This window comes from Urocitellus parryii, chromosome 4 (assembly GCF_045843805.1).
Source record: "Urocitellus parryii isolate mUroPar1 chromosome 4, mUroPar1.hap1, whole genome shotgun sequence".
Classification (NCBI taxonomy): Eukaryota; Metazoa; Chordata; class Mammalia; order Rodentia; family Sciuridae; genus Urocitellus; species Urocitellus parryii.
In genome coordinates, this window is record NC_135534.1 from 140,263,957 (window position 1) to 140,408,135 (window position 144,179).

A 144,179-nucleotide genomic window follows, 5' to 3' on the forward strand; every position below is an offset into this window, starting at 1 on the left:
ACCCTCTGCCCATTCATGGGGGGCAGAGGATCCTTGTATGGATTCACACATCCACACAAAAAACTCCCTACATGTGGTTGGTGGCACATACCTGTAATCCCAGTGATTTGTGAGGCTGAGACAGGAGGATTCCAACTTTGAGGACAGACTTGGCAATTTAGTGAGACCCTGACTCAAAATAAAAAATAGAAAGGCCTGGGGATGTATCCTCCTCTGGGTTTCATTCCCTGTGCTGCAAAAATGAATAAATAATAAAAATGAAAACATAAATCAAAACTCCCTATAGCAAGTCTTTCTCCAAGAGCAAGACATACTGTTTTCTTTACAAAACAAATTCTATTCCTAGTGGTATTATTCTGCTGTAGAGACCCACTGTTGAGAGAGCTTTCGCCTCATAAATTAATGCAGATCTGGTCTTGGACATTGAGAACAATACTTCCAGGGCTGGGGTTGTAGCTCAGTGGTAGTGTGCTTGCCTTGCATATGGGAGGAACTGGGTTTGATCCTCATATCACATAAAAATAAATAAATAAAATAAAGGGATTGTGTCCATTTACAATTAAAATATTAAAAAAGAATAATATTTCCAGCAAACATTTAAACATCATCCAACACACTTTTGATGGTTGTTAATATTCATTAGTAAAAGTGAAAATGAAATGATTTTTGCTTGTTGAAATGAAAAGGACTTTATTTTTCCTTATAAAGAATAATGGATATAAAAATTCTCACTGTATTAAGATTAAAAGTTAATTAAAGGTTAGGGATATGACTCAGAGATAGAGTGCTTACCTACCAATCCAGAGGCCCTGGGTTCAATACCCAGTGCTGTTTAAAAAAAGAAATCAGTTAAAATCAATTATTGTCTTGCCTAGAAGCCATCACTAGCTGTATTTTCACATATAAGTCTATCTGTAGACTTTTCCACACCCATACACATTAATATTTACAAAGTGGGATTATACTAAACTTACCATTTTAGAGTTTGCTTTTCCATTTCACCTTTTGAGGGGTATCTTTCACCAAATGTGCATTTGCATCATTAGTCAGTGTTATGGAGAATCTATTGTATGAACAAAATAATTTTTTAAAGCAACTTCCCATTGAGTAACATTGAGATCATTTCCTTTCTCCCATTATTACAAACAGTGCTGGGTGCACATCCTTGTACAAATATCCACTGGCACTTGTCTGAATATTTCTGTATCTTGACCTTTGAGCAGTCTGGATCTTCCTATGAAAGAATTGAACTAGATGATCTCTCGAAGGTTTTATCTAAGAATGCAATTCTGGAATATATCTAAATTTGCAACTTGATTTTCTTGCTATGTATAAACATATCTTGCACATCAGATAAGAGAACATGTATGTTAACTTGAAAAATTGAAAAAAAATTAAAAAACAAAACTTCAACTTTTAGAGATCATTACCCTTTCCCTTGGAGTGTGATTTGATACTAAATTATTATAGCTACTGGTTATCTTTTTGCCTAGCTTAAACCTGATTGTGTCATATAAATTAATCTGATTTCACTCATGAGCAGAGCCTGTCTGAATCTTCTTCTGAAGAATAATGCTCCTTTCAAGTTTGAACAGTTGAAGTTTTCTCTTTTCCTCTAAAAATAATTCCAGCCATTCTTGGAGAAGATAAAGGTTGAATTGACAAAAACTTGATTATAGTTATTAACTTTTCTGCCTAAATTAAGGGACATTTCACAAAACAATGGCCTGTACACTTGAATGTTCATGTCATGAAAGACAGAAAAGCTGTTCCAGATGAAGAAGGACTGCAGGGACACTACAAATGTGATGTACGATAATGGGCCAGGCCCTGAACACTGGATTGTGGGAAAATTCTATAAAGGACATTGTTGAGCCAATTAACAAAGTCTGAATATGAACTTTGTGTTGAAATTTTTGAATTTTATAATTATGTTGTCATCTGGAAAAAAATCTTTGTTCTCAGAAGATACACACTGAAGCACTTGGGCATTAAGGACATTCATTTTCGAATGGTTCAGACAACATACATATCACTGTGAAGACAGAGAGAAAGATACACAAATGTGGCAGAGCCTTAATCATTGATGAATCTGGGTGAAGGCTACAACAAAGTTCTCATACTACTCATGTAAGTTTGAAATGATATCAAAATGAAAAGAAAAAATATGAGCTCTTTAGAAAACTTTTTTCCCCCCAGGTTGTGGGATATAATCAAAGACAATAGCTATGAAATTTTAGTCAGACGTGAGATTGATCTTTTTTTTTCAATTTATGTCTCATCTACACCAAATTTTCTATACACTGAAAGGGAATGAAAGAAAAGATAAGGATAAAAATTTTAAAAATACAAAGGAATTCAAATGAAAAAGATAGAATGAGTGATTATTTTCCAACTGATTTTTTTAAAAATATATTTTTAGTTATACGTGAACATAATACCTTTATTTATTATATGTGGTGTTGAAGCTCAAACCCAGTGCCTCACATGTGCTGGACAAGTGCACTACCAGTGAGCCACAACCTCAGCCCCTTTCTAACAGTTTTGTTATGAAAAATTTAATTTATGGAAATATTGAGAGGACTGTAAAATGAATACCCATATAGCTGTAACCTAGAGCCAACAATTTTCAATATATTGCCGTATATGCTTCATTTATTATTTTGTGCTAATGTGTTTTAAAGACATTATGACGTTTCACCCCTACCTAACAAGGTTTAATTTTCCCATTTGATTCCAAATGAGTCTTTTATTGATTTGTTCAAATCAAGATACAATCAAACACCATGTATTATACTTGATTATATTGTACCTCCCCACACACCCCCAGAGGTACAAGGGACTGCACTCAGGGACACAAAAAACAAAACAGAACAAAAAACCCCACATATAGGCCAGCTCTGTTTTTATTATTTTCTCTTGCAGGATGACTTAATCACTTTGAACTCTAGAATTATCATAAGTTACCACTGAGCCCTTTTTAATTTTTGAGACGAGTTCTGGCTGAATCTCTAAGGCTGGCATCTAACTTGTGATCCTCTTGCCTCAGCCTCCAGAGTTGCTAGGATTACAGGTGTGTATCACTACAAGTCTCTTGCAACCTAGAATAGAACCCATTTCTTGTTCTGGCCTTTAGTTTTTTGATTTTTGTGACCAGTGAATAATCTGGGTCTGGGGGTTGGGAGGATCAGTAAGGAGTTTGAATAAGGTTGAGTCTTAACATGTGCTAATTATACAAAAAAAAATTAATTATAAACCAGAGATGTTTTTCTTTCCTAGAAAGAGACTAAGTACCATTCTGAATAGTGTTGACCATCTTTTGGAGCTTCACTTTTCTCATCTGTGTAATGGGGATGGTTATCCTTATCCGGTCTGTTTCAGAGGTGTGCCAACAAGACAGAGTGTGAAAATATTCTTTCACTAATTTATATGCACATGAAAGTTGAGGCAGGAGAAACACAAGTTCAAGGCCAGCCTTAGCAATTTTTGTAGCAAGATCCTCAACAACTTAGCAAGACTATGTCTCAAAATGAAAAAAAAAAGTTTGGGGATATAGCTCTGGGTTCGATCCCTGATATAAATACAAAAAACAAAACAGAACAAAAAAAACCCACATATAGGCCAGTCCTGTTTTTATTATTTTCTCTTGCAGGATGACTTAATCACTTTGAGCTCTAGAATTAGCATTAGTAGCTAATAGAGGCAGGGGGAGCTTCTAGAGGCAGGGGGAGCAAGGGAAGAAAAATTCTGTTTGAACCTAGTCATCTTTTGGTTCCCCTTCTCCCCTCAAAATCAAACCCTGAACCTAAACGGATGGTAATAATTTTTAAAACCAAGTCTGCAAATATATAACGTGGATTGTCCCCACTCCCCTGTTCCAAACAGTCCAAGCCTTGTGTAAGCAGCCGCCAGACGTGGCCAGGCAGCATGTCGTGACCGGGTGTAACATGTTGGCACAAACAACCCTCTCTCCCACCTCCACCCTTTCCCCCTCCCTGCGTCAGCATCCCTGAAGTACACGCCATGAGCAACTGTGTGGCTGACAGTGTTATTTCCTGTGTAAATGAAAGTACAAAAGGATGGAGGCATGACAGGTCACCCTGTCACACTGGTGACACCTAGGGTCTCTTGTTCGGAAATATCTGTAGTTTGCTACTCTGCCTGAGTAGCCACATCTCTGAGTGATGGTCCATCTCCCGACTTGGAGGATTCCTCTCCTTTGGCCTCACCTGGTCGGGCAACTATGGCTTACTATTTTATTCTGGTTGTTTCTCTGTCTGTCATGGTTGAATCCCTTTAGCTGTTCACACCTCACTGAGATTATGCACCCAGGGGATCTCTATGCTGGAAGAGATGTCCAAGTCATCAACACCCCCACCCACCCCCACCACAGTCAAATGCCCTTCACACTATTGCTTATATGCAGTTGGAGCAGCCAAGGCCCCCTGGGTATAAATTTCTGGTACTTACTACCTGTGTAGTCTTCTGAAAATTAATTGTTCTGCTTTAGTTTCCTTACCTGTTAAAATAACAACATCGACAACAATAATATTAATATGTATCTCATAAAGGACTTTTGTGGACAAGTAGAATTAATACACAACTGTAAAACACATACAAGAGTGCCTGGCCCATAGTAAGCTAGTTACCAATGTTATCATCTGCAGCAGGTAGCTGTCTAGCCTCTTCATAAACACCTCCAGGGGTGGAGAAGTCCCTAGCTCTTAAAAAAAGCCATTTTAATCTTTGGCTAATTCCAACTGTCATATGTGGTTCCTTATATTGTGTGATTTGGGGAGAAGGGAAATATAGTATCAACATATACTGGATACAGCCTGGCATGGTGGCACACACCTGTAATTCCAGCAACTCAGGAGGCTGAGGCAGGAGGATTTTGAGTTCAAAGCCAGCTGTGGGAAGCCATTCTAACACGTGATTGGGTGACTCCCGTTAAGGGTCTGAGGCACTTTGGCTCAGTCGAAGTTTTTCCCTGCCCTTTCCTGATGAGAGAGCCCATCCGTGTGGGGGTGTGCCTGACCACTGACCCCGGAGACCCAATCACTAACCCTGACCTTGGAGTGCAGCCCCCCTCTCAACCTTCATTGGATGGAATTCTCCCCTGAATCTCTTGTTCCCTAATAAAAGGCTAGTCCCCGACGTGCTCTCTCTCTCTCTCCAGCTAGCCCTGAGTAATCCCTGCTGCCCTGCTGGGCGGTTGGAGGAGGGAACCAGAGAGGAGAGCCGTCTCGGACCTAGCAATAGAAATAAGGTAACTGAGTCTTGTGTTTTATTTCGATCTCTTCTAACTAACTTTATGCCTAGAACCTCATTAATGAAACCACTGCGCAGGCTGCGTGGTAGAGCCAGCCTCAGCAATGGCGAGGTACTAAGCAATTCAGTGAGACCCTGTCTCTAAATAAAATACAAAATAGGGCTGGGGATGTGGCTCAGTGGTTGAGTTTCCCTGAGTTCAATTCCTGGTACCAAAAAAAAAAAAACCCAAAACTGGATAACAATGGTAGTTTTTTTGTGTACAGTGTGTTGTAACCTTGTGGAATTTATTTGTCTTCATTTTATGATTTGCATGTGGCAAAAATGAAGCATGTGGAGGATTCGGAAAAAGTCAAACAATGAGTAAATGGATGAGTCAGGATTTGAACTTGGCCGTCTTAGGCCCTAAAATCTTCAAATATTGGAAGGCAGCTGTTATTTTCCCATTGAGACTTAGTTTCTCGCAGTGTTTGGCACATAGTTCTCATGATAGAATTAATCTTTGTTAATTTCTATGAAATAAGCTTTGTCAATGCCCTTTGAAACATGCCTTCTTTTTCTTTCTTTTTCCTGCTGAGGCAGAATTACTTCAACATTCTCCCTTCCTTCATTTTAGCTGTATAAAGTATCAATAGATTGGTCTTGCCTCTGGAAACTTGTGTCCCACAGAAATTATGACTCGTTAAGGACTGTTCCACCACTGAGCGACATTCCCAACCCTTTTTATTTAGTGAGACAGGGTCTCATTAAGTTGCTCAGGGCCTCACTAAGTTGCTAAGGCTGGCCTTGAACTTTGATCCTTCTGCTTCAGCCTCTGGAGTAGATGGGATTACAAGCATGTCTGGCTTGTCACTTCTAGGACTAAGCCAGAATGGAGTGCGCTTGAGGCAGCTATTTCATTTTAGACAGCTCTTATCATTTATTTTATTCATTCATTTGTTTATTTGACAAATTTTAATGAGAGCTGAGATCTGTCCTGTGCTGAGCTAGGTATAGGAAGTGAAAACATCAAGTTCTTCATAAGACTGGACCAAGTTCTGCATCCCTTCTAACTATTGATATCACCTTTCCCTCCAGAACAACAGAGAACAAGGTTAATTTCTGATCTTCACAAGAATCCTTCATATATTTGAAGATAGTTTTCCAGTTGCTGTGTGATGGTTTTCTTCTTTTTTTCCCTCCAGGTTTTCTTTATAAAGATAATTCTTTACTTAATTTTACAAATGACCTAAAGCTGATGAAGAAAATGGGTCTTATTTACATTCTCTGAGACTCAGTTTTCTTTATCTGTGAAGTGGGAGTAGTTATACCTAACAGGTGATTCAAAATTTCAGATTTTGAGTTACTTTTCTGAAATAGATTAATGATGTATATGTATTAGTGTGCATTCATGATATTAAACATCTAGGAGTGATGGTGCACACTTGTAATTCCAGCTATTTGAGAGGGTGAGGCAATAGGATCACAAGTTTGAAGTCAGCCTGGACAACTTATTGAGACTCCATCTCAAAATAAAAAGGGATGTAGCCCACTTGTCACCATACATGAGGCATTGGATTCAATCCTCAGAACAACAACAAAAAAAAGAATTAAATAACTTTAACTTTCTGCATACATGCAGTAGGGACTGTGTGTATGGGTCACATTGATTAATTCACTGACCTAACAGCTCTGTGGGGTGAGCACCTTTATTATTCTCATTACACAGATAAAATAAAATGGAGGTAGAGGTTAAGTAACTTGTCCAAAGCCACACTGCTAGTCATTAGCAAAGCTGAGAATGGGTCTGAGCCATGTGGCTCCAGCTCTCCGTTGGCAGCCATTTTTAAATTAAGAAGGGCTGAAGGAAGGATGAGAGTCTCAAGAAAGTAAAGAGTAACTTAAAGCCTAATCTTAGAGTCTGGTCTTTAACTAGTGTCATCATGACTATTTTAAATAATTGCTTACATTTTGAAATCCAGTCCCTCAGAATCACAGTCTGCTCATCTGCCTTGAAGAGGGCTTCCTTGCTCTCAGCACCCTGACCTCTCAGCCTCCTACTCACATGAGCTGGCTCACTTTATACTATACTACGCAGCTCTTGGCAACAGATATTAGTATTTTTTTTTCAACACATCATTTGTTAACTTCTTTCAAAGTTGCAGCTTTTAAACATATTTTTTCACTTAAGTGTACTTTTCTTAGGATAGTTTGGTTTCTAGCTATTTACTACTTTAAGTCATTGTCTGTGCAATAGGGAAAGCATAGCTAGCTTCAATTCAAATCATAAACAAAGGGATAATTTCCTTAATACATATGAAGTGTTTACATCAATAAGAAAAAGAAAAATAGCCACATTAAAAAAAGAGCAAAGGATATGAATGAACAGACCACCATAAAAACAAACTACAAACGTCTCTTGAATATGCAAACAGACACTCTCGATTATTATTGGAGAACTCTGTTGAAGTGATGCTATCACTTTTTCCTATGGCAAATATAAATCTATGAATCTATGTATGTCTGTACTTATTTCTATATTTCTATGTGTCTTCTGACATATACTGCTGGCTAGGGAATAGGAAAATAGATATTTTCATATATTACTTTTGGGAATTATGATATTGGCATTGGCTCTATGGAAGACTGTTTGAACAATTACCTGTGCAAATCATAAATTCCTGTGTCCTTTGTTTATGTCAGAATCTCTTAACCTTGGTGCTATTATCTTGGGTGGATAGTTCTTTGTCCAGTACATTGCAGGATATTTAGCATCATGCCTGGCCTTTATTCATTAAATGTCAGAAGTACCCATACCCTCCACACATGAGTGTGACAATCAAATTTCTTCCAGATATCCAGACATTGCCAAATATCCTCTAGAGAACAAAATTACCTCCATTTAAAAACCACTGGTTGAGGGTTTTTGTTTTTGTTTTCTCTTTCTAAGAAAAAAAATTTTTTTTCAATCCTGGAAATTGAACCAAGAAACTCACAAATGCTAAGCAGCACTCAGTGACATCCCCAACCCCTTTTATTTTATTCTGAGACAGGGTCTTGCTAAGTGCCCAGGCTGCCCTGGAACTTGCAATCCTCCTTCCTCACCATCCTGAGTTGCTGGAATTACTGGTGTGTGCCACTGTGCCTGACAGGTTGAAGATTTTTAAGTGCTGCATAACAACCACCTCAAATTTTGTGGCCTAGAATGACAACTACTTTATTTGCTCATGATTCTGAAATCTGACTTGGGTTCAGTGAGGCATGTCCTCTGCTATTCTTCAGTGGTCATTCTAATGGCTGCATTTATTTGGTGGGTAGATAGGTTAACCTCACTGGGATATTGAGATGGCTGGGCCTTCTCTCTCTGATATTTCTGGTCTTCATTTCTCATACATGTCCTCTCAGTAGAGTGAAAAGGTGAAGGCATAACTCTCTATCCAGGAAGTCTTTCCAGCAGAATATCTGGGTTTTATATGGCAGCTCAGGCCTCCAACAATGTAAGAATGAAAGTTGCCTGGCTTTCTTAAAACTGTTTCTGATTTTCAACTGAGCAATATTTCTGTATTTCTATATAAAGTGAGGAGGTTGTCCAGAAAATTAGTGGACCTTCATGTCTACTTTTGATTTATTGGGGAATCTGGGTGAGGTCAGTCCAAGAAGAAATTATGCAAAAAGTTTGCCCTTGGCCTCTCCAGAGTCCACAAGGCTTCAAGTCAGGATTCCCTGGTCTTCAGGCCTTAACTGGCTCTGATCCTTCCTTTTCAACCAACATAACCCATCTTGCTTCTCAAATTTCTGTTCTGAGGATTAACTTCCTTCTGATCTTAGCTGACTTTCACTTCTTTGGAGAGGCAGTCCTTGACCACCTTTTTAAAATTTTTTAAATTTTACCTTTTAAAAATTTTTAAATTAATTAATTAATTCTAATTAGGTATATGTGACAGTAGAATGCATTTTTATTCACTGTACACAATTGCAGCATAACTTTTCATTTCTCTGGCTGTTCACAATGTAGCATCACACCACATGCACAGCCATACATGTACCTAGGGTAATGATGTCCCACATTATCTTAAATACCCCTTATCCTATGCACCCTACTTCCTCATCCACCATCTGCATTATCATTTTTGGTTTTCTCTTTTTACAGTACTGTGGATTCAACTCAGTTTCCTGCATGCCAGGTAAGCCCTCTACTACTGAGCAACACCCCCGCCCAGGTTTCTTAGGGGAAGAACCCCTACTTAAGTGGCGAGGGCTTTGCTGTCTGATTCACTCTCAAGAATCTATCAGTGTTTGCATAAAGGCCAGAAATAAATAACTGTTGAGGAAATAACTGAGATTTCTGAGTTTTCTAAACAATGTTTAGCTCATCTACAAAAGACCCCATGCTAACCAGTGAAGGGATTGAAATACTTTAAATTCCTTTTAAAGCACCATGTACATTTTAACAGTAGTTTTCTGAAAATAATGCTTTAAACTTAATCATGTGGTAAATTCTTACATCCAAATGGAATATAAAATCAGATTTACCTACTTTTGTCAAGACTGGCATTTTTTAACTTCTTAGAAACAGGCAATACTTTATGGCATTTGTTAGCTTATTAATATTAATTCAAATAACCTTTTTTGCAGCTTTACTGAGGTATAATTTGCAAATAAAAATTGTACATGTGCAAGGTATGTCCTGTGATGATTTGATATGTATATATGTTGCATAATGATTACCATAATCAAATCAATCAACATATCCACACATAGTAATCAATAATCTTGACTATCTTTAAAAATACTTTCATGGTCATTTCTTTAGAGTAATGCAGAAGTGTAAAAAAAAAAAAGATTTGTGGAGTTCAGCTGGAGTGATGATAACTTTTGGGAAGTTGTTAAACTGTAGATTTTCAAATCAAGGTGAACTCAAGTTTCCCAAAGTGCTCTTTTGCAGGAATTTTTTTTTTCTTGTACTTTAAGTTTTTAATAATCTGGAAAATGCAGAGAGATTTTAAGCAATATACGTTAGAGGAATTTTGATGGCTTTGCATGTAGCAGATCAGATCTTGCTTTTCCTTACTAATTTTGGGCCTATAAGGAGTACACAGGATTCTTAACCTTTTAGGTAAAATCCGTTTTTTTTTTTTTTTTTAACTGATTGTCTGGGGCTGCGGTTGTGGCTCAGTGGTAACGTGCTTGCCTAGCAATCGTGAGGCACTGGGTTTGATTCTTAGCACCACATACAAATAAATAAAGGTCCATCCACAACTGATTGTCTGGAAGAAGGAATAGGAAGGAAGGGTTAAAACTTAGAAGACAATATATGATTTCAGGATATTCATATTATTTCAAATTAAAATTTATATACTGTATTACTCCATTTTCTGTTGCTGTAACATAACACCTGAGTACTTTATAAATAAAAGAGATTTATTTAACTCACATTTTGGGAAACTAAACCTCCAAGAGTGGGTATTCCTATCAGTTTGGTCTCCAGTAAGGGCCTCATGGAATATGTCATGTAGGGAGCTATGGTGAGATGGAAAGCCAGAAACTGGGGAGAGACTAGTCTTGCTTTTGCAACCTCCTCTCCCAGTAACTAACTGGGGTCCCTAGAGAGCAGATTAGTTCCTTCTGAGGGCAGCAACCCAATGACCTAATCACCTTCTCATATTGCCGCACTGGGGACCAAGTTTCCAGCATGTGAATGTTTGGGGGACACATTGAAACCATAGCACATACATAGCAAGTGTTCTCCATTCTTACACAAATTCATTATTAAAAATCTCTCAGTATATGTCCACATGCAAATATAGTGAAAAGATGTTACAATTCTTGTGTGTGTTTTCAGTGTACGTCATGTAATCCTCATAGAGCAATTATAAGATATTAGTAGCGATACTGCATTTATTTTAGACATGTTATCAGAAAATCTTAATCCAAAATAAGTTACAGAAACAATTGCATTCTATCTGAGTGACCTCAGACAACTCATTTCCATTTTCAATTGTGAAATGAGAACTGAGGAGGGCTGGGGTTGTGGCTCAATGGTAGAGTGCTCCCCTAGCATGCAAGAGGTACTGGGTTCGATCCTCAGCACCACATAAAAATAAAAGATATTGTGTCTACCTAAAACTAAAAAATAAATATTAAAAAATGAGAATTGGGGAGATGCTCTTTCTAGTTCTTAGGTCTGAGTGCTGGCAGCAAAGCAATATCACCTAGGTAAAGTGGTCTGTGTAGGCCTTTGAAATAGAAAAAAATACCAAGAGTATAAAACTTAAAAGGATTTTGTATGAATTTTAAAGATGTGGGATGGGAGATTCCCCCTCTCCCCCTTTTTTTGAGTAAGAAGTCATGTTTTTGAGTGAGAAAGAGAAAAGAAGTTTATTCCAATCAACCTGATAGAATTTAAAGACTTAAAACATAACACATAAATGTTTTTCATTTCTCTGAAAAGGTTGTCAGAGTTTTATCTATATCAGAGTTGCTTACATCATCATTTAACACAAGTGTCCAGAGAGTTCAACAGGAAACAAGCAGCCTTCATAATGAGCTGATGAAGTGTGAGAATAAGGTTGTTTGGATGGAAGGAAATGAAGAAAGAAAAGATGGTCTGTAGATGTGCAGCTGTACCTCAGCAGAGAAAGGTCACACTAACATTTGGTAATGTTATTGCATTGAGCAGATGGGGGGGAAATTCTTCTAAGACTCTTAATTAAAGTGAAGATGGCAAACACCATACCAACTGCTTCCTAGTGAGGCATTAGTCACCTGAGAATCATTTCCACACCCATGTACCGGGTGTAACAGGAACGAGTATGAGCAGAACATGATTTTAAAAATGATCCATTCTGACCCTCATAGAATGAAAGACTGTTTGAAGGAATTAATTTATGACAGCCTGGGGGGAAAGAGAAGAGGGAAGAGAGGGAGAGAGGAGTTTCTCTCTTCAAAGGGATTAGAGCTGGAAAATGCAGAGCCAGTGGAGACACAGGAGGTGCTGAGCCCATAAGTGCATACACTTTTCCATGCCATAGTGTTTGGTTCTCTCTCCTCTCCCAGAGGGCTTGGCCAACTCCTTTTTCATCTTAGCAAAAGGGCAAACACTGTGCTGGGCCCTGAGGATTTAAACATAAATAAGATTCCATTTTGAACCTCTGAATCTTGGGGTATCCAGTCTACCAATTATGGGAGCAGGCAGGATGGGACCCCGGGATAAGACTTGTTAAATAGACTCAGAGCAGCAGGGTTAGGGTTGTAGACAATGTGTGTACAGAGCCATTGGTGCTGAGGGCAGGCCATGGCTGACCCTAGTGTGTCTCACAGAGAGATGACATTTGCTATAGTCTTCAGGAAAAGGGCAAATTTGGTGAAGGTCAATGGTCACAGGAGTTGTGGGAAGGGGAAGACTGGAATTTTAGAAAGATAGAAGATCTGTGTGTGTGTGTGTGGGGGGGCTGTTCATGAAAGAACAAGGTATGTTTGGAGGGTGGCTGCTGTTTCTCAATATTAGAAAATTCTAGATTCTGTTACTTACTGTATTTATTTTATGTCTTTCACCTATGACCTGCATCCCAAGGACAATTAGTCTCCTATCCCCATCCAGAAGTCATTGAATATAAGCTGATTTAAACTCAAAATTAGCCCACTCATGAGGGTCACTAAAGAAGAGACCATCAAAAGCACCAATAGTACAGTTTGATGAGCACTAACCCCATTATAACATGGTCATGGTTAATTCTCATAATATCTCCATGGACTAGGTACTATTATTTTTCCTGTTAAATATCTTTTTAGTTGTAGATGAATACGATACCTTTATTTTATTCGTATGAGGTGTTGGGGATCGAACCCAGTGCCTCACGCATGCTAGGCAAGCGCTCTACCACTAAGCCACAACCCCGGTCTCTTATTTTTCCTTTTTAAAAGTGAGAATATGGAAGCACAGAGAGGCTGGGGATCTTGTCCAAAGTAAGACTAGTTAGCTGTGGAACCTGGTTCTAACCCAGGCAATGTGACTTAACGGTCACCACTCTCAGCCAATGAGCTATCCTCCCTCAAGACGAATGCACAGTCATGACCAGGAGAAAAATGAATACTTCGAGTATCCCACTCTCCGGCAGCTTTCTCTCACTCAGAGAAACAGCATAATGGTGAGGATGTCTCATACCAAGGAAGCTTGTGACACAGAAATGTACCACCTAGATCTGCCTGCAAAGAAGGACTGATGCCTATCTTGGGGTGAGGGACCTCTTCTGTCCAAGGTTAAGCCCCTTCCCAGGATGGACCACATATAGCGACTGATTGGGGTGGGGGTATCTAAAGGTCCAGTTATACAGGCCCAATATTCTGATGGACCATGTGAGGTCCAGAGCCGCCGCTGGGGTTGGGGAGGCGGTTGGGTGCACACTGCAGCTCAACTTCTCCTTCTGTCCCATCCTGCTTCCTGCCCCTCCCGCCACAGCTGCTGACCCCATGGGTATTCCTTAATGAACATCCTGCCACTCTGTCTCAAAGCCTGCTTCCCTGGGGACTTAATCTATGACATCAATTCCAGTGAAGAGAAGTCTGTGTCCTCTCTGATTCCTTTGTAACTTCCTTTCACATTGGTTTCCTTTGACTTTTCAACTTCTAGAAAAAATATCTAAGAACAAAAGTTGGTAAAATTCTCCAAGGTAGGTCATATAGTCACCATGCCCTTTTTGTTAATATACTTTAGTTTTTAGAGTAGTTTTAGATTCCCATGAAAATTGAGCAAAAGTTACAGAGAGTTGGCCTGTAAGCTATTCCAAGCCCTACACTCCCACCCTTGAGCTCATTTTTTTCCAATCTTAGCACCTAGCTCCCTTGGTTTGGGCTATTGATATATATTGTGGAAGTAAGACTTCTTTAAATCAAAACTTTTACCAGAATTATTTCTATTATTTTGTAATTTTTATTTTTAACATTTGATTATTTGGTAGACTTGATTTTAATAGGCTCTTGCCTTGTAGCCTGGGCACGATCCTTAAGCTTTCAGAGTCAGGGTCCCACCTCCAAAATTGAAATAATAACCTTTGGGAGGGTTTAATTACATATCCTGATCCTAACTCAAGGCAAAGTGCCTGGTGTTTTTTTTTTGGAGGGGGGTTGCCACAGATTGAACTCAGGGGCACTGACCACTGAGCCACATCCCCAGCCCTATTGTTGTATTTTATTTAGAGACAGTGTCTTACTCAATTGCTTAGTGCCTCACTTTTGCTGAGGCTGGCTTTGAACTCATGACCCTCCTGCCTCAGTCTCCTGAGTTGCTGGGATTACAGGCATGTGCCATCACTCCAGGTTGCTGTTGCTGCTGCTGCTGTTTCTTCTTCCTTTTCTTTCCTCCTCCTCCTGCTGCTGGGGATTGAATCCAGGGCCTCACTGATGCCAGGCAAGTGCTCTCCCACTGAGTTATACCCCACCCACTTTTTGATTTTTACTTTGAGACAGGGCCTTGCTAAGTTGCCCAGGCTGGCCTCCTGCTCAGGCTCCTGAGTAGCTGGGATATCAGATATGCACCACAAAGTCTAGTTGCTGGGTGCAGTTTTGCCAGGCATGGTGGCCCATGCCTGTAATCCCAGTGGCTCAGGAGGCTGAGGAAGGAGGATCATGAATTCAGTCAGCCTCGGCAACTCAGCCAGGCCCTAAGCAATTCAGTGAGACTCTGTCTCTAAATAAAACATAAAAACGGGCTGGGGCTGTGGGTCAGTTTTGTATTAAGCTGGCACAGTAAAGGATTCAGTGAATGTAAATTTCTTATGGCTTCAGTATCCCAATGCCAAAACTGGGTGGATCAAAAACCATAGAAATTTATTTTCACATTATTTGGCCAGACAACTAAACACAGTTGCTGCACATGTTTAAAGTCAAGGCTCTAGAGGGGACCCCTGTCTTGCCTGTTCCAGCTTCTGGTGGCTGCTTGCTTTCTTGCCTGGTGGCCACAGCATTACAATCTCTGCTTCCATAGTCACATTACTTTCTCTTCATCTCTGTGTTAGATTTCCAGCTTTCGCCTAGTAAGAGTTTTTGTGGCTGCAGTTAGAGCCCACCCTGATAACCCAGAATAATTTCCCTAACTCAGGACCCTTAATTCAATCACACGGGCCTAGACCCTATTTTTATTACCAGGTTAACATTTATAGGTTCCAGAGATTGGAATCTGGTATCTTGGGGGAGGGAGCATTTTTCAGACAACTACATAGGGTAATTGACAGTTTCTGCCCATTTTGTGTGTGTGTGTGTGTGTGTGTGTGTGTGTGTGTGTGGTGGTGGTGGGGTGCTGGGGATCAAACCCAGGGCCTTGTTACATCCTCAGCATCTGTGCTATCTTTTAAAGGCATAGTTCTAAGCAGTTCACTTTGGGATCAGTAAAGTAGTCCTTTGCCCCTTCCGGCTTGTCATTAAAAGCCATCTGCCCTATTTTAAGGATTTTTCTTTACTCTCTCTCCCTGAAGGGATAGTGGTTCCAAAGGGAGTCGGGTACCTGTTCTATAAAGTCCCAGCAGTAGATGGAGTCCTGTTTGGAGCATCTTTCCAAGGTTTTAATGGTGGACACATTCTAGCACAGTTCCCCAAATTGACATTTTCCTGATTCAATAGATTGGGCGATGTCTAGGAATACATTTTTCCCGCAAAGTGTCTCAGGATTCTTTTCATCAGCCAAGATTTGGAAATACTGATTCCTTCTACAAATCCCTTAACTGAAACCCTCCAAATAGGGTATTCCCCTTCCTGCTTGCTGGGTGTGTCACGGTTCCATGACTGAATTTTTATTGGAAGGGTGGGGTAAACAAACAAAAAAAGAGCATCCCTGAAAAGTGAACAATCCTCTCTGTACAGTATTCACTGAAAGTGTTCCCTAGAGGGAATTTTTACAATTCCTAATGAAATAGAAAATGACGACGGCCGGGATTTGGCAGTTCTGTGGCTGTCATTAGCTCGGGATCTCTGACAGATGATGGATCGAGCCCGGTCGCACCCTCGGCTTGAGCCGACGCTTTTCAGAGTGAAAGCAGCTTCCGCGAGGGGGGCGAGGTCCCTCCAGACCTAGTGCGGGTGTCCATAGAGAAGAACTTTCCCAGTGGGGTGGGCGGGGAGTGGCTTTCAGCGTCCCCGCCCCGGCCCCCATAAGAGGCAGCTACTGCAGAGTGGCGCGGGTAGGGGGCGTGGGGAGATGTAGGTATATTTATTCTGGCCTGAGAGTCGGACGCTGGGAGTGCTACAAGCCACCAGAGGAACTATCATTGTCCCAGCAGTCTGATTCTTCAGAGAGGACTAAGAACCTCGCACCCCTGATTGGCCAGGTGGGGGCAGCCGTGTTACGGTGACTTTATGCACAGAAAATTTTGTGGGAGTTTGAAAGTTCCTTTGGGAATGCTGGGACGCCGAGTAAGTCTCAGCAGGGATCGCTGAAAAAGTGGTGTCCACCTCAGCCATAGGGTATAAGGGTCATGTTCGACCACGGGGTGTGGGGGCGCAGCGTCTTCAGATTCAGCCGGAGGTGATTGGGGACTCAGTTGGGCGTGACGGGAGACACAGGTACAGGTTCCGCCAGAGGCGACAGCGGAGCAGTACGAAGCTCAGCTGGGGTCAGGTGGGGCGTGGGTTCAGGTTTGACCAGGCCAGGTGCGCGCTACCAGCACAGGTAGGAGCCTGAAAGGCACAGCACGGGACGCTTTAGGGGGCTCGGTCCGGTCCGCGGCGCGCCAGGGCGCTGTTCCGGCTCGCGGCAGCGAGTGGCGCTGAGCCGGGAGAGTCTACAGCTCTCGGCCCTTGGTGGCGGCGGGAGGAGTTCTGCAAGGCTGCCGCCTCCTCCCGCCACAGGCTCCTCCTCTCTCTCCGCCTCTCCCGTTCTGGCCCTCCAGTCCGCCCGCCCGCCCAATCCGCAGCCCTCCACCCACCAGAGCCGGGCCGCTTGTCTGGCCGGCGGAGGCTGAGCGCGACCCTAGTGAGCCGTGGCGCCCGCCGACCAGGGACAAGCGCGACTCCTGGGACGCGCTCTGCTTCGCGCCACCGTCTCTTCCCCTATTGTTTCGGGGACACTCGGGCCGGCGCCGTCCGGGTCGCGATTCTCTTCCTCTTCCTCCCGGAGGGGAGGGAAAGGAGAGAGCCGAGCGTTTGCTCCGGGAGGGCGCAAGCCGAGGCCCCTGCCGCCGGGGCTCCGGGCTGGAGGAGGTGGAGGCGGAGGCCGAGGCAGAGGGAAGTGCGCGTCACTCCCGGGAGGAGAGTGTTTCACCTTCAAGCAGAGGCTGCGGTTACAGTTGCGTAAAAGCAGCAGCAGCAGCGGCGGACACTGGGGCTGGAGGGGCTCCATGGCCATGGAGAGGAGATCCGGACCGGGCGACGCCGGGAGCTCCGCTCAGTCTCTGTGGATCATTGCGTAGGCACCTGAGTTAACCGACGCTAGGCGGGGGAGGGGAAGGTAAGGAGCGTTGGTTTCGCCGGCCCCCTGCCCCGCCTCCTTTGCTATCCTAGGAGTCCATTGCGAGGGCTCAGACCCGGGTCTTGCGCACCTTCCCGGTCCCTGGAGGCCTGGCCCGCTTTAGCGTTGGGCATTTCTGCCGAAATGAAAAATATTCTCCTGCTCCCCGCAGCACCCTCCTTCCCTCTCCCGGTCTCCTCCTTTCCCCAGTCTCTTTGGATTAGAAGTAACCAGACTCCTCTAGAGTCAGTTCTTTCAGTAAGAAAGGGTCCTTGGGAACCGTGTCTTGATTTCTTTCTTTCCCTGTGTTTTCTCATTACGTTTACGGGGACCGGAACAATGGATCTTTGAAAGTCTGTGTGAACAGCCTTAAACTTTCTGTAGAGGGCTGGGATTAAACCCCACAGGAAGCCGACTACAGTGAAAGGTTGATGGAATGTGCATTGTAGAGTTTTAGCTTTGGAGCGCGCGCGCTTGTGTGTTTGCGGGGGCGGGGGGGGGGATCTTTGTCTCCTTACTGTACCCCTGGGTTGGTGGGTCCTCCATCCCCCACTTCACTTTGTGTTACTTAGGGTAAGATGAGGCTTTTAAATAGCATGAAACTTTAAAGCTGGGGAATAGTTTTAGCACTGGACCCCACTCTGAGCTTTTCTCTGCAGAGTTGGGAGATCCTGGCAAAGGAGGAGCTCTTTCCTTGAGGACCCGAGGTGCTGCAGTCACTGCACTTTTCAGGAATAAATCCAAGGTCCTGACTTCCCTGGATGCTCTCTGCTGAGGGTTGATGTGTGTCACCAGACCTCTCCCTGGAGCGGAAACAACTCACTTAAATTCTCCGCATAAGGTTAGGAAAACAGACTTTGATATATGTCTCCTTTCATCAGCAGTTGAGGATAAAGACAGAGTGCCCAATAATTTAAGAACTTTAATTCTGCTCATGAGCCTCTCACTACCTTAACTTCATTCCCTTTGTGCCAGTGTGAGAACAAAATGCCATCCTGCCCATTTGCATGTGTTGAGGGTGTGCAGATGTGAGCTCCTTCCAGGGAAAAGTGAAAAAAATTGATAAAAAAGGGGAGAGGCTTCTTCTGAGCTGAGGGAAGCCTGAATTCCCAAGAAACGACTGCTAAAATCAAATACATATAAAATAGCTTTTTAGTTCCTTGGTTGGGTAGAACAGAGTTCTTGGTTTGACAGTTGAAGAAAGCTTGCTCTTTTTGTAGTTGGGCATCATGCTCTGGTTGGATGCCCCATTACCTATTCAAAGGGTTCTTCTGAGTTTGTGTTTATGATCAAAGCAGAAGAAGGTGCATAAGCATGTCCTCTACTTAGTAAACATTGGGTGGCACTTTTTGGTGCTTTATTCTATTGCTGAAATGACTCCCCTCAGCTTTCTGTGTGTTTGCATTAGAGGAGCTGGACAGTTTGGAACTTGGAATCTGTTTTCTGGCTTTCTATTCAGTCTACCTTGTGCTATATTTTTCTGATCTATGTGTACTTACATGATCAGAAAACTAAGGTTAGGATTGAACCCCGAGTCTTCCGCTGTTCAATATTATTAGCCTGTGGATAAGAGAGTAAGGTGAGGACTGGGTGTGTGTATGTATGTCTGTGCATGCATGTCTGTGCATGCACATGCGCATGTGTATATACAGGAAGTAGCATCTGTAAATTCTTACATGTTGCTTGTGTAAAGTTTCTGTGTTGTGGTTAATTGAGTAAAGTCTCCTTCCTTGATCTAACTTAACTGGTGAATTTCAGAAGTGTCAAAGTCACAGTCACAACAGGAAACCTGAACCGTGCAACCATTTACTAGTCACATTCTGGTAGAATTAATCAAGTCTGTCCTCAAACAGCTACCTAGAAAATGAGGAGACAAGTGGGGGTAAAGTAATCTTGTGGGTCATTTTTGAAGTTGAAAGGGTACTCCTTTCTAGCTATGTGCCTCTGCGTAAGTTTTTGAAATTTAGAAGGATGAATCATGTTTCAGAATGAGAAAACTTTATCATTGCTTTCAAATTTACAGCTTGAGACTCATATTTGAAATGCTGCATGTAAATATCTCCATTATAAAGTGTCTTAAAACATTTGGGTCTTACATCCTCTATCTACCCAGCCACTCTCCATTCATTTAACTAACATTCATTTACCTATTGTAATTAGGCCATGAATTACCATAGACTTCTCTGGAAGGAGTCTCAACACCTGCTTCATGGAGCAAAGTGGAGCAACAGAGGGACACTGGTGGAGTGGCAGCTGTTGTGGAGACCACATGGTACCAAGTTACCCCATGTGGTGGTCTCCAGCTACCAAGATGAATAAGACATAGCCTCCTGAGTTGCTGGGATTTCAGGCGGGCACCACCACACCCAGCTTATTATGCACATTTTTTAAGAAGCCAGAGAAGGAACTGATTGGGAATGGGGTTGTGTTGCAGTTTTTTGAAAAAATAAAATTTGTTAAATCAGAAAAAAATAAATGGGACTGAAAACTGGTATCAGGGTGCCATTTTAGAATGTAAATATTGAAGGGCTTGAAAGGTTTGTACAGTTGCTAACCAACTATTTGCTACTGGGAAAATCCTCTGATTTTTCTTCATCTGTAAAGTGAGTTTTCAAATGCTTTATGGAATGTTCTGAGGATTAAATTGGATTAAGTTTGCTATGTATATGATAAAATACTACATAAGCTAGTGCTATGTGTTATCCAAAGGGACTTTAAATATGTGTGTGTTTTAAAAGCTATCATTAGTTATAAATCATAGCTTGAACTTGTATTAATCAGAGATTTCTGATTTATTGGCTTCTTCCAGACAGTTTTGAACCCCCTCTGGGGAGCAAGTCTTTGTTTTAGGTTCTAGCTATTGTTAAATGGTATTCCTCACCTAGACAGGCTTCTTCTCATCCCAGACACAGGAAATTCTCTGGTTTCATTTGGATTGTGAGCATTAATTAGAAGGATGAGCTTTCTGGTACAGTGCAACTGTGGAGAAAGGTTTGTCCTATAACATACACATATCACCCTGCCTCCCAAGTTAAGCTGGCCTTTACTTCCCTCTATCCTACAAGATGAATATGGGAAAGAAAAGAGGAAAAGAAAAGAAAGCAAGAAAAGCTCTGTATTTTTGAGACCATGAAAATCACCTGACTAGTTTTCTCCATTTGAAAAGAGTTATAATTTCCAACTAGATTGTTAGAGGCTCTTCTCTCAATAGCAGCAGCTGCTGTCTAGGTGAAATTTGAATCTGTAAGCAATACTTGCTTTAGTTCTCTACTTGAAATAGAATTAAGCTCATCTGACATTTTAATAAATTGCCTTTGATAGAAATCCAAACTCAGATATTTAAAGCTATTGAATTAAATGTGACTTTTTTGAAGAAAGGAGATGATATGAATGTAAATTTTTTTTCTGGACAGAGCTACATATGCTGAATCCTAGTATAGAGTTCCGGGGGATCTTAAAAATAATATTAAAACAAGGAAGTTGAGACCCAGAGAGGCTTACTAATTAGGTAAGGTCACATAGTAATTTAATGACTAAGCAGGGACAAGACTTCTTTTGTCTCTTATTTCCAGACAACACCCCCTCACCATATATTCTCATTTATTCCAGTTTGGCTTTGTTTAACAATATAGTTATTTGAATGTTTTTATGGTCAAATAGTATGCATTTGAGCATGGAAAACCATTGCATCCAAGTTAAAGACAGACCCTGTATCTTTTCATTTCGTAGTTCTTACACATAATATGATGATCATTGTGGGGTAATGTTACTTGTAATAAATTTCTGTCAAATAGGGAACAAAGTGTAAGAATAATGTTAGCTTTACTTGCATTTTCTAAAAACAGGACCAAGTTTAAAATATTGTAGAAGTGAACATTTTTTTTTCAAAGCAGCAAGTTCCTGGAAACATTATTCAGATTTGTGTTGTGAATCACAGGATAAAAGCATACTAGAAATAGTTTGTATGTTCTTTTGTTTTTCCTTTATTTGCTTTGGGAAACCTTTAGTGTTGGTTGTTAGAAACTACATTCAGCAAATATTTTGTTGTATTTCTAAAATGTGCAAGGTCCTGCTGCTTTCTGTGAGCAAAACAAAGATAAATGAGACATGGGGTCTTTATTAAAATACCTCTTAAAAAAGTGAAGCCGACTTGGAAGCTGTAATTATTGTCTCCTAACAAATGAATCTGGTGATCCATGAAGCAAAACTGTTTTGAAATTGTTGTCATTAGACTAAAGTTATAAGCAGAGTTGTAGCAAGGCACATATTTTCATTATAGCATGAAGAGTGGTACATCTTTTACATTTATTGTATCAGGGCTTCATTTTAGTTTGGACAGTAAGTAAAAGTTTGGTAGTATTTGATGAATTTTATATAATGAAAAATTTGCTGAAGGGAGATTGTGGCATTTTTAGCTTCAATGTATTAATGTGCACACGCGCGCACACACACACACACACACACACACACACACACAGAGCTTTAATGATGCATAGAAGGGCCCTGAGGCCATTGTTGGTTGAAGAGTTATAATCCACATTGAGTCACTCAGAATAAAGAATTGTCCTCATTGATTGTGAGTTTGATGTAAGTATCTTAGAATATACAAACATCCACCACAAACTAGATGTCTTCATCAGGTCTGTTACCAAGTCTCTTTTAAGAGTGAAACTTACTGATTTGAAGATATTCCCCAAATTACTGTCTTGCCCTTTGGAGGAGGCAAACCTTCTGTTGTCATAATGGCCTGAGCTAATGGTGACTCATTTTCCTGAAAATGAATGGTTTCACACACAATGAAATTGGAAAATTAATTGTTAACATCTTAGTCATTGGCAAGTTTAATTTAGCACAAGGAAAAATGTCAGAGTCCTGTTTTGGAAGGAATGAGAAAAATGAGTTATTTTTTTAAAGATTGTAACAGAACAAAACAAAACAAACCCATATAACATTGTTTTTTGATACCATTAGTGCCACCACTATAAAATGAACTTTATGTTAGAATTTAAAAAATTATACCTCATGAATGAAAAAAGTGTGACTTTAATTGCTCAGTATGTACATACTGGTAGCCATTTCCGAATCAGCGGACCACATATAGCTTAAAAAGCCGAATGAGGGATGAATAGCCTTTCAGTACAGTTCATGATATCTTTTGATTCCTGACAATGCTCTGCTCTCCCAAGGCCTACCCTGACTTGGACACCGCTTGTACTTACTGCATGGGAACTGCTCCCAGTATAGGATCAGATAGTAGATAACTTCCCAGCTGTTTGGTTACCATGGGGTCTTAGCTTGACTTTAACCTTCTTGTCTCCTGTTTGTGCTTGTAACAATAGCCTGCCCTGCTTCCAGGTATCCCTGTTTAGGTACACAAAGGCCAACCATCACCATAATGCTGGGCAGTTGCTTGTTCATGGAGGTCCTGACTTTTGACTGTGGCATCCTTGAGTCTTGGAGAGCAGAAGGCAACTGTTGAGAAGAGGTCGTATGATCCATTTATTTGGCCTAGGTTTCACATGCCCTCAGAGGACGTAGAGATTGGGTTTATATTTTGGCTTGGAACTTGCTTTCCAAAGAATAGGAAAGACTTCTTGGGCCTGTTGCTTCCCCTGCCCTATTGGTGTGTTGGACAATGTATTGTTATTTTTTTGTGGCAGTTTAGTGATAGATTTTAGTGAATACTTACAAAGTAAAGAAGTTACCAGTAATGATCTGATGGTACACTTTGGCGTTAGTTAGTACATTTGCCAGGGCTTTTAGAAAATTTAAACTTTCTTCCATTCACAGACATTTAAGAAACAGAGGTGATCACCTCTTCAGACCTACCAGACCAGTTTCTTTGTCCCAGTGTGACCTGGAATTTCCTTCACTGATATTGTCTCCCCACCTCCTCTTAGCACTAGGCTTGGAGCTCTTTGATTGGAGGGTTCATGTATATATATATTTTTTACCACTGTGTCTACATTTTTTAGCAGAGTCCTCAAGAGATTCTCAAAACTAAACTTGTACCGGGTTTGAAAAGGTTTTGCTCCCAGTGGCTAAAATTGTATTAAAAATAGGTTATGTACTACAGTTAAAAGAAACGGTACACTTGAGTCCTGGTCCTGCCATTAACCAAAACGTTGCTTTTTCTTCTAGCCCTGGATCATTTCACTTTGGACATCTGATTATTCATCTCGACTCTTTTTGGTTTGAAAGGCATGTCAAAATATACTCATTGTGTATTTCCTATTGTCATTGCATTTCAGTGTCTGTATATCACTAGATCGTGAACTTTTGGTGTGCCTATACTTGTTTATGTAGCACATCTCGGCTTTATCTTTTCCCCCACTTTCCAGCATTCTACCAACATAACTTTCCTGGCTCTTTCTTCTTGAGAAGTATTTGAAAGCGTTGTCCCTGGCACTCTGTAGAGAATGCAGCCCACAGGCGGCTCTGGCCTTTGCTGTAACCTTAATTAAATCAGCCTCCCACAAGTCAGGCTTCAGCTTTGGCTTGTTCTTTTGAAGGTCAGCTGCAAGGCTGACACATGCCTGCACCACCATTGTGTGCCTCTGCCCAGCCATCCATCACTGTCTGCAGGTTGGAAGCCTCTCTTGGGTCTTACCAGCGGCTGGGAAGGAGGGCGTGGAGGATGGTCTAAGGAGCATGGGGGAGGAGGGGAGGACCCAGGAGAGCAGCTTTTCAGTAGAAAGAATTCAGGAGGGAAAAAAAAATCTGATGAATAATAATAGGAAAAAAGAAACAGATGAGCAGAGAAGGACTGATAGGTAAAATGACCCACTCCCTCTGTGTCTAATTTTCCAGAACATCTTCCAGGAATTTATCTTTTAGTTCTGTAGAAAGACAAAATTACAGCAAATTTAGTTATGGATCTGCTGGGCTTTCATTGAAAATTCAAGAAATGAGGCAGCTCCATGCAACAAAACAAGAGAGCTCCTAACTGGGCAGAGGCAGAACAGTGGGTTTTATACAGTGGGAAAAAGGAAACAGCATTAGAAAAAAGCTGATTGGTTAACATCAGATTATTGCAGGTTACTTTTTTTTTTTTTTTGTATAAGAGTTAAAGCAGAAGGGACTTCTGTATTCTACTGATTGGATTAACTGGAATCTCCGGTTTTCAGGGAAAAATTGGTTTGTTTGGGATCTTAAATGAAATCCCACAGATTTCTGAATGAAAGCGGACTTCATTTTTTTCAACAATCTCTTGCACGTAACTGTATGTATGGACTTAGCATTTATGATGAATTCCTTACAGGGGTTGTTTTAGAAAAAGTATTTTATTCTGTGTGCTCTGGAAATAGAATAGGCAATGCATAATATTCTTCTGCATTGTATAAAAAGACCCTCTCAAAAAACTTTTTGTTTATAGAAAATCTATATTATACATTAAGTTCATGATCTTCATGAGAAAATTGGTCACACTTAAATATTTATTTGAAAAATTAACAAATTAATGGACCTAAAAGGTCTACTTTGCTAAGATTATTTCTTGTCTCCTTCCTCCCTCCCTCCCTTCCTTCCTTCCTGGGGATTGAACCCAGGGCCTCACACCTGCTAGGTAAGTACTCTACCACAGAGTTATATCCCCAGCCCTTTTTTAAAGAAATTTTAAATTTTGAGACAAGGTCTCATTAACTTGCCCATGCTGGCCTCTAACTCATGATCCTCCTGCCTTGGTGTCTGTCACAAGCATTTATTATGGACTCAGTCTGAGGCACAGTTAGATTTAATCAAGCCTATTTTATTGATGCTAATCACACTTCAGACACACATCCTAATTCTAAGTCCTAACAGTCTACACCCAAGGGTCCCAGACGCTCACGCTCACGTGACCTGTCTTAAGTCCGGGCTGCTGGAACTTGATCTGGGGTGGAGGAGTCTGGTGCAGGGAGGACAACAGCAATGGAGGCCTTGGTCTATCTGTCCTGGGTCCTGTTAGTCCTATCACCCCTCAGAAGTCTGGGTTCTTAAGTTCATTTTAAAATTCATTTGCTTGCAGCTGATAACTGGGTGAGGTCTGGGTGTATGCCCCAGGTGTAGACTGTTACGTTACTAACTTAAGTCAAGGTTCTGCAGTTTATCTAAGTTTTGCAGTTTACATTATATAAAATAATAGCACATTGCTTATAGTCTTTTATCCAACATACACACTAATTAATATAATCAACAGTCAATAATCCTATAATATTTCTAGTACTAATATCAGCCTCCCAGGTAGCTGGGATTACAGGCATGTGCCACCACACATGCCCTGCTTATTTCTATTGAACAATTCTATATAACTAAGATAATGAACTTGTTGTTTATCAACAAACATGATCTAAATCTAAAACAAAACTAAATGAAATACCTACCTCTTCCACCAAAAAAAAAAAACCCCAAAACTGAAAATCACCTCGTCATTGTGCCTTTTTTAAAAAAGTTGTAAGTTGGGAATATAGAATCATTCATTAAAAGTTCAAGGCTATTAGGAGCTCCTTGAAGATTTTATTGGGTCAGATGTACTAATAGTAAAATCCATGATTTGTTTTTATGATAATTCATGCATATCTTGTTTCTGACATGTTTTACTTTTTGGGTATACCAGTCAGTATGTTGTAAAGATCTTTATGAAAGATAAAATTTTTTGGCCAAATTTTTTTTTTTTTTTTTTTTTGGTGGCAGGATTGAACTCAGGGGCACTCGACCACTGAGTCACATCCCCAGCCCTGTTTTGTATTTTATTTAGAGGCAGGGTCTCTCTGAGCTGCTTTGTGCCTTGCTTTTGCTGAGGCTGGCTTTGAACTTGGGATCTTCCTGTCTCAGCCTCCCCAGCCACTGGGATTACAGGCACATGCCACTGGGCCTACTTCTTTGATTTGCTGTATTGAAACTGTAGAAAAGCTAAGACACTGGAACTTGTGGAATTAACCCATGGATTGAATACTGTTTTAAAATCATGTCCTTCATGAAGATGAAGAAGAAGAAGAAGAGGAGGAGGGGGAGGGGGAGGGGGAGGGGGAAGGGGAGGGGAAGGAAGGAGAGGGAGGAGGAGGAGGGAGGAGGAGAAATTAGATCAGCCTAGCTTCTTGTCTGTTCTTTCATGCTTGAACTTACCATTAAAAATAAATTCTCATAAACTGAGTGTGGTGGTGCACTCTGTAATCCCAGTGACTCTGGAGGCTGAGGCAGGAGGATCACAAGTTCTGGCCTCCTCAGCATTTACTGAGACCCTCTTTCAAAGTGACAAAAAGGACTGGGGATATAGTTCAGTGGTAAAGCACTCCTGGGTTCAATCTCTAGTACCCTACCCCCACCCCAAGAAAAGTTCTCCTAGAAAATGTAGGTGGGATTAAAAGAAACTTAGATAAGTCAAAATAATTGGATTTTTATTAGGTGCTCAATATGGGACCAATCTACATGTCTTGACACTGTCTGTGGGACCCCTCTGCATTGGGCTAGACTAGTTGATGGTTTGGGGGACTGATGATATGGCCTGTGGGCAGGTGTCCTCAGCTATTCCAGTAAGTGATAATCACAGGGGAGTGAATTTGTTTTGCCTACTGTTATCTCAGCCATAGAAAGACCATTAGAAGCTAGCCCTTCTGAAGAACTCTTACTTTTTCTGAATTACTGCTGCAGTCTCCATATTGAAAAAAGACGTTCCTCTTGAACACAGCTTTTCTTGGCTGTCAGCATAACAATATAAAGTGGCTGGAATGTTTTCCTTTTTCCTATGTGCCTGTTGCATCTCATAGTGTGTGGTTAAACAATTGAAAAAAATTATAAAAGGCTAAACTTGTCCAGCTAGTTTACCACTCTTTATCTTTAGCATTCCTGTCAGCAGTTGTTAATTATACTTTTTAGTCACCAATTAGATTTCATATTGGCCATTGACTTTTTTGCTTTAAGTAATGTTCTTAATTTCTTCCACATCAGAGACACTCCTAGAGATTAGTTAAATTTCTCAGGGCCTCAAGAATGTTGAAGAAGGATTAAATGGAAAGTTTTAGTATCAGTCTCTGTGTGTGTGTGTGTGAGTGAGTGTGAGTGAGAGAGGGGGGGGAGGGAGAGAGGGAGGGAAGGAGAGAGGGAGGGAAGGAGAGAGGGAGGTGGTGGGGGAGAGAACAGAACAGAGGAATCTTGTACTTTAACAGATTGTTTGGGAGTATACTTACACAAAATCAAACATCTCTGAATGGGGGTACATTTTGTTTTTATTTTTTTTCAACCATCTGTCTGTTTTCTCCCAAATATGAATAAACACACACACACACACACACACACACACACACACACACACACACACCCTAGTACTTATGCTGAATTCCTTTGCAGGAATTTGTGATCTGAGTTCAACAACCACTTACTGAGTACCTCCTATGCATAATGTCCTATGTGTATACCAAGATAAGAAAGACCTCATCCTGGTCTTGAGGCGAACTGTCTACTGCAGGAGATGGGCAAGTACACAAATGGAACCTAAGGCCAAAAGCAAGGCGATCCTCTTAAGAGTTTTAAGCACAATACACAGAAGTGTGGACACAGGGAATGTTGAGGCCTTGTGAAAGAGACGGTGCAGAATTGAAAACTTTGAACGAGAGTATCTCAAGATTTTTTTTTTCTTCAAAATCATGCCCTTTTTCCAGTTTTTTAAAAAACAATCTTTAATGTTACTGAAATTTACAATAGTTTGCATTCTGTGAGTACTTAGTGTAATTTATTGTAAATAAATTAATTGGATGCTTTTACCACCTGTATATGTCCTTCCTACCTCAAGCTGTTATTTGAGGTAAGGCATCCTTTCTCTAAGAGAAGAGTTTTATTTAAAATAATAGTATTTTTAAGGTATCTTTTTGGGGGCAGCTGAGAATTAGACAAAGGTACTAGATACTTCTTTGAATGTTTTTTCCTAACTTATATGTGTATATCTTTTTAGTCTGTGGTGTTCTCAACGTCTTAGTAATTTCTTTAATTAACTACTTTACATATTTGCCTTAAATTTTTATTTTTGTGGTGCTGGGGATGGAATTCAGGGCCTTGCTAACACAAAGCAGGTGCTCTGTTATTGAGCTATAGCCCTCTCCATCCTGTCTTTGCAAATGCTTAATTGCCTGTTAATTTGTTTGATGTATAACAAACATTTTGAGCTACCACTTTTTGTTTTTCAGTAAGTAAATACTCACAAAATAATTATGTCAAGGAACATCTAAATGCCTGAAAATCATGCTTTTAAAAACTGGGGAATGCATTTCCATTTCAATATGAATAACTTGGGTTATGGCACATTTTGGATTGTCTGTCACAGTTGTAACACCCCTAAGTGCATTGTAAAATATGCTAGACCCCTTCTACATAGATTGTGCTTTCCACGACAAGTACAACCCTTTAAAAAGCAGCATGTAATGCAAGACAGACACACCATATTAAAGTGAAATTGGTCAGTGTAAAATTGATATGGTGCATAATGTTTGCATTAAAGCCTTGAAAGCTAGAGGATATTCTTCATTGGCTTTCCCCTGGTAGTTCCCTCCTTTGTTTTCAGGATGCCAAATTCAAATGCTACAAGTAGTGTTAACAACTTTTGCATGAGGTAGCCATTGGAGGTAGCTTGGGAACCTACATCATTTTAATGGTATTTCCTTGGCTAGTTTTATTCTGCTCTCCACAAGTGATTCAGAATCGAATATAGGAATTATATTTCTTGAGAATACTATAAAGCTTTTGTATGTCCCCCATAGTTTTCACCACAATCCTCTGACAGCAGGGACTCCCAGTTGCTTACTGAATGAGTGAAGTGCCATTTTTTCCCCATGAACAATTTAGATCTGAAACTAGCAGAGGTCTTTCACCTCCTTGGTTAGATTTATTCCTAGATGTTTTGTTGTTGAGGCTATTGCGAATGGTATTGTTTTTTCTGACTTCTTTATTAGCAGACTCTTTGTTATACAGGAGACATACTGAATTTTGTATGCTGATTTTAACCTACTACTTTGCCAAATTTGTTTATTAGCTCTAGCAGTCTTTTAGTGGGATTTTTTTTTTTTTTTTTTTTTTTTAGTCTTCTAGGTACAGGATCATATCATCTGCAAACTGATAATTTGATTTTTTTTCCTTTCTTATTTTTATCCCCTTTCCCTCCTTCTCTTGCTTAATTGCTCTTGATAGAATTTAAAATAATTGATCATAATACTATGCCCCAGTAAACCCATATATGTAGAATAAAGTTTTAAAGTATTTACATCTTACATTGAGGGGAGATATCTGCTTAAAAAATGATTTTTTTTTGCTTTTATTCTAAGATACAATTGTCAACAATATGTTAATTTCTAGGAAATGAATACTTGTACATTTACATATTTTTCAGTAAAATAGAGCCAATGGACTCAGAATAAATATCTGTTTATCATCTATCCCCATTTAGCTTGTGGTAGTCATGATCTGAATTTTCATCCTAGGTTGACATTTTGTGACCTTGAAGACACAAATTATTCTCAGTGGACCAGTGACTCCATTGAGTGCCTCACTGCCTTTTTTTTTTTGGGGGGGGTTACATCTGCTGACATATTATCTCACACAAAAGGGCCCTCCAGCCTGTTAAGTAGTAACAACTTTTCTCACCCCAAAACAATGAGGTATCAGATGATTGCAGCTTGAGAAACAAAGGATTCCCACTCCTTTTCAGAGAGGATTAGGGTCCTAATTCCCTCCTCTCCTGATGAGACTGGCACTCAGGAATATCTAGTTTAGTCTTTGCTTTGTTAATAGAGGATCATAAGAGGCTCTTTGTTATGCTCCTTCTTTTCTTCCAGCAGGATGTATCCATTATTTTGGTTTGTTGCCTGGTACTTGCAGCAGTTTCTTCAAATAGCACCTTGAATGGTGGTGTTTTTTTCTTCTGTCGGAAAGCATAAGCTTTATCTAAATAATTACTTTGTTCACAAATCAAACCCCACAAAACTAGTGTTTTCCACAGATGCACTGACTCTAGAACATTCTTTGCCCCATGTAAAATCAGCATCGATTGTGGATTAGATTTCCTTTCTTTCCCTATTAATTTTCAGGTCCTTTGCGTCCTGGGAATGCTTATTTGTGGCTTCTCTAATGATTGTTTTGTGTTTCGCAGGGTTTGGGGATGCTTTAGAGCATTTGGGAGGCACCCTTATTACTAGAATCTTGTTCACTGTTTGGAAGAAGATGAGGGGATTAATTGTAAGGGTATTGAATAAAGTCAGGTGATGCTTAGATGCTCTAGTTAAGGAAGGGACATAGTGGGAGAGGAAGAACATCAGGTTTCTGAAGCCCTTGAGCACACCTTATTTATCCAGTCATTGCAACAAAACAGTATATGGTTTAACTAGTTCTTCTGCCCTCCCTCCCTCCCTCCCTCTCCCTGCCTCCCTCCCTCCCTCCCTCCCTCTCCCTGCCTCCCTCCCTCCCTCCCTCCCTCTCCCTCCCTGCCTCCCTCCCTCCCTCCCTCCCTCTCCCTGCCTCCCTCCCTCCCTCCCTCCCTCTCCCTGCCTCCCTCCCTCCCTCCCTCCCTCTCCCTGCCTCCCTCCCTCCCTCCCTCTCCCTGCCTCCCTCCCTCCCTCCCTCTCCCTCCCTCCCTCTCCCTGCCTCCCTCCCTCCCTCCCTCCCTCCCTCTCCCTGCCTCCCTCCCTCCCTCTCCCTGCCTCCCTCCCTCCCTCTCCCTGCCTCCCTCCCTCCCTCTCCCTGCCTCCCTCCCTCCCTGCCTCCCTCCCTCCCTCCCTCCCTCCCTCTCCCTGCCTCCCTCCCTCCCTCTCCCTGCCTCCCTCCCTCCCTCTCCCTGCCTCCCTCCCTCCCTCTCCCTGCCTCCTTCCCTCCCTCCCTCTCCCTGCCTCCTTCCCTCCCTCCCTCTCCCTGCCTCCTTCCCTCCCTGCCTCCCTCCCTCCCTCCCTCTCCCTGCCTCCCTCCCTCCCTCCCTCTCCCTGCCTCCTTCCCTCCCTCCCTCTCCCTGCCTCCTTCCCTCCCTCCCTCTCCCTGCCTCCTTCCCTCCCTCCCTCTCCCTGCCTCCTTCCCTCCCTCCCTCCCTGCCTCCCTCCCTCTCCCTGCCTCCTTCCCTCCCTGCCTCCTTCCCTCCCTGCCTCCTTCCCTCCCTCCCTGCCTCCTTCCCTCCCTCCCTGCCTCCCTCCCTCTCCCTCCCTCTCCCTCCCTCCCCCCCTCTCCCCGCCTCCTTCCCTCCCTCCCCCCTCCCCACCTCGCCTCCTTCCCTCCCTCCCTCCCCCCCTCTCCCTGCCTCCTTCCCTCCCTCCCTCCCTCCCTCCCTCTCCCTCTCCCTCTCCCTCCCTGCCTGCCTCCTTTCTTTTACAGATTAACAGTTTCATTCCAGACCTGAAAGTGATCACTGTAAACATAAGAAAATAAAAAAGGACTTCCCTGTGTGTGTGTGTGTGTGTGTGTGTGAGAGAGAGAGAGAGAGAGAGAGAGAGAGAGAGAGAGAGAGAGAGAGAGAGAGAGAGAGCTTTTCCTAGATAAAAAGCAACTGTGTGCTATAGTCTAGTGAAGTTCTACATGAAAAATTCCTGACAAGATTAATATGCCCTTCCACGCCCAGCAAGGTTCTTATCACATTCTTGGAAAAATGCATTCTTTAAAGTGATTTCCTCTCAACTGTTTGGAAAGATGCAGTGTGTAACTTTAGAGCCTTAACTTCAGAGTCAGAGTACCCGGGTCTAAGTCTTGACTGTCTGCACTAGTTGTGTGATGTTTGGGAAAGCTTATTAACCTTTCTGGGTCTCCATTTTTTCTCATGGGCAAAATGGGAATGATGGTACCTACTTGTAGATTTGTTGTATGCAGTCTGTTATTAGTGAGTTAATAACACATAAGGTGTTTAGAACAGTGTTTGGCAGGAAGTACATGTTAGCTGTTTTTTTTTTTTTTTTTTAAATCACCTGAACCATAATATTTGAATGTCTGCTTTTTTAAGAAAAGAAATGCACAATTTAAAGAGATAAGATAGACTTTAGGCTTTCCCACCCAATGATTCAGAGTCTGTAATGAAGTGAGAACACAGGTAGAAATACTTAAATTGCTTAACCCAAAGATAGTGGGAAAATTCAACACCCAAACATGAACACCTATCTGTTGGAACTTTCAAGGGCCACCCATGGTGCTCATAGGATTTTTGAGTTTAAAGAATTTCAGTTTAAAGAACTTAGCATAATAATTCTCCAAGTGTGACCAGCTGCTTCAGTGTTACTAAGGTTCATTAATAAATAAATAAATAAACAAACAAATAAATAAATAAAAGTAAAATCATTTGGACCATAAGCACAGGGGCAGAGAGCCCAGGAATCTACATTTTTAACAAGCTTCCCTGGTGGTTCTTAGGCAGATGGAAATTGAGAACAGCTGGTGAGGCAGTTGGCTCTAGAGGCTTGCTAGATTCACTTGGGGAACATTTAAAAGATTCAGATGCTCCGATCCTGGCTTAGCCATCCAGATTTAATTGTTTTGGGGGTATGGCCTCAGTATTAGCATTAGCAGGTGATTATAATGGGCAGCTGGAGTAGAGAAGCAGTGGTATTAGAAGACAATTAGTGAAGGTGACTGTTGACATAATTTATTATATCAGGGATATAAGCTGACTTGAGATTTTCAAAAAGTCATTACAGTGGTTATCAGCGTCGTGATGGAATAGGGAATTATTTAATGGGCATAGAGTTTTTTGTTTGGGATGATGAAAAAGTCCTGGAAATGGATGGTGGTGATGGTTGCACAACTTTGTAAATATATTTAATGCCACAGAATTTAAAAATGGTTAAATGGCAAGTTTTATATTGTGTATATTTTGCCACAATAAAAAAAAACCTCTTAAAAGACATTATAATTTACATATTCTGAACTGTATTATTTTTTTCTTTTCACAGTGACAGGGTATCATGTATGCCACTGATTCCAGGGGACACTCCCCTGCTTTCCTGCAAACTCAGAATGGAAACAGCCATCGATCACCTGGTTATGTTCCAGGGAAGGTCGTTCCCCTGCGTCCCCCTCCTCCTCCAAAGAGCCAAGCTTCAGCCAAGTTTACCTCCATCCGACAAGAAGCACAGGCAGCCTTTGCATTCTCACCTGAAGAACAGCAAACACAGAGAGCAAGCCGGAAGCAGAAGCGACACAAGAATACTTTCATTTGCTTTGCTATAACTAGTTTCTCATTTTTTGTTGCACTTGCAGTCATTTTAGGAATATCCTCAAAATATGCTCCAGATGGTAAGTATATATGTGTGTGTGTGTGTGTGTGTGTGTGTGTGTGTGTGTGTGTGTATGCTGCATATCTAGAACACATTCCCAAAGAAGAAAGGAGGAAATATTGGAATAATTTTTAAAAACTTTTTTTTTCCATAAGTTGGCTCTAGCAAGCCAAGACACAGTTAGGCAATATGAACCTGTTATGAATAAGAACAGTTGTTCAAGGAATCCATTGGAAATTATAAATTTCAAAGATTTGCTCTTCTTTGCTATTTTTCCCCTTGGTCCTGGTGCTCAAGTTGTTCTTGGAATCTCTCTTTTGGAAATGCTTTTAAGAGTATTTACTGAATTCTTGTGGTAGCACAATTTCATCCTTTGTGGTAGAATGATTTTTGGACTACCGAAAGTATGTTTTTGTGTCATAAATATGATAAATTGGTGTTGATTTTTTAAAAAAGTGATTAAAAATAATCATAATATGTTTTGGAATGAGCTTAGTAGACAGTTCCAAAGGAGGAGCTTTAAATATTTTTTAGTTATATACAGTGTACATCCTTGAAGCAAAGCCTCTCCGAGTATGTGTAAATTCTGACACTTAAAAAAAAAAATCACCCATTACTTCATAGTTAAATATCATGTAGGGAGGTTTTTATTTCTTGAATGGTCTTTGCTTTTCAAGAAACAATGTCAGCAATTCAATGATAATATATTTACTTTGAATGGTTTTGAAGAATTTTGTTGTCATTCAGCTTTAATAAAACACTAACAAAGAATTGCCTCATAAAAGAAACCTATGTATCTTCCAAAACTCAGAGGGCTCAGGGCTGTGACTGAGATCATCAGACCATTTCAGCCTGGCTTGGTTGCTGTATTTGTCTACTTTTTTTTTTTTTTAAACAAACTCTATAATAGATTTCCCCCACCCCTTTAGTTAAATTAGATGCTTCCTTAACTGGATATAACAGCTGAGGGACATTTTGCCATTTATAAGACTTAAAAACATTATTTTATTGAGTTTTCACAGATTCTTTTGGGTCCCCAAGGGTGGGGGGGTTAGTGCCAGTGCTTCTGAGATGATAGGTGCAAAAGAAGAAAGATTTGTATCAACATCTTTGTTCCTCAAACCATTAGAATACATTATAAATTTGTAACATTGATTTCCATTCTATGCAGTATTGACTTTTTCTCTCCTTTTCGCAGCCGAATAAGCAAGTTCCCTTCTGCTGTTTCAAACTTCCCAAGTAGTCTGCAGTAAAGGGATGTTAGATAGTGGGAATCAGAGCTGAAGTCTATGGCTTTCCTTTGTATTTTCATGTCCATTGAAAATGTTGAATTGCTAATGTGGTTCCTTGAGTCAACATTCTTTAGTTTCATATTTTGGCAATATAAATACAGATTATCCATGGAAAGATCTGGCATGCTGAAAAATTTCAGGCTCAGCATTTTGCTGTTACCACTCTAAAAGTGGGTAGCTGAGAAGGTGAGATTGGCTGAGCTGTTTTTCACTGCTGTCTGCACACTACACATTTTGTCATTAAGTGAATTTTACTGGAAGGGAACAGATTGGAATTTTTGTGATGGTTCTAATGAAGAGTGCTCCCCTGGGGAATAATTATAAACAATTAAGAGGAATTATATAACTGTTTTAGTGGACTCCAGATTCCAAAGGATAGGATTTCCCTCTCGGTAGCTGAGAATAGTGCTTGTTACATGTGGCATAAATTAATTTTATTTCTTTTTTCTTTTTTTTTATTGGAGATTGAACCCAGGGACACTTTACCACTAACTTACATCCTCAGTCCCCACCGCCCAACTTTTTTTTATTTTGAAACTGGACCTTGCAAAGTTTCCAGGACCTCGTTAAGTTGCTGAGGCTGGACTTGAACTTGTAATCCTCCTGCCTCAGCCTCCTTAGTTGCCAGTATTTCAGGCATGTCCCATGGCTACATTTGCTTCTTATATAACTCCATGGAGAATTCCAGCTAGATGTTTTATGGGGGAGTGGGGTGTTGAAGAAAAGTTCAAGAAATTCTTAGTAGTTGTCAGAAAAAAATTTAAGAGATTCTTATTTCCTTAAGAGAATGAAAAGTTGAAGGATTTCTTCCCACCCTGCTTTTCTGTTCTGGGGATTAAATCCAGGGATGCTTTACCATTGAGCTGCATACCAGCCCTTTTTCTTTTTTATTTTGAGACAGTGTCTTGCTAAGTTGTCTCCTTTTCTATGTTGCTGGGATTATTGGTATGAGTTACCATGCTTGACAGATTGTTTTTATTTTTATATATTTTATTCTTTACAGTGCTAGAGATTGAACCCAGGACCTTGTGCATCTTAGGCAAGTGCTTCACCTCTGAGCTATACCTGTAGTCCCAAGGATTGATTCTAGTATAACAGTGATGATCATTGATTTATCTGAAGAATTAAATATCAGTCATAAAACAGCTGCTATGAGAAAAATTATTTCCTAAAGTAATTGCCACAGACTTAGCGAGTGGGACTAATTTGAAGCGTGGTTAGTGTCACCTCTAAGAGAAAGCAGTAAGACTAGGACAACATAGGCAATTGGAAACAGGAAGAGGGTCGCAGAAGGTTATGCAAGTTCAAAGGGAAGAATCAGAAATTTTCCCATATAGAATTTCTTTTGTGTTACACTCAGTTTGCCACTTTAACAAAGATATATATCTTCATGTGTTTCTTCCCCCTTCCCCAGCCTTAGTTCCTAGGGTTTAAATACCCAGCAGTATTTAACCCCTGAGCTATACCCCCAGCCATTTTTTTTTTTTTAATTTTGAGTCAGGGTCTCACTAAATTGCTTAAGACCTCTCCAAGTTGCTGAGGCTGACTTTGAACTCCCGATCCTCCTGCTTCAGCCTCCAGAGCCACTGGGATTACAGGCGTATGTTACCATGCCTGGCTCTTCATATGTTTCTCGAGCATATCTTTCTTATTACTACCTTTGCTTAGTTTAAATACAGTGATTTGTTAGTCTAGATTGATGAATCATGTGGACTTGGATGGCAGGGGATACATGCATATCTAGTATTTTTATCTCCCTTTCGTGCTCATCCTGTTTAAATATTATCCATCTTTTGGGGTCTAGATCTAGTGCCAACTGTTTCATGAAGTTGCTGCAATTACTCTGGCCCCATCCTCCCCTGAGGTCATTTGTACCTTAAAGTAACTACCACTTTGTTCAGCACATAATTATATCATACCTGATGGCTTTTTCTTCTAAGCTAGCAGGTAAACTTGAATGTGAGCTCATTTTATGCTTTAGAAGTTTTATAGTATGTATTACAAATGCACAAATCAATCTTCAACAGATACTTGGTCATTAGTTGATCAGAAGTGAAGGTGTGATTTTCCCCCTTCCTCTTTCTCATTGTGGCATAAAATAAGGATTTCATGCATAAATAGCTGCAGTTTCACTGTCACCTGTTCGAGAGGCAAGTTGTAATTCTAGTAAAGGAACACTACCAGTGAAGAACCTCATTTCTTAGAAGCAGAACTTTCTCATCACTCAGTTTGCAAAGTGATCTTGGGTTTGGCTCCCTAATCTGAAATTTCCTCATTTCTGCAAATGAGAGGTCATGTTTGTGGCTACTTGGGTCTTGCAGTTTCATGGGAAAGCACACATGACTGAAGATGCTAGTATTCCTCAGCCTCTGCCTTGGAAGGAGGTGCTACGATTGCCCACTTTGTGATTCACTGTGCATAGGAAGGAACTTGTGGATATCTAATCTATGTATTATTTAGCAATCTCCATTTCTCACTTACCAATATGTTGTGTTTTTTTTTTTCTTTTTGTGGTGGTGGTGGTCAAACCCAGGATTCACACATTCTAGGCAAGTGCTCTACCACTGAGCTACATCTCCAGCCCTATATTTTCTTTTCTAAAACAACTTAGTGTGAGTCCAAGGGTAATTTATAATTTCACTTCTTACTGTGAATTTATTTCCAGAGTAGATGGTTTGGGGGAACTTCCTTTTTGCCTTGTGAAGTTTGACCTGAACTAAATTAAATGCTGGCCACTTAGTTTTGTGGTAACCATTTTTTTTTTTTTTTAATGTTGGGACAGTACAGGAAAGGGGTGGAATTTCTACCCTGATGTTAGGAAATCAAAATATATCAACACCTTACTTGCAAAACTGTATGTAGTAGTGAGAATGCTTGGATTTGGTTACTGGTATTCTTGCCTTTTGCTGGGTTGGATGGGATATCAGCGTTGTGTTGTTTTATAGAGAATTGCCCAGATCAAAACCCGCATCTCAGGAACTGGGACCCAGGACAAGATCCTGCAAAACAAGTTGTTATCAAGGAGGGAGATATGTTCCGCCTGACGTCAGATGTCACGGTGAATTCAATAGTCATTGAGAATGGAGGTAGGTAATTGTCCCTGCCTGCAGAGACTGCAAGGTTGATCTTTATTATGGGGGATATTTGCTGTTCCTTATAAACTATTCTTAAATGGCATAGATTTGGGGGATAGAATGTCACTCTAACCATGGAAATGTGTTTCCAAGATTGAGCCATGGAATTCAAAAACTCTAAGGACCTTACAAATCACTCGATCCTTTTTACAGATAGGGAACAAGAAAGGTGATTATTTGCAAGCTGAATCTGTGTTAAAACTGACGGAGAATGGTGAGAGAGTTAACATGGGTTTGCATAAACAAATATGAGATTCAGATTTCTAGACTCTTAGTTATTTTTTCTAGAAATGATTTATTTCTAAATTGAATGGATTGAAATATCAACTCTTCACTTTTTCATTGGCTTTATTTTGAAAACTAGTTTCAGTTTCTAAGCAAATTTTTCCTAACTTAATAGTGGAAGTGTTATCTTTTCTTTCTTTCTCTTTTCCTACTTGAGGGGAAATCTATTCCTGTGTGTCTCAGAAAGATGTTCCAGAAGTTGGCCTACAATAATGTTGTTCCCTACAGGGCTGCTTGTATTTGGGGATGATAAAGATGGATCCAGAAATATTACTTTGAGGACTCGTTACATCCTGATCCAGGATGGTGGGGCGCTTCATATTGGAGCAGAAAAATGCCGCTATAAATCCAAAGCGACAATTGCTTTGTATGGCAAATCAGATGAAGGCGAAAGTATGCCAACATTTGGCAAAAAGTTTATTGGCGTGGAAGCTGGCGGGACACTGGAGTTACATGGGGCACAGAAGACATCGTGGACGTTGTTGACAAAGACGCTGAATACCTCAGGCTTGCCATTTGGGTCCTATACCTTTGAGAAGGACTTTTCCCGGGGCCTCAATGTGAGGGTCATTGACCAAGACACGGCCAAAATTTTGGAAAATGTGAAGTTTGATACGCATGAGTACCAAAATGAAAGCAGGCGACTTGAGGAATTTCTGAGAGTCCAGGATCCAGGTCGAATTGTTGCTATAGCTGTGGGAGATTCAGCTGTCAAGAGCCTGTTACAAGGAACTATCCAGATGATCCAAGAAAGGCTGGGGAGTAAGCTGATCCAAGGACTGGGCTACAGGTGGGCATGCCTTATTCTTTTTCTCTCTAGCTCTGTGTTGGAGTCTTTGTTTGAGAAGAGAAAGGAAGTGGGGAAGAAATCACCCTCTATAGTAGAAAACAAAGAACACTAAAAATGAGCCAGCACTACATGCAACATGAATGATATTCAATAACATAATGTCCGAGTTAGCCGGGTTGGATCGCCAGATATGAGATTCAGAAGTGCTTGTCTTGGCTTCAATTATGAAGGCCTTTGTGAATTATCTTGTCAGGTTTGGGAACAGAACAGAAATGTGTTCCTGAAAACCAGTCAGGTGGCATAAAGGCTGATTTGCCTTCAAGGAGACTTCCTTTTTTCATTATCTCTTGAAGACAGAAATTCTGAATGATTCAGGGAACTCAGGGGTTGAAAGGTTAGGGCACAGTTCCATGCTAAGTTTTAAAACCCAAAGGGGTGGGGCATGCCCAGTTTCCCTTTTCTTTTAGAACCGTTTGCATACTATATTTCATATATTGAGTGCCTGTTTATACTTTGAACCCACTTGTTTGACTCAGGTCTCTAGAGTCCTAGCATCTGTAAGGAAGGATAAAGTCTTACTGTCATCTAGACAGACAAATTTATTTCTACTATTTATGGTTCTCGTAGCATCTACTTATTAACCGTGATTTCCTAATGCAATCTTCAGTCGGGAAAAGTAGCTGGCTCAACATTTAATTCAAAAAACAGAAGTTTTAATTCTGCTGAATGTTCTTAGTAAAGTTGGGAAATATCTGCAATGAGAAAAGTAAGAGGACCTCAAAACCCAGAGACTGAAGTGATCTAGTAGTAGTTTTTTTTTTTCCTCTTTGATGGTAGGTTATTGAATGGAGTATTATCTATAGAAATTCTATTTTTTTTTTGTCCCATGGATTAAACCCAAGAATGCCTAACCATTGAGCCACATCCCCAGCCCTTTTTTATGTATTAGTTAGAGACAGGGTCACACTAAGTTGCTTAGGACCTTGGTCAGTTGCTGAGGCTGGCTTTGAACTCAGGATCCTCCTGCCTCAGCCTCCAGAGTTGCTGGGATTATAGATGTGCTCCACCCTGTCCAGCTATAGAAATTCTAGAAGACAAAAATTAGTGAAGAGAAAGGGTGTGTAATGCTTTGGAAATGACTTTCTTTCACCTTTGATTAGGAGATGCTAAGTGCTGGATGCTCATTAACGTTTAGGTACAAGGATACTACCTTAGAGTCTGTCTTTAATCTAGTGAGTAAACTAAGGCTTACATGCATGCTAACTATGCAGTAAGTCACTGCGGTTACAGGGGATAATGGAAACAAATAGAAAGAGCCCCTAAACTGACCTAGGGAATTGGTGCTGGCCAAAGGCAAGAGGCCTGGAGGAATTTCAGCAGTGTGCTGTGTAGACAGTGAAGGAGGAAAGCTTCCTATACCAGGAGCAAAACCTCAGAGGGTTTTGTGTTGTTGTTTAAATATAATTCATACAGAAAAGTGTTAAAAAGAATGGAGAATTTACTGATTTATCACAGAATGATCACTGAGTTGCCAACACCTAGACCAAGAAATAAAGCATTACCAGCAGCCCATCCACCTGCAGCTGGGCCCTAATCACTCCCTCCAGAGCAAATGTTTCCATTCTCCTCAATTATTTGTCTCTGTTTGAGCTTCATATAAATGGAAGCAGACAATAGATTTTGTGTCTGCCTTTTTTGCTCAACATTATGTTATTGAATGTCATACATGTTGCATGTTGTGCTTTTATTTTCTGTTGTAGGAATTTACTACCATTTAGTTACTGGTGGACATCTGAATGGATTTCCAGTTTGGACCTGTTATAAGAAATCCCTTTGTAAATGTTCCTTCACCACCTCTTGATGTACATGTGCAGATATTTCTATAATTTATAGACCCAGGAGTAGAAACATGGTCTTTTCAAAGTTAGACATCTACTGTGTTAGTCAGTTTTCCATTGCTATGGCAAAATATCTGAGATAATCAGTTTATAAAAAGGAAACACTTATTTGGGCTTACAGTTTTAGAGTTTTCAGTCCATGGTCACTTAGCCCTATCATTTTGGTCTGTGGGAAGGCAGAACATCATGATGGGGAGCAAGTGGTGGAGTGAAGCTGATGACCTCATGGTGGCCCAGGAAGCAGAGAGAAGGCTGGAGTCCCAATATCCAATTCAATGAGGTCCTGCCCCCAATGACCTAACTTCCTTCCACTAGGCTCCACCTCTTAAAGGCTCTAAAACCACCAATAACATCATCAGCTGGGGACTGAGCCTTCAGCACATGTACTTTTGAAAGACGTTTATGATCTAAACTTTAACACTTGCTGTGTTATGCTTTGTTTTATTGTTTAGCAATGGCAGGGGTTGCAACGTATATCCTCCCCACCCCTCCACCTGCCGCCTCCCAGTGCTAGGGATTGAATCCAGGGGCACTTTACCACTGAGCTGCATTCCCAGACCTTTTAATTTTTGTATATTTGAGACTTGTTCTCACTCTGTTGCTGAGACTGGCCTTGAATGATCCTCCTGCCTAAGCCTCCCAAGTTGCTGAGGTTACAGGCATGTGACACCACATACCCAGCTAAACTTCTCTTTCTTAACACCATCATTGTTTCTAGATTTTTATGATCACCGACTGTGACTATTTTGACTTTGGTTCCTTTATCTTCCAGAATGGTTTCTAAATTCCCTTTGAAATATTTTCACTGACTCCATGGAGGAATTAGAATTGTGATCTTTCGACAACGTTCCATTACATTGACATTATCTCCAATGTGCATAAACATGCACTCCTTTGAAGATAGTGTTCTAGTGCATTGAAATTTTCACCAAGTGGAGGAGGGAAGTAGGAGTGTTTTGGAGATAATGTCAGTAGAATGGAACATTGTTTTATAGTTGCTGAGGCAGTTCTGGTAAATAAAGGAAGCCTCTGACATTCTTTCTCTTCTTCCCTCTCAAATAGGAGATAATAAATTGAGACATTCTTTATTTGATCTTTTCTGCTGTATCAAAGGATACAAATAAGAGCTACAAAGCATTGTCAGCCAAAGAGTAGCTAATCCATACAGGGGTGGCTTTGGGTTTCTAAGGGTGTAGGCATGCTTTGGTTAGCTTTTGTCTGTGAATATCCAGCCATCTGTCTGGCATAGATTATATTTGGCATTTTTTTTTTCTAAAGTAGGAAATTCACATTTTTCTTTTCATGTTTTGAATCAGGAGGCTTAAGGCAATTTTCTTGCTTCTGTTATTGTGTGTGTGTTTTTTTTTCCCCTTTGATTTTAGCCACCACACACTTGAGCAAGTCCCTTGGATATTTAATATCACAGAAGTAAAGTGGCATTTTCAAATACATTGCTTTCAACAAATAGACAGTGGTATATAAAATCAAAACTTTGTTGAATAGTAATTCTGAAACTTAAGAATATTAAGAAAGTCTAACTCAGCTGTTTTTCAAACTTGTCTGCACACCTGGAGACTTTAAAACTTCCTGATGATGCCTAAAGCCTGTCTTAGAGCAGGATCTTACTGGTAGGTAGGACCCCCAAGCAACTGAAATGCAATCAAGATTGAGAATTCCTACTGTAATATTCAACTGAAATGCAACCAAGATTGGGAATTACTACTGTAATATACATGTATGAAGATGTGAATCAGGCATGTTTGCTTCTAACATGTTGGTTACTTCAAAGTTTGGAATTACAACCTCATGGGAAAAGCAAGGTCTCAAGGTCAGGGGTTCTCAAAGTTCGGTCTCCTGACCCAGCAGCATTAGCATCCTTGGGAAATGTATTAGAGATGGAGATTCTCAGGTTCCACCCTCTAGATGGTTTTGATGTTGACTAAAGTTTGAGGGCCATGCAGTAACACAGTGGTTCTGAAGTCTACCTGCACATTTAGGTCACCTGGGGAACTTTAAAAACATCCTAATGCTGGTCCCAAGCTTTAGATATTTTGATTGCATAGAACTGAATTAGGTCTGAGCATTGATATTATTTCTAAAGTTCCCTATGTGATTCTATGATGCGTCTCAATTTTTGAGAACATTATAGAAGATAGTTTAAAAGAGAGCAGGGAGTAATCATTTAAAGAGAAAGACAGTAAATGGATCTGTGCCCAGAATGATATGTGAGTGATATGGGTGTGTACTGAGGAAGGAAGTCCATGATTAATTGAAACCATAGTCATCAGTGTTCCACCTGTTAAAGAGCTAGACAAGCAAGTATTTGCGAAAATCAGGCGTGTTTGCTTCTAACATGTGGTTACTTCAAAGTTTTGAATTACAACCTCATGGGAAAAGCAATCTGTAAAAATGAAATTTATATGCTAAGTGAAGTTAGCCAATCCCAAAAAAAACAAATGCTGAATGTATTCTCTGATATAAGGGAGGTGACTCAAAATGGAGTTGGGAGGGAGAGCATGGGAGGAAGATTACCTCTAGATAGGAAATAGAGGTGGGAAGGAAAAAGAGGGAGAAGGGGAATAGCATGGATGGTGAAAGGAGACCCTCATCATTATAAAAAATACATGTATGAAGATGTGAATTTGGTGTCAACATACCTTATATACAATCAGAGATATGATAAATTGTGGTATAAAGATGTATTAAGAATTGTAATGCAAAAAAATAAATAAATAGATTAAAAAGAAAGAAATCTAAAAATTAAAAAGCAACCATCACATGTGTGTTAGAGATTTAGGTCATTACTGTGACAGATAATCAGATGGACACACTCTTTTTCCTTCTAGGCAAGCTTGGGCTTTAGTTGGTGTCATTGATGGTGGAAGTACTTCTTGCAATGAATCTGTGAGAAACTATGAAAACCATAGTAGTGGCGGGAAGGCTCTGGCCCAAAGAGAATTTTATACAGTGGATGGTCAGAAGTTCTCTGTGACAGCCTATAGTGAATGGATTGAAGGTAGGCAAGGGTGGTTTATACTCTTGTAAGACGTTGGTAAGTATTGGACTAGATTTTTAAAAAAATAGTATTCACATGACTGGTTGGATTCTTTACCAGTTGAAGCTGAGATTTGTTTCCCTATTAAAATCTTTTAGCTTCAAGAGCTCTTCCTGGATTCAAAAAATGATCTGTTCTAGTTTGAACATCCCAATTGGACTTTGTTCTTGATTTTTTTTTTTTTGAGTCATAGAGTGTGATTAAGTAGTAAAACTTAATTTGTTTCCTGTTGGCACTAACTGAACCAATCTGAATGTGATAGGGTGAGCTTTCTTTGGTTATGTGCAATGATAGTGAGCCTGATTTGTACTTTGAATCTTCTCTTTATGTAGATATACCACCCAATATTACCTTTGAACACTTGCTGTGCAAACAGACTTCTCACTTACTAGGCAGTTTTCCCCCGCTGATGATCTGGCAAATACACTTTATCATAAGAATCGAAAACACAGAGAAGTATAAGATAAAAATGAATCTTCAGCCCTGTTATTTGGAGATAATTATTTCAGTACATGATAGTCTAGGATCTTTTTTCTTCTATGTCTTCCTCCCTGCATTTTGCTTTAACCTGCTTCCTAAAAGTTATTTTATTTATTTGAATTTTCTTCAACATAATTTTTTCATAGTTTATCTTTCAGGATTATAGTTTATTCAAATATTGCCTAGCACAAGGTGTTTAGGGAGCATCTGATTTTTTTTTATTTTAAGGATGTTTACTGTAGAATTTAAAAATTTAACCCATCTTGCTGCCAAATTATCTTAGCTGCTTCTTGTCTGTGCTCGTCTATTATCTTTCTTTTCTAACTGAACATAATGCCTTTCTTTTCTAACCAAATCTAAACAGAATTAATGTGAAATGAGCAGAATTAAGAGGCGCTTATCACATGTGTGATCACCCAGAAAACTTTGATTTAACCTGGGCCATACCTCAGTTTTGAGCAGCAATATAGCAAAGTGTTTACTAACATGGATTTCTCTTGACAGAATGCCTCAGCTCCCAGCCTTGCTCTCTCACTTAATATGTGATCTTGGGCATGTAACGTTAACTTCCCAAACCTCAGTTTCAATGGAAGCTACCACATAGGGTTGCAGAGGTGAAGAATGTGAAGTTTTTATTTTTAGCACAGTGAATGTCGCACTCAGTTATGTTAACAATGATGCAAACATGATTGGGGTTATAAGGATTTTTTTATCACTATGATTAAAGACATTCTTTTACTTTAAAACAACAATTAAATGGAACCCCTGACAAATAACAGGAACTTTCACATTTTGCCTCCAAGCAACTTTCTGGGTTTGGGGTGAGGAAAATGGTATTTTTTAATACCTAAGGAAGCTGGAATCAAGCCCCAGCTTTCTGCTTCCAAGACTTGCTCTTTCTATCACACCATAGTTGTCTCTATTGAAATAGGTGGGTGAAAAGCTTTTCTTAGCAGTATTTGGTCCTGCCAATGGAATTTCGTGATCCTGTCTCCAGAAGGTTCCAGGCAGGGGAGATTACTGACGGACCTTGAGTCAGCTTTTCCTTTGTAGAAAATGTCTTCATTTCCACATTAGTAATGACATTTCTGGAGGAAGGAACATTCTTTCTGTATCAGAGACTATTGTTTGTATCCAGTATTCTCAGTGACTCTTAGTTTCTGGAAGAGGTGGAAAATCTCCCCAGGAAGCAGGGGACTGAACTTATTTCCTTTTTAACTTCCAATTCAACGTGCTAATAGGAGATAACCTGCAGAATTTTCTTCTAAAGCTAGAAAAAAGTGAGGAATTGTTGAATGGTACGATCCTTCCCATCTAACCTTCTCACTTTCTTTTAAAACAAATACATTCTCATCATCTTTCAAATTCAGACTTATTTGTCTTATAGCTTACTTTTTAAAAAGTATTTTCATGTGAAACAGTGAATGTTCCTAGGCTGCCCTGCCCTTCTTTTTCTGGGAATTGAACCCAGGTGCACTTTACCACTGAGCTATGTCCCTAACCCTTTTTTTTTTTTTTTTTAAAGTTTTGATGCAGGGGCTGGGGATGTGGCTCAAGCGGTAGCGCGCTCGCCTGGCATGCGTGCGGCCCGGGTTCGATCCTCAGCACCACATACCAACAAAAGATGTTGTGTCCACCCAGAACTAAAAAATAAAAAAAAAAAAAAAAAAAAAAAGTTTTGATGCAGGCTCTTGCTTTGTTGCTGAGGATGACTTTGAACTTGCAATTCTCTTGCCTCAACCTTCAGATTTGCTGGGATTATAGGCATTTGTCACCATGACTGTTCTAGCTGCCCTTTTTATAGGGGGAGTGTTTTCTTTTATTAAAACTGAAAATTTGGGAAATGATTGTTGTTGCTGCTGTGGAGTTTTTAATTATTTTTGTTCTCAATTTTCCCGTTTTTATTCTTGGAAAGAGAGAGTAATATACAGGTAAAAAAAAATTAGATTATGGGGCTGAGGATGTGGCTCAAGCGGTAGCGCGCTCCCCTGGCATGCGCGGGGTGCTGGGTTGGATCCTTAGCACCACATAAAAAAAAAATAAAGATGTTGTGTCCACCAAAAACTAAAAAAATAAATATTAGAAAATCTCTCTCTCTCTCTCTCTGAAAAAAAAAATATTGGATTATGCCTGAGGCGGCGCATGCCTGAAATCCCAGTAACTCAGCAGCCTGAGGAAGGAGGATCACAAATTTGAGTCCAGCTTCAGCAATTTAGTGAGAACCTGTTTCAAAATAAAAAATAAAGAAATTAAATTCTGGAAATAGATTAGTTTTCAGTTCTGGGTTTTTTTAAGCTATAATTTTTAGCCATTATCCAAGCTCCTAGATCTTGTTTTTTTTTTTTTTTTTTTTTTTTGTCTCTAGTGAATATAATTTCTGTCTCTCACAATTTGGACGAAAAGTGATTATACATGTGAAATTTTTAAAAGTTATTATTATAATTATCAGAGTTATTATTTATATTACTTTTTTGGATAAAATGCTATTATAGGCTTCAGTATATGGATGAAAGAATTATATCAAAAAGCATCTGAAGTTTATGAGGTATTTTTATGACACACAGAAACAGGACAGTCAAAGTATAAAAGAACAGAATCCAAAATTTTCCCAGGTTAGGTTTTATCTGGATAGTTGGCTCAAGGCTGTAAGACTGTATATTATTCCTTGTTCCTTGCTTGAATTTCCTTCCTTTTGATTTCCCTGGCTTAAGCGAATGTGTTCTTTGGCTCTCATCATTGCCCTTTAGAGTCAGCATCCTAAAGTAGCCCCAGAGTGGTATGTTGTTAGAATGAGAGAGAAGTACAGATGTTTATTACAGATGTCTTGAAATGGGCTGTTTCTCTTTCTCCATTGATGTTATGAAGTAACTGCCTTCTATTCCAGACACATTTCCATGAGATCAGCTTTTGGCTCATGACAGATTCCATCATGGATGTTGTAGAAGCAGAAAATGCAACCCTGGGTTGCATTTCGAAGAAGTATAAGTGATGGAGAAGTTGATGATCTTTTCAGTTCTCCTCTGCCTAATTGGGAACCAGCTTTGAATTTCAAAGGAGATATTAGGAAAGATCAATCATTAGTAGTTACTAGGTTATATGATTTACATCATCCCAGGAATGCAGCACTGTCATGTGCCCTTGGTTCACATTATAGATCAAGCTAGTCATACTTGTTCACTCAGCAGACATCTGTGGAGCTGTGCTCTGAAGAACATAGAGTAGTGAGTACATCAACAGAAGCATGCAGCAGCTTTCACTGATGCACCTAAAGTTTATAAAAAGGTGGAACAGTGAAAGGCTCATTGGTGTATACCTTTAATCCCAATGATTGCAGAAACTGTGGCAGGATATTTGGCCAGCCTTAGCAATTTAGTGAGACCCTGTCTCAAAATGAAATATAAAAAGACCTGGGGACGAATAAAAAAAATAATAATTTTTAGAAGTAATCTTATGTCTCATTAGATACTACAAACCTTTTCCCCATTGTTTCTCTTCTAACTTTACTTATGTCATGTATATTAAAAAAAACTGTTTCAACTTCTTTGTCATCTATTTGTACTTTAAAAAAAAATAAAAATATGAACTTTAAAAAAAAAAAGACCTGGGGATGTAGCTCAGTGGTAGAGCACCCCTGGATTCAATCCCTAGTACCCACCTTCTCCCAAAATGGTGAACAGCAAGAGTTGGGGGTCAGTCCAGGTAAAGGATGAAGTGTTTATTACATATTAAGTTTGTTTTGGTGGGGCTGGGGCTGGGGCTGTGGTAGAGCACTTGCCTAGCACGTGTGAGGCACTGGGTTCAATTCTCAGTACCACATAAAAATAAGTAAATAAAAGTAAAAAGAAAAAATAAGAATGCTTAAACAAAAAGATTGTTTGGGGCAGTGTTACAGTTGTAACACTGAGTTGAAATACAGCAAGGGATTTGGGGATTGAGAGTCGTCAACATTTTAAAGCATAGTTTACGAATGTGATGTTTTTGTATCATGGCTGGTAGGTGCATCAAGATCTGTTTCCTAGAGAGCTAGGACATATATTTCCATATTTTTAACATTCATACATGCAGAGTGACTGGTATGTGCAAAGCACTGGTAAATATTTCCTAAATTCCTTTTATTTTAACTTTTGATTTGTGAATCAGGGAGAAGGTTGATTTTAGAAAAATACAATCCTGTTAATACATCACTTTTTTGTTTTTGTTTTTTTGTTTAGGTGTTTCTCTTTCAGGATTCCGGGTGGAGCCTGTGGATGGAGTGAAGCTTCACCTGCTGGATGATGTTAGTAGCTGGAAGCCTGGAGACCAGATTGTGGTTGCAAGCACAGACTATTCCATGTACCAAGCCGAGGAGTTCACTCTTCTCCCCTGTCCCGAGTGTAACCGTTTTCAGGTCAAAGTTAAAGGTATCAGACTATTAAGAGTATTTCATGGGAAATACTCTTTCTCAGGGAGTTGATTCATTTTCTACCTACCCATTCCTTACCGTGATCATCATCATCATCATCAATATTAAAGATCTTGGCCAGGTGCCATGGTGCATGCCTGAATCCAGCAGCTCAGGAGGCCAAGGCAGGAGGATTGCAAGTTCAAAGCCAGCTTCAGCAAAATCGAGGTGCTAAGCACCTCATTGAGACCCTGTCTCTAAATAAAATACAAAATAGGGTTGGGGATGTGGTTGCATGATTGAGTGCCACTGAGTTCAATCCCTGATACCCTCCACCTTAAAAAAAAATAAAATAAAATAATAAAAGATCTTAACAGTGTAGGACATTGAACAATAGCTTCCAGAGGGAATTAGAAATACTTAATACACAACATTCTTGCTATTAATGATGTGTAGCAGGCAAATTAGTGTTTCTGTGCCTAGGTTTCTTGGGAAAAAATAAAAAAGATGTGGACTACCTGGGCACCTACCTATAATCCCAACTACTTGGGAGTCTGAGGCTGGAGGCAGAAGTTTGAGGTCAGCCTCAGCAATTTAGCAAGTCTGTGTTTCAAAGAAATAAAAATAAAAAATAAATAAAAAAAAACTGGGGATGCAGCTCAGTGGTAAAGAACCCCTGGGGTTAATCCCTAGTACCAAAAAAGATGTGAACCAGATGATTGGATTTCCAAGTCCTTTTTAGTTCCTTTTTTATTAATTTCCCATTATTGCATAGTAACAAACCCAACTATTAACCAAATCCATTTTTAATAGAAATGTTTCTTAACAAAAAAATTGTGATTTTTGATTTTTGCTTGACAAAAATAAATCTCACTAATTTTTAAAATGGAATCTAGTAGATATTTTTATAACCATCTTTCCTGTCATAATTTCAAATAATGCAGTTTTTTGAAGGAGAGCAATACACAAAGGGTTTCTCATTGTAAGCTGAGTATAGAAAGAATGGCTGACATCAGGTACTTCCTGTGAGCCTGATACTCTGCAAAGCCCCCTGTAGGTTCATATATGAGATTCATTGCACATTCTGCTTATTGTTTTCCTTGTTTTTGCACTCAAGGTAGTATAATGATGGTATAAAACAAAAGAGTTTACAGTAACTTCGATAAGTGTAATAGATCATTCAGAGCTTTTTCCAGTAATTTAGTGTAAGAGATCATTCAGAGATTTGAGATTTAAAGGAACATTTTCTCCTAAAATAGGATGATTGGCTTACTCAGCTTTTTTTCTCTGCGCTTCATTCAGTGTTATACTTTTCCTTCTCTTGATAATACAGGGCAGAGGCAAAGCAAACAAATTAAAAAAAAAAAAAAACCCAAATAAAAGCAATTAAAAAAAATCCCCCAGAATGATACCATCTGGCATTAAAAATTTTTTGGAAATTCCCATTCCTGATGACAAATCTAGATGATTTTGATCTCTGTAAGCCCAACTTGATGATTTATTTGTATTTTTCCTTCCTGAGTTTATCTAAGAGCATCAGAGAAAAAAACTGACTATGAAACTACTTCTGAACTTCCAGTAAAGGTAGCCATTTAAAAGAATGTGTACTAATACTAAAACAAGAGTGGGAAAGAAAAGATGGTAATTTTTGTATGGCTAATGTCCAACTGCAGATTACTTTTGAAGTAGGAGCATAAACAACTTGACACCCTGATTTTAACTACTTCATCATCATCTTCTTCTTTTTTTTTTTTTTAAATTGATTCACTGCATTTGGTTCTTGATATGTCCTAGGCTAGAACAAGGACAGGAGCTAGAGGGAAAGACTAGATTATTAGGCAGATTCCAGGTCCTTAATGCTGTTTACAGGAGAATTGGGCTACTTCAGCAAGCTCTCTGTTCCTGCCTGTGTTTGAGAGTTGGGAGGACAACTGGTAATGAGGATTTAGGCTTTGGGTGGGTAGTTGGACCAGATAATCTTTGAAATTGCTCTTCCTGGGATGCTGTGATTTGGAAGTTTGGAGAATGAAAGATGACAAGCTATTGATCGTGTTTTGGGGTTATGGAATGGAGAGGAATGTAGTTTTGAACTTAAGTTCCATATTTGAGACCCTGTTTATTCACATATTTTCTTTGTTGGAATATTCTTTTTCCTTTGCTCACAATGACCAGAAACCCCTCAGTTCCTGCACATGGGAGAGATCATAGATGGTGTAGACATGAGAGCTGAGGTTGGAATTCTCACCCGGAATATTGTGATCCATGGAGAAATGGAGGACTCATGCTATGCAGAAAACCAGTGCCAATTCTTTGATTATGATACCTTTGGGGGACACATCATGGTGAGCAAAAGGATTTGACAATTTCTTTGAAAATCCTAGTTGCTGAGTACATATTTGAAGAAACCTTCAAGTGGTTGAGATATATGGATAATAAAAAGAAACCATATTTTATTTATCTTTTAAATAAATGAGGATATTTTAAAAAACAAAACAAAATAATTGCTTCTTTATTTAGCTGACCTGGGCCTATAGCTCAATCATTTAAGAACATTCCTTCAAGAATTTATTAAATCAATATATTTTGAAAAACCCAAATATACAGAGACAAAAGAATGAGTAATCTTGTTGTTAGTGCATACAATTTCTGAATCAATTGGTTCTTTAAAAAATATGATATTACTAAAGAGTGAGAAGTAGTAGTATATTTGCTTATTTCTGTATATATTTTTAATGCGGATTTTTATTCTGTAAGAATGTTGAGTACTTAGTACACAAGAGGCAGTATTCTGTATTCTATTGGATTTCTGGCAACATGTGTTCCAAATCACTTTCTTCACTGACTAGGCTGTAGGTGTTAGCAGCATTCCTGTTTCACTGACTTTGGAAATGTTGATCAGCATTATTCCTATGTTCTTAGTTATATCATTGAAAATCTAGTGCTTAAAAATATTGCTCCAACTTCAGATCACAGAAGAATTTTTTTAAAAGAACCTAAGCAAACAATATTCTGTGGTAACTAAAATATTGGGGAGAACTTAGAAATATATAACTATTAGACTCTGGCGGAGGTTATAGAAATAAAAGAATGAGATTAGGAATGACCAAAGTCTAGATAGTTCCTGACTCAACGATTTTTCAATTTTTACAATGGTGCAAGAGTGTTATGCATTTGGTAGACACCTTACTTAAGATTTTGAATTTTGATCTTTTCTGGGGAGAGAGCTTTGCAGTTCTGTACTCTAGAGATTCTGGGCAGTGGCAGTGAGCTGCAGTTCCCAGTCAGCCACAAGACCATGAGGGGAAACAGTCCATACTTAGCTTTGTTGCTAAGCTAGGATGTTTTGTAGGTTGGGTACTAAATGAATTTTTTTTCATCTTTTATATCTTTATCGAACTCAGTGCCTCACATGTCTAGGCCTGCATTCTACTACTGAGTTACAACTGCAGCCCCCTAAACGAATTTTTGACTTACAGTATTTTCAGTTTAATAAATGGTTTTATCTGGACATAACCCCATCCAAAATTGTCAGGGAACACTTGCATTTGAACAAGTCAAAACATACAGAAATCATTGCTGGCAGCTTTCCTGGTTACAGTTGCCTTTATTCCTAATTGAAAGCTATTTTTATGGCATTTTAAAGCATTCACTTATATAATGAAGCATCTCCTAAATTATTAATTAGGGATCTGGGAAAACAGGGTGCAAAAGAAATGTTTGAACATGTAGCATCTTTCAGATGTTTGGTATTTAAACAATAGTTTTTGCTTCTTTCCTCTTCTCTGAAGTGTCAGTTTGCTTTTGGTTACCTTGTTTTGTAGATAAGGAAAAATTTTACTGCAGTCCATCTCTCTTATGTGGAGTTGAAGCACATGGGTCAGCAGCAGCTGGGGAGGTACCCTATTCATTTTCATCTGTGTGGGGATGTGGATTATAAAGGCGGGTACAGACACACAACATTTGTGGATGGACTGTCTATTCATCACAGCTTCTCCAGATGCATAACTGTGCATGGGACCAATGGCTTACTGGTGAGTAGCTTCCATTACGTTGATATTATCTGTCATTGAAAGGTTGACTCTCCTTAATGCCCACGACATCTCAGTTTTGCTTAAGTAAACTATTTCTCTTCATACCTTACTCTAAACTGCTGTTACTGAGAATTCTGCTGTTTTTCTGTTTGAAGGAAGCCTACATTTTTTATCACCCAAATTATCTTCTTCGGTGAGAAATAAAACTTGAAGTTTGACTTTGCCCCTTCTGCTAAGATCAAAAGCTTCTTTTTGCATTTGTACTGTATGCTGTGCTGAGCCACACTTGTCACTTAAATCCCAGTCCATCTTGTTACTAATGACATTATATACTTGTATTTCTGCAGATAAAGGACACCATTGGATTCGACACACTAGGTCATTGTTTCTTTTTGGAAGATGGTATTGAGCAGAGAAATACTTTGTTTCACAATCTGGGACTACTCACCAAGCCAGGCACTCTCCTCCCCACTGATAGGAACAACTCCATGTGCATCAATATGCGAGATAAAGTATTTGGAAATTACGTCCCTGTCCCCGCCACTGACTGTATGTGAGTAATTGACAGAGAGGAAAACTCCTGTTTGATGGGCAAGGCCTGTGACTTTTGGGGAAGGCTTTTTAGAGGAAGTTGTTAATGGGCATGCTTTTTCATGAAGAATGTTTAAATCACCTTAAAAAATGTCTTGCAGGGCTGTTTCAACTTTCTGGATCGCTCATCCCAACAATCATCTAATTGATAATGCAGCTGCAGGTTCCCAGGTAAATAATACTGAAGTGTTTTCAGATTATTCTTTTGTATTATTCATGTTTATAAAAGCTCTGGTTTATAAGGGTGTGATGTCTTGCGTGCCTGTGGAACCCAAGCGTGACCTTGTTTCTGATACTGCTTGTCTGGGTTGAGAGCAGGAGACATCTGCGGTGGGTTTTCTAAATCATTTATGACAGTTCATTTCCATAGTTTATTAAGGGGAAAAGAGGTGAGCTGATCCCCAGGGTTGGATCATCTCCAGAGTGCATTCGTAGTGTGTTATGTATGGTCTTTCTGGATTCTGATGTTTAAGTCCTATGTTGTCTAGAAACTGATCATTTCAATTTCTAGTGTTGATGAGCAAAGAAAGCCTCAGCTTTTTGTTATGGGAGTGGATTAGTCTTGAATACTGTCCCAGTAGTCACTCTGATTGAGTAGCACTTCTTTTTATTAAATGCGGGGATTGTGAGCTTTTAGGTATTTTATGTCCTTGATAATGTAGCTAAAAATTCAGTGATGTGCCATGATTCGACTGAGTTGTTTAAGACACACACACACAAATACACGAATAAGGTTTAAGACAATAAATAAATAGAATATTTTTTAAATAGTAGAAATGTTCCCTTGATAAACCTGGAGAAATTTACACTTACAAGTGAGTGTGATTTAAAACTACTAATGTAAACTATGAACGAATACTGTTAAGACTGTAACTGTGCTGAAAATTACAGTAGAGAAATATCAGCATTGCAGTAATACCTAAATATTTGTGTTGCTACATCATGACTATTTAAAAACTTAAAAAGGAAAGGAATACCCACGTCATTTCTAAGGATTAAGTAAAAGATTAGTTGAAGGAGGTATTTCTTTTAGATAAGAATGTGAGTATCACTGGGTGACAGTTGAACTCATATCTGTGCTTTTTCTTTAAAACATAAAACGTAGACTGGAGGTCCCTGTCATTTGAAGATTTTTATTTGACAGGGCAAAGACATGGGCATTTGATCATTTCAGGCTTTTATTCATTCATTTTCCATCAAATATTTGTTGAGCTTGTGTGAAGTTTGTGCCGAGAGTGTCTAATTGGAAAGGGATGGCTGAGAGTAGGTTGCAGCCTTGCCGGGCACCATCTTCTGATCTATGCTGCCTTGCACGGCAGCAGCCAGAGCAAAGCTTCTTTTAGCTCTTTCCAGAAGTCAAGGGTTGAAGAATAAAGCAATTTTCAATTCCTCCATGAACATGTGAAGTGAGATTACCAGATGCCCTTCCAGGGCCCCGATAAGAATAATGAAAGCATCCTGTGTATGTTCTGTTTCATTTTGTGGATTTCTTTCTTTCTAAAAAAAAGTCTTCTCCAGTAAAGCTAGTGTTTGGCAGAGTTTTCCACCCAAAGTAAACCAAACTGTTTCTTCATTGTATCTTTCCATTGCCTTTTACAATGCTTCCTGTACCTGTTTTGACACCACAGAGTTTAACAGCAAACAGATGCTACCCTTCAACCCCATTGCATTCTGGGAGGGCCCACTTGGTCCTCAGCTCATAGGGGTATGTTACTGGACTTCTTGCCAGCACTTCAAGTCTGCTGTTGAGTTGTCTGTTTTGTTTCCAAAAGAGTTGAAGAGGCAAACATTTTTTTCAGAGTAGTTTATTTTATTAAAACCCATTTGTAAACGTTTATCATGGAAAAATGTTAAATATTACATTCATTTTGTACATATACTTTCTGTAATTCATCTCTCCTTTATGTTCCTAGAGGATTTGGCAACTAATATAGTACTTACTACATATATTTTAGTTATTTCTGTATTTCTCATAAGACTGAATTATTTGAGAGTAGTCTCTTTTTGTACACCTGGCATGTAGTGTACATTAAACAAATGTGTACTGAATTTGAATTAATATTAATCCTTGTATACTGTATGTTTATGTTTGAACAACCTGTTTAATCAACGTTCCAAAATGTGAAGTTTTGTCCTTCACATTGGGCCAATTTTCAATCATAATATAAAAAATTTTTACAGGCATTAAGAACATTATTTTCCATTTTCATGTCTCATTTTGTCAAAATTTTTTAAACTGTTCTCCTGTTATGGGCAGCAATATTGAAATTGAACAGACAGGCTCCAGACGGAGACAGCATCCCGATTCATGCATGTGGTGGTTTTTATTTTTCCTTTGGCACGAATTTGCCTCAGGACAGGAAGGGCATTGGAGTTATTTGAAAGAAGTCAGTGAGCTCTACATGCTAGTGGACAGTTGTTTAATAGGCATGACTCATCTATTGATCAGGTTTGGAGGTAAACAGAACAAAACCACATTGCTTAAAGGCTGTGCTGTCCTGGTCACATGGAAGGCTTATTTGATTCTAAGTCTGCATAATGTTGTAAAGTAGATAATAAGAGAAAGTTGTTTTGAAAGGAAATTTTAGCATCAGTCAATTATTTCTTTAAATTTGATTTAAAAATATGCCTCATATAATGCTTTGAGGCTGCTAGATGTGTGCACAGCTTTTTGTAGTCAATTCTGGACCAAAAACAATGAAAAATTTGTGTTACAAAGATTCAATGTTGCTGGCAAAGCAGTTAAGGTATGAGGGTGATTCATAGAGTGTCTTTATAAAATAAGGCTTTAATGATCTTGCTCTTTCATTTATAGGATGCTGGAATATGGTATTTATTCCACAAGGAACCTACTGGGGAGTCCAGTGGATTGCAGTTCTTAGAGAAACCAGAACTCACTCCACTGGGTATATTTTATAACAACAGGGCCCATTCAAGTTTTAAGGTAGGTTCTTAAATTTTAACTATCAGTACATATGATTTACAGGGTAAAAAGATGAACTCTTGTGATTATGTTTTAATCCTTCTTGTGCTGCTGTAACAGAATGTAACAATATAGCACCAACTGGGTAATTTATAATGAACACATATTTATTTGGCTCATGGCTCTGGTGGCTGGGAAATCCAAGATGGAGGGGTCCCGTATCTGATGAGTGCCTTCTTGCTTCATTATCTGTGATACAAAGGCCAAGAGAAGGCGACGAGGAGCAAGAGTTTGAATTCACATCCTCAAGCTCTTTTATGAGTATAAGTCACTTCTTGAGCCTCCTGACCTAGCCCATACCCCTGGGCCCCACCTCCCAGCACTGTGGCAATGAGATTTAAGTTTCCAACACCTGTGTCTTGGGAGACATCTTCAAATCAGAGAGATCACAAAGAAAATGTCAGTTTTTGGTAAAACTTGTCATTGGAGAAAGTAATTTGTGTTCAAAAAGACATTTAACCTTTCCACTCTCAGCACTCTGTACATACACAGGTGTGCACAACACACACACACACACACACACACACACACACACAGAATTTGTTTACTTATGCCATGGACTTGATCCCCTTGTCTTCATCGTCTTCTCCTTTCCCTCCTTCTCTTTCACCTTCTTTCTAATCTTCAACATCTATGGGTTGGAATGTGCACGTGGGATGAAGTACTTATGGGGATTAGGAAGCTTGCATACTTCCTTCTGTCCATCACAGGTCTGGTCAAACATTCTTTTGGGCATTTAATACTGATTATATAGATAGTGAAATATTGTTTAAGAATATTTGACCTACTTTACAATGCTGCAGATCAAGTAACCTACAGGTGATTCAGAAACTTCAGTTTCTGTGGTATTTGGCACTGCCCCCTTCCCCAGTGCCCTGGAGATCAATGCATTTGTTTCTTTTTGTGTTTGAAAAGTATTTAAATATTTTCATTTTCTCTCTCTCTCTCTCTCTCTCTCTCTCTCTCTCTCTCTCTATATATATATATATATATATATATATATATATATATATATAAATAAAATGACTAAATCCTTTACTTCCATGTGACTCATATCAAAGTTCAATAAACTTTTTGGTACTGGGGATTGAACCCAGAGGTGTTAGCACACATCCCCAGCCCTTTTTATTTTTTATTTTGAGATAGGGCCTCACTAAGGTGCTGACATGACAATCCTCATGCGTCAGCCTCCTGAGTCACTGACTCAGGTGTGCACCACGGCACCTGGTTCAATAAATTCTTTCTGTGAATAATACTCAGATTCTTTAAAAACATGTGTTGTGATTTGAAGAGCTTAGAATCACTTGGTGAATACTTTGGAGAGGAGATAGCTTTGCTATGATTTTTGTGAGTTAATGCCTAATAATTTTTGAAAGTAACATCTCAAAGTAAAAAGCCTCAATTTTTAATAACTATAAATGGTACAGAAACCACCTGATTCTAATTAAATTGTTGATGTCATATGCCACGATGTAGTAATCTCTTGTTAATTATAGTAATAGTAAATGTAAATAATATGAGTGGATAATTAGGTTTTAGTTTGTTAAATTTGGGACTATGTTAGTGGATAATACTTATAGCTAAAGGCAACCGAACCCTTGGAGTCCACAAAAAGAAACCTGCCATCATTGAAACACACACACCAACCCCTATGACTTTGGTTGCTGATGCCTCTCGAATCTCTATCTAGTCCAGGTTGGCCATGTTTATGTGCCTGACTGTTGAGTTCCATTTTAGTGTCTCATGGACACGTTTAAAAAAATGTTCAAAATTAAAATCCTGATTTCTAGGCCCTGACCTATTCCTCAATGTCTGTTTCTTGGAGTGAAACCACTAGTCTCCTTGTTGCCCAAACCAAAAACCATGAGCCACTCTGGCTGCCTATCCTTCCATCCAGACATCTTATCAACTACTAAATCAACCGTGTTCTACCTAATAAAGTTCTCGGTCTGTCTGATTTCCTGTTCCTCCTGCCACGAGTCTAGGTCATCTTTATTTCTCTTCTGGAGGACTGAAGTCATCTTCTACTTCATTTCTTGTCTCTTTTCCTCCTTTGCAACTGTGGTTTCATCTTGTAGCTACATTGCTTGTTTTGTTTCTTAAGCTATCCTTGGTTGTGATAGTTTTTGAATTCTTGATTCCTGCAGCATATCACCTTTGTATGATCTGGTGTATATATATTTTAAAATACTTCTTTAGTTGTGGATGGACACAATACCTTTATTTTACTTATTTACTTTTATGTGGGGCTGAGGATCGAACCCAGTGCCTCATATGTGCAAGGCAAGTACTCTGCCACTCAGCCACAACCCCAGCCCCTGATGTGGTGTATTCTTATCAGTCCATCCAGAATTTTTCCCCCCATCAACTGTTCCATGCTCTCTCTCATCTCGACACTTTTGTACAAACTATGCCCTGAGTTTTTACCTCTGGGATCTTCAGCTGCTCCCCGCCTTCCCCTGCCATGCATGGTTGTTCTTTCCCATCCTGAAGGTTTCAGCTTTATGCGGTCACTTCTGTTAAGGAGGAAACATTCCCTCAGTGCTGTCTCACCCACGAAAAAGGCCGCATCTAGGAGCCGTTCTCTGCTGCCTTTCTCAGCCTTCGTCTGTTTTTTTTTTTTTTTTTTTTTTTGGCCATAAGCTTTTTGTGTTGGGTTATAATTATTTACTTAATTTCAGGTCATCCTGATAGTTTCTGCTTCAGTAACTGCACATCATATTTTACTTGTTAGCTAATGTATAACACTTGGTGCCTCTCGCAGAGTAGGCACTAAGTAAATATTTGTTGAATGATTGAATGAGTAAAATCATAAAAATATCCAGGAATGTCATTGTTTTTCATGCCTTTGCTCTGTTGTTTATCCCATTCCCCCCACATGCATTCTGGGTAGAAGATAAACTAGAACTTATTTACATGACTCGTAATATATGTAGGTGTAACTTGGGATGCATATTTATTTTAGTCCATTATTATGTATTTCAGGCTGGCTTATTTATTGACAAGGGTGTCAAAACAACCAACTCCAGTGCCGCTGACCCGAGGGAATACCTCTGTTTGGATAACAGTGCAAGGTAGAGCTGGCTCTTTTAACTCACACTCAAGCCTTATCTTGCCAAAGCAGAACTTTCCGAATGGAGCACATTGTGCTCTTTTCTCTGGCAACACATTTGGGATAACGATTTGAAAGTTTACAGAGGGTTTTGGAAAAACACTTCTCTGCTGTCCCAGGTCCTGAGTCTGGGCATTTATCTTACTGAAATGCCAACAAATTAATTGGTGCTTTTCTCCTTTTTCATTGTGATAAATTGATGTTAGAGGGAGTTACAGAAAGAGAAAGAAGAAAGAGATGTTGAAAAGTTCTCATATTTGGAGAAAAGTATGACTCATTGAAAAATAAGTTAAACTAAGATGTTTCATTTTAATCCTGAAAAACCAAAACATATAGAGTTTATGTTTTAGTGGTCAAAATGGAACATTGCATTGAATCGATTTCAAAGGGAAAGATCCCTGATTTGATGATCAAGCTGATTCTGGTTCAGTTGTTTGTGGCCTCAGATCCACATCCTAACCAAGCTCTGTGTTGCTTCCTACATAACCACAGAATGTGGTTGGGATATGGATCAGCATTTCAGCAGAGTTCTGTTACAACCTGTATGTGAGCCAAAATAAATAAAGGGTCTCAGATGGAAATAAAGTTTTCTGGGAAAGATGGCAACCTACGGTCATATTTGGTAGACATGGTATAAATATTATTTTTCTATACTTCAGGTTGATTCAACAGTTTATGGAGTTGAACAGGTGCTAGATTTAATGGGCTCTTTTAATAGAAATTTAAGAGAGGAATGCCAGGCCCATTTGTTCTTAAGGGAATAAAGGAGGAACCATACTGTTGGTTAATGAATCTAAGTGTGAAGCAGAATCCTTGCAATATATCACTAGGGCATGAGGTCAGGAGAAACTGGGGAAAGTAATTTGTAAATTACTCATCAGGATGCCTCATAGGTCAATTTGAGCAATGTAATATTTTAGAGCTGTGATCAGATAGCATCGGAAAGCCCAGAAATGATGGGCACTATTTAAGCAAAACACAAGATACTGTATAGTTCATAGTTAATCAACACATGAAATGGATAGATAGGGAAGATAAAATTAATAAAAAGGAGCATAAAGATGAGAACAAATTATGAACTACCAAAAGAATATTAGCAAATAAAGAAATCTATGTTAGAAGGTCTCTCCTGCTTTTTAAGAGTTTATTATAATTTGTAGGACTAGTATAATTTGTAGAACTAGTAATATGTACATTGCTAACTTAGTGCCTCCAGGTAACTCTTTAAATACAGCACAGTTGGCTCCTTTCCTTGCCTTCAAAAATCATTTATATAATTTAAATAATATTGCTGTGTGTGTATATATATGTGTGTATATATACACATATACATATAATTAATATATGTACAAACACAAGTGTGAATAGAAGAGTAAACATATTTAAGAATCCATTAATATTTTAACTAGATTTGACAATAAAATTCTACTCATTATGGCTTAACACATTTTTTATCAGAGGTTTGTTTATGGTGTTATGAAAATGATAATCTTTCTTCTGCATCCCATTATTTCTCTTACCAGTATGTAAGTGCTATACATATTGGTAAGGAACTGGACTCCATTTGAATGAACTTAGTATAGAAGATGAGTTATGAGACATTTGGCAGCTGTGTTCCATACGTTTAACTTTGCATAGACTAATGTATAGAATGTGTCTACCTGTATCCATATAATCCAGACATGACTAAAAAATGCTAAAACATAAATGAGTAGAAGACTAGTCTACAAATTAAATGCCAGGCTCTTGGGATCCAGAAGATACTGAGTTCATCAAAGAGGAAGTTGACTCACAATTAATCAGATGAGCCTTTCCTTGTCTTTAAGATGTGTGGGAACTTACAAGAATCCAAAAGTGGGAAATTTTAACTCATGGAAGCACTTGATTTGAAATTGAGAAATGTTATCTAAAAAATGACAGAATATTAGAACCACCCAGTACAGTTAAAGCAGAAGACAGTTAAGGCTGGAAGTGTGCTGAATCACATAGATGATGATGAAAAATCAGGACAGTTAGCCATATTTTCTATATACCACATGGGAAAGAAGATTAAAGGATATTGAAGCAAGTGGTTAATGACTGAATTATATGGATAGGGAGTTCAGAAGAGGTACGATGGCTAGAGCAGAAAATCAGATGTTTCTTTATGGTGGTTTTTTTTTTTTTTTTTTTGAATAGTTTCTACCTTGTATAGACAGCTTCCTTTGTAGAACTTGTCTATCTGCTTAATGTTGTATTATATCTGCACAGCTATTTGCAGCAAGTATGATGACAGATGAGTACGTGTTGACTCAGAGTCAGACTTTTTACCACTTAAGTCAGAGCTAGTTAGGGTAAAGGCCCTGGGTCACGTAATTGGATGGAATGCCCTGTCTGCACTGCTACCACCCTAGTCTGAACTTCCAGCATCTGCCTGAAATACAGCCTCCAGAATGGCCTTGGAGGCCATTTATTTCCTAAATAGCAGCCTGTAATCTGCTGAAACCTGATACCTCACTCCCAATTCCAAGCTTCCATTGGTCCCATTGCACCTTGAATGAAGACCCACATGCTCATCTGGCAGGAGCCTGCCCTCCAGCCCATCTTCCTTGCTTTGCTCTCTAGGGCTTGGAGTGGATGCTTGGAGTGGAGTGCTGAGCTCATGTGTGCCCAGGGGCATGGGCACTTGCTCTTCTTTCTACAGAGCTGCTTCTCACATCATGCAGTTAGTGAGCACCTACTGTATGCCAGTCAGTGTGGCAGTAGCATTATGCCAAGGCTATTTCCTGAATGTTTGATTGAGAATCTCAACCTGCTGAACTGATTTTTGAAAAGCTGTCTGTTTTTTTTATAAGTTCTTCCCCTAACTTTGTGAAGTAGTGGACTTAGGGGATTATTTGTTTGAGTCATTATAGTGGATAGTTTTTGACACCAAGTCTTTGACTTTTTCATTAAGGTTCTCACAAATGGTTTAGAGAGAAGAAAGAGAAAAGGCAAAAAAATTCAGGCTTTATAAGTAAATCAATTAAATACAATCTATTTTAGATTTAGACTACTAAACCCAGTTTTATTTCTACATCTGAATCATTTAACCAGTACACAATTCAAATGATTCAATTCACATATGTGTATGTTGAAATATTCGATTACTTTATGTGATTAGTTTACATCAGTAACAGGAAACCTAGGAGTCTGTGAAAACATGCTAATTTTCCTGGTTTAAGTGTGTATGTGGGTGTGTGTGTATTTGTTTTTAATGAAAATGATTTTTGTGTTTATAATGTTCTGTAGTGTCCATTCTGTAATCTGACTTAAAAAAAAAAAAGGTAAGAAGCTAAAAAGCAGTTCTGTGGGAAGTTGTGTGTAAATGAATGTTACTTTTTTTCTTTGATATTTGAAATATGAATTATTGTGTCTTAAGATGTTTGTTTTGGCCAAATTTAAATCCTGCTTCTTGATACTTCAGCTTATGACTATAAACAGCTCATTTTTATTCCTTTTTGTTTATTTATCTTTTATAAAATTGCCCTCTTTTTAAACCCTCAGGTTTCGACCTCATCAGGATGCAGACCCTGAAAAGCCACGAGTTGCTGCTGTCATCGACAGACTTATTGCTTTTAAAAACAATGATTATGGAGCATGGGTGCGAGGAGGGGATATTATCGTGCAGAATTCAGCGTGGGTATTCTCGGCCAAGTTATTATCTGATGACATGTATATATTTATTTTTAAGTGTTTTTTTTTAAACCAATAGGATGAAAGTATGGTGGTGATTCCTGGAATCACATTGTTATTATTATTTTTATTAATAAGACAAGGTCTAAGGAAGTATGCTAGAGTTAACAGACTGCAAATATTTGGAATCGTCTCATTCTTGTGCTTTTATTGGAACTGAACTTGTCTGGTGACATGAGAGCTTTGCAATGAGACTGAACAGAAGCTTAGGATTTAACTTTATGTACTAATGTGGTTTATGTCAGAGCACTGAATATTTGAAACTACCTGCATTTTTTTCCCCCTTCTTGGAAAGTCCTGAAAGTTTTTCTGATTTTTTTTTTCTCCATTGCCATTCAAAGCAAAGCTGTATAATTCCACCTTACTGAGACTATTGACTTATTTCTTACCATGACTTGAAGCAGGAAGTTTCTCACTTCTTTTTTTTCTACTTGTTTGAAGAGAGGCCTGATGCAGGTTGAGCTAAAGGTTTGGTGTTCAACCATCTGGAAAGAAGATTTTGATTTTTTTTTTTTCTGGCACTGACCATTAGCTTCTTGGCATTTCACCATCATTTCTAACTTTTATCACCAAAGTGGGGAGGAAATTGATATTACACTAAATCTGTAGAAATGACTTAGGCAACACATATTATACATTTTTGAAAAGAATACTATGATCTAATTATTTCCAAACAATAATTCTAAAAATAATAATTTTAGCTTGCACATGCTGCTTACTATGTGTCAAACACTATTCCAAATACTTGAAGTTATTTAGTATATTTAATGTTTCAAGGATTCTCTGAGGCCTGGCATGATGGCTCCTATCTGTGATCCCAGCAGCTCCGGAAGCTGAGGCAAGAAAATGGCAAGTTTAAAGGCAGCCTCAGCAATTTAGCAAGGCCCTAAACAACTTAGCAAGACCCCGTCTCAAAACATGAAGAAAGAGAATTCTCTAAGGGTGATTATATTATTTATTTCAGCTTATAGATGAGAAAATCAAGGGAGAAAAAGGTCAAATAACTTGCCCAAGGTCACACAGCTAATAATTGGCAAAGCCAGGATTTGAACCAGGTGCCACCACTTCACAGTTTGTGTTTCAGTGTGCAGTTCAGCTTCTGTGTGATTGGAGAGAATAAACATGGGGACTTCCTGGATTTCACAATTATGTATTAGGGAATTATCTCTTATGCGGTAAATTAAAGTGTTCTGTCATCATCTGTTCTCTTACAGATTTGCAGATAATGGAATAGGACTAACCTTTGCCAGGTTTGTAATTGCTTAAAAATGCTTACTTGATTATTATAAAGCTAGGTAAAATTACCCTAGATTTTTTTCCAGGGATGGGAGGCGGGTGGAGAATAGAGTAGATAACCCATGGAATGTTTTATTATTCATGAACATTAAAAAAAAAAAAAAGTTAGCACTCTCTTTCTGATACCACTAGAGGGCCAAAAATACATTTTTATTGACTAATTGAATTCATACCAAAGCAGTAGGTTAATCTGGCTGGAATTCCGCAGAGGAACAAGCCAGTCATAATTTTTGCTTGGAAGAAAGCATTTGAGATTTAGACTGTAGTTTTTAAAAAGTAGGCTATGAAAGAGAAAGAGAAACAGGAGGTTAAAAACAAAATATTTTTCCTTTAGAAGCTGCTTTAATTTAGCATTAAGAACTAAACTTTTTGTGTTAATATTTTTCTCTGGATGGTAATCATTGTTGTCGCCATGTTATTATCTCATTTGCAGTGCTGTTGCTTGAGACCAATCAGTTGTGGCTACAAAATTAAATTTCCTTTGTTTCTGTGTAATTCGCAAGGCACTTAATAATTTATAAGAGGTATTTTCACAGTTTAAAGTCAGTTTCTGGTGATTCGATAATCATTGAATTGAAAGTGTAGTAGAAAAAAGGTATTGGCTTTGAAGTCTTTGTTTTTTTAAGCTATTTAAGTTATAGTTTGCATTCTTGTGAGGTAAACTTGAATTTTTTGGAGGACTAGGGCTGATGACTGTCTTCATTTTAACAGTGATGGAAGCTTCCCAAGTGATGAAGGTTCCAGCCAGGAGGTATCTGAATCCCTCTTTGTTGGGGAGAGCAGGAATTACGGTTTTCAGGGTGGTCAGAACAAGTACTTTGGCATTGGAGGAATAGACCAGAAGCCTCGGACATTACCTCGGAATAGGTAAACATTGCTTTGGTAATAGCGATTTTTAATTCAAGCAATAGAAGGAAAATGTAACACTGAAAAATTTTCTGTAATAATTCTGGATAGATTAGTTCCTACTGTAACTTCCTATCTTACTGTTGCTCCTGTTATTATCATTGTGTATATTATCCTCATCAAATTTCATGCATTAACTATTAGTCATTTCATAGATTCTATCATTGATTTTATAACAAGGAAGTCTACCTTGTTTCTTAATTCTTACATAAGACCTTATGTAAGCTGGTGTTTTTTTCTTTATTTTTCTTTTTACTTTCTTGAGACATAAAAAGTTGCCAAACCATAAACTATGACATTAGGTCAGTTTTCCCTCGGTTTGTGATGTTGGTTTTCAGAAATAGCCACTGGAAAAAGGAAATTACCTCTTTTGAAAACGAGTCCTAGAAAATAGGAGATAGTTAATGCCAAAATTGACTCAAAACCCCACCACAACTGTATAATTCACAGTGTTTGAGGTGTTAGGGGAGGGGCAGACTTTTGGCTTGTTTTCTGTCAGCATGATCAGAGCCATTAAAATAGTACTTAGCACTAGAAAGATTCTTCAAAGCTTTTAGAAAACTGTTAACTAATTAATCTCTACTTCAGTTCTATGAGTCTTCAGTTCTGGAGTCGTCCTCATTTTATTTGAGAGAAAACCAGGTAGAGAAAAATCAAAGCATGTTCTAAAGACCTCAAATGTAAGTTTATGCCATATTCATCCAGAATCAGCTCCTTAAAGGAGTGCGCTCTCTGGATATTGGGTCAGAGGTAGGAGAATTGGGCAAACAGACTCTCAACTTTACTAGTTTCTGGCAAAGGGTGGCCTGTGCTTAGCTTCTCTGCCCTTGTGCCTGGCTTCCTGAGACTCTGTTTTATTGTGGTGGTGCTGGGTATTGAGCCCAGGGCCTGCACATGTCAGACTAATCCTCTGCCACTAAGATGTACCCCAGTGGTGCTTGTCTTTGTGGAATATTGAGCATCAGGCTATGCTATAATATGTAGAAATCCCATGGAAGCCACTGGGAAAAGAACCTAATGAATTTTTTTAATAGCTAACATAATTAGGCTGCACCTGCCTCTCCTAATAGTGTAGATGGAAAAAAAAAAAAAAAAGGAGCCATATTGGTTGGGGAATGGGCTGCAGTATCATGGTGGGTGATTTGATTTCATTTTTTTTTTAATTGGACATTGTCCTCCAGTTTGATTTCAAATTTGTTTTTGTTTGCCCAGAAAGATTTTCAAAACGAATTTCACATTGATGAATGGATTATTTTTGTTGTACTGATTTTTATAATATTTTCTGTGAGGGAGAACCATTTTGAGTTATGTGCTTAGAAACATAGCACGATGCATAGGTTTTCACACAGAATACTGGGTTTTCTTGCTAGGGTGTATGCTTTTGTTGTAGCATATCGCCAAGTTGTAATTAGTTACTGTAGAAATCTTTGCAGTGTGATTGAAGAATTCAACAGGAAATTAAACTTAAGGAATTGAGAATATTATAGGATTTGTATATTAATTCTGGCTAAAGATTTATGATTAGTAGGCTAAGGAGAAAGGAAGGATATGAATACAAAGAAGTTCTCAATCTAGCCAGCCCTTTGACATAGCAAGCCCTGAGGACTTAAGCTTTTTACTTTTATTTATATCATTTCACCCTTTTACTGTCATTTAGTGGCTTCAGAGGAGGTTTTTTGGTGCTGGGGATCTAACCCAGAGCCTTAGGCACTCTAGGCAAGTGCTCCACAATTGAGCTTCACCCCCAGCCCTCAATAAATCATCTTAACTGAGTTGATGCAAGGAATCCAAAGTCACCTCTATAGTGAGACCTCTGTTCTATCCAAAAGTAGCCTATCTTCCCCCAGTCTATTGTGTTTATGTCTTTTTCTCTCTATTGCACTCAGTATCTGAAATCTTCACTTTGTTTTTTTGTTTATCGTTCCCACTGCAGTATATATTTTATTCCAGGAGGGACTTGTTTTGGTTACCACTGTACCCTGGAATTATGCTTAGCGCTTACAGGATATTTAGCAGTTTGAATAACACAAATAAGTGCTGGTCAAGAGGCAGGCCTATCTGCATAAAACAAAATCTTGTATTTTAACAGGACATTCCCAATTAGAGGCTTTCAGATTTATGACGGGCCCATTCATCTCACCAGGAGTACTTTCAAAAAATATGTGCCAACTCCAGATAGGTACAGCAGTGCAGTTGGCTTCCTCATGAAGAATACCTGGCAGATAACCCCCAGAAATAACATTTCCCTTGTGAAGTTTGGTCCACATGTAAGTACATTCTTAAGGTTCCTACACATGACTTTAGTGGGAAAAGAAGGGATAACAGATTCTGAAGGACAAAAACACAAAGGGTTTATACTAAGTCTTAATGTTGGGGAAGAAGAATACATGCAACTCCTAATCCCATTCACTCTTTCCCATTGAGTTCAAGGCAAGAACAGAAGTCCCAGGTGACTTGGGGTATCTCTGACATTCAAGTGATAATCTTGATTAGGTAAATGACTTAAAGTGATGACACAGGGGGCATGTCACAGGAACATGAGGACTTATGATTTTGGGAAATTGAGTATAATAAACTAGTACTATAGCCCCATCTCCACTAGGAGGATTTGGGACCTATCTGGTATTTTACTTATGTGGAGCAGTTTTTCTGGGTAAATGGAAGATAAAAAATTGGGGACACAAAAGAATGCTGGGAAGTGTGATCAACATTGTGTTCTGTTATGAACTGTTGGGTGGATTTTATAAAAATTGCAAAGAAGACAGACTTCCATTGTTTACAGTGTAGTAGCCCATAGAAGTGAATTTCTTAGCAGTTTCACCATTTCCCTGTTGTCAGTAATACACAGGACAGTCTGATTATGGACTCGCAGGACTTTGCCATCTTGCCAGGTCCACGGTGGTGGTGACATAAGCCCAAACTGGAGAATAGCTTAAAGTTCTCAGTTCTCTCACTCATGTCACAAACTTTATGGTTGACCACTTTAAAATAAAGCTCAAGATAGGTTTATCAGTCTCTATCTAGTTTTCTAAAACAGCTAAGGCATAGAACTGAGGTGGGGCCAAAAATTAGGTTCTCAGCTTAATTGGTTGATTTTCTTTTGGGTGACGTGACCCCAGGTTAAGAGGTAGGCCATACTAAGAGATGTTTTCCCATATAAAATAAGTAGGAAGATTTTTTTTTCTTCTTCTTCAGTGCTAGGGATTGACTCCTGGGCCTTGCTGGTCAAGGCTCCTCCATTGAGCTACATCCCCATCCCTTTATGGTGAACCTCAGAGCACCTCTCCTGTGTGAAGGTTGGCTGTTTGCTTACTGCCCATGTGGACTTCCCCATAGTCCTCCATGCATAGAGTTCAGTGACCACTGATGTGGTCACATTAAAAAGCCGTTTTTGAAATGTTGCATTTATTGTGAGAGTCGTAATGTTAAATTATAACAGCATAAGACCATGCATGTCGGTTAAGTTCAGTGGTTCATCCTGCTTGGAGTTTTCTGTGGTGGTGATACTCTGGGAATAGTTTCTAAAAGAAATAGTTTGCAAAATTTGTTCTGCATAAATAGGTAGAAATTGTACTATGAGCTTTTCTCAGATTTAACCATTGGAGGCACAAAGGAAAAAGAAAGCTGTAGAACTTAAGAACCTGGACCTACTTGACTACAAACTTCACTGTTTTCCAATGAGTAGCTTTATCTAAATGATAAATATCCTTGGGTGATGTAAGAATAAAGAAATGTTAGAGGAAATCAGTAATTTTCCACAAATAAGAAGTAGCTATAAACTGTCATCTGCAATCTGCTTTGCAGGTGACTTGTACATATTTAGTAAAGGCTTTAAATTAACCACCCGATATAAAAATTACTGAGCTGGGCATGGTCAGGTTGAGGAGAGAGAGACAGCAGTCTACACATTTCAGCAGATTTCAGTGAGTTCAGTAGTAACCCAGATATACTAAGCTACTGCTTACATGATATATCAGTTTTGAACTATACTTATTTTTTGGTGGGGAGGGTCATATGAATAAGTAGCTAAAGCTTTTGGGGTGAAACACATTACTTAGCTCTAAAGAAATACTTTAATAGGTCTTTAGTTAATTGAGGTATAATTTGCATGCAGGGAAATACATAGGTCTTATGTGTGGAATTTATAATTTTTGGCAACTCTATATATACAACTTCATAGTTCTTTTTCTCTCAACTCTGTTCATTTCCCTTACCATAATTAGTTTTCTCTCAACTCTGTTGGTTTCACTTACCATAATTAGTTTTGTCAGAGCAGGTTAATAGTTTTCAGTGGGGGGAAAAAAGGGAATAAAAAGATGAGATTCAATATTTGCCAATTGACCTCTGTAAGGCTTTAGACATTTTTCCCCCAAGCAGGCTATTAATTAAGTAGAAAACTCTGATTGACTGGGTGCCATAGTTACCAACAATGAACCCTAACTCCAAACTGTTTTCACTTTAAGGCAGTTGTATGATGGGCAGGCACTTGGGTCATCGAAGGCTGATGCCGAGATGAGAGGAGCCCTTATTTTGTGATGTCCTTGGTTTTCACTGCCATCAGGTCTCTCTGAATGTCTTCTTTGGAAAACCTGGACCCTGGTTTGAAGATTGTGAGCTGGATGGGGACAAGAACTCCATATTCCATGACATTGATGGCTCTGTGACAGGGTACAAGGATACTTATGTGGGACGAATGGACAACTACCTGATCCGCCATCCAAGCTGTGTCAACGTGACTGAGTGGAATGCAGTGGTTTGCAGTGGGACCTATGCCCAGGTAGGCCCAGAAGGCAGTTGGATGCTGAGTCCTCAAGCTTCTCCTAGTGCTGCCTCTGTGAGGAGGTCACTTCAGCTTCTTGGTGTGATTGGTGCTTTGCCAAGAGTGATTTTTTTTCAGGGGTTGGGGAGTGAGTTTTACTGAAAGCCACCTCAGTTTAGCAAATGAAAAAGTGATTTGTAGTGGGACAAAATGATTCACCCTTGTTGAAATAGGTTTGAAAGATTGCTGTGGAGAGAACGCTTGTGTTTTGGCTCTTAGGTTTCTCGCCCTGTTCCAGCCCTGTCCCCTTAGAGGAAGTTTTATCCTTTGCTTTCAGGGACATATTTCTTTACTTAATTAGGGAATCTGACTAAAGTGGGAAGTTCCTCTCTGGGAGGTGACTCTGATGACAGACATGTGAATACAAGGAAAACATTTAGTGTGTGGAATGGCACAGGAAAGTCAGGGCTCTAAGCTGCGAAGGTTATTTTGACAGTGAGATTTGAATGGAAGAGATTATAGAACGGAGGCACCAACAGCCCAGAATTTTGAAGGAAGCAGACCCCCCTTGCCCGCTCCCATATTCTAGACAATGAGAGGTTAGGATTTAATAATAGACTGTCAGGGGAGATAAAAGAATAAAGGAAAGGGGATGATTAGAACCTAGGGAAATTAAAGGAAGAGCAAAGATCCTTTAAGTGGAATTGGGCTCTGAAAGCCCCCAAGGCAGGGAAGAAGCCCTCCTGCCCCTCCATTTTTTTGGAAGATGCTCTTATCCCGTCGTCTGGACTCTTCCTGGGAAGGGACCAGTTTTGTGATCTTTCCCCAAGGCCAGCCTCTGCTTGCTTTGCCTGTTAAGCGTGCATTCGTGGACTCTGCCTGTCCCTTCTCTGAGCACCCGGAGCTTACTGTATTTCTACCACTCAGGCTTCTGTAGTTGGAGCGTCTTATAGTGGAATTGTTCACCACTCTTCTGACTTTGGATCATGACTGTTAAAATATGTGACTTTTACATTTAAAAACTTAAAAAACAATTTTTGGATTCTGATCTATCAACAAGGACAAAGGGCTTGAATGTGATAGAGACTGGACAGTGCTTCTCATTTATTTTAATGTGTTATTAGCTTCTGTGTTATGGCATTTCTCATTACCATGAAGGAAAAAAAAAAAAAAACAGACCAAAAGTAATATAGGACTAAGTCCTGGGGGACAAGGAGAGAATGGAAAATTAACTGCAGTATAATACTGAAAAGAATGTGGTTCGAAAATATGATTTTTTTTCTCTCATTTTATTCTTAATCAGAATTTCCTTTGCTTCAAATTGTTTGCCCATCTGTACTTAGGAATCTATGGCCATTCTAGAATTAAAACTAAAGCAAAAGCCAAAAATAAAAAGCCCTCAGTCTTTTAACAGCTACAGTTTTCATTAAATTTTTTTGTCAACCATGTATATTCACATGCGGGTATCTGTCAGCTTTCTTAAAGTGGTAGATGCTCACTGATGAAAATTATTATGAATTTATGAAGTACATGGTTATGATAACTCATACTTTATGAATTAATTTTAATAATAAATGTTATATGTATTTTTCATTTATTTTTCAATATTTACTCATAAATTATTTATCCCTTTGGGTTTTTAACATTATTTGAGGTAGGAACTTGATCTTTCTATCTTAACAAAGCAGAAGAGTAGTTCCATTTGTACTTGTAGATGCAAAAAAAAAATAAGTCATCAGGGACCTCCCAGGAGACTCTGGGAATGGTAAAACTGCAGGTCAGGAGTTCTCGCCTGAGAATTTGTAATTTGGGCTGGAAGTTCTTATCTGTAACCATTTGTTCTCGCTTAGAAATAACGTAGCAAACATTTGTAGGCAAAAGACAGTAGCATCTGAATCCCAAGAAAGAATAGTTATTTTATAGCTGTATGTAAACATTTTTAAATGGCATATGAGCTCTTTGCATACCTGATGCATAAAGATACTCAGGAAGAAAGGTGGTAACAGAGAATTAAGGTCACTTTTGCCACCTCCAGTCATCCTTGGGCAGGAAGTGGGGGATGTACATGTCTGCCTGCCCACCTCCCCCCAAATCAAATATATGTCAAATATAAATAAAAGATTTAAGAAAATAATATATATTAAAGTATATATTACATGGGTATTTAAATAAAAACAATCAGAAATATTAAAAGTATGTTTTCCATCTATTTTTAAGTCTTTAAGTGGTGTCAGTACAGAAGAGTTATAAATTTGTCAGACATGAACAAAAGAACATATATGTAATTAAGTCATTATAGACAAGATTGTAAGAAATGGCGGAAAAAATATGGAAGTATTCTTCATTAAGCATCAATATTCTCCAAATGTTTTAATACTTCTGGAGAATTTAGTTACTGGATACTGCTTTGTTTTAGGAAATTGTTCTGAGGTTTGTCCTTTGGAAGATGCATTTGTGGAAGGTTTTGTTTTGGCATGAAGAGCGGCTCGAATGCCACTGGAATAAATTCAAGATTTTCAAATTTGTCTCAGCTTAATGTTTTTCCAGTTGCTGCAGAGTACTTTATAATTTTTTTTGAATGGGTGAAAAATGATTTCTTGGGCTAATGTAGGTCATGGAAAATTGAAAGCCAAAGCCCCAAGATATATAAATTTTCCATCTCTTGGTTTGGAGGAAAATCTCTTACATTTGAGTTGAGGGTATCAGTTTTCACATTAGTTTACTAATTTTTTTTGCCCATGTGTTCTTCAGATTGAGGGATTTCATGACAGGCTGAATAAGCCACAGGAGTTTTATATTCTGATGAATAAGCTGGCCTGCAGTGGTGGAACTGATGATGAAGATCTTGGCTAGCAAGAACGCAGGGTCTGTTCTGACCACATCTAGTTTAAGCAGGCTGCATTGTTAAGTGTGGCTTAGGATGTAGTTGGCCACTGCTCATGCAGTCTGGCACAGATCACAGAATCTCTCTTTTTAATGTAGAGACCTTTGACTTTGTGCTAGAAAGATTTGTATAGTTATTTCAATTTTCATCCTCTTTCATTCAGTTCTTATTTGTTCTTTCAAGGTCTATGTACAGACATGGAACACACAGAATCTTAGTATGACCATCACACGAGATGAGTATCCATCCCACCCTATGGTACTCCGGGGGATTAACCAGAGGGCTGCCTTTCCTCAGTACCAGCCTGTGATCATGCTGGAGAAGGGCTACACCATCCATTGGAATGGGCCAGCACCGCGGACTACTTTTCTATACCTCGTAAACTTCAACAAGTATGTTTCTTTTACTGTCATTTCAAACAGTTGAGCAAGTACTGACTTAGTGGAGAAAACAATAACATATTTCCTTCCTATCAAGAATGCCAGTTTCATGTACTTTGATCCTGTTGTGGAGAGGCTGTATGTTTTGTGTTGATGGAGTAAAGAGATTATTTATATAAATTGGGTCCTGTTATTTTGAAAACATTTCTTTTTTTCTGAGACCAAGGTATTGTGTACATAAAGCTATTTAGCAATAAGTTTTAAGGTAGGCTGCTGAACTTTAAGTCCCTGTAGCTGAAGTTGGAAGAAGTTTTATATGATTTTCCAAATGGGCACTGGTAAAATTAAAAGATTTTTGATGCCAAGTTTAGACTTGACAGAAGAAAGTGGGTTTGATTGGTAATATCTGCTGTGGGTAAGTGGAGGGAGTTGGGGTTTAAATGCCCTGACTTAAAGCATGATTTTGTCCCTTCTCAGTTGTTTGTCCCAATGATATCAAACTCAATCCAAGTTGATATGTTTACATTAATTTACGCAAGTGTGTCAGTTGATAAAAAGAAAAATGAACTCATACTAGATGTGCAGGAAAAAAAACTGAATGAATAGATAAACCCAAACTCTTTTTCCCCTGTAGTGGGTAGAGGATATGGCAACTAAATCTGCCTTAGGGAGTGGGGCCAGGCTGCAGTCAGAAAGTGATACTTTGGTCAGTCTTGTTACAAAATCAGAGTTGGGACAGGGCCTACTCTACCTGGGGAATGATGGATTTGGTGAGATGGGAACATAAGGTGACAGGAAAAGTGACCCAAAGTGAAGTCAGATAGGAGAAAGGGGACTACAGTTGTCCTTCTGTGTCCTTGGGGAACTGGTTTCTAGGACCACCCACCCATCCATGAGTACTAAAATCTGTGGATGCTCAATGCCTGTTATACCGTCCTGTATATTTTAAACCACTTCTGGATTACTTATAAAACCTAATATGATATAAATGCTATGCAAATAATTATATATAGTTTAAGGAACAATAATAAGAAAAGAGTGTGTTTTCACCACAGCTGCAATTTTTTATTTTGAAAATATTTTTGAATTGGGGTTCGTTGGTTGAATCCTGTGAATGTCTACTCTGCAGATAAGGAGGGCCCACTGTATTTTGAAGGGCAGGAGCAAAGACATCTAGATCTGTAAAGCTGTTAGCCTGTGGGGTTCTATGAAGCTGCTCAGATATGTGCCTAGAAAATTGCCATGGCTCATTCACCTGACTGGTCATAAAGCTCTGACTCGTCGGACTCTCTTTGAACACCCAGTTGAAGTAAACAGAGAGGAATAGAACTTACAGTTGAGCTATAAATAGGTCACTTCCAAGAATGGGTGCTCATCATGGTGGGTGCCCTTGCTCTGAAATAGTTAGGCAGATGGCACGTGCTCTACACTGAACCATTGCTTCTCTCTAGCACTTCTCTAAAACTTCCCATGCTCATTCCTCACTCTGCCTTTTCCCTCTTCATCCCTGTTGGTTCAGGCTCCTGATGTCACTCAGATCTCTACTGCTTTCTACCCCCACAGATTATGACTGAATTCAGGCCATCATCAATCCCCCCGCCTTTTTTTTTGGGGGGTGGGTACTGGGGATTGAACTCAGGGGCACTCAACCACTGAGCCACATCCCCAGCCCTATTTTGTATTTTATTTAGAGATAGGGTCTTACTGAGTTGCTTAGCATCTCATTTTTTGCTGAGGCTGGCTTTGAACTCACGATCCTTCTGCCTCAGCCTCTGGGATAACAGACATGCCCCAGTATGCCCGGCTTCCATCATCATCTCTTTCTTGGAACCCTCCAGCAGCCTCTTTCTAAGTCTCCCTGTGTCCGATGCTTAGTCCACATTGTGTTGAAGGAGAGATTTTTTTTTTATTTGTAAATTTAAGCTTATTTCAAAACTGATACATGAAAGCATAAGCATTGCACATATTTATGGGTTACCACATGATGTTCTGATACATGTATGCATAGTGTATTTAAGTCAAGTTTTACATATCTATCTTCTCAAGTGTTTATTGTTTCTTTTTTTTTTTTTTAAAGAGAGAGTGAGAGAGGAGAGAGAGGAGAGAGAGAGAGAATTTTTAATATTTATTTTTTAGTTCTCGGCGGACACAACATCTTTGTTGGTATGTGGTGCCGAGGATCGAACCCGGGCCGCACGCATGCCAGGCGAGCGCGCTACCGCTTGAGCCACATCCCCAGCCCAAGTGTTTATTGTTTCTTTATGGAGGAAATACTCCTTTCCAGGGTGAGATTTCTTAAAGTCCAATCTGAGACTGTCAGTGTGTTCCAGAGAATTCAATAAAAGAAACAAATAATAGTCGGGGAGGATTGGGAAGAAATGTCAGTGAGTGATCGGTATTCTAAAAAGTTACATGGAGCAGGATTATGCACTTGAGGTGAAATGTTAGAATCAAATGATGCAGGACTGGGGACGTGGTTCAGTGGTAGAGCTCTTGCCTAGCAAGCAGAGGATTCTGGGTTCAATCCTCAGTACTGGGGGAAAAAATGCACAAGTTCTGTATAAAGTACTGTGCAAGTTTTCATCGCATATTAAGCAAGTAAAAACATTTTCAAGTGAAAAAAGGCTGAACCTAAAAGTTTCAAAAGTCCACATGGGCCTAAAAGTTAGTCATGCTTTTCTAGTTTAATTAGGTAGAAGTTATAAAAATTATGTGATGAGGAGAGGCAAGAGGAAGACGTGGGTAATTTCTTTTTCCAAATTTAATATAATTATAGAGTAATCATAGACTTTGTCATAGTTCCACTTCTGAAAATAACCCTTTTAAGAGTTATAAAACCACTGGGCACAGTGGTGCATGCCTATAATCCCAGCGACCAAGAGGCTGAGGCAGGAGGTTTGTCATGTTTAAGACCAGCCTCAGCAATTTAAGGAGGCCCTTATCAACTTAGTGGACCCTGTCTCAAAGAGAAAAAGAAAAAGAAAAGGGCTAGGGATGTGGCTCACTGGTGAAGCACCACGAGAGTTCAATCCCCAGTATGTACCCCCAAAAAGAGTTAGGAAGCCATACTCACTTATTTAACATAATAAAGAAAGTACAGCAAGAAAAACATTAAAAAAAGAAAATTGAAAAAAATCTGTAGTCCTAGTTAAAGGGTAGCATGTAAACATTTATATTGTTCTCTTCTTTATCCACACTCAGATTTTCCTGCACATATGGATGTGCAGAAATTTTCTTTAACTGCCCCTTCTTGCATGAATATTAGTGTTTCTCCTGTCCCCTGCTCATTTCCTAGTATAAATACCTCATGGAACATCTCTATTTGCATTTCTAATTATTCATCAGTGGGATTACTGGGTAAAACTTGTGTGACAATTTAAAGGTCTTATAACAGATTGAGAAAGTTCTTTAGGAACGATGGAAAAGTTCTGGAAATGAAGAGTGGTGAGGCGTGCACAGCCAGGTGAATATACCCAATGCCGCTGATTGCTACAGCTAGAAGTGGTTAAAATGGTGAACAATAAAAAGATGAAAAAAAAAAAAGCAAATTATTTTAAATGACTTTTTAAAAGGATAATTCAATATCTAACGACATTAAAAATACTAAGGTAATTTGGTGATACACATCAAAGGCATTAAAAAAGCAATTCTGCCTGCCACTAGAAATTTCTTAATATTATTACAAAAGATAAAAATATATTTATGAATAGAAAAAGTCTTCAGAATGATTTTACCATTGTACACTTCCACCACCAGGCTGTTAGTCTTTCTGTCTCAATACACTCATACCCAATCATCTCAGTTGGCTTTATTATCCATTTGGAGTATCTGAGTATATTTATTCAATGTTTATTCACAGTCTCCCAAATCCTGTTGAAACCAGATTTTTTTTTTCCTCTGTAGAATATATTCTGCAAATTTATTGCTAAGAGAAATGTGGGCAACAGATAAAAGTAGGTGATTGGTTAGTATGTCAGGGTTTGGGATTTTCATTGTTAGTGGCTCAACATACAGTGGAAATTTAAGAAGGAATAAATTATAGTTAAAATTTATATATGCCATGATTCCCAAAGGATTTTAACTCAAGTGTGAATTATAATTTTTTTTAATTGTATCTCCTTTAAAGGAATGACTGGATTCGAGTAGGCCTCTGCTATCCATCAAACACAAGTTTTCAAGTTACCTTTGGCTTTTTACAACGGCAGAGTGGCTCATTATCCAAAGTTGAAGAATATGAGCCCGTGAACTCGCTGGAAGAACTGCAGAGGAAGCAGTCTGAGAGGAAATTCTATTTTGACTCCAGCACAGGGTAATTCAGTTCCACCAGGGCATGAGAATGAATGCTATTTTTCTTTAATGGTGAAATTACTAGTTCTTCATCGTAGCCAAGAATTGCCTGTGATGTGATAGCTGTTTAGGAAAGCAGCTGATGTGGGTGCTTCTCTGCACATTGTTATTAAGGGTTTAGAGGAGAACTAGAATGACTGGTTATTATAGCTGGCAGTAGGAATTGAGTGAAGATGTTTGCTATTTACATATTAAGACAATTTAGGGAGAGAGGTTATCTTTGACAATGAATAACCAGTGACCCAACTGAAAATGAAAATCCTTTTTTCTTCAAGTCCAAAGGTAGTTATTTTTACATGTGATAGAGTTCAGATTTCAGTGGAAGCGCATTTTTCTCCTGCTGCTGCCTTAAGGTTGTCTTTCAAGTTGACCTTGAGTTTTTGAAGGTCACTGTATAACCATAGCATATTTGCTTTCAACTTTCTCTAGGCTGCATCTTTCCACTGTTTAATTCTAATCCTGTTCTCCTGGGGTCCTGTTGGCTTTGTCTGCTTTTGTCCAGTTACAGTCTCTCAGCCTGTGGGTTATGGTAGGCTTGACCTCCTGTCTTATTCCAGCAAGTGGCATGCTCTTTCAGTCTCCATCCTTAAGCTGACATTCCAGCCATATACCATTGTCTAGGTACTGTAAAGACATTAATGTAAATAAGATGCATTTCTTTCACAAATTCACAGTCCATTGAAAGATGTGGGCATGCAAAGCAAATAATTAAGAGAGTGAAAGATTTAAAGGCTGTAAGTTCTATAATGGGATATTTAATGTGCCTTTGTGGATACTTATCCTAGAGTAACCAGTGACATCCTGATAGGGTGACACTGGACCTCCCAAGGAACAATTAGGAGATGGAAAAAGAGATGGGTGAGGTTTGCAGGCGGAAAGAACAGTGTGCACAAATGCATGGACGCATGGAAGAATGTGGCATGGCATGTTTGGGGAAAGGCAAAAAGCTCAGAGTGGGGAGAAGGGTGGCAGGATTGATTGGGGGAAGAAAATTAGGGTTCAATTGTTGAGCGTCTGGTTGGCCTTTGAAAAAATTTCAACTCATTTTCTCTCCAGGACCTGCAGTGACCAGTGTGATCAGCCTAAGTTTTTTCTTAATAATCATCACTAATTTTCAATTTCTAATTAGAGTCAAACCATCTACCTGCATTTTTATTCTGTAGATGACAAATTCCACATTCCCAGTTGTTTTTTCACAAAAATAAATGGAGTACCCAGATTTGTAAGGATAGTCTGGTAACCACAAATTAATGATTTACCTGAATAATAAGAGGTAAATATTTTCTGGTCTGGGTATCTCAAGAATCCCTCAGCCTCTGAACAACAATTTTGTTTTAAATTCCCTTTATTTTTACAATTTTAATTATATTTCAGAAATTACATTTCAATCAGGTCCCTGACATTCTAAAATTATTGGATGTTAAGTCAGTGACTACCTTTTTAACTCTCTCTTTCTCTCTCTCTCTCTCTCTTTTCTTTTCTTTTTTTTTTTTTTTTTTGTAGTTTTAGATGGACAGAATGCCTTTGTTTTATTTATTTTTATGTGGTGCTAAGGATCAAACCTAGTGTCTCACACATGTAGGCAAGCACTCTGCCACTGAACTACAGCCAGCCCAATTTTTTACCTCTTAATCACAACATTGCATTGTTCAGTGACCTCATATTAAAATATGAATCCTTTTTTACCTTTAAATATTTTTTAGTTGTAGCAATAGCTTTATTTATTTATTTTTATGTAGCTCTGAGGATCAAACCTAGTGCCTCACACATGCGAGGTAAACTCTCTACCACTGAGCTACAGCCCCAGCCCAAAATATGAATTCTTGATTACTGGTTATCAGTCATTTTGTCAAAGTCCTTTAGAATCTTGACTTGCTTTGGTTTAGAAAGACTGGGTTTGCAGATAGATATTGGACTGCTGCCTGGTTAGATTTTTCTGTCCATTTTGGCAGTAGGAGGAAAAGTTGGAGAGGGTGGAACTGTTGATTTAGACTGAGTTTTGCTCAGTTACAGACTGAAGGACCCCAGGCCCATGTGCTCTTGGAACACATCACAGGAATTGATTTGAGACTATCTTGACCATAGCCAAGCAGAGTTGTTGTTTTATGACTTCAGTTTTGTACCTTAAACCAAAATGATTTATGAACAAAAAGACAAAAAGAAGAAGAAGAAACCACATCAATTTAGGAATCCTAAGCTCAATACAAGTATACAGTTTTCTAAGGAATTTTTGAGCCAGGCCAAATTCCATGCTCTCAGATTACCTATTTAACTAATTTAAACCAGAAATCAACTTTGATATCTTCCAGAATGACTGAATCAAAGAATTGAAATATTTTCCAAAGCAGTACTGCATTTGACTTAATACCCTACAAGGACAGGGAAGAAAGAGAAACAATTCGATTGGTTTTGCAATTAATTTTTCTTCTAACAAAAAGTTACTTATTGGAGAAATCCCTTTGGCTGTGAGTTGATTTGAGGAATTTTATAAGTTTTTGAGAGGAAGTCTAACACCAAATGGGTTGCTCTTTGCTTTGTGCAGGTTACTGTTTTTGTATCTCAAAGCCAAAAGCCACAGGGATGGCCACAGTTACTGTTCATCTCAGGGATGTGAAAGAGTCAAGATCGTGGCATCAACAGACTCAAAAGACGTCAGTAATTGCATGGCCAAAGCATATCCACAGTATTATAGAAAGCCATCAGTGGTCAAGCGCATGCCGTCCATGCTCACCAGACTCTGTCAAGGCTGTGGCACTCACCAGGTAAATAAGGAAGAAGAGTGGGCTGTGGTCTGGGAGCAAAAATCAGGGGGTTTCTTTGGAATAGGAGCACTTTTCTTTGAAACGTATGTGTTACCAATTTATAAACACTTGCTGGTGTCTCCTAAATTGGGGCCTATTCTAGAATGTGATCCTTATAAGAAGCAAAGTAGTCCAAAGTAGTCCAAAACTACAAAAGTACCTGTTCCCTGTGAGACATCAGTTTACTCTGATTAGCTGTGGCTTTTATAGTTTGAAATTAGAGGTTACTATATTGGCCATCCTTTTTTCTTTCCCAGATTTGATTCTGTTACCATGTTGCTACTTGGTTTATACATCAAAAAGTGATATAAAAATGCTTTGTTTTATTGGTAGTGTGAAATTTCTCCTCAAAATGTGCAGCTTGTGTGAGAATTGTTTCCTTTTTTTTTTTTTTTTTTTTTTTTAGGTGAAAAGCCACTCTTTAATTTTGAAGCATGTGCTATTAAATTTCCTTGTAATTCAAAGAACAGACTGACTTTGGTTAGAAGTGAAAAATGCTTCCTTTGATAGATTTCTGATTAGACTACTATATTTTAATAGATCTTGGGTCAAAAATGGCAGTGGAAATAAACCCAAACAATGTGCTTAAATTCCACATATGAATGGGTTCCAAAGGAATCCGACCAGTTCCAAGTGAAAAAGAAATACAGAATGAATACTGCCCCGACTCATTTTTAGTCTTCACAAAACAAATATGGGCTAAGGTAATCGTCCTCAAAGTGTAGCCCCCCCAACCAGCAGCAGCAGCATCTCTGGGAACTTGTGAGAAGTGGGAAATCTTGGGCTACCCCAGTCCTACTGAGTCAGCAGCTCTGGGTCAGGGGCCCAGCAGCCTGCAGCTTGTCCTGCAGGTAATTCTAATTCTATTCACATTTGAGTTCTACTGAAGATGGTTTTTAGAGCAAGAATTGAATTATCACAGAAGTGCATACTTATACGGAGAAAACTTCTAAAGCTTGAGCTTTCATTTCTAATCAGCCTGATGAATTTGAGGAAACAGAATCTCTCACTGCATAAATTCTTTATTTCATTCTCTCTTTTCATTTGTTTTTGGCTTTGTGGCAGAGAAAGCAGGGAGAGAAAGATGGATTTATGCTGCCCAATAGGATAGAGAATGAGTGTTGTTGTTGTTGTTGTTTTTAATGGCAACTCCTATCACAATCTCAGTCTCCCATACTCTTGAGTTGCCTATATTCTCCCATACAAGTAAAACCAAAAAGCAAACCGACAAAACGAAAAAGCCTTGTGTATATGAAGAGTTTGTTGGTATATGTACATGTCTACAGGCCCTTTGTTGGTGCATGTTTTCTCTTTCTTTTTTCTTTATTTGTGGTATTTTGGGTTGAACCCAGGGCCTTGCACATGCTAAGCACACTCTCTACCATTGAGCTGTACCCTAACCCCTATGCAGTATTTTGACTGTTAAAGTGATAGTTTGAGATAATCTTTGTGAGAGACTTAATTTTTCCAGCCTCATTCTTGAGTTGGATTTGTTCAGAAAGTTCTTCATTGCTGAAGAGACTTTATTTAATTTTTACTTTTGTGTGGTATTGGGGATTGAACTCAGAGCCCCATCACATACCAGTTAAGCTCTCTACCACTGAACTACACCTGCATGCTGCTGAAGAGACTTTATATAACTTATAATCAGCATTATTTGTGACAATGATTAAGTCATCCTTGGAAACATACTAGGCTTTATTTCATTAAACAGTTTCATGCATTAACATGTAGCATTCTTTATTCTTGTGCCAGAAGCACTGATCATAATTTTTTTTAATGTCTTAAGTACTGACTTTGTTCAGTTGCAAAATACTTGAAGTATTTGAGAATATCACTTTTACTTGGAAGTTTGAGAGGAATTTTTATTTTGAATATCAAAACGAAACACATGTATTTAGAAGTAAGTAGGAAAATTCATATGAACTTTTGACTCCAAACCTGAAATTCAAAGAAATGTCCAGATTCTGAATGCTGCGTAGTCTTCTGATGATTATTCTTGCAAAAAAGTTGTTGACATTGATTTATTAGGAAATACGCTTTGAAGTGTTGAATTATGTGAGAGTTAAGTGTTTGAATGAGCAGACAGCCTCGTGGGGCGAGATTGGAGGAGTGGAAGGGATGAGGAAAAGGAATCACAAAGGCAGGGTGTGGGGAAGAAGGTGCAGAGCTCATGGGGAAGTGAGGGAGGGGCCCTGCCTCTTGAATGTGATAGGTTAGGGAGAAATGAGGGCCTGTCCCTAGGTGTGGCTCTGTCATGAGACTCTCTGCAGGTCACAGAGGTGTGCTGAGACCTGGTTATGTACAAGGCCAGTGGAAATTTTTAAACAGAGTAGCCCTTGTTGTATGTACTTCTTTCCTCAATCCTAGAATGACTGAGCCCCAATTCATGATAATTAATCAGAAAAGAACTTTTAAAAAGATTTGTATCTGTATCTGCCCCAAATGTTTACAATAATTTAAATTTAATGCGTATTTATTAAGTCATTTACTGAAATGACTGAATTTTTTGAGGGGAGGATGCTAGGAATCAAACCCAGGGGTTAGCACATACTGAGCCCATGTTCTACCACTAAGCTACACCTCCAGCCCCTGAATTAATTTTGTCAACAAGATTATATTTGTTCGAAACAGATTGTTTCAGAAAAGGAAAAACTACACTTTTTGTATTAAACATTTTTAAAAAACGGAGTTCTAGGTTATGCAATATGTACAGAAATCTCAGAAACAGAAACACAATGGCACTAATAATATAATTGAGTTTCTCTTGATGGACCCTTTGGGAAGAAGATATAGTCACCTTAAATATGGAACCTCTTCCTATCTAGGTGGTGTTTACCAGTGATCCTCACAAGAGCTACCTCCCTGTGCAATTTCAGTCACCTAGCAAAGCAGAGACTCAGCGCGGAGACCCATCTATTATTTCTGTAAGTACTGTCTTGTGTTGTTTTAGTCTCTTTGGGCTGCTGTGAGGCGGGTGGCTTACACACAACAGAAACCTGTTTCTCTCAGTTCTGGCAGCTGGGCAGCACACAGGTAGGTCAAAGCACTGGTCGATGTGGCCTCTGAGGAGGACCTGTTTTCTGGTTCTTATATCTTGGTGCCTTCTGTTGTGTCCTCAGATGGTGGAAAGGTTGGGTTCTCTCTTGAGTTCCTTTTCTAAGGACACTAGTCCCTGTCCTGAGGGCTTCACTCTCATGTCCTGATCACTTTCTGAAGGCCCCACTTCCTAATACCATCACTTCAGGAATTAGGAATACAACAGAAGTGTTGCCCCTACAACATTCTGACCATAGCAGGTGTGTATCCTGCGGTGGATTCTTGCTTTTATCCTTTGTCCTGATGACCTATATTAACTCTGAGAGTAGTCACTGGTTTTAACAACCTTTTGATTATTGGTGGCAAATGATACAATGAGGCATAAAAACCTCTTTAAACATTTGTCATGTGTTTTGAAATACATTATTATCAAAATTCTTTTTTTCCAAGTGGATTGTTGACTGATTACTTTTGGGCTAATGTTAACACTTGTTCACATTATCTTTTAGTCACTGTTATAGATGACCCTGATTTCATTTCTATAAGAGAAAAGGCATCTTTGGTTTGCTGTAGGCAATCATCACATAGAAAACTGTTTTACCTTGATTTTCAACTTACAATGAGCTCTCAAGATATGGGGAATGAAGGTTTTAAAATTTCTTTAGCTTTTTATTTTGAGATTGTCTATTTTTTTAGTGTTTTTTTTTTTTTTGGGTGAGGAAAGTGAAAATACAAGAATTAGCTGTCTTTTTTAAAGTGGTTTAATGGAAGTACAGTAATGAGTCTCAGTGTCAACGCTAGAATTTGGGCTTAGAGTCAAGTTAGTCATGGGAATCGAACCTTGGCTTATGACCTATCCCAAACCAGGTTGACCTGGGAGCCACCTTGTAAAGAGCTCTTTGGGGGAGCAGGTATCTAGCCATCCGGTTCATAGCCATCCAGGACCTGTACCCTGTCTCACATGATCTCTTCAGAAGTTCATTTTTTGTTTTTCCCCAGTGGTGGACAACATGATCACAAATCCATTTTTATGTGGACAAAGTTAAATTTTAGTTTTTTTTTCTTTCCCAATTTGTTTTTATTGTAGTAAGAGACACTTAACACAAAATTTACCATCTTAACCATTTTTAGGTGTTGAGTTCAGTGGTGTGAAGTACATTCATATTGTGCAAACACCACCACCATCTAATTCCAGAATTTAAATTTAAATTTTTCTTAATAGCTTTGAATTAAGGAGATTCCTGTTTAAATGTAGTTCAAAGATTTCTTAAAGACTGTATTGACATTCATTCCCCTTTGTTAACAGTCCTTTATTTTGTACGATGCTGAAGATGTAATTTTATGAGCATAGAATTTATTAGCTCAGCCTCTTCATGCATTCATGAAGGCTGATCCCAGCCTACTGATTACATCTGTTGGGGGTTGCATAAGGGAGGAGGGTAGGTGCTGAGGCCCACTGTTCTAATAGCTTACTAGATAATTGAAGAAGAAATTGTTTTGCCCCCCCCCCAACCCCAAACAACAACAACAACAAACCTTCAGAAAGGTTATGCCCAAGGTCTGAAGACTTAGTTTGACTCCACTACTGCACATTGGGTGCCTGGGACCCTGGAAAAATCAAGGGACACTGTGTATCTCCAGCGTTCCCTTCTGGTTGACAGAAAAACAGCTTTTCCCTCTTGCAGATACATAATATAAGCATTCTTTCCTGGGACTTGGCATTGCGTTGTTTTTTATGGAAAGTTTTAATTTAACTAACAGGTTTTGGAGGATAGTTTTTCACAAGAACAGTTGGAGTGTATTGAAAATCATTATATATTTTTTTCTCACATGTGCTTCAAATTTTTTTGGTAGCAGGGATTGAACTCGGGGGTACTTAATGACTGAGCCACATCCCCAGCTCTTTTTTTATTTGAGACAGGGTTTTGTTAAATTGCTTCATGCCTTGCTAAATTGCTAAGGCTGGCTTTGAACTTGCAATCCTCCTGTCTCAGCCTTCGGAGCTGCTGGGATTACAGGCATGTGCCACCACATCCAGCTGTACTTCAATCTTAAGCATTCAGATTTTTTTAAAAATAAGGGAATCTCTTCTAGTCTTTGCACATAGAAAATTTACTTCAGTATCTCCAGATCTCTTCACTAGATTAGAGCAATTTAAACATAACTAACAAGACTATTTTGAATTTTGGGAAGATCAATATGATTAGAAATAAAATTTGAATATAATTTCTCCAAGTCAGGTCAAGTGAAGTGGTGAGAGTGTTTCTCCTTGGCTAGCTCACTTTAGTTCAGTTTATGATTTTCCAAAGAGTCACATTGCATGTGGATTAGTATTTAGCCAGCTCTGTTTTATTTTTCCTTTCTGGCTGAGAACTTAATAATATTTGGATGTGTCCAGAGTATGCCTCTTTCTTGAAAAGATCACAAACCATTAAAGAGGATGATTATGAAAATTCAGCTCATGATCATTGTAAAATAAAATGTAGCTCAAAACTCATTTAAAAGCACCATTTTGCTCTTTTGACGTCAGAAGAGGGCTATATTTAGAGCTAAAAGAGATAGAACAGTTGGACTTAAATGATATTTCAAACTCCATGAATCAGATTGTGATCTGTATATAGGTGTAGCCAGAGGCCAGCCCCTGGTCACTGTAGAGCTCTTGCCCTAGTGACAGTGCTTGTGTGTAGACATGAGGTCCCAAGCAGTGCAGAAGGGTCACCCAGCTCAGCTTGGTGGGGCTCAGAGTCTCTTACTCTATCAGCAAAGATCGAAGCATAGTATGTAGGTAGAGTTTAGAGGAACAAGGTGCAGTTTCAGACATTGGATGGGAAGAATAAGTAAAACATGTAACTCGAGTCCTTGAAATACAGTCTGATTCATGGGTTAGAAGAGGCTAGAAAGACCAGTTATCCCAGAGATCTTCCTGCAACAGTGATGACAGCAGAGGACATTTTGTATCTTCAGGTCAATGGCACCGACTTTCCCTTCCGAAGCGCAGGTGTCCTCATCCTCCTCGTGGATGCGTGCAGCGTTCCCTTCCGGTTGACAGAAAGAAAGCTTTTCCTTCTTGCTGATTCCAGTCGCATGGAAGAGTATTTGAAAACAAGCATCCCTCCAAGGTAGGTCTGGCTCACTCTGTACCAGGGATAAGCCACCTTGAGGATGTGGAGTCCTCTACACAGGTAACACTGGTCACCTTGCAGCTTTGGTATGTCTACCTGGTCTTTAACTCTGTGGGCATTCAGGGCTCTGCGAAAGGTACTCATTCCTTTTCACCTCAGCGTGATGCCTGTGTGGTCCAATCAGTTGACAAGCTGTTACTTATCCATGGCAGAACTGAGATGTTAGAAGATTTTGCAAATGATAAGAATGCTCTTAGGAAAGTTCCTTGTGTGGAACACTACTGTGCTGCTTCTTAGTACTAAATTGCTCTATGTTGTACCCAACTCCCCAGAAGGTTTATTACCATTTTGAAGTACCTTTCCAGGCAGTTTTCTTTGTCCCACTGATTGACCCTTGCATAGCACTCTACTATATTTAGGAAGTGAAGTCATTTGGAAATGACTGTAAAAGGGTAAATTAATTTTTAAGTGGTTGAGTGTCTGGTCTGTCTGTTTTTGGTTGTTGTTGATATCTGAAGAAAGATGTACAGGAGAGAAACCTTTCTTTTTCTGGGTTGGTCAGACCTTTCCTGGGGGAAAAGATGTGAACTCAGGGTCCTTTCTGCCCCTTAGCTTTGCTGCAGATGCTGAGTGCAGCCATTCAGGGAAGAGCATAAGCTTCCCAGGGAGTGAAGTCCTGTCTAGCTTTCAAGTCGTTTTCAGTTGATGTTATTACTTATGTTTTTTATAGATCACAGGACCAGGTCTCATGAACTAACTGGATTATTTTGGTGCAGTATTCCATGTGTAATATAAAGTCATCCTTCAGTATCCATGAGGGATGGTTTCGGGACCCCCTGCAAATACCAACATTTGAAGATGTTCAGGCACCTCATATAAAAATGATGTCATAATTGCATATAACCTGTGCACATCTTCTTGTATATTTCAAATCATCTCTAGATTATGTGTAAACACTGTGTAAATAATTGTCATACTGTATAGTTTAAGGAACAATAACTAAGAAAAAAAAGTCTGTTCATATGCAATACTGATGTAGTTTTGTTCCCAAATATTTTTGATCTGATTGCTTGAATTCATGTATTCAGAACCTATGGATATGGAGGGTTGGCTATAGTTTTATCTTATGGTTCAAGATAATTATGAGAGGTTACCATATTCTTTAAGGTTTTCAAAGTTTTTCCTAATGATGAAAACACATGCACTTATTTCCCCTAAAACAGTCTAGGATATAAATTTCACCACAAATATTTAGGACAACACAGAAGTCCTGCAAGTTAACCTATAGATTTGAGTTAAAAACCAACTCATTAAAAACGTAGTTTCTAGAAAGAGTAAGAAAGGCTTTTGAGAGATCAGTAATACCAATTCTTGATCTGGCTGCTGGTAATGCAACTATGTTAAGTTTGCAAAAACTTAAGTCTTTTGGACACTTAGGAATGTGTTCCTGTATGTATGTTGCATTTTAACCAAGTATTGAGAAATTATGGGGCAACTGGCAGTGATTTCTAGGAAGACTGAAGGCTTGCTCGTGTGTGTACATGTATGTGTGTGATTGTGTGCATATACCTGGGGGCACATGGTGGCATGTGGTGGCAAGCTGATCTGTTAATGTTCTCACAGCAGAGTCCTGAGTAATTCTGACCTATAAACGAAAGTCATGTCTTCAGGGTTGCTGGGGACAGTCCTCTGGCTAATTTTGAATTGAGGTTCCACTGCTTTAGAAAGATCAACCCCAGCACAGAACTTAACAGTCTTAGTCTAAAAGTCAAGACCCACATTAAGAAATTAAATACAATACTGAATTGTGATATATTCATACATGCACATAGCATAATTTCGTCAACTTCATTCCTCAGTTCTTCCTCTTTCCCTCCCCTCCTCCCTCCTCATTGGTCCCCCTCTTCTATTTGACTGATCTCTTCTATTTTCATAACATCTCCTTTTTGTATTCCTTTTTTATTTCTAGCTTCTGCGTATGAGAGAAAACATTTAACTCTTGACTATGGGAGTTTGTCTTATTTCACTTAGCACAATGTTCTCCGCTTCCATCTATTTACTAGCAAATGCCATAATCTCATTTTTCTTTTTGTCTGAGTAGAACTCCATTATGTGTGTGTGTGTGTGTGTGTGTGTGTGTGTGTGTGTGTATCACATTTTCTTTATCCATTTGTCTGCTGACTGACACCTAGGCTGGTTTCATCACTTGACTGTTGTAGGTTGTGTTGCTATAAAAGGTGGTATGCATGTATCACTATTATATGTTGATTTTAGTTCTTTTGGATAAAAAACAAAGTGTGGGATAGTTGGGTCGTATGGTGATACTGTTCCTAGTCTTTGCAGAAGTCTTCATACTGCTTTCCAATGTGGCAGTACTAATTTGTAATCCCATCAGTAACGTATTAGTAGGAACTCTTTAAATAAATTACAATAATACCAGGGACTTGTTAGTATAAAATACTAAAATAAACCTTGAAACTATAGTAACTAAACCAGGAAAAGGATCCACAAGGATCAGAGTACTATGGTGATTTACTATATGATAACGATGGCAAGGTTTAAAAGATATAAACTTTTTTCAAAAACCATGGAGAACAGCTTTTGTTTTATTATTTATTTATTTTTTAATTTATTTTTTGTAGTCCTGAGGATTGAACTCAGGGCTCTGTACATCTTAGACAAGCATCTTTCCACAGCGCTACACTTTCAACTCTTATTTTTATTTTTTAATATTATGTTTATATGGAGCCAACCTAGATGCCCTCCAGTAGATCAATGGATAACAAAAATGTGGTATATATACACAATGGAATATTACTCAGCAATAAAAGAATAAAATCATGGCATTTGTAGGTAAATGGATGGAGCTGGAAAATGTAATGCTAAGTGAAGTTAGCCAATCCCAAAAAAACAAATGCTGAATCTTTTCTTTTCTCTGATATAAGGAGGCTGATTCATAGTGGGGTTGGGAGGGGAAACATGGGAGGATTAGATGAGCTCTAGATAGGGCAGAGGGGTGGGAGGTGGAGGAAGGGGTTAGCAATGATGGTGGAATGTGATGGACATCATTACCCTAAGTACATGTATGAAGACAGGAATGGTGTGACTATACTTTGTGTACAACCAGAGATATGAAAAATTGTGGTCTATATGTGTAATATGAATTGTTAATGCATTCTGCTGTCATATATAACAAATGAAAATTTAAAAAAGAAGATTGTGTTTATGATGATAAACCATAGGTAAATAAAGAATCTTAAGTAAAACAAAAGCCGTACTCTCATGAGCAGCAAATTATTCCTTAAAAGAGCCAAGTCCTAGCTGCTCTCTGGGTCAGACGTCAGTAACTTTTGCTTTCTCTACTTTGGAGTTTTCCTATGTTGTAGTAAAGTGAGAAGTTCCATCTGGAGCCAGAAAATTGGAACTTGTACAGCAAGAATAAAAAAGCATCTGAGCTGTTTTTCTTTTTGATTTCTGCTTTTTTCTGGAATTTCTATATCGTACTCAGTTCAAAAAGGTACTCAATAAATACCTGCTGGATGATGAGAATTGACTCCGGTTTTCTCACTTTTACTTACAGGTCTATTGTTCTGTTGAGCACAAGAGGAGAAATAAAGCGGTTGAATATTTCAGATTCATTAATACCTCTGGGATTAGCCAAACCAGCTCACCTTTATAACAAAGGTTTGTATTTGTATTATTCTATCAAGTTCTTGTGAGGCTAACAGCCTATGCACTTTTACAGTGGAATTGAGCTACCAGTCTGTTTTCATGAGCTTGTTTGGCAGGTATGGGCATCATTAAGATAATATCTACATAAGGGGATAGTGTTAGAGGAAGTGTGTTGGGATATGGTTTGTTACTTGACTGGTAAGAGCTCATGAGTTCATTTGCTGATATGAGGAATTGTAGAGTGCTTATATGTACATATAACTTCATTTTGCTCAGCCCTGACTTACCTTCTGCATTATCTTGCTGGAAACTAGTAACTATACAAATTGATCTTTTTTTTTTTTTTTTTTTTTTTTTAGGGAGTACCATATTTTTGGGATTCAGTGGAAACTTTAAACCATCATGGACTAAGCTATTTACCAGTCCTGCTGGACAGGGCCTTGGGGTGCTTGAAGAATTCATACCTTTGCAGCTAGATGATTATGGATGTCCCAGGGCCGGAAGCATCCGCAGAAGAGATTTGGAATTGTTAAAGCAAGCTTCAAAAGCGCTTTAGAGACTGACTATAATTTAAGTGCTGGGGGAAAAAAATGTGAACTAACTTATTTAATTTATGGCATTTAAAAATGACACTGTTAACCCAACAGAACCGTTTTCTTGTTTGATACTAAAAAGGGAGAAAAGAGTTTTAAAGGGATTGCTTGAATACCAGTTCGCGCACCTTCTAGTTGTACAAAATGTTTAAGGATTTATTTGTCTTGGTAAGGCTGGTGTATTCAGAGAGCAGTTCTCTTGTTCCTCACCTTGCGCCCTACTATTTGGTAATGACCATATATATATATGTATAAACATTTTGTATAATGGGCATGGCGGGGTGGGATGGGGGCTTCTGAGAGTCAGCCTGAGCTCTTTAGAGGACCTGCTACTGTAGCACCTTGGATACTTGAAGTCTGATGCTCAGTTGTGTCCTAAAGCAGTTGATTTGGGTGTCTGGCTCATTCAGCAATGCCTGGGGCCCTATTTCTGGGAAGCCTTTGAGAATTTTGTATGATGCCGAATGACAGAATTTTACATGACAACTCAGGCCCAGCTCATGCCCTTTTTTTGCCTGGACATGTGCTATTTTTATTCATTTGTATATTGATTACTTCTAAGGAATCAATTTTCAAACAGGAAATATATTGGGTCATAAGGGCTTTGGGGGACAAGAAATCCCTTTAATCTGTGACCATTGAGCAAAAATTTGACCTGCACCAGGGTCTGAGGTTGTTGGGACCAGTTTTTGCAGCTTTAATCCTTAGTCTGTCTTGACTGTGTATTTGTTTGAAGTGCAGAGCTGAGCTGAGCAGTTACATTTTTGTTTTTGTTTTTGTTTTGTTTTAAAGAAGCAGGATGTTTTCCTGAACTGTAAACTTTGTGTTATTTTTAACTTGCACAAGGGAAGTGTGTTCTTGGTGTTGCTCTTGCACCTAGGTTTTTTGTTAATGTTTTAGTGTGGATTTTTCAGAAGCTTCTCTGCTCACCATCCTGCCAGGAAAATCAGAAAGCTTAATGATACTCCAGAATGATGGGGGGAGGCAGGCTTTTTAAGGGTCAGAATCATGAATCGAATATTGAGAAATGAGCCTCTTCATAGCCTTAAAGGAGTGAGTCACTCTGCATTAAATGGTTAAGGAATTAAAAAGGGCATCATGACACCCAGTTTCCCTTTCCACTGGGATCTTGTGTCTCCTGCCAGTGAGGGCTGTGTGTGGCAAAAGGAGATTGGCTCCACAGCCTGGGTGTTGCACATGAGGAGGAAAGATACTTCAAAATGCCTTTATGTTTTTATAAACCCACAAGGCACAAGTCTGGTGGAGGGATGGCCAAGGGTGTTCAGGCGGACGTTGGAAATAAGCATGGACAAATTCACTTTCCTCTACCAAGGGCCAAGGCTAATGGCCTGTACTTCTGTGTCCAGGAGACACTACAGAGCAGCTCTGTGACTTCTGTTACTTTACAAAATATGCTACCTCAAAGTGCTACCGATAAACCATTCTAACTGTAAGTGCTCGTGCTAAGGGCACGTGTCTTAATCAAAGTTTGGTTATCTGTTTTTTGGGTGTGGGTTGTTGTTGTTGTTGTTGTTGTTGTTTCCCTTGTATAGTGATGAGTGAGATCTTACCTATTAAATATATTATTGGATCATGGTTCCTGAAAGTGATTAAAGTTTGTGTGTATGTGTGTTTTATGAGTTAAATATCTATGATGTGTGTTTTTTAGAGTTTGGTTCTTTAAAGATTTGGGGAGGATGGGTAAGTTTCAAGGCACTCAGTTTTTTCTGATTTATATACTAATAATCAGGGTCTAAGTTAAATAAATAAAAATAATGTATGCATGTATTTTATACATGTGTGTCTGTGAATCTCTGTGATTTTTTTTTAAAGTTCCGCATTCTAGCTGCAAAGAAGTTATTAGCGGAAATAAGGAAAGCAAATCCAGTGAGTAGATTTTGTAAGGCTGAGCATCAGCAGGGTGGGACCATAGTCTCCATATTCTCCAATCCTGGCTGCACATTGGAATCACCATGGGGAGCTTTAAAAAATACAGAGGCCTGGACCCCACCCTGTAGATTTGAATTAATTGGTTTGGGGTGCAGCCTGGGCATTGGAATTTTTTTATAGCTCCCTGGGTGATTCTAATATGAAGCCAGGTTTCAGAATCACTGTACTAACACAATAATAGGCCCACTGTTGAACTTCAGTCTGTAATTATTATTATTATTATTTTTTTGTGATCCAAACACAATTGCCTTCATCTACTATTTTTATTTGAGTTTCCTATATTACTCATGGGACTTCTAACCCTAACCAAAGCGTTTCACTTGTTGTCTCTCTCTCTTTTTTTTTAATAGAACTTTTTTTTTTTTTTTTTTTACAGTTTTCAGTCACTAACCCTCTCCAATTGTTAAATTGGACCTACAAGTTGATACACACATTTCAGGCCTTTGGGAGCTAGCAGTCTATTCTAATTCTACTGAGAAATTTTATTCCAAAGTGATTTATAGGTTTGTAAGCATTTTCTATCAGGTGAGGCAACTAACTGATTGAGCTCCAGAAATGTGGCTGCTACAAATCAACCAGCTGATGGGAAACACAGGGTCTCTCATATTGTCCACAGACTGGTGTTTTACATCTTTGCTGCGTGAGTCCTGCTTCTCCACCTGAGCCAGGATGCCATAGGCTATCTTCAGAGGCTATGAGAGAGTGCTTGTGAGAAGATGAAAGGCAGATGCACCTCCCGTCATGGAAAATGACTCCAAAGCAGCCGCTAAGCTGATGTGTAGACTGGGGGCCAGAGAGCTATGACTCCTCTGTCCCTAACTTCCTCACAGGTCCTCATGCCTTGGAGTTACTTTGTTTTGAGGGGGGCTGGGCAATGAGGCGAGGGAAGGAGGATTTCATGCCTCAGGTAACTAGGTTTTTATTCCCTAAGAGATGAAGTCATGTTTGGGCCAGTCTGGTTGAAAGGCATTTCAAAAGGAAGGAATGCACTTGGTTAATCCAAGTGTGTTTTTCTGTTATTCCCAGTGGATAAATATACCCCAAGACAATGCTTGTTGATTTTGAGTGGCAGAATTGGAGTTTTTCTTCTAGATTTCTTGTTTAGTTTTCAGATACTTATTAAACTATGCCTAATGACCTGATAAATTCTCCTGGAGGTGAAAACCTTTAATAGGGTGACAGATTTGTATGATTACTGTTTGTCGGACTTGGTAATGACCCAGTTTGCTAGAAATGGGAGCAGACTCTCTGGTCTAGAGCAAATTTTCAACAAAAGATGTGGGTGGTGAGGGGGTTTGGGCACAAAAAATAATGAAGGAAAGTCATTCCCAGTTCCTCATTCACAGATGATAACCTGTTTCTCATGATTTGCTGGGCCATTTGAGTCATTTACTCTTACTTAGCTTCAATATGAGAAAGAAACCCATAAAAACAATGCTTAATTAGGTCCTCATGTTGTGGGAAAAGGTTGGCACATGTTTTGCTCCTAGTTGATAAAATCAGAGCGTGATTGAACTGTGATTTCTAAATGAGAAGCTCTGCCCGACAGGATGTCCCCATACATCAGCCTTTACCAAGCTGTGAAAATGTTCTATTCAAAAATAAAACAGGATGGGTCAGAAAACATCTTCCCAGATGCGTTTTCTGTAATTTCCTTTATGTGGACAACATGGTGAGTCTAAATATGAAAAGTAATTAAAATTCATCCTCAGGAAAGCTTAGATACGATGATCACAATTGGTTAATTAGAGTTGGCAAAGTATGACCTGTAAGCTCCCTGCCTGCAATTTTGAGCTAAGAATGGGGTTTTTGTTTTTAGTTTTAATTGACACATTTATATACATGAGACACACTGCAGTGTGATAATTCACACATGCATTGGGGAGTTATCAATTTAGGGCAATTAGCATACCCACCACCTTAAACTGTTATCCTTTCTTCATGGTGAGTATAAATTCCTCTCCTGATTTTTTTTTTTTTTAATAGTGGGAATTGAACCCAGGGATTCTCTACCACTGAACTCTACTCTTAGTCAACCTTTTTTTTTTTTTCCTTTTCCATTTTGAGACAGGGTTCCACTAAGTTGCCAAGACTGGCCGTGCACTTGTGATCCTCCTGCCTCAGCCTCCCAAGTAGCTGGTATTATAGGGCCATCACCTTGGCTGGCTCTTCTGATTATTTTAAGATGTATGATGCATTATTGCTACTTGTCTGGTATTCTGTAGCACTATAAGGAACTAATAATTATTTATATATTTTTAATAACAACAAGTTGGAAAAAGTCAAAAGAAGAGTTATATTTTATACTGTGAAAATTCTGTGAAATTTAAATTTTCATTAGTGTTCATAAGTAAGGTAGGAACTGGAAGGAACCCAGCCAAGCTCATTCACTTCTGAATTGACTATTGGGACTTTCATGTGGCCATGACTGAATTGAATAGTTGCAGGAGTCTGTGGCCCATAAAAAATTTGAAAATATTTACTATTAGCCCTTTACTGAAAAATTTGCTGACCCTCGATCTCAGTGAAGAGTTTACTGGTGTTCATTGTCCTGTTCTTGGAACTGCTTACATTGTGAGAATTTAAAAAGTAGCCAGTTAAGGAAAAATCCCTTAGCAGAATCACATGCAGTGTTGATGAAAATGCAGAACCCCAAACCCAAGCTCAGCCTTAGAATTGCCATCCCCAGCAGGCAGAACAGGGAATGAAATTCCCTAACAAGCTCTGTAGGGGTTTCTTATCAAGGATGAAGTTTGTAAACCCCATTGAATGAGGTGAGTTCTTTCCCCTCAGCAGAGAACACTTCTGGACATATTTGAAGTGTTTCTTTTTGTAACCTTGTGGATGCCATCTACATGGCCTTCCCCAGAACTTCTTTTGACAGTTTAGGGCAGAGTTGATGCACAGCAGGGGGTATGGCTGTTACCTAGGCAAAGGTTTGTGAAGCCTATGATTCGGCCCTCCCTCCACGATGTCTGACGTTCGTTCTCATTGTTAAAATTATTCCTTTGGCAACTGTTATTTCCACTCTGTGATCCCAACCATTCTTTGTTTTCTGCAATTCATTATTTTAAGGCTGAAATTAGGCTGCACAGGATAACAACAGGGTTATTTTTTGTTTGTTTGTTTTTTTCTTTTTTTAGTGACACTGTAATCCTAGTTAATATTTAGCAGAAGTCTCATTGATAAGTGCAAATGTACTTTTTAAAAGTAGAATGAATGATTTTATACAGGTAGTTTGCTTGTGGTACTATGGATTGAAACCCTAGACACCATCACTGAGCTACATCCCCAATCCTATTTATATTTTTATTTTAAACATGGCCTTACCTAAGTTGCTGAGGCTAGCCTCAAACTTGTGACCCTTCACCTCAGCCTTTCGAGTAGCTGGGATGACAAGCATACACTACCATGCCCGGCAAGCAAAAGCCTTTTAATGCATGGACTTCATAGAGAATCACAGGTGGTTGGGTGGACTTGAGAGATATGGAAATTGATCCTTGTTAAGGAAGAAGGGTGGAGCTCTGGGAGGGTGGGGCATTTTCCCCTTCCCTTAGCCCACATTGATGGTTAGCACCCAGTTCCTGAGGGAGGAAGGCCTAGACCAGGAAGGTTGCTGATGTTGGAGAATGTGGGCTTCCAAGTGTCAGAAGATAGGCAGCATCATTAATTCCCAATGTGGGTGGGAGGGAGAGAGAGTTCTGATAGGAAAAAGAGAACATGATAAAACTTGTTGCTTCCTCAAAAGTGTACATGGGATCACCATAGCCTTGAGGACAATAATGAGCAGTTAATGGATTGGAGACAGCCTGATCATTATTTACTGTAGGTTTGGGGGACGTTTTGGTGAACAATAGGTCTGACCTTCTCTAAGGTACTTTATTAGTGGTGTTACCTGGAGCAGCTTCCTATTCCAGATCCTCAGCTTTCTCATCTATAAAATAGGATTACTAATACTTTTGTTTTGGATAATAAATGAGCGTAGCCATGGCTCATGAACACAGCTGGTAATCAGAAACACCTAATGGTTTCCAAAAAATCACAATTCCAGACACTTCTGAATTCTCATTTGGCAGTTTTACAATGGTCAAGAATTAGGAAATCGACTTTCCCCAGATAATGCCAGGTTTAAGAACCAGTGAGAAGACCCTTTGCAAAACCTCTGCCCTAGTTTGAACACATTTCTGGTACTCAGCTATTTGTATCTAGAGAATAGGAGCCTGAGCCAGGCAATACATTAATGAATTGGTTTAAGCATCCTCAACAAGTTTATGTTTATGCCTTTAGTCGTACTACCAGCATAACTCAACACACTCGCTTTTATGGACAAGAGCCATGAAACATGGGCAGTGGGAGCTGGGGCACGGTTCTGCCACAAAAACATGGCTATACCCTGTTCTGCAGCTGATATGTGCAATTTTCAGCTCTCCATTTTTATGAGGGGAAACTTCAGTTCAGCTAATAGTTTGCCTCTTCCAATCCATAAACCAACCATAGACCAATAAAATAAAAACAAGTCATTTCTATCTCTGTTTTCATCCAGCTACATTCTCCTTCTCCCTTCCTAGGCAGTGGTGAAAACGCTGACATTGCAGAGAAATAGTTCAAAGCTCAGGTTTCATAGTGAGCTGAAGCCGAGTTAGAGGACTGGAGGAATGAGTGCCTATGCCAACAAGCCCGCCCAGGCTTCTGCACCCCATTTTCCCCTAGTCACACACCTATATGTCTTGCCCAAGTTCTACTGTGCAAGATGTAGGTGAGGAGGCCCTTCTGAAACTCACTCCTCATTATCCTATCTTGGCTCACAAGGTCCCTGTTCAACTCTCAGGGTTTCCAGTCCTTGCTAAACTAATTCAAAAACAGGTTTCAGGGCTGGGGGTGCAGCTCAATGGTAAAACATGCCTAGCAAGGGCAAGGCCCTGGGTATCTCAAAAAAATTAGGTTTCATGTCTTAAATTTTTTCTTGGGTGGTTACGCCATTTTGATATCTGTCCATGCTACTTAAACTGCTGAGAGTAATGGGTACCTGGAATTCTTTTAGTATTCTTCTGGTTGGCTTGGTTTTTAAACCAATTTTGCCCTCTGGCATACTGACCTCCTGAGAATGGTTCCCTCTATGTGTTGAGGAAGTTATAAATCTGGAAAAGTCACAGACAAGAGTTAGTCATTGAAAAATGGACTCAAGCTGTCTGGAAGACATGAGTACTTGTGTTTGGATGAAGTCCCTTGTGTTCACCTTCAGGAAGGTTGTGGATGATACTGTGATTTTCATTCTGCTTTCAGTAACGTTCTCGGAACACAGTGGACTAGAAGGGTAAAACTACACGGCTTAGAAACATACAATCCATTTGAATTCCAGCCCAGATACTTGGCCATAAGAAAGGATTTTTTTATCCTGACATCTTCCTGGAAGCTGTGCTCATTGAGCACTGGAAAATCCCCTTTGTTTATCCTGCCTTGCATTTTTAAAAAGTTTTTTATTATTATTATTATTGTAGTTGGAAATGATACCTTTATTTCTTTTATGTGGTGCTGAGGATCGAACCCAGGACCTCACACATGGTAGGTGAGCGATCTACTGTTGAGCCACAACCCCAGCCCTGCCTTGCATTTTTATAAATCACCTTATTTCAATAGCTGAAAGGAAAAGATTTGGTAATTACAGCTTTCCTTTGTCACAGGTTTATATTGATAATACAAGCAACTTTAAAAGGTTATCTTGAAAATAAGCTCACTGATATGTACAAAGAGTTTATAATGGTGAGAGTTTCATAAACATTAGCTATTGTCCAATAACTCTTCTTGCTTTGCAGTAGTATTCAAATGCCAAATAATGGATTAAAAAATTCTTTTGTGAATCATTTTTAAAGTAAGCTGACTAATCACAACCACACATATCTGTTTTCAACTATGGTTGTTCATCTACAATGCAGCAATAATGACTGGCATTTTGTCTTATGCAAACCCTATAGGTAAGACACTAATGTTATCCCTTTACTTACAGATACAAAAATGAGGCATAGAATTAAATATGTGCTTTATAGCCTCACAGTCTGTTAGTGTAGGCATTGTGATTTTAATTCAGATGACTGAAAACAAAAGCCACATTATCTATGTTGTCTATCAATTCAGAGGTAGAGGAGTGATTTTTGAAGAAAAGAATGCTCAGCATCCATGCAAAACGACAATGGTAGAGAAGATCAGATCTTTTAAAATAAAAAATAACATAGCTGACATTAAAGCTGCCTTATAGCTCTAAAAGTCAAATAAACCTAAATTTGAGAATTTGCTCCACAACTTCCCAATTATGTAACATTGGAGAAATTACTCAACTAAGTCCTAATTCTAAAATGAAGGTAATAACAGCACCAACTTCATGGGTTATTGAATATTAAATGGCAAAACTTTAAAATGTTTAAAAAAAAAAGAAAACGTTCTAGCAAGGTTAAGTAAGGATCCAAGTGGATAGATGATCCATAAACAGAATTAGGAATTACTGTAGAGGTTTCCTGTGCTATTTTATCCACAAGAAGAGGGTCAGTGTCAAGCATAATTTTTTTTCTTGTTGGGGAGGGAATGATTTTATCATTGATGATCTATAATTTTGGGGTCGTGTTTCAAATTCCTTGAAATGAGTTAATTTGGTTTCAATATAATCTTTAAAATAACTGATGGCAAAGTCTATTGACACATATAATTGTTGCTTATGTTGAATAGTCACCTAAATTATCAATTTAGTACAGGTGTTATGCCTTGATTACTTGATTGCAATAATACAAGGGCTCTTTTATTTTTAATTCATCCTTAACTTTATCCACTTGCAAAGACAAGTGATTAATATGAAGCATAAAGCTAATCAATTAGAGATTAAAATAACAGTAACATTGGAAGGAGAGAATGAACAGAAAAGAAAAGAATGGCTCTACCTTAATTTTTTTTTCACTTTGCCTATTAGTTATTTTTAACTCTTAAATTAACAAGTCAGAGCTGGTGGACTAATTCTTGAATGTCTGAGTTTGCTTAGTGTGTTAGGCCACTTTTAAAAAGCAAATTCTGCCCCCCTTATAACTTTTTATGTGTGTTGTTCTCGTATGTTTGAGAATTTCTTTGTTGCACCAATATAATTAGCTTATTGAGTGCTACAAAAATGATATTACCCTGATGTGTGCATGGTAGAGTCCTGCTTCAGGGGTCAAGTTAAATCTACTGTTAATTATCAAAGGGAAGTTAGCTAATTAGGTCTACCCTCCAACTTAGTATAAATTTCTAAGTTTGAAAGGAAGAAGGGTTTAGATTAAATTTTTATAGGTCAAAGTGCCTTGAAAGAATCTGTGGAGTAGTGAGTGTTAAAGTTTCAGGTACCATGTGGAAAGAAAACGGGATTCAAAGGGAAATATCCCTGTGTTATAAAATCTTATCCTTTGGACTCTGTTGTTTAGTAAGCCCAAGATTATATTTCGTAAAGTAAGGTTATGGGCTGTTTCCATCTGGATCCGGGGTTTACTATTCATTTGCAGATTCCTGGACTTCACTTTAGATAGATTGCATTACAATCTTAGGGTGAAATCCAGAAAGCTGCATTTTAATAAGCAGGCTAACCACTGGAATGAATCACAGAAACCAGAAATGCCACAAATAAGGCATTACAAATAGTGGGTACAGGATAAACTATTCAATAAATAATCAGAGAGTAATTAACTTTCCATGTGGGAAAAAAATGCAATTGGATTCTTAACCTAAAACCATGAAGAAAAATAAATTCCACATAGATTAACTCTTTAAGGAGAAAAAGTAGAACTAATGAAACATTTTGGAAAAAAATATAGGAGAATATTATTTCAACATTGGAATATACAAAATTATCTTCACTACATTAAAAAATGAATTATAAAGAAAACAACAGAAAAATTCTACTAGATTATAGTTTTTGTTCATTCACACTGCTATAACAAATATAATAGACTGGGTGACTTATAAACAACAGAAATTTATGTCTCTCAGTTCTGTAGAGTAGGAGGTCCAAGATCAGATTCAATATCTGGTGAGGGCCCACCTCATGAGTCAAAGATGGCACCTTCTCACTGTGACTTCCCATAATGACGGTGCAAGGTAGCTCTCAGACTTCTATTGTAACAGCACTAACCTCATTCATATCTCCACCCAGCCAAAGGCCCCACCTCCTACCATCATCACATAGATTTCAGTATATGGCTATTAGGAAGACACAAACATTCAGGTCAGAGCCCAATTTAATACTTTGTATGACAAAAGATACCATGGAGTAAAAAAATACACCATATACTTGATATTTTGTTTTTATAAGTGAAAAATAATTTTTATATCCCCAGGCACAGTGGTGCAAGCCTGTGATCCTGCTACTTGGAAGGCTGAAGGAGGAGAATCAGTTCAAGGGCAACATGGACCATGTATCAAAAATTAATAATAATAATAATAATAATAAGTGATGGGTATGGAGTGGTAGAGCACCCCTGAGTTCAATTTTCAATACAACAGGTAAAAGAACAGAGATACTATTTTGAAAGTTTAGTGAAGAGTACAGAAAATGAAACTGAGAGATACATGGTTGGTTGGAAAGTAAGTTGGTACAAACACTTTGGAGATCAAATTGGTAGCATCCAAAAGCTTGCTGAATTTTGTTTGTTATTGTTTTGAGGTGCTGGGGATGAAACCCAGGGTCCTGCACATGCTATGCAAGCGCTCTGCCACTGAGCTACACTCCTAATTGTATCTGTACTACCCCAATTATATTTATGTCTGTGAAATTCTTGTTCATTTTTTACAAGCAAGCATATACAAAGGCTTTCATTGTTGGTTATATTGGTGAAAAATTGGAAAGAACATGAATGTCATCAATATGGGACTGCATAAATATGTTACAGGATACTCACACTTTGGACTACTATTTTCTAGTTATAGTGAATGAATTAAGTGTATGGCATCAGTACAGGTGCATTTAGAAAACATAGACTCAGGTGGCCAAGTTACAAATGGGAACATATGAAATAACATGATATTTATGAATACACACTTATTGTTGTTGAGATGGCATGATCCAATTTCTTATCTTAAACAAGAGATTTTCTTTCTAGTTTTGCTAAAATTTGGAGATTTGCTTTTTTTATGTCTAGATCCCAGAATGTTGAGGTCTAAAAACTCTCCTTGAAATCACCTTATCCAATTTCCTTCTTTCAAAAATATTTTTAAATGGACTTTTATTTTTAGAATAGTTTTAGATGTAGAGAAAAATTGTGAAGGCATATATCCCATCTTCATTTCCACTATTATGAACATTATAATTGATATGGAACAATTATTAAATTAATGTTAAAATTGATGAATTAGTGCTGATGTGATAATCATAGTTTATGTTTTATTCCTATTTTGCTTTTAACAAATGTCCTTTCTCTGTCTCAGGATCTCATCTAAGATATCACATTAACTTGTTAGTTATGTCTTATTAGACTCCTCTAAGCCACAGCCGATTCTCAGACTTTCCTTGCCCTTGCCCCATAACTTTGACAGTTTTGAAGTATTGTAAAGTATTTGTAAAATGTCCTTCTTTGGAGTCTGACACAGTTCTCTCACGTTCTGGGTTTTGGGAAGAAAGGATGTAAAAGTGAAGTACCATTCTGACCACATTGAAGCAAGTGTATATATTAGTAATATGACATTACACTTGGTGTTAACTTTTTTTTTTTTTTTTTTGATACTGGGGATTGAACTCAGGGGCACTCAACCACTGAGCCACATCCCCAGCCCTATTTTATATTTTATTTAGAGACAGGGTCTCACTGAGTTGTTAGCTCCTCGCCTTTGCAGAGGCTGGCTTTGAACTCTCAATGCCCCTGCCTCAGGCTCCTGAGCTGCTGGGATTACAGGGGTGTGCCACTGCTCTTGGCTTGGTGTTAACTTTGATCACTGGATGGAGGAACCTTGTCAGCTTTCTCAACTGTAAAGTTGCTCTTTTAGCTCTCCTCCTCCCTTTTCCATGCTGTGTTTTTTGGAAAGAAATCTCTATGTGCAAGCAGTCTCCTAGTTTCCAAGACTCAAGGAATTGTAGCTAAAAAATAAAAATAAATATAAAATAGGAAGGAAGGCAGAGAGAAAAAAATCATAACTCAAAAAGATAGAGGGATTTGTTCCAGTTAGAGTTAATCATACCTAGTCTGTCTAGTATGAAGTATGGTTTGGGCCACAGAGGAGTAACTTAGTGCATAATTAAATAATTTTAATACAGTCCATTTAATTTTAAATCAATGAGATCCAATTTTCTTTCACTTAATCCATTTCATCCCAACATCCCATATATGGAACACCTATTAAAAACTTAATTACAGTCTATACTATGTAATATCATTATATAATAATGTAACTATATTATAAAAAAATTATAACATTCATATAGTAACATATAAAAGCTCTAAGATTATGATTTCCAACCTATTTTAATACACCTGTGTCAATTTTGTTGAAATATTTACAGAATCAAAAACTTGGGACTGAATGGGTTAAATTTTACATTTAATTAATACGTTAAATTAAAACAACAGATTTGGCACATACAAAATCTACTTGCCTCCCAACAACCCTTCTATTGTTAGGTCTAGAATCTACAATTATTAAATACCATATTTTTTTATATTAACACATCCACCCACATATCCACAGACTTGAGCTCTAAATAAATACAGAAAAATTTGTACATTTTGGAAACTAGGAAGGAACTAATATCAATGAGAAGGAGATGAGGCTCCACGCGGAACAGAAAGTAGTACTGAAAGACTGGCCATAGCATTTGCCATGGGCAGGAAATTCCAAGGTCCTGGATCTTTGAACACAGTCAAAAGGGGACAGGAGTTGCACACCAGGTGGGTGTGCCTTTCTGGACCCTGGGTTCCCTGGCCCTTGGGGATGGACACTGTGAATACAAAAGAGAAGAGCTACCACTGAGGTGCTGGGCCACGAGTCAGTGGCCCCAGATGCTCACGTCTGAGGGTGGTATTTTAGATGGCCATGGAGACAACAGTAGAAAGAAGAAAGATTACAGAGCGAAGTGGTGAAACAACAGAAGCAGTGTGAACAGTATAGAACAGTTTTAAGAAGTGCTTTCCACAAAATAATAACAGTGCTATTTGTGATTCAAAAGAAACTGGAAATAAATCCTTTATAATAATTTGGAAGTCATGAAGCAGAAATTTGAAGGAATTTAGTTAGTTAAAGTCCTTGGTTTTTTTGCAGTAGAGAAAAGAAATATTAATTAACTTTGATCTTGTCAGTTTATTATAAATGTAAGAGTGTAGGCTAAAAAGAAACACATTCATAACATGTATGTTGGAAGGTGAAAAGAAAGAAGTTTAAGAAATTTGTCTATTTTAATGCAAGGTAGCAAAAAGAAACAATAATAATACCCCCCATAATAATAATGTAAGATGGTAGATATCAATGCATATATTTCAATAATTATGAAAATGGGTTTAAACTCACTTTTCTAATATTGACTAAAAAAATCTGTTTGGCTTGAGGTGTAAAATGTAATTGTGTGCTGTTTATAGATATACCTCAAAGAAAATGATAAGAAATGATTAAAAGTGAAAGAGGAGAAAATGGTAGATTAGCCAGAAGAGTTGATATAACAATTTTAAATAAGTCTAAAATTAATAAAATATTAAACAAAAAAATGCATAAAGAAAGAGGGCAGCCTAATAATTGATAGCATTGGGGATGAAGAGATATATACTTTCAGAAATGGCTAGATCAAGGAGGTCAAATTAAAGAACCAGCTATTCTGATGCATCATCAAAGTAGAAAACAGAGATGTAGTTCTCCAACTTAAGATCTGTGTTTCAGTCATCAATTTGCCACAGTGTCTGCAACATATTTCCCCTATATTTAAGTGCATGTCCTCTGTTCTCCAACCTCATCTCAAGGTCTTTACTCTGTGAGTCTTTGTGTATGCCTTTGTCTATTCAGATCTTTCTCCTCCTGGCCCCCCATCCTCAGCTAATGGCTTCCTTCTTACCAGTAACAGATTTCAGTTTAACTGTCCTATTATGTCCTAGCACCTCATCCTGCTCCCACTGTGGCATGTGTACTTCTGTCGAATTCCTTTCTTCTCACTAGATAATAGACCTTCCAGGACCAGGGCTGAGCCCTTCACTGCACAGTGGCCCAGGGCCTGGCTACTGGTTTGCTTTCTGAGGAAGCAGATCTGTGAAAGAATGAGTTATGTAAAAATGGAGTGTGATCCCAGAGGGAGGGATTAATTCTGCCTAAGCCCAAGGCTTAGTGAGGAAGTGACCTTTAGGGAGTAAGCCCAGGGAATGAGTAAGGGGAAAGGATGTTTTCTTCCTGGTGGAGGCACCAGAGTGAACAAAGGCCTGAAGGCCAGTAGGCGAGACTGGGCAAGGCATTTTGAGTGATCAAATTTGGTGTAGGTGGAGTGTGTGTGGCAAAAAGAAGAGAGCAATAAAGTTGTGCATAGAGATTGGGGATTGTTTGTAGACCCTGGAGTGTCATGCTGAGTGTAATCTTTAATGTATAGGCAAGGGACGTCCATCCAAACATTGGAGTGTATCAGAGCTGTTCACTAAGCATTTTTCTGAGCCCATATGAAGACTGTAACTTCTCTTTCTGCCTTCAGAATTATCCATAGCCACATGACTTACTTGGACTGATCCTAATGAGTGAAAGTGAGGGTGCCTCATGGGGCAGAAGCTTTAAGAAACACTGTTGACTTTTCTCCTGCCTTACCTATTTTGGAAGCAGGAAACTTGGGCCTCAACGAGAATGCCATAGATAGAGAAGATCCTCAGTTATTCTTTCATAGACTAAATAAGACACAAACCTTTGTTGTTTTAAGACACTGAGAGGTGGTGATTATTTGTTATTGCAGAATGGCCTTGACTGTTCCGGCTAATGTAGGTGTTTTTTAAATCTGATCTGGCACTAATGAGACCGGAAGGCAGAAGGAAAATTTGGAGATAATTTCAACAAAGCCTTGGCAGTAGGGAAAGTGAGTGAATAATGATGGACTGTGAGCATGAGGACAGGGAGTGAATTGGTTTTATGTTTCTTCATTTCTGGTACCTGGCACAGTTTCTGGAAAGAAAGAGAAGTCAGGGGAGAGTCTTCCATAAGGACCTGTAGTGAATATTTTGTGTGAATATTTTGTGTCTCTCTAATGCCCAAGTCTTAACATCTTTTACATATGAAAGTGATCTTATTTGAAAATGAAGTCTTTGTAGATATAATTTAGTTATGAATCATGGGATGAGATTATCTTACATTTATGTTGGGTAAAATCCAATGGCTAGTATCCTTCTCAGAAGAAGGAGAAGGAAATCGGATACACTGATGCAGGGAGGAGGCCATGTAAGATGGAGGCAGAGACATGAGCTATGCAACTACAAGCCATGGAATGCCAAGGATTACCAGCAGCCATTAAAAAACAAAAACAAGGTAAGGAATGGGTGCTCCTTCAGAATCTCCAGAAGAAACACCTTAACTTTGGAGTGCTTGCCTCTAGAACTGAGGGAGAAAAAAAAATTATATAGTTTTGAAGCCACAAAGTTAGTGGTAATTTTTTAATGTTCCCACTTACCATGTGGGAACAACTTTAGAATAACACTTCCAATTACAACCCTCTCTGACATATTCTCCACCCTCTTCACCAAGTAGAAGTGGCTTATGTGATTTGTGACATTGGGGAATTCAAACAACAGCTAATAGCATACTGTACTTCATACATATGTACACTTAGGTGTCAATTAAAAACAACAAAACAAGAACAATAACAAAATAGAAATGTGTATGGAGTGGAACATCCAACTTTTAAGGCTGAATAGAGACAACGATTCCAGAAAAGTAAACTCAGAAGGTTTTCAAAGACATTAGAAGAAAATCAAGAGAAAATGGCATTTCAGAAGCTAGAAAGGAGATAATTCCAAGAAGGGAGTCACAAATGGTATCTAATGTTGCTGAGATATTCGGCATAATTAGAACCCAAAAGAGGTAGTAGGTTTCCATTATGGGTTTTATTTCTGTTGTGATTTATTCCCAAAAAAGACTGAGTAAATTGGTGGGAATAGAAGCAAAATAAAAATTTTACCTCCTGGTTTTATCAGATTTCTAGAAAGGGAGGCAGAGTGGAAACAAAGGTTATTTAAACACATGGACCCTGGAATGTGAATGTAATTGATGGAGAGAACTGAAGATACGAGCTCTGTGGCATATGGAGGGTGAGCAGGCCCAGATGAAGAAATTGGGAGCAGGGGAGTGGCCAAGTGATAAAAGGGGAAAGCATGTATTAAGTACCAGGAGATTTTTCTTTCTTAAGATTGGTAAGTCGGTATATGTAGAAGACATTAACCAAGATAGGAAGCCATGACAAAAGAATTGGTCCTTAAAACATTGGCAAGCAGTGCTAAGAGCCACAGCCAAGTAATATGATGCATGACGTTTTTGGTTGCAAGCCATTGAGATGATATGATTATGTTAAGATCTGCATTCATATGGATATTGGACTCCTGCTGTCCACCTTGGCCTGCTACGGGACTCCTGGAAAGTTCCCATTGGTTGGGGAAGTGCCGTAGGAGGGAATTCCGGGGGAGGGACTTCCTGTCGGGGTCCGGGAGAACACTGCGTGGGTCGGTGGGCAATCTTCCCGGGAGCACACTGCGTGGGTCGGTGGGCAATCTTCCCGGGAGCATACAGGGCATTGGTGGCAGTTTCAAAAATAAAGTTTGTTCCTGCTTGAGTGGCTCGTGATTCTGTGCCCAGCCAGACTGCGGCAAAGCAGGGCATGGTGATCCCAGCAAAAAAGGCTGAGGCAGGAGGATCGAAAACTTGAGGCTAGGCTGGGTAACCTAGTGAGACCCGGTCTTAAAATAAAAAATAAAAAGGGCTGGGGATGTAGGTCAGTGTAGAGCACCCCTGAGTTCAATACCCAGAACCCCAAATGAGAAGTATTGGCAAGAACATTTTAGGTGAGATGACTAATTTGAGTAACCTAGGCTAAGTGAGGGTAGACGTGAAGTTAGCAGGAACAGACAAAAAACCATTGTGTTAACTGTGAAATATTGAGGGATTAGAGGTCCTAAAGAAGGTGATCTTCTGTATAGTGTCAGAAATCCAACACCACATACTACCTCAGACTCTTATCAAGGGTTAGCTGATGCTTGAGATGAGGAAGGTATAGTTCATCGACCCTAAGAGTCCGTTAATTGCAAGACTTACCATTAATCTGCATACTAAGGAAAAAAGAGAAGGAAAAATGAAAACCACTCCATATGAACTGATCACAGAAGCCCCTTATTGCTCTGAATTGTCTCCCACTATGCCCAGGATTTGCAGTTTGTCCTGCCTGTTTCCCTGGTTTGTGACAAACATCATTTTGTACACATTTTAGTAACAAAATAGGAGACCATCTCTTTGTGAGCATCATCTTTATTAGTTCCTGTAAAATTCTTGGCTATTTCTTTAAAAGAAAATATGAAACTTGGGGCCATTTTCACTCCTGCAGTGAATATTTTTTCTGCTCAGTTTCAATGTCTTCCTACAAATACAATCAACTGTTTATCTCACCCATATCATATTTATGCCTCTCTACTCTGTTTCAATGCCTTTCAGCATTCTCAAAATCTTTTGTTTAAATGTCAAATCAAATTGAAATATTTTTGAAAAACACATAAACACTGTAGAACCAGATGCAAACAGCTCCACAGAGGTTTGACATTCACATGAACAGCTCTGACACTACGGTGCACATCAGCAATGACAACTACCTCACAATGTCGCCTTGATGATAGGGATTGTAAAATGCTGCTACCCAATAGTAAAATGGCATCCCAATCTCAGAGGTGCCAAATGTGAAAAAAAGTGTGTTGGTATTGCTGAAATGCGAAAATTATATTTCACAGAACTGTGGTTGTTGAAATTGGCAGATAATCTTTGACCCTAATTATGAGTACCTCTTTGATACCTAACTTCTATTTAGCATTACTAACAGATACTATATTAACATTAATCTGAGTTATAACTTTTCTTCTATTTTTTGTTATCCCCCAAAGAAGAATAAAATGCCCAAGAAGCTTGTGCTTTGGAAGGTGAAAAAATAAAGGCTTGTGCATTTTGTTCCCAAATAGCTCCAACGAGTGTTGGTATTCTCATCTGACAATGGTAGGTGTAGTTTTGCTCAGAGGTGAAAATGGGTCTGCTTTAATATCTCTACGTTGGTCAATTCTTAGGGAAGGTAGGACTTTCTGAAAGTTTCCAAAGGTTGAACCCATTCATAGAATTATAGGGCTGGAGGATCTCAGACAATGTCCAGCCTTATGATGTCAGTTTTACAAATTGAACAGCTACTAAATGCAAATCAAATGTGACAAATGGACTTTGCTCAAATGTGTTAGTTTTTGATGTGAAGGGACAAACAAGCCCAGCTAAAGCAAACACACTGAAATTTTTAGTAAGTAAAAAAATTGTGCTTAGAAGATATTGGTTCTGAATGACAGTCAGATTCTCTTGACTGTATATCACACATTCCCAAGAACAAACCTCTCCTGTCTCTGTACTCTGCCTTCCATCAATCATACCCCATCTCTTGTCATTTCAGTTTGCTCTGCTTTGTTTTTGTCCCTTGTTGGGTTAAGGTTGGTTTGTTTTGTGGAAATAACAAATGCCTGGATTTCTCACTCTCCAGAGTTCTGGGGTGAGTTAAATCTACAGATGTTTATGAGTGTTGACAATCCCTGTTGGCAGATATTGTAACAATACTTTTGTTTGAGAACTGGCTTTACTGAATGATCCTAGCAGAAAGGGAATCCTAGGAATTTGCTTTCATTTAGATCAGACATTTGAACCAATTGAAGAATGACCCCCATCTTCCAGCTCTTATAAACCCTTAGGAGACTGAAATTTTGTTTGTGCAGTCTGAGAAGAATTTTCTTGCTTTCATCTAATCTGGCTGCGGGTGGGGGAGTGGAAGACAGTTGTTCGAAAGGAAGCTGTTTGTTCATCCTAGCTCTCAGATCGTTTCATAGGAAAATTTCCATAGGAATTCTGAGAAACAAAAGCTCCAAGGCAGAGAGCAACATTTGTTCTATTCAACATGCCCATGGCTGGGTCTGTGGCCAGCAGGGCAGCCAAGCCAAAGGAATTTCAAGAACACAGTGACTTTCTGAATTGCAACCCCATGTCTGGCCACAATGCTAATTATTTCACATCAGCAACTTGGTATGTTATGCTGGGGATCTTGGTTGTCTTCTTTTGTCAGTAACAAGCAAACTCCTACTGCTTATTCAGGAAGGTCACAATGAGAAAGGATGGGGGGACAGAGCTTGAGAAAGTAAACACAGGCACAATCTCCTTTTCATTATAAATCATTTCCTCTTCCCTGCTTCTGTAGTGATCAGATGATACATGATTGTCATCTTCTTGGGGTTCTCTTTTCCTATGGAAAGGCACGGTGAAACTGGGCAGCAGAAATCTGAATGCTGTAGTCTAAAGAGCTGGAAAGCAGAGGCAGGTGGTGAGTGAACAAAGCCCAGACATGCCCAGGGTTAACCTGATTGGCAGGAATCAACAGAACCTGGGAAAACCTCAAGCCATAAAGCCTTTGTTTGGAAAGTTCTAAGAATAAAGGTTAGCTAGGTCAAATTAAGCTTTTCTATCAGGATTTCAAAATAAATCATTGGAAAACCAAAAAACAAAACAAACAACAAATGTAGTGCCTCTCTCTTTCCTTGAGACTGGCCATGTTTTAAGTTCAGCCAGAGGACTGGTAAGTTGAATGTTGAAAAAGTGTGATGAGTCTCTGAACAACTCAAGAATCTAACCCATCCTGCAACACATAAACATTGCTGGGTGGCCTTAGCTGAACCTGTTTTTTTTTTTCATTTTTTCTAGTGTTTTTATTGGGGTTTAATATTTGTAGTGTTTACACCGTAAGCAGTTGCAATGCAAGTTGATACACACAGCATCAGGGCCTTAGAAATGCCAAACTGAGACTTGGGAACAAAAAGACAGTCAGGGTAGGTAATAAATAATTGGGTCGGATCAGAAAGATGGGGTCTGATTGAAGAGGAAAGAAAATTAAAAGCTAATATCTCCCACCCTCCCTCCTCCTCCTCCAATCTGTTGCCAAGGCTACCTGCCTCCAGGAATTGTTCCTCCCTGAAGGAAATCGTAGGACTTGTTAATGAAGTACCACCTGGTGGCTCTTTCCTGCCCATTTGGGCAGACCTGGAAAGGCACCCCTTGAAGGCTTCTTTCCCACCTTTTGGCCCACCTTTTGGTCACTAGTCTGGTAGGCAAGATAAGGGGAGAAGGAGGGCATGAGAACAAAGGAATTGTAAAACCTATAAAAGGGGCAGGACACTCCCCAGTTCTTTGGACAACCAGCTCTGGGGCCCCTTGTCTTCAGAGAAGACTCTGTTCTATCCTTTAAATAAAACATGCCTTCTAAGCTTTCCTCTGCGTTTCTCGGGTGTTCAATCTTCACATCAGGGAAACAGGACTTGGCCCTGATTCTCATCACCAGCCTCAATACTGGAGGTGCACCTGTGCACCCTCCATTCCTAGATGTTATCTTTGGCACTGCTAGGGAAGGAAGTTCAAGTCTCAGTTTTCCCGTGTGGAATTGTGATATGAATAACACTGCTTTTACAAAAAGTCAAGTGAAAATCTCTATGTAAATGTCAACCGTAAAGGTCCTAGAACTTTGCCCAGCATGTCTGCCTTAAACACCAGGGTCTCTGTTATAGTTTAGATATAAAGTCTCCCCCCAAATCTCCTGTGTTAATACAGGAGATGAAATAGTTCATAAAAGCTGTAACCTGATCGGTCCATTCTAGTTTGAATGGACTAACTGGGTGGTGATTGTAGGCAGGTGGGGTAAGGTTGCAGGGGGTAGGTCACTGAGGTCATGTCCTAGAAGTCTTCATCTTCCCTGTGGGCCCTTCTCCCCTCCCTTTTCTTTCACTGCTGCTTCCTGACTGTCGTGAATGAAGCAGTTCTCCTCCAAGACATTCTTCCCCCATGATGTGGTGACTCACCTTGGCCCCAGAGCAAAGGACTTGGCCCACTATGGACTAAACCTCTGAAACCAAGAGCCAAAATAAACTTTATCTCCTCTAAGTTGTACTTGTTAGGTATTTTGGTCACAGTGATAAAAAGCTAACTAACACAGCTTCCTTCCCTAACATTGATTCATCAATTTATACTAACAACAATATTGATGAAACCAAAAAAACATATGGTCGTCACTCATGAGTGTTTGTTGGATGAAAATGTTTTATGGTAAAGCATCATCATTATCATTTATAGCTGGGGTTGGCAAAAAGTCCACAGGCCCTTTTTAAAAAAACCAACTTTTATTGGAACAAAGCCACATCCAGAACTGAACTGTAGGTGCTTCTGTGCAATACCAATACAGGTAAGTAGATACGAGCGACTTTCAGAGCCTGAAATATTTGCCATTTGGCTCTGATAAAGGAAATTTTCAGGCCTCTAAAAACATTAGGCACATTCCCCTAAACTTCTTTATCTTCCTGTGAATAATCTATCCATGAATATTTCTAGAAAAACATTTCTCAGGGTGTGTTTGAGGGAACACATTTTCTATGAGCCACTCCTTCCTTGGTTAAGGAGTTCAGAAAATATGATTTATAAGGAGTAGTGTTGTGGCTGGGGTTTAGCTCAGTGGCAGAGCACTTGCCTAGCACCTGTGAGGTACTGGGTTCCATCCTTCACCACATAAAAAATAAATAAATAAACAAACGAAGGTATTGTGTCCATCTACAACCAAAAAAAAAAAAAAAAAAAAAACAAGGAAAAAAAAGAAAATCATTAAATTTGACAGTTAAGAACTTATGATTTTAATTCAGTGTTTTCACAGGTATTTGACCCTGCTCTTTTTTTCATTAATTCATGTGTTACAGAGGTATTTGCCACAGAAACATCTTAGAAAGTTAGGAAGAGAGCATTTACTGTACATGCTACCTCTGGAAAATTGGAAGTGACTACTACATGTATTAAATTCCCGAAGGGGCATGAGGCACAGCCAAGGTACTTTGGGGAAGAATACAGTAATGAAAAATAGAAAATGGGGCTGGGGATATGGCTCAAGCGGTAGCATGCTCGCCTGGCATGTACGGGGTCACTGGGTTCAATCCTCAGCACCACATAAAAATAAAATAAAGATGTTGTGTCCATCGAAAACTGAAAAATAAATATTAAAAAATTCTCTCTCTCTCTCTAAAAAAAAAAAGAAAGATAGAAAAAGAAAAAAAGAATAGTAATGAGTTCCCTCAGTTAACCGTGGCCTGTGTGCCAGAAATGTACAAACACCTTATTCAAAGTACTTATAGTAAAAGGATCTCTGTATTGCTGCATATGAAATGTGACTTTGAGGATGCCTTTTTGGTGTGAATTATGAGCTAATTATGAAGAAATCTCACAAAGAATTATCGCAAAGATACTTAAGTATTATTTTCCAAGAGAACTTCTTAGAAGATGAAATTTATTTGTTTTATTTATATATATGTGTGTATATACATATATGTATTATGTACACATACATATATGTATGTGAATATATATATGTGTGTGTGTATGTATATATATATACATACACACACACACATACACACACACAAATGATTGTTGTATATTTTTATTTTGCTTCTTGTATTCCCATAACACATTTTATACCTCTTGTAGTCATCCCATAGTTCTCAGGTATTATGATAGACTTTCTTCATCCTCTTTTTTTCTTTGCTCTTCAGATTTGGAAGTTTCATATTCTCAATCTCAGATATTCTTTCCTTAGCTGTGCCCAGTTTCTAATGAGCTCAACAAAGACATTCTTTATTTTTGCTATAGTGTTCTTAATCTTTAGCATTTCTCTTTAATTTTTTCTTACAGTTTACATCTCTTGCCTCCTAGTTCCTATCTGTTCTGGCATGTGTCCTATTTTTCCCATTAAAGCCCTAAACATATTCATCTTAGTCTTTTGAACTCCTGATGTGACAATTCCTCTATCCTGCCATATCCAAGTCTGCTTCAGATTCTTGATCTGTTTCATTGAATCGTGGATTTTTCCCTTTATTTGCCTTGAAATTTCTTTGTTGAAAGCTAGACATGATGTTCTGGATGAAAGGAACTCATGGGAATAGGCCTTTAGTGGTGGTAAGGTGTGTGTCCGGGAAGTGCAAGCATCTAACCTTTCCATGATTAGGTTTTAGTCTTTTGGTAATCCTGTGCTCCTGGATTGTGAACTTCACAAGTGCTTCTCAATCCTGCACACACACACACACAATAACAACACCCCCCCAACACACCCCCTCTAGGTGGTACTGGATGGCTAGAGGGGACTGAGGTTGGGCATTTACCTTATCCCTGTTTGGTTAGGTTCTGAAGTAACCAACTAGGTTAGGCTCTGATAAAATAGTTTCTCTTGAGGGCAGAACTTGAGAAGAACAGAATGCTTTAGCATATTTTGAAATGCTAGAAGGTCTTAGCAGATTTTACCCCAAAGTTCATGTGAGAACCTGGAAGTAAAACCCTTAAAAAACTAGGTCTCACCCATGAATGGATTTCTCTGGAGTTTTTAACTCTCAGGTTTGTTCCTCATCAAGCCCCTAGCAACTTAACCATTACAGGGTAGATTTTCCTGCCTTTGCTCATGAAGGTTTCCGTGTGTGGATTCTTTGCTCTGGTAAGTTGTTATACACTGTAACCATACATCTGTCTCTCCAGTTTTTAAGGTAGCAGGTTGCTTTGTGACTTTGCTTCTCTGACACATTTAAGAAGAGTTAATCTTCATTTTGTTCAGCTTTTTGTTTGTTGTTAGGATGGAGTGGTGAATTCCAAGTTGCTTATAGGTAGACCAGAAATTGGAAGTCTACATCATTCTCTATATCTGGGTCCTGGGATTAGGGTCCTTTTCAGATCCTGTGTGTCAAGAAAGCATTATTAATTTCTTCTTTGAGATGCTACCTTTGCTCCAAATATATGGCAGTATTAAAAGAGTGTCAAAAGTACTATATGTATCAGTAAAAAGGAATAACATCTCCATGTATTAGAAACACAACAAAACTTCTATATTATGATTAAGGGTTGGTTCTGGATTCTGCCCAGGGCTGTGTGGGCAAGTAGGAGTGTCTCAAGACCAAGGGATTAAGCAAAACTCTCCTGGTTCAGAAAGAGTTTGGAAGTTTCTTTAGGGCTGTCTCTTTTGGCAAGTTCTGTATCCATGAAAAAAAGACATTGAATAAGTTCACCACTCGAAACTAAAACAAGCCCCATACAGTAGGAGATCACCAATATGTGCAATATTAGTAGAAGCAACCTCAAACCTGGGAGAGTGGCTGGAAAGGAAGGGAAAACAAAAAGCAAAACAAAACAAAAAAGCTCCTCACCTAAGATGAGCTTGTAATGCACATTTCAAAATATATGAAAAATTTTAGTCAAAGATGGGCAACCAACAATTTGAGACAAATTCACTTTAGGTACAATTTAAAAACCAGAATAAGTTGAAAAGATATTAAATACATGAGTTTAGGATTCTGAGTGGTGAATGAAAAAAATTCATAAAAAGAACCAGAATTAACCAAACAAATATAGGCAAAAATGCAATAAGGAGAGAAACATGAACTAGAACTATCTACATATCTTTTGCATGAGAAGTCCAGACAGTTAAATGAAACACACAGTAGATTGTATTCATTCTAGGCTGACTCCAAGGGAGGAAGTAGTGCTCTGAAAGTGGGAAGGAGATGAAAGACAGGAGGCTTCAGCATATATTCAACAGGAGATTCAGAGGAAGAGAAAGGAAGTGGTAAAAAAAAAAAAAGAAAACAACTGAAAAATTTCCAAAATTTAAAAAATTCACAAATCCTCACATTGAAAAGAATACCAAGAAAAATAAAAAGGATAAATAGAAGTAGATGCACATGTAGACACTGATGGTAATATTACAGAACCACACACACCAAGGAAAAATCTCAAAAGCTACAAGTGAGAAAGAAAGAATTCCTGCTAACAAGTATTCATTCAACAAACAATAGACTTCTTATTGGCAACAAATTCCAGAACACAACAGAATAAGGTTCTCAAAGTGCTGTTGGAAAACAACTGCAAACTTTGAATTTTCTCACTTCAAACTCCAATAATAAATATATATATAAAATATAAAAGTAAAAACTTAAAAATAAAGGCCATATAAAGACAGTTTCAAACATGCCTTAGCAAAACTTAACCACTTAGAAGCCTTAATGAAAGAACCATCAACAGATATCCAAGAATTGAGATGTAAAATAAAACCAACAAGAGAAACTAATGGTCTTTAACTGCTCTTATGTTTAACTAACCATTGACAACACACACACACACACACACACACACATCAAAAACTAGATAAGAATATTATGGAAGAAGGTAAAGTGGAGAGGGAGTCTTTTCTTTGAAGATTGCTTTGGTTGAATTTAATAGGTGGATAAAGATGTTAAGTAGTTCTAGACCAGTGTTCCTCAAGCTTTGGCATTCATCAGAATCACTTAGAATATACAATTTGTGGCCCCACCTCCAGAGTTTGTGTTATTAGGCTTGGAGTAGGGCCTGGGAATCTGCATTTTTCAATTTCCACCTGACGCTAATGCTGCTGCTCTTGAAGCCATGCTTTGAGAACCAGTTCTTTAGTGTTTATTATGAAGATGTTATAATTAAGTATGTAGATACAAATTAAGGGTGATCATTAAAAGAATAGGAACTCTACATAGTTTCAAAACCACAATGGAGAGGCCGGGTGCCATGGTGGCACTCACCTATAATACCACCAACTTGGGAGACTGGGGTAGGGCAATCCCAAGTTCAAAGTCAGCCTTAGCAACTTAGCAAGGCCTAAGCAACTTAGCAAGACCTTGTCTTAAAATAAAAGCACACCTGGGTTCAATCCCTGGTACTAAAAAGAAAAAAAGAATCCCACAGAGGAGAAAAAAAAAATATGTAAAAATGTTATAACAGAAAGCAAGCAAGAGAGGGAAAAATGAGAGAGTGAGGAGGAAGTGAATAGCATATAAAATTAAGATGGTAGAACTAAATCCACAGACTAGAAAGGGGCTTTGCAACACTTATAACTAATAAAGAATTTGTTTCCAGAATTGATCAAGATTTTTTTTTGAAGAAAAGACAAAGCCCCAATAAAATGTGAAAGGAGGTGATTCAGCAATTCACACAAAAAGGAAATCAGTATGGCCAAAAAGCAAACAAAAGTCTCACTAGTAAGCAGGGAAATAAAAAATTAAGATATGGATTTATACCCAGCAGATTTTACATGAAAACAAGGTGACAATTGCTAACAAAGATATGATCTTTGTATCATGTCAGGGTGAAAGTGTACATTCTCTTACCCTGTGTCTGGGAAGTTGCACTTATGAAAAATCTAGAGGAACTCTTGCATGTGTGTGCAGAAGTGTGTGTACAATGTTCTGGTGGTATTGCTTATGAAAATAAAAAAACAGAAAATAAACTCATCCTATCATCAGGGACTGGATCAAAATGTGGTACTTTTGCCAAAAATCTCATAGAGCAAAATAATGAATATCATTATCTACTTTAAGAACTTGAAACCTTGGCTCTGTATATAAAAATTGTATTACCAAAGAGCATATTTCATATTCTAATTAACACATCAGGAAAAAAGTGTTAGGCACTGTTTTATAAAAGGAGGAGATTTTGGTTTTCCATAAAATTCACATTCCCAATTGGTTAATTGAAAGAAGTTTTCAATGAATGTCCTCTCTGTCTTGGAAGTTGTATCAAAAACTATTAGTTTGAATAGTCGATAGCTGGGCTTCTCATTCTTAGCACTACTGATATTTTAAGTTGTACAATTCTTTTTTGGAGAAGCAATTTCTGTGAATTTTAAATGTGGAAGGGCATGCTAGTGTCTGCTCTCTACATAACAGTACTTCTTTCCTCCCAGATGTGACAACCAAATGTTCTGTTAAAGGTCTCTAGTTTGGAAAGGAATTTTCATGGTTAGGCTCTAGTCATCACTGTCCTCCTGCAATGTGCTTCATTGGTCTTTCTCAGTGTTTCATTTTCAGTTGTTTGAAACCTACCACAAAGAGGTTTCTGTTTTTAGTTTTTCTGTTTTCAGATAATATTGCTTTCTACCTTTTATTCCCACTATTTTTGGTAGAGATTTGTTCCTTTTATGTCTCCGAGTTTCATCATGTGTTAGAGACAAGAACTAACATTACTTCTGTCCAGATATACTGTGACAGCAATATATTGTGACTACAGTCAAGACTGATTTTAAATGGATCTATGCTTCTTCTTTTGGATCAGAATAATTTTGAGAAGTTTATACTTTTCTTCAGGTAGAAAATAGGTAAGACATTTTTCTTTGCAGGTGAATCATTTGGTAGAATATTTTTCTTGACTCATTCAAATATATTGATTGACATATTTGAACAATGCTGTAAGGACGAGTACGTTTGCATTGATTTACTTTCCCTAGCAGAATCTGAATTCTTTCTATATGAAGAACTGTCTCTGAATGGTGTCTGTAGGTTTCATTGTTTTTTTAATGGTCCTTTGACTTGATATTTTATCTTTCACCAGAATTAAGTAGGTTTGTACTAGCTTGATACTAGGTTTTCATTTGCTGTTAGAAGAACAAATTAAATTTCGTGTTATTTTTGTTATAATCACAGAGTGTTTTTTAATAAAATCTTTTTTGAATGTAAAAAAAAATGTGGTACTTTTATACAGTGATTTACTCCAAAGAGTTAAAATGAATTTGTGCTATAAATATAGAGTTTACATACAGACGCTTTAATATTTTATATTATGCAACATTATTTACCCTGAATACTTTGAATTGGCCTCAGTTAAAATTTTGATTGAAACTCTAAGCTAAATGTTTCAGCAATAGTTAAGGAGAAATTTCAGTGAAGTTATTGGCATAAGTGTTCTGGAGAAGCACAGTCAGCCTTTTTTCATTGTTTAGATTAGCAAGATAATGCAAGAGGTTAAGGAATATTTATATTCCAGTTACATGATTTAAAAATTAATCTGTGTATCTTTTGTATTTTGTTATCATAGAATTGTCTCTATGACTGTTTACTTAATAGTACAAAGAACTTTCCTATCAAATGTAGTAGTGACTGTTCTAAGACTGTTGACTTGATAACTTGTAACAATGTACGTTTGTTTTAGGAAACTCCATTTGTTTGAATATTTGTATTAGAGAATTGTGTGTATCTTTTACTTAAATAAACTGTCAGTCATTCTGTTCTTGTTTCAACCAGCATATAAAAACTGTTCATTAAAGATAGGAATGTATAATTTAAGATTTTCTTCCCTGCAAGAAAATTTTTTTCCAATTAAAAAAAATAAGGCTTCTAACATTAATTTAAAAACTACAATACAAATGCCAGTTTTCTAGTTATGTGTGTTTATTTAAATAGTAAAATTTATAAAATTAACACAACTGGTATTCCATGTGGCATTCGTTTACCAGAAACGTGTCAAATAAATATAAATATTGCTTAAACTTAATATATCTTGGTAATGAATTATTAAAGTATGCAGGGTAGTCGAGAACGTGGATGATATCTGCAGGAGACAGGCGGCTTCATTATCTCTCATGCTTACTTCAGAAAATAAGTGGTCTGATGGATATATGGCAAAAATAGCATTGCTGAATGTAGATGTGGGTACTTGGATATTTGAGTATTTGATTTTAAAAGGATAAGACATCACATGCATTCTTAAATGGATTATAGATGGAAAAATAATTATGTGAAAAATGTGTTCTTTTTTCTCATATATGCAATTTATATTAGCCAATTCCTAATTTCCTATGCCAAATCAGGTCTTACACATTTCACACAGACCCTGTATAACTCCAGGGACATGAATCTTCAGCTGTGGCAGCAGTGAGCCAACAGCATCTTTACATTGCTCCAGTCCTGTTTCTGCACATTTCTAGCTGGCAACCTCTTGCTTGTCCATGACGACCACACAGACCTTCACCAGTCTCTTGATGCTCCCTCAGCATCCTAAATGCTCAGCAGATGACGTCATTCGAGTTCCTCAGGAGAGTAGAGATTCTGAGGCATTCTTTCCAGAACATCCCTCCAGTTCTTTTTCCCTTGTTCTCCAGGGAAACAGGACAAATTGTGTGTGTGTGTGTGTGTGTGTGTGTGTATGTGTGTACATGTGTACAATGTTGTTTATTTATCTAGCAATTGATTTATTTTAAGAAATCAATTCACACAGTTGTGGGTTGTCAAGTAAAAAAAATTGCAGGTCAGACTAGCAGTACAGAAATTCCTGCTGCACTCCACATCACGTATAACCCCAAGAATGGGAAGTTAAACTCCATGTATGTCTAATAGGACAAAATACATTCTACTGTCATGTAAAACTAAAAAGTTTCATGTAAAACAAAAAAAATGTGGGGAAAAAAAGGAAATTCCAGTGGCAGTTGATGCTATAGTCTTTGGTCTGAACACAATTCTGGAGGCAGAATTCCTTCCTTCCTCCATGGGTCATGGGGTAGGGTGCTGGGGAGGTTTAGACTTTTCTTTTAAGGCCATCAGCTGATTGGGTGGGTTCACCAATAAATGGAGGTTAATATACTTTATTCAAACTCTATTTTTTCTCCCATATTTTTTATTTGTGCATTAGAGCTGTACATATTGATAGGATTTGTTATACATTTGTACATGCATACAATATGAGAACATAATTTGGCCAATATCATTTCCCAGCATTTTCCCCCTCCCAACCTGCCTCTCACTCTTTGGTCCCTTTTTTCTACTGACCTCCCCTTGATTTTCAAAATACCCACCCCACCTTTGTTGTCGTTGTTGTTTTTCTCTCTCTCCAGCTTCTGTATATGAGAGAAACCATATGACCCTTAAGCTTCTTAATTGGACTTTTTCACTTGAAATGATGGTCTCTAGTTCTATCCATTTTCCTTCAAATGCCATAATTTCATTTTTATGGCTAAATAACATTCCATTGTGTATCTATATCATATTTACTTTATCCATTCATTTGTTGATGGATACCCAGGTTGATTCCATAGTTTTGCTATTGTGAATAGTGAACTGCTATATACATGTGTATGCATGTATTACCGAAGTAAAATGACTTTAATTCTTCAGGATTACTGCTGAGGAGTGGTATAGCTGGGTCCTATGGTGGTTGCACGCCTGTCCTTTGGAGAAGTCTTCATACTGATTTCCATAGGTGTTGTACTAATTTATGGTTCCACTGACAGTGCAAAATTGTTCTTTTTCTCCACATCCTCTTTTATTTATTATTTGTATCCATTATATCCAGCATTTATTATTTGTATTCTTGATGACTGCCATTCTGATTCTGACTGGTGTGAGATAAGATCTCAGTGTAGTTTTGATTTGCATTTCCCTAATTGCTAATGATGTTGAACATTTTTTCATGTATTTGTTGGCCATTTGTATTTCTTCTTTTGAGAAACGTCTGCTTAATTCATTTGCCCACTTATTAACTGTGTTCTTTGGTTTGTTTTTTAGTGTCAAGTGTTTTGGGCTCTTTATATATTCTAAATATTAATCTTCTGTCAAAAGAGTAGGTAGCAAAGATTTTTCTCCCATTCTGTAGGTTCTTTCTTCACATTCCTATTTGTTTCTGTTGCTGTGCAGAAGCTTTTAAATTTGATGCTATTCCATTTATCAACTCCCTGCATTATTCCCTAAACTTTAGGGATTCTACCAAGACAATTAGTGCCTGTGCCTAAAAGCTGGAGTGTTGACCCTAGGTTTTCTTCTAAGAGTTAAATAGTTTCTGTTCTAATTCTGAATCACTGGAATTGAAAAGGACTATGAGATGTGGGCTAATGGGATGGATAAACTCTTCAAATTCATGATTAAACCTAAGCCCCACCTTTGGAACTCCACTCATAAAACTTGCAGACACCCCATTATGGGAGTGCATTGATCTGATCTGTGCAGAAAAAACTCCAAATGACATTACTTGCCATCCCATTCTACCTCATACAGGGGAGAAGAGAAGCTAAGACTTATTTGAACCAACTTTAGTCTTAATCTACTCCAACTGGCAGCTTGGTGAACAACACAAAAAGAGGAAGGGGATAATGACCCCTAAGCCCTTGCTTTCTCTCCCAGTACACAGCTCAAGAAGAAATGGAAAGAGAGGCATAGATGGTGTTTGCTGGGTTTCTATTCTCGTGACTAAAAGGCTCAGGGTTTACTCAAGTTGAACTGGGATAACTGGGCTGTGCAAAATAACCCGCAAAAGACACAAATACCTTTTTCTTTGGGGTCACTGTGATGGCTCCTCTGACCTCAAAGGTCCTCAGGAAGAGAGAGCAAGAGCACGCTCTGACCCCTTTTATTTAGGAGAAGCTATTCAAATGAGGCAAGGGGTCAGGTTTCAGGGGTCTGAGTCTATCTTCATGATGTCCACGTCAGCAGGTTGACTGTCACCTGGGTAGGCCACACCCAAGGGCACAGTAAGAGAAGAGGACACACACAAAGCACTTCCATGGAAGATTCTATCCTAAACAGGGCAAGGGGTTTTATTACAAAGGAACAGGTGAGCATAGCTTCACCCATGGGGCTGTAGCAAGACACACCCATGCACGAGACACCGACCCTGGAACCCAAGAAGGGTGGGGGAAGCTCTGCCACATTTCTGTGACGGAGTGCCTCAGCACCCAGCTGGGGAGTGTGACCCACTCACGTGCAAGGTTGGTCTCCCACAAGTGTTCATCTATTCTCATTGACTATTTTGACCACCTTATTTAAAATGATTGCTTAATTTTTCATTAAGTACATGTGTTTTTCTTTTTCTTTTTTTGTTTTTGTGTGTATTTTCTCTGCTGATTGGTTTATGGACATATACATATATTTTTTTCATTTTTAACATTTTAAAATTGTAGTTATTTTTCCTTGCCTTGTCTTTTGAGGATTAGAGCATTTGATTAGTATATTTTTGGTTTTTAAATATTGTTTTTTATTTGTCTGTTTCTCTTCTTATTTTTTCTTTTCATCTGCTAACAGCCAAATTCTATTGTTCTCTATCTTACTCTGTCTTTACTTTGTTATTTCTACTCTTTCTCTTCCTTCCTTATAACCATCACATGTTACATCTCTTCTAAATTCTCTGTTCACTTTTTGAAATTATGAACTCTTTTCTGCCTTCCTATCACATTTTATTTTCACTTAATTAACTGCATTCTTACCATCATTTAGCACTAATTGGTTTATGTAACTCCTGCCCCCCACCATTCATGTTGTTGCAATTATTGCTGCTGTGAATGACATACTTGACCCCTGTTTCTTGCTTTAATGACCAATATAGTTCTAGGTTATTTATTGTTTTTGCTGTTGGCAATTGCTGACCCTACTATTTCTTGGTTTTGTGGAAATTAAAATTGTATATGTCATAGGAGAATTTAGTTTAATGCTGTATATTGTTTGCATTGGTTACTGCTATTGTTTGTTTCTCCCTATTCTGTGAGGTGCTGCAAACCTACTGAGATACAAGTGTACAGGGTAGATACTCTGCTTCTGAACTAAACTCAACCAAAAAACAGTGTATCTTGTTCCACTCACAAACTAATGCCACTCAATCTTCAGCTATACTTTAATACAAAGAACAGAAGAGAACAAAAACCTAAACTAATGACCAGGTCTCAAGTTGAAACAGCTATAGTGAAAACAGAGAAATAATATGGAGGCTGTAAATACCATAATTATGTGTGTGGGGGTGTCTCAATCTAAATCAATATAAGACACTTTGGCAAGTGAAGACTGTGCTCTAAAAAAGTCCACACAAAAGATTGGAAGAGAAATTCTTTCCAACAAATGCATAAAACCCACACATGAATACAAGAAATATAAGAAAGCAAGCTAACATAAAACCTCCTAGAGCTTATAATTCACCAGAAAATGGTCCCCAAATATTTAAGTGGATGAGATATCAAATAAGGAATTCAAAAGAATTATTATAAAAATGATCAATGAATTTTAGAAGAACATGGAAAAACAACTGAATGAATTAAGAAAGTCAGAACAGAATATGAACAAGAAATTTAACAAGGAGATAGAAATATTGAAAAAGAACCAAACAGAAACCTTGGAAATAAAAGACACAATAAATCAGACAAAATGTTCAGTCTCTCTAACAAAGTAGACTATGCTGAAGACAGAAGCTCAGACTTGGAAAACAAAATAGGCAGCCTGGAACATTCAGACAATATTAAAGAAAAAAATAATAAATAATCATGATCAGAATATACAAGAACTCTGGGACAACATTAAGAGAACAAATTTTAGAATCACTAGAATTGAGAAGGACTGTGAGATGTCAGCTAATGGGATAGATAAACTCTTCAAGGAAATAATAACAGAAAATTTTGAAAACTTCAGAATAATATGGACATCCAGATACAGGAAGCATTCAGAACTCTAAGTAGACAAGATCAAAAAATAACCTGTCCACAACACATTGTAATTAAAATGCCTAAAATAAAAGACAAGGATAGAATTTTAAAAACCTCGAGAAAAAAAAATCAGGTCACATTTAGAGGCAAGCCAATCAGAATCACTCTTGATTTCTAAGCAGAACTTTATAAGTCAGGAGGGTTAGAATAATGTGTTCCAAATCCTGAAAGAAAATACCTGTCAACTGCTGTATACAGCAAAGCTATTATTCAAAATCAAAGAAGAAATGAAAATCTTCCAGATAAGAAAAATCTAAAATAATCTGTGACTACTAAACCAGCACTACAGAACTTAGTTGAAGAAGTATTACACAATGAAGAACTAAAAAACAAACCTCAGAGCTCACAAAAGAACAAATATCATTTGAAGATTATCTAAGCAAATAAGAAGGACCAAATTAAACACAATAAATAAATCAAAATGGCAGGGATTAGTAAATAATTCTCTGTAACAACATTGAATGGAAATAGTCTCAACTCTCCATTTAAAAGATATAGGCCAGCAGAATGGATTACAATAGAAAACCTAACTCTATGTGTTTTTTTTTTTTTTTTTTTTTTTTTTGTCAAGAGACACACTTTATTTTGGCAAACACAGCCATAGGCTGAAAGCGAAAGGAGGGAAATTGATACACGATGTGAATGGAGCCCCAAAACATGCAGGAGTAGCTACTTTATATCTATCAAAGCAAATTTCACATCAAAATTAATCAGAAAATACAAAGAAAATCACTTCATATTGGTAAAGGGAATGATCCAATAAGAAGATATGATAATAATGAATATTTATGCCCCAAATATGGGCACAACTAATTACATAAAAAGACACTATTATAATTGAGGCTCTAGAAAGACCCCAGTACAATAATACTGGGTGCTTTCCACACAACTCTTTCACCCTGATATAAGTCATCAAGACATAAACTCTTTGGACCTGAAAAATATTACAAATCAAATGGATCTAATAGACATCTATAGAATATTTCATCCAAGAAGAGCTGAATAAACTTTTTTTCTCAGAAATTCATGGAACCTTTTCTAAAATAGATCATATTTTAGTACACAAAACAACTCTTAGCAAATACAAAAAAATGATATAATTCCTTTCATCTTATTAGATCATAAAGGAATACAATTAGAAATCAACACCACCAAACCCTACAGAAACTATATAAATGCATGGATATTAAACAATACTATTTTGAATGATTAATGACTGATAGAAGAAATCAAGGGAGACATTAAAAAATTCTTGAACTCAAATGAGAATAGAAATATCACATAATAGAACAGCTGGGATGCTATGAAGGAAATTCTAAGTGGAAAGTTTATAGCTATGAGTGCCTACATAAGAAAATCAGAAAGATTCCAAGAAAGCAACCTAATGATGTATCTCAAAGCTCTTGAAAAAGAGAATAAGTAGAAGGAGGAAATAATTAAGATAAGAGACAAAATCAATGAAATTGATAATAAAAAAATACAAAGGATTGACAAAACAAAATGTTGGTTCTTTAAAAAGATAAACACAATTGATAAGCCCTTAGCCAAACCAACCAAAAGAAAAATGCAGAAAAGCCAAATTAGTAGTATCAGAGATCAAAAATAAGAAATCACCACAAATCTCTCAAAAATACAGCAGATTTTAAGGACTATTTTGAAAACTTACATTTCAACAAATTGGAAAAAGAAATGGATACATTTCTAGACAAATATTATCTGCCAAAACTAAATCAAGAGAACATAAAAACCTAAGCAAACTAATAACTTATAATGAGATACAAATAGCAATAAAAAGCTTTCACATAAATAAAAGCCCAGGACCAAATGGGTTTTCAGTTGCATTCTACCAAACCTTTCAGGAAGAACTAATGCCAATACTCCTCAAATTATTTCATGAAATATAAAGGGATGGAATACTTCCAAATTCATTTTTTGAAGCCAGTATCACACTCATACCAAAACAAGATAAGAACAAATCAAGAAAACTACAGATCAATACCCCCAATGAACTTAGATGCAAAAACACTTGATAAAATATTAGCAAATCATGTTCAACAACATACTAAGAAGATTGTACACCACAGCCAAGTTGGTTTTTCCAGAGATACAAGGACAGTTTAACATACACAAATCAATAAATATAATTCATCACATTAACAGAATTAAGGACAAAAATTGCTCAGTAATCTCAATAGATGCAGAGAAGGCCTTTGTTAAAAGTCAGAACCCATTCATGATAAAAACATTGGAGAAACCATAGAAGAATCCTACCTCAACATCTCAAAGGCACTATATGAAAAACCAAAAGCCAACCTCATAGCAAATAGGGAAAAATTGAAAGTATTTCCTTTAAAATCTAGGACAACCCAAGGATGTCCACTCTCACCACTCCTATTTAATGTAGGATAAGAAATTCTGGCCAGACCAATTAGGCAAGAGAAGGAAATTAAAGGGATAAAAACAGGAAAGTGAGAAGTCAAATTTTCACTCTTGCCAAATGACATGATTCTATATCTAGAATATCCAAAAAATTCTACCAAAAGACCAGTAAAGCTAATAAGCAAATTTGGCAAAGTAATAGGTTACAAATCAACATTAGAAAATCAATAGCTAACAATGAATCTGCTGAAAAAGAAATAAGGAAAATAATTCCATTCACAATAGTCTCGAAAAACAAACAAACAACAACAATAAAAAACAAAACAAATAAACAAAAAACTGGAAATAAATTTAACCAAGGAGGTCAAAGACCTCTATAATAAAAACTATAGGATATTAAAGAAGGAAACCAAAGACTTCAGAAGATGGGAAAACCTCCCATGTTCATGGATAGGCAGAATTAATATTGTTAAAATGGCCATACTATCAAAAGCAATATACAGATTTAATGTATATTGAATCCCCACCAAAATACCAATGAAATTCTTCACAGAGCTAGAAAAAACAGTCTTAAAATTAATTTGGAAAAATAAAAGACCCAGAATAGCTAAAGCAATTTAAGTCAAAAAAGCAATGCTGGAGTCATCACAATACCTGACTTCAAATTATAATACAGAGTTATAGTAACAAACACAATGGTACAGAACAGAAGATACAGGGACAAACCCACCCAGATGCCATCTGATCCTTGACTAAGGTGGCAAAAACATACACTGGAGAAAAGACAGCCTTTTATCCATATGTAGGAGAATGAAACTAGACCCTTGTCTTTCATCCTGTACAAATCAATTCAAAATGGATCCAAAACCTCAGAATTAGAACAGAGACTATGCAACTCCTGGAAGAAAACCTAGAGTCAACACTCCATCTTTTAGGCATGGGCACCAATTTTCTTGATAGAATCTGTAAAGCTCAGGAAATAATGCTGAGTGTTAATAAATGGAATAGCATCAAATTTAAAAGCTTCTGCACAACAACAGAAACAAACAGAAATGTGAAGAGAGAGCCCACAGAATGGGAGAATATCTTTGCTAGCTACTCTTTTAACAGAAGATTAATATCTAGAATATATAAAGAGCCCCAAAAAACTTGACACACACACAAAAAAATCTGCCAATTTTTGTAACTTCCTTTTTATGTCTGGGGCTGACTAATATAAATTTATCCTTTAAAATTATGTGGCCCTCAGGTATTCAGAATCTACTGTAGTGTGCTTTCTCAATGCCTCTGGAAGTTTCTCCAGAATGTTTGCAGGGTTCTTCTGAGAGCCTTGATGAATTTCAGATATCTTAGAGTAATTGACAGATTCTGCCTTGATGTTCGGAGACCTTCCAGGAACAGAGCCTGAAGATGTCTCATTCTCTGATTATCCTGTTCATCATTCAGTTTCCATTCAGAATTGTTCTTAGGAACTGCGTGTGCCCCAGGTGTATCATTAGATTCACTCCTACTCTGTGTTGCAAGGGCATGAATGAGACACTGATCATTTCCAAAATGTTTAAAAGGATGTCCTTAAAAGGGTCTCCTTTTCATTAGAGGTCAAAATTTGGTTAAGCAGTAATATGATATCCTTCCAGGTTAAGACATAAGTTTTGGAACACTTCAATGTATTTATCTGGATCCTTTGAAAACTTACTTTAGTCCTTTATTTACCTCAGGTGTTGAAGGGAAAATGGAACATGGATATTGTTCGGCTCAAATTCCCTTTCTGGCACTTCCAGAAGTGGCAGTATGTTTTGTCCTCCTCTAGGGGGCGATGATGAGGGTCTTGGGGAAGGAGGACAGGAAGGCTCATGGCAAGGGTTAGTAGGGGTTAGGAAATCTTGGGATTTCTCTAACCTTGCTACTCTCTTAGATGTTTCCTTAGACTTCTCTTCCATTAAGGCTGCAATTATAGCTGGGTCTAGCTTACATTGCTGATATAATTTGGGGTTCTCCCTCAGAGAAATAAAATCTGAACATAGGGGACCTCAGGCCATTTTTCTTCCTTCTTACCAAACAAACTAAGCTTCAAGATAGGTTTAAAGTTTATACTTCCCCCTGGCAGCATGATTCTCCCTTGGAGAGTTTGTATTGAGGTCATCCCTGACAGTAGAAGAAAATCAGGCACATTTTCCTGAGTGTCTGTGAATCAAATTTGTCCCAGTTTTTTGGTGGGCAGGCTAGTGGTGAAACTGGCACTACTTTTGAGGCTGAAGCTCCAATCTGGATAAGAATCAGAACTCAGGCACTCACACCAGAAGAACTGCCCACTCTCAGAGGGGTGTCTCTCTGGATGAGCTTCTTGGCCAATGGCAACCCTACCCCTCTCATTCTACATGATTTACTGGATTTATTGCTGCCTTACCAGAAAATTCCTCAGGTTTGGGTTTCCACATGACAAAGAACCCGAGGAGACTCAGACTTAGTGGATCTTATTGGTCTCTCCTGGACACTATTGGACTTCCATATACGATGGCTGATAATTAAATGTCAGCCAACAGTGGGATGTATTTCTCTGCTTCGTGTGTCTATAAAATTAGAGAGACTAGTAAGAATTAATTTTCCTTCAATTGAGCAGGATCCAAAGAGTCTATGTAAGATCAGGGTCATCATGGACAAAGGACCCTTTTAAAGGTGTTTTTCCATCTACAATCTGCATCCTAAGAGGGGTCCCAGAAGGACAAAGAGGACAGGTTGTCTCCGAGGACTTTCTGCCTTCCTCATGGAGAAATTTGAGGAAGAATTAAATTAACATTTGTGAGCCCAGTGGGCTTGGAGATACCCAAGAGGGACAGAGGGATAGAGTTCAGCTTCCTTCCATGGGAAATGTGTGAGAATGTGTCTCCTAGATCCCTAAAGAACAAAAAGAGTTGGGTGCCTCCCCTTCCCTTTCAGACAAAGAAACTGGGGAGTTGCATGGGGGTGCAGAAACAACAAAGGTGGTATCTTTGGCAAGTCAGCAGCCCTTCGATATGTGAGAAAGGGAGCCCAAACCTATTTTTACAAGCACTCTGCATAGTATATACCTCTCTCTGTGGATAGACCTTTAGTTATGAGGGAAGCACTTGGGATGATCTAGTGTGAGGAAGGAGGTGCAGGTGGCTCACTATGAAAGTGCTGGCCTCGCAGAATGTTCATTCAGCGCCATGATATATCAATTGCCACAGGATACCCCAAAGAGCTGTTGGGAAATGGCATCAGAAAGAGGGCCTTTGACAGTCACTGAAGACCAGTCTTAGACCTTCCAACTTCCCAACCAGATCCTCACATCCAAGGGCAGGCCAGGATCAGGGGCCACCGTCTACTTGCTCTGGTTGCACCCTGAGCCAGGATAGAAAAGTGGGAAATGGCTCCATAGAGCCCAACATGTCTGACTGTAGGGCAGAAAATTGGAAACTACAGAAACGGAGGAACCTATTATCTGAGACTTGAGCCATGCTAATCGCTTTTAAGTGGCTGACAGGTGCCCAGTTTTCCTCTAAAGGATAGTGAAGGCAAAGAACATCAGCAGCAAATGGCTTACCTTGGTGAGGATTGGGGTCCTGGATGAGCCCCCAGGGTGTTACTGGCTGGATTTGGGATAGGGCTCGTGTTCCATGGAGTTGAAGAATGAACACCACAAATGCAGCAAGTGAGCAGGAACTTTATTAAAAAGGAAAGTGAGAGAAAGATTCAGAACTTCCAATGCTGTGTACTGAGGAGGGTCAAGGCTGTTTAAGTCTTACAACATTCCCTTTTTTGTGTGCCTCAGTGGGCATGGGCTACATGATGGATTATGCAGTTACTTTTTGTGAGATAGAAATTTACACCCTTTGAAAAACAGCAACAGTTTAATAACACATCAGGGTATGTTAAATGGCTGTCCTCATGTTTGCCCTCTTGTTGACCTTTCCTGTCCCTCCCCTACTTTCCAAGGCCTATCCCTTTCTATCTCACCAGTGGTGGCTGTTGCTACTGCCACAACGGGCTTGGCTCTAATGTAGTCTTTCTTTGTTGATTAATATATCCAAAATTTCTGAGTCTCTAAGACACTGTGACTGTCCAATACTGAGTTTTGGTAAAATCTCTCTTTCACCCACCTTGCAGAGAAGCAGTACTACTGCTGCTTCAATCCCAAGCAACAGAGAAACTAGGAATGCAGCCTTCCTCTAGCTCACCATTCTGAATCCCCCTCAAAGTCTACTTTAAATGTTATCACATCTGAAAAATATAGCATTTAGGTGAGTTTATCAAATAACTGGGTACCACAAAGTTAGTCATTGTACCTTTTCCCCTGGGACCTACTGATCTGAATCCACAGCTTTTATTTCCACTGTTCCCTGAAGTTTCTTTTAGAACAATGACCTTCGTTCTACATTAATCCATCCATGTTCCTTATCTTCTTTCCTTCTTTACTTTCTCCAAACATCATTTTATCAACAATGGTCTCTGACTTCTGTTTCTTCATTGTCTCTCATTTGTTTTTGTTTCCTTTTGGTATCTAATTATATTATCTCCCATCTTAAAAAAAAATCCCCCTTAATTCTCCATCGCCCTCCCATTTTCCCTATACCCACCCCTCCTGTAGCAACACTAACTCATTTCTGAAAATTCTGTTGCTAAATGAACAGCCATTAAATGAAGACAGTTATTTCCATTACTTTTAATGGAAACATGATGAATTTCATCTGAACTCATACACTCAATTTTTATAGGTAGTAATATATGTTGAATGATGAAAACAAGTTTTTACAAATAATGAATAACATTGAAAATCAACAATTTGTGCATCAAGTGTGATATAATGACTGTTAAGCTAAATATTTATCTTTGTATCATTTTCTTCAAAAGTTTTTCAATCTGTTCGGGGCACATGTTATCTTCACTCCTCTCCTCCCTCTACCTGGCCCCTTTCCTCATCTCTCCTGGTCTCCCTTCAATTTTCCTGAGACCCACTCCTGCCCCTGCTACCACACATACACCTTTTTCCTCTCTAGCTTTTATATATGAAAGAAAACTTACAATCTTGATTTTCTTTAGTATTTTTAACATCCCTCACTTTTTATTGGTGCATTATAGTTACACACATTGATGGGATTTGTTGTTACATATTTGTACATGTATACAATGTGTGATATAAAAATATAATTTGGCCAGTATCATTCCCCTACACTCCCCCCCACCCCCTCCTCCAACATCCAACTTCTTGGTCTCTTTCCTCTACTGATGTCCCTTCGATCTTCATGAGATCCCTACCTTTCTTTTTCTTTTTCCTCTGTATCTTCTGCATATTATAGAAAACATATGCCCCTTAACCTTTTGAGTTTGACTTATTTCATTTAACATGATGGTCTTTAGTTCCATTCATTCTTCTGCAAAAGACAAAATTTTAGTTTTTAACAGCTGAATAAAACCTCACTGTGTATATACACCACATTTTAATTTTCCATTCATTCATTGGTGGACACCCAGGTTGGTTCCATAGTTTTGCTATTGCAAATTGTGCTGCTATAAACATGGGTATGCATATATCACTGTAGTATGATGACTTTCATTCTTCAGAATAAATACTGATGCACAGTATAGCTGAGTCCTACGGTGGTTCCATGTCTAGTCTTTTAAGGAGTCTCTAAACTGATTCCATAGTGACAACCCTTGATTTTTTGAGTTTGGCTTATTTCACTTAACATAATGTTCTCATCAAGGGCAAAGACCTTCATTTTCCTGAAAATGTCACTTCTTACAGAGTTTATGGTTAGTATATTTTAGCTGAAAAAGTCATTATAGTCAAACAAAAGTGATATAATATTTCAAGAGCCTGGTGGTAAAAATCTTTCCCTTACCACCTACTATATAAGGTAACATAACTCTTTACTGCTAAACTTTTCAAAAGAGAAATCTACTGTTACTGTCTCCACTATCTCAACTCATTTTTATGGTTGTTTGGGTTCAGTTCTCTTGCCAAGAACCTTTTTAATTGGTCATCCTGTTTTTAAGTACAATATTTTGACTTGGCTTCTTGGAAGTCATTCATAGGGCCAATCATTTCCTCTTATTTTAAAGTCTTTCCTTCCTTGATTTCAATTTTGTTGAGCAAACACACATTGATGGACCAGATACTTTGTGTCAGAAATCATACTGGCTGCTAGAGACCCAGGGGTGTGTACAATGTAGACTCTGTTCCTGAGGATTTAACAGCCTGGGGCTTGGGGCAGACTAGTAAAATTTGCTTCAATATAATGGCATGGATTCTGGACTATAACTGTACTTAAGGGCAAAAAGTAAAAGCAGTTTACTGTGGTGGGGAGGAGAGAGACCTAGATCAAGTTTTTTTTTTTTGTTGTTGTTGTTGTTTTTTAAGTGGCATCTGAACTGAGTCTTAAATCTTGAGTATTAATGTGGTTTTCAACTTGTCACATTTCCTTTCTATCTCTGGTTTTTCTTTTTCACTTCTCCTTTTGGTGTTTATGTTCCTCAGTCTTCCCTCCTTGGTGTCTCATTCTCTTCTCATTTTAATCTCTCTCTTTCTCCATGGTAGTGTATCCTGCTTATATCTGTCTCTGAAACTGCCAACTAGATGTATTGCAGACACTTCTGTCTGGTCTAAACATTTCAAAGGCAATTCAACCTAAGACATCTAAAGTGGATAATTATTTAATCCCTTACATCTGTTCTTCCTCCTGTGCATCCTGCCAGTGAATGCCACCACACTCTGTCTAGTTACCCAAGCCAACAGTCTGCCAGTCATACTCCACTCCTCACTTTCTTTTATCTCCAATGTCTATCTGCTCCCCAGGAGTTGTGGCTCTAGGTACTCCACATCTCTTACAACCATCTGCTTACATGAGTTCCTGCTGCTGGAGACTTCCTCGTTCTTGCCAATGGCATTCACACATCTACTGGCCTCTCCATCTTCAGGCTTGCTCCCCTTTCAGTATTTTGTATATCACTATTGCAGTGATCTGAGCTTTGATTAAATCATTGACCACTCTTCATTGACATCAATGTGTAAGATAAACTAGTTGAACTGGCTCATGTATCCTCTCCTCTGGAAACTTGTACCTTCTTTCCATTTTTCCAGCAAACAAAATGTCATGTGGTTCCCAGCAGACCAGGCAGTCTTATATTTTTATACTTATGCATGTGTCAATTACTATGGCTGGGATTTCCTGTCCTCTTTCTTTACTTGACTGACTGTACCTCAGTCACTAAGTTGTCACTTTTACACTAAATTTTTTAAAATCCTTTTGGGTATAGAGTGAGGAGTGGGACAGCTGGGTCAAATGGTAGTTCCATTCCCACTTTTCTAAGGAATCTCCATACTGCTTTCCAGATTGGTTGAAACAATTTCCAGTCCCACCAGCAATGTATGAGTATGCCTTTTCCCCCACATACTCTCCAACACTTATTGTTGTTTGTATTCTTAATAGCTGTCATTCTGACTGGAGTGAGATGAAATCTTAGAGTAGTTTTGATTTGCATTCTTTAATTGCTAGAGATGTTGATCATTTTTTAATATTGTTGATTGATTGTATAACATTTTCTGGGAAGTGTCTGTTCAGTTCCTTGGATCATTTAAAAAAATTTTTTTGTTATTGTAGATGGATGCAATATCTTTGTTTTATTTATTTATGTGATGCTGAAGATCGAGCCCAGTGCCCCATGAATGCAAGGCAAGTGTTCTACCACTGAGCCACAACCCCAGCCCTAGATTATTATTATTGTTATTATTTTGGTGTTAAGAATTTTGAGTTCTTTATATAGTCTAGAGATTAGCGCTCTATATGATGTGGGTGTGGTAAAAGTTTGCTCCCATTCTGTAGGCTCTGTATTCACTTCACTGATTGTTTCTTTTGTTGAGAAGCTTTTGAGTTTGAATCCATCCCATTTATTGATTCTTGATTTTAATTCTTGTGCTATAGAAGTCTTATTAAGGAAGTTGAGGACGAATCTGACATGATGGAGATTTGGACCTACTTTTTCTTCTATTAGGTGCAGGGTCTGTGGTTTAATTCCTAGGTCCTTGGTCCACTCTGAGTTGAGTTTTGTGCATAGTGAGAGATGGGGGTTTAATTTCATTTTCCTGCATATAGATTTCCAGTTTTCCCAGCATCATTTGTTAAGGAGGGTATACTTTCTCCAGTATATGTTTTTGTTGCCTATGTTTAATATGAGGTAACTGTATTTATGTAGCTTTGTCTCTGTGTCCTTTATTCTCTACCATTGGTCTACAAGTCTATTTTGGTGCCAATACCATGCTGTTTTGTCACTATTGCTTTGTGGTATAGCCACCTGCTTCATTCTTCTTGCTAAGGATTGTTTTTGCTATTCTGGGTCTCTTATTTTCCAGGTGAATTTTAGAGCTGCCTTTTCTATTTCTATGAGGAATGTCATTGATTATAATTGCATTAAATCTATATAGTGCTTTTGGTAGTATGGTCATTTTGATAATATTAATTTTGCCTATCTAAGAACAAGGGAGATCTTTCTATCTTCTAAGGTCTTTTTAAATTTCTTTCTTTAGCCTTTTGTAGTTTTCACTGTACAGGTCTTTCTCTTCTTTTGTTAAGTTGATTTCCAAGTATTTTATTTTTTTTAGGCTATTGTAAATTGGGTAGTTTTCTTAGTTTGTCTCTCAGAAGATTTGTCATTGATGTACAGAAATGCCTTTGATTTATGGGTGTTGATTTTATATCCTGCTACCTTGCTGAATTCATTCACTATTTCTAGAAGTTTTCTGGTGGAATATTTTTAGTCTTCTATATATAGAATCATATGATTGACAAATAGTGCTAATTTGAGTTCTTCTTTTCCTATCCATATCCCTTTAATTTCTTTTGTCTGTCTAATTGCTCTGGCCAGTGTTTCAAGAACTATGTTAAATAGAAGTGGTTAAAGAGGGCATCCCTGTTTTGTTCCAGTTTTTAGAAAGAATGCTTTCAATTTTTCTTCATTTAGAATGATGTTGGCCTGGGCCTTAGCATAGATGCTTTTATAATGTTGAGATAAGTACCTGTTATCCCTAATTTTTCTAGTGTTTTGAACATGAAGGGGTTTGTATCTTGTTGAATGCTTTTTCTTCATCTATTGAGATGATCATATTATTCTTATCTTTAAGTCTATTGACGTGATAAATCACATTTAGTGACTTCTGTATGGTGAACCAACCTTGCATTCCTGGGATGAACCCCACTTGATCATGGTGCACTATCTTTTTGATATGTTTTTGTATTCGATTTGTTAGAATTTTATTGAGAACTTTTGCATCTATGTTCATTAGAGATATTGGTCTGAAATTTTCTTTCTTTGATGTGTATTTGCCTGGTTTTGGAATTGGGGTGATATTGGCTAGCTATACCACTTCTCAGTCTATACCCAAAGGACTTAAAAACAGCATACTACAAGGACACAGCCACATCAATATTTATGGCAGCACAATTCACAGTAGCTAAATTGTGGATCCAACTAGAAACCCTTCAGTAGATGAATGGATAAATAAAATGTAGTATATACACACAATGGAATATTACTAAGCATTAAAAGAGAATAAAATCATGGCATTTGCAGGTAAATGGATGGAGATGGAGAATATAATGCTAAATGAATTAAGCCAAGCCCCCCAAACCAAATGCCTAAAGTCTTCTTTGATATAATGATGCTGATTCATAATGGCATGGGTGGGGGGAAACGAGAAGAATAGATGAACTCTAGATAGGGAAAAGAGAAGGGAGGGAAAGGGAGAAGGCATGGGGGTAAGAATAATGGTGGAATGAGATGGACATCATTACCCTAAGTACATGTATGAAAACATGAATGTTGTGACTCTACTGTGTGTTCAACCAGAGACACAAAAAAATTGTGTTCTATTTGTGTAATATGGATTGAATTTTATTCTGCTGTCATATATAACAAATTAGAATAAATAAAAAATAAAAAACTACAAAAAATTGTCCCTGAACCCTCCTTTCCCAATTCACCTTCATTTGAGGTTCCTGTTTACATAAATTTTTGTATCTAGTGTTTATCATATCACACATCTGTGACATGCCTGTATTTCTACTAAGTCTCTAGGGTCCGTGAGCCCAGTGATGATTTTTGTTCCCTGTGGCCTCAGATCCTGGAGTAAAGCCAGACTCACAGGCATATAAGATGTACAAAAAGGATGTGTGTGGAATGAATAAATGAATCGAGCTTTCCCTACAAATTCTTGCCATGGCCATCAACCCACCAAGGGCTTCTTTTAAGTTTGCACTGTAAAAATGTGTAGAATCATATGGTTGACAAATAGTGCTGATTTTAGTTCTTCTTTTCCATGAGGCCACACCCTCAATAAGTGAGTCTCCATGGCACTTGTTGGGTGTGTTGTGTCTGCAGCAGCCACCACTAATCTCCAAGCAGCTGACCCCATTGCAGGAATGCCCTCTTTCACCACTTCTATTTAACATAGTTCTTGAAACACTGGCCAGAGCAATTAGACAGAAGAAAGAAATTAAAGGGGTATGGATAGGAAAGGAAGAGATGGCAGCTCTGCTACAGCAGAGAGATAGAGAACAGCCTGTATCAGACCATGAGCTTCATGCTCTAGATGAAGCCCAGCAAAGAGAAAAGCTGACTTTTATGATGAAGACCAAGATGTAAAGGATATATTGCTTGTACAAGTTTTGGAAGATATGTGGGAGCGGAAATTCCTACAGTTCAAACCTAGAGCTCCTATCACAGAAGCCAATTTTAAAAAAAAAATCAAACCTCATTGCACTGGAAGCGAGACAGGAACCTTATCCTGTTAGTCAGACAGAAGCTTGGAGATGAGGATGTTTGGATGCTGCCCCAGTGGTGGCCTGGGAGACCTTCCCAGGGACAGCTGAGTGAATCCTGGCTACACTCTCAGAAAACAACAAGGAAGCCAAGTACCCAGGAAATGCACCTTTTGATTACTACAAGTTCAAGTTCCCCCAGGCAAGGCTCACAGAGAGTAACCTTGGGGCCAAAGTGTTCTTCTTTAAAGCACAAGTACTAAGAATACTAAGTGAAGACTTTTCCCAGACTGGGAAGGAAGGCCATCACGGGTGGGTCAGTAAGGAGGAGTTGGGCTACTATTTGAAACTAAATTGGCTGACCCAGGTTACATGGTTTCTTTTGGACCTCTAAGGGACTGAGCTGCCTGTGGACAATGCTCGGACAAATCAGGGGTTAGAGCTTTAAGAACATTTGTGTGGTAGCCCCATATATGCAGGGAATATCAAACAGCAAACTAAATTTTGAGAATTAAATGAGTCTATCGTTGTGTTGGTCTCAGCTGATTTGCCCTTTGGGATGACTGGCTTCTCTCAGTGAAGAGGGATACACCTCTTAGGATGCCTTTCCATTTTCCCCAAGCTGATAATTGAGTATTGTATTACTTTAGAGTGAAGTAACTGGGCTTCCGGGCTCAGGAAGAAAGAACAGAAGAATATGAATCAACCCGAAGGCTTGAGTTCTATGAAAACTTCTAGGCCCACAAGAAAAACCTGGTTCCATATAGTTTCTTAGCCATTTTCCATTTCTTTTCCATTTGATATGAAAGAATTTAAATCTTGCCTAGGAAATAATGCCTTCTTTTCCCTCTCTTCCTCTCTCACTTTCTCTTTCTTTTCCCATTCCTTTTCCCTTTCTTTTCTTTCTCTTTCTTTCATTCTTTCAAAATGCATTTTATATTTTAAAAAAGAAATCAATCATGTCTTAATCTGTTTTGAAAACAATTATGTGAAATAAGCAAGTTCAGCTTCTCTCTCCATTCTGCAAACAGAGGAATCATGACCAGGCTATAACCTGGCTCAGAGTCCTGCTGCACATTCCTGATGGAGCTAGAGAAGGGTGAGCTCTTGCTTGGGGGTTGGGGCTTTTGGCTATTGTTTGTTGCTTGGGTCACCCCACTTGTCCCAGTGCCTGGATATAGAATGTATAAATAAATATTTGCTACATGAGTGAAAAAAAAAAGAAGGGAAAGAAAGTAGAAAGGACGGAAGGCAGACTATCAAGAAAGGTGGCATGGCGGTTAAAAAAGATCTTTTGGTTAAAAGAAAAGCAGCAAAACAATAAAATAAGTCCTAAACATAGACTTTGAGATTTTCTAAAGATATGTTTTAAGAAATATCAAAAGTCAGCAGAATACAACAGTTACTAATTTGGCATTATGTAAAATTGTGGATGTGTAACCGACGTGATTCTACAATCTGCATTTGGGGTAAAATTGGGAGTTCATAACCCACTTCAACCTAATGTATGAAATATGATATGTCAAGAGCTTTGTAATGTTGTGAACAACCAATAAAAATAAAAATTAAAAAAAAAAGAAATATCAAAAGTCAAGCTTCTCAAAGACTGGAGATAAAATCTTAAAACAATGCTAATTATTATTTAAGTTAACATTAAGGAGCATTTTTGTCATGCCAGGCACCATACTGAGTGTTTTGCATGCATCGTTTGAATCTATCTCTGCACAGCACTATGAAGCATGGGTAATCAGTATGCCCAGGTTTCTGATGGGGAAACCGGTGCCCAGGTCAGCTGGATTGAAACCCAGTGCTTTATGCCTTCCAACAAGGAATTTTCCCCTCAGGGGACAGAGCTCCACTCTCCAGGCCTTGCACAGGTACAGCTGCATTTTCCCTAGGCCACAGCAGCTCTGAGAAGTGGGAGTCATGGCCAGGGTGCATTTCTACCCTGTCTTCATAATTGCTTTTTGTGGATTTCCCTATTGGGAGCCTCTGGGCACAGGGACTGGCAATGCACCAGAGGATGTGGAGGAGCTAAACATTTTAAGGTAATTCCAACTTTCATTTTCCTGTGTGGTTTGTGGGTGTGAGTGCTGAGAACAAGGTTCTTCTGCAGAATGAGGAAGTGGGGGGCCAGGAGTTAGAATAGCTGATCAGAACTCCCTAAGGAAGTGGAACTAAAGCAAGACCTTGTGGTTTCACCACCAGACACTCAAGTAGCTTAAACTGGACATACATATGTGTGAGAAAGAGGGAGAGAGAAAAGAAATGTGATCTAGTAAATGAATCTGCAGGGAGTGAGGGCAGAAGCCTTTTTTCATTTATTTGGAGCCTCCTCTAAATTTCAAATTCAGAGCTCAGCTCAAAACAAACCCCTTACCCCAACATTGGATGTCCTTGGTGAATCCAGAAGATTTTATGAACTAAATGTTTTTGACTCAACCATCATGTATTTATGTTATTAGGTGTTACTGATCCTTTTGTAAAGATGAAAATATGAACCCTGAGAGAGGTTTAACAACTTATTCAAGACCACTCTGAAAATGAGGAAAGGAGTTGGGTTCCAGAGCAGCAGCTCTAGTGTTCACAGGCTTAAAGGACTTGACCTTTCCTACCCTTTACTGGCTCACAAAAGCCCACTGTAAAGTATTCAGGAGTTTTCAAATTGACTATTGAATCATCGGTGGCTTGAAATCAACATGCAGTTTCCGTTAAGCTGAAAGGGGTGTCAATGAGACCTGACTTGCATCCTACCAGAGCAACGGGAAGTTCTGGTTAGAGTGTTCTATTTTCAGCTTGGGGGAAAGAAAAAGCCATGATGCTAGATGAGTTGGGATAAGGAAGGAGGAAGGAAGAAAAGAAAGACAAAAGGGAAGGAAGGAAGAAGGAAGGTTTGAATAAAGGACAGGGTGAAGTGAAGTACAAAGAAAGAAAAAGGGAAACAGGGAAAGAAAAAGATAAGAAAATGGAAAGGACAGAAGGTAGATTAGAAGCAAGGGAAGAAAAGAGAAGAGAAGGAGAAGGCAAAGGAGGGAAAAGAGGGGTATAGAGTAGGCAAAACAGATGAGTAGTCCAGTCCATGTTTACAATGGGTGCTTTGGGTCATAAAATAATTATAAACAAGAATTCTTCATTAAGAATAGAAATCTATAAAATAAGAATTCAAAAGAGAGACTCATAAAAACAGAACAAAATGAAAAAGGAGATTTCGGAGCTAAGGGAACAACTTAACAAACAAAACAATGTCATTACAAAATCTAATTAGAAACATAAATGAGAAACAACAGAAAACAGTACACACAGCTGAAAATCAAATTATTACATAGAAGCAATGTTGAAGATAATCATAGTGAACACAGAGGAAAAATGTAAGAGTTGAGAGCAGAGTGAAGGGTCACCACCCCTGGTTTCCTGGCTCACTCTTGGGTCTTCTTCCTGAGATCCCAGTCTCTTGACTCCTCCACTTCTCATTACTCATCAAGCTTGCTAGCCTTACTCTCTCTTTCTCCGGATGAGGCCAAAAATACTCCTTGAAAGTCTGAATAATAATTTTTTTTTTCTGAATCATTTTGTTTTTGGCAAATGTCTCTGGGAACAACAGTATTTCTGGTACGGATGGAGCATAGTTTAGAGCAAGAGATTTGCCACACTGAAGGTTTTATTCTGTGGTCTGTCATGGTAATCAACCCCTGGGAAACTAGGTTTAAGTTAGCTCCCTTCTCTCCTTTCCACCTTCATTATACTTGGCAACACAAATGAACAGATAAACAAAAAAATAAAACAAAATGCAAAACAGAAACACTACCACGATGAAATCCAACTGCATGCCTATTTGGAGCATCTGAAAGGGGTTGGAGTAACTAATGCAAATGAACCGACTCGTCCGACTTTTTCTGTAATTTTTGAAAGAGAACTTGATATTTCCTGGCTTTCCTTGTTTGTTCTCTTTACTTTCTGATTTTTCAAAAATGATATTTTCACAAATTCTTTTCTGTCCTCCAACCTTTAGTATCACACTGTTCCCTCACTATCTTGGCAGATCCTTTTTCCTTCACGTGTCAAAGCAAATTGATGGTAACATGCTTAACTTCCCCCTCCATTTCCCATTGCTTGACTCTTGTCTCTCCCATCAACTCAGCAGCAGGGTGGGCTCTTCATCCCTGGTAAAGCACTTTCTAACATTGGCCTCTAGATCAACCTCAGATGACTCTTCTACTTCCCCTCCTACCTCCCTAGCTATTCCTCAGAAGCCTTACTGGATCCTCCTCTTTCTGACTCCTTGTTAGTGTATATAAAGCCTCAGCCCTAAATACACATTCATCTTCACATATGCTGGTTTATTCTGGGGATAGAAATTAGGCACAGGTTTTTCTTACAGCTTCTTCAGTGATTTTGCTGCATAGCAAGAACTGAAGGCCACTTACCTACCCTTGGTAATTTCAATCATTTCTTAGCATAAATTGTATCCGTACGGTGACTGCTCCAAAATTTCTCTTTCCACTGAACTTTGGACTAACCATAGCTATTTCTGAATACTGGATTTTGAGTAAATATCAATAATGTGATATTCCCAATCCTTTGTTCCCAGTCCAACCAATTGTTTCCCCAAACTTTTCCCTTCTCTGTAAGTTGCACTAATTTTAATCCAGTTGCTCAAGTCAAAGGAAACCAACAAGCCAGCCAATCAACCAAAAGTACAAATGCACACTATCATTTGTCCTTGGTTTCATAGTTCTCATTCCTCTACCTCCATTAGCAGTTCCCTCCACTCTACTTGGACTGTATGCCCTGAGTTTGCTATTCCTCTATATCTTTTCTATTATTGCTGTAGTCCAAGATATCATCCTAAATGGACTTCCTGCTTCCACTTTCCCATTCCAGCTTCCCTTTCAGTTCATTTTCTACACCAGAGTTAACTTGGTCTTTTCAAAATGTAAATCACGTGGTATCCCTCCATGCCCCTCTTGCTCATGTTGGCTCTGTACTCCTTTTGAATACAGTCACTTCATGTCTTGGTGTAAAACTCCCTGTGTGAAATGACTCCTGTTCATGTCTCTAACCTCACGTTCGTCTCCTTTCCTGCTCTCCCATTGAGCTCTAGCCATGTTGATCTTCTTTCAGTTATTCAAACATTTTGAGCTTATTTCTGCTGTAGGCATTTTTTTTGTTCCTTCTATAGAATGCCTCCCTCTTCCCGCTGTAATTTTTTTTTTTTTTTGTAGTAAGGATTGAACCCCAGGGCACTTAACCACTGAGCCACATCCCCAGACCTTTTAAAAAATATTTCCCTTTGAGACAGGGTCTTACAAAGTTAGGCCTTGCTAAGGTGCTGAAACTGGCTTTGAACTTGTGATCCTCCTGCCTCAGTCTCCTGAGCTGCTGGGATTACAGGCATGTGCCACTGTGCCCAGCTTTACCTTCTCTTGACTATCTCTTTTGAATCATTCTGGACTTAGCACACGTGTCACATCCAAAGGGAAGTCTTTCTTGACTTACATGTCCTTTCCTCACTTATTCACAATTTGTCCTTATATAGACAGCACTTACCATACACGACTTGAAAATCATCTTGGCTTTTGTGTTGTATATATTTTCTCTCCTTCTTTAAAATGTAAGTTCTGTGAATGCAAGGATCTCACCTGTCTTTTTCATCCTCATTTCCAGTGCCTACATATTTTAAATATATTTGTTAAATAGACTCCAGAATGGAAAACCTATTGTTAAAATGATCAGTGTTGAGAGTTAGATACATTTAAATAGAGAAGTAGGGCTGAAAACTGGAGGATGATAATTACAGAACAGATTTTAAGTATTAAAATTTTTGACACAGTTAACATAACTATATAGCCTACAAAAGAATGTGAAGGGAATTATCCAAGACTAATTTTCTTATTGTTCAAAGTAAGGAGTCAGTCTTTCAATTTCACTTTCCAACTTCTACCATTTAATTCAAGTACAATTCAATTTTATGTTTTAAAACATAGCATATGGAGTGATACCCCATTTTACATTTTTCCTCCATCTACCCAGCTTCCTGTTAGTATATATTAATTGAAAAGAGATGTTAGAAAGAGAAAAGAGATAATTGTTTCTGGG

At 38.5% G+C, this 144,179-nt stretch overlaps 1 protein-coding gene and 1 pseudogene across 2 annotated transcripts; both read left to right on the forward strand.

Annotated features, from left to right (window-relative positions):
* Positions 1–17,154: 17,154 nt before the first annotated feature.
* Positions 17,155–93,176, forward strand: Cemip2 (cell migration inducing hyaluronidase 2). Of its 2 annotated transcripts, XM_026389260.2 has the most exons (25): positions 17,155–17,686; positions 33,565–33,907; positions 38,126–38,266; positions 38,828–39,389; positions 44,134–44,303; positions 49,034–49,222; positions 51,376–51,545; positions 53,025–53,098; positions 53,192–53,234; positions 53,582–53,787; positions 53,927–53,996; positions 56,641–56,769; positions 59,794–59,882; positions 63,446–63,577; positions 64,849–64,884; positions 65,642–65,797; positions 67,926–68,103; positions 70,398–70,613; positions 73,663–73,871; positions 77,986–78,168; positions 80,749–80,968; positions 83,836–83,934; positions 87,011–87,165; positions 90,749–90,852; positions 91,200–93,176. In XM_026389260.2, the coding sequence occupies exons 2-25, from the start codon at positions 33,577–33,579 to the stop codon at positions 91,394–91,396; spliced, it is 4,059 nt and encodes a 1,352-aa protein (XP_026245045.2). In that variant the 5' UTR covers positions 17,155–17,686; positions 33,565–33,576; the 3' UTR covers positions 91,397–93,176. The 2 variants fall into 2 exon arrangements, with proteins under 2 accessions (XP_026245045.2, XP_026245044.2); XM_026389259.2 differs by having other exon boundaries at positions 53,025–53,234.
* Positions 93,177–137,075: 43,899 nt separating this feature from the next.
* On the forward strand, positions 137,076–138,477 carry LOC113183063 (large ribosomal subunit protein mL46 pseudogene; annotated as a pseudogene).
* The last annotated feature ends 5,702 nt before the right edge of the window (positions 138,478–144,179 follow it).

What these genes read in the sequence shown, in the direction of transcription:
- Cemip2 (XM_026389259.2), top strand. Translation starts at nt 33,577, where the DNA reads ATGTATGCCACTGATTCCAGGGGACACTCCCCTGCTTTCCTGCAAACT. An exon ending in CTCAAAATATGCTCCAGATG is followed by an intron (nt 33,908 to 38,125) that starts GTAAGTATATAT and finishes GTTGTTTTATAG; the next exon opens with AGAATTGCCCAGATCAAAAC. An exon ending in TATTTTGACTCCAGCACAGG is followed by an intron (nt 78,169 to 80,748) that starts GTAATTCAGTTC and finishes TGCTTTGTGCAG; the next exon opens with GTTACTGTTTTTGTATCTCA.